Here is a 140203-nt window from a genome sequence, read left to right as displayed (position 1 = left end):
CAACATTTGTCTCTGATTTTGACTCTCATTTAATGAGACCAGATGGAAATTACTTGACATGGTTTAATGTATGTATCTGTGTGTGTGCACATAGATAGGAAGACGTAAAGGGGGAAGTGAGGGCCAGAGCAATAGTGCAGCGGGGAGGTGCTTGCCTTGTATGCACCCGACCTGGGTTCCGTCCCCAGTACCACAAATGGTCCCCCAAGCCCTGCCAGAAGTAATCCCCGAGTGCAGAGTCTGGGGCACATCTAGGTGTAATGTCTCCAATGTAGAAAGTTGGATTTTTGGGGACCTCCCAAGTAGTGCCCTGGAGGCCCCAGGGCCACTTCCAGAAGTGTTGGAATGGTGCATGTCATGCCAGGCATTGTCACTTTAGGCATTGTCAAGTGCATGTCACTTTAGGCATTGCACATGCCAGGTTTGCCCTTTGGCCTGTCTTCTGGACAAGAAATGAATTATTAAAATGCAACTTTGTAAGAACTCTCTAGCCCCTTGGAGGAAAAACAAGACATCAAATTCCTTATACCAAAGTAATTCTAGAGAGGGTTAAGAAGGAAAGATTTGAAAAATATTAGAAGAGAGAGAAAGAAAAGGGAAGAAAAGAAAAGGAAGGGAGAAGAGGAGAAAAAGAAGAGGGAAAGGAAAGAAAATAGGAGGAAGGAAGGAAGCCCTGATAATTTTAGTAAAAAAAAAAGTGGGGGCATTACAGACATGGTACAGTGGGAAGATGTTTCGTATGGCTGACCTGTGTTCTGTCTCAGATGACTAAATATCCCAGGACCAAATATGGTCCCCTGAGCCCTGCTCTCCTGCCCCAGGAGTGATCCCTGTGCTGAGCCAGGGGTGATCCCTGAGCAAGTCTTGAGCACCTCTGGGTATGGGAAGGAAGGAAGGAAGGAAGGAAGGAAGGAAGGAAGGAGAGAGAAAGAAGGAAGGATGGAGAAGAAAGGAAGGAAGGAGAAAGAAGGAAAGGGAAGAAAGGAAGGAAGGGAGGAAGGAAGGAGAAGGAAGGAGAAGGAAGGAAGAATGGAGAAGAAAGGAAGGAAGGAAGGAAGGAAGGAAGGAGAAAGAAGGAAAGGGAAGGAAGGAAAAGGAAAAGAAAGGAAGAAAGGAAAGAAGGGAGGAAGGAAGGGGGAAAGAAACAAAGAAAAGATGTCATCGAGTCAGAGAGAGACAAATGACAATTTGCAATACATAGAGCCAAAATCAATTGCCTTAATTTAGAAAAACTAAAAAAAAAAAAGAGTATCAATGTTCTTTTAAGACTTAGAAAAAGAGAATGCAAAGAGCAGTCAGTCAGGGAGCATGAAAACAATGTCTGCCCCTTCTGGTTGTGTCAAGCTGTGACTGCTCACCTTTCATGTGGGGCATTGGGAGGGTTGGCGCTGCGTTCCCGAGCCCTGAGGGCAGCAGGGCACGGCCATGGCTGGGTTTTGCACCTGGCTCAGCCTCATTGGTGCATGGCGCAGTATTTTCCAGAGGTTTACATTCACACTCATACACAAAGGTATATCATCAAAGACATTCAAGTTTGTTTTTGCATCAGAAAAGTAGGAGGAAACGAGGACAGAGTCTTCTAAACTCCAGTGCCTCACCCTTCCAGCATGCCTGAGGCGCCTGTTTCTCCTGGGATCCACACGCCTGTGGCCTTCACGGCTCCCCAGAGACCCTGCCCATTCCTGATGTGGGTTGATGTTAAGCAAAGGTGTCACATATATTTGTAAATATTTATGGAAAATTTCTTGGGGGGAAAGCTGGACAGTGTTCAGTTTGGGAATGGAACAGAAGCCCTGGAAGCAGGAATAATGCTCATGGTATCATATGTGTGTGGATAAATGTGCATGCATATATATATATATATATATATATATATACATATTTGATATTTGGTACGGGGCCACACCAGCAGGTCTCAGGGCTTACTGCCGGCTCTTGCTCAAGCATTGCTCCTCACAATGCACAGAGGACCTATGTGGTGCCAGGGGTCAGACCTGAGTCAGCTGTGTGCAAGGCAAGTCGCCCTCCGACTTCCAGGGTTGTTGGGTGTGGCAACAAAACAAAAGAATATTATAAAGAGAAAGTAGTTTGCTTTTATTTTTTGCTTTATTTTAATTTTTTGATTTTTGATCACACCAAGCTGTGCTCAGAGCTTACTCCTCGCTCTACACTCAGGATTCACTCCTGGTGGGGCTCACGGGGCCGTATGGGGTGCCAGGGACCAAACCCAGATCAGCCATAAACAAGGCAAGCACCCTCCCCACTGAGCTATCTCCTACTCCTAGGAAAATGGAGATCTAAGTACGTCACCTGAACTTTTCTGTGCTGTGGGTTGGGTCCAGGGCCTCACACATGCAAGGCACATGCCCTATCACTGAGCTTGCTTTTAGAATTTATTTCCAGTGAGTTCGCAGCTTGCATGTCCTTTAAATCTGCATCTCCAGTCTCCCTTTGTCTACGAGGGGGGGCGAGAGAGAGAGAGAGAGAGAGAGAGAGAGAGAGAGAGAGAGAGAGAGAGAGAGAGAGAGAGAGAAGATTCCAAGATTCCAGCAGGCTGCAGGGTCCCTTGGCCAGTCCTCTGCAGAGACTGAGATCCCGTGAAGCTGCTCTCAGGAAAGAGATGACCAGGCCCTTTATGCGGGGACACAAGTGCCATCTTCAGACAGAAGCACCCTCTTTAGGCTCTCCGCCTGGCCTACCCACACGGAATCCAACAGGAATCTACAGGGTACATTCATCAGGAATCCACGGGGTCCATTCACTCAGGAATCCATGAGGTCCAATCATCAGGAATCCACGGGGTCCATCCATCAGAAATCCACTGGGTCCATCCATCAGGAATCCATGGGGTCCGATCATCAGAGATCCACTGGGTCCATCCATCTGAAGTCCATTGGGTCCATCCATCAGGAATCCATGAGGTCCAATCATCAGGAATCTACTGGGTCCATCCATAAGGAATCCACTGGGTTCATCCATCAGGAATCCACGAGGTCCATCCACATAGAATCCACCTAGGGTCCATTCACAGGGAATCCTCAAAGTGTCCACCCTCACGGGCTACCCAGTGGAGCCACACCAGAGACCTGGTAGCGTGCAGGTCCCCAGGTGCCCTCCGGAGACTGTGATTGGGGTCTAGGGTGGGCCTTTGTCTCTGCTCTTTTGTAGAACCCCTGCCCCACTGGTGATTCTGAAGTGACTTGATGTTGTGTTGTTCATCAGTACTGTCTGTCTGTCTGTCTGGGCTGAAGACCCCCATCCCCACAGCTAGGTAAGGAGCAGGGAATAGCAGAGGCACCCCAGATGTGTTTCTTTCTCCTTCTGTTTGTTTTTTGAATTTATTTTACTTTTCAAGTTTTTTTTATGGGTTTGCTACACCGGGAAGTGCTTGGTGCTTCTCCTGGCTCTATGCTCAGGGATCATTCCTGGTGGGTCTCGGGGGACCATATGTGATGTCAGGGATCGAACCAGGGTCAGCTGCATGCAAGACAAGCACCTTACCTGCTATACTATCTCTCAGGTCCTTCCATTTATTTATTTTCGGGAATAGAAAGGTTTATCAGAAAGGAGAAAGGAAAGGAAAGGAAACTCCCCAACAAGTGAGGAATCCCCTCTGTTTATTCTTCGTGTGTTGCTGCTCTTGTCAGCGTGGGGACATACTCAGCCATGCGCTGAGGCTGCCTACTGGCTCGGTGCTCAGGGGGCCACTCCCAGTGGTGCTCTGGAGACCCCAGATGCTGGGCCTTGAAGCCAGAGTTCCCACGTGCGAGCTCCTGTCCTTTGATCTCTCTTGTATCTGTGATGGCCGGGGGCTGTGTCCACAGGGTTAGTTCTTGCCTGGGGTTGCACACTTTCCATTGTGGTATTTGTAACATGCTCGAGAGTTGGGTGGAGGGAGTGAAGCTGCATTTTTTGTCTTTTCTTTTTTTCTTAGTGAAGTAAATAGTTTTACCCAGGAAACCTGAGAGTAGGAGAGACAAAGAGACCCATAAAATAGAGCAGGGATGCCCTCTGCATTAGGGTGGGGGGTGCCTCCAAAGCGGAACGCTGAGGTCACACTGTGTGCCGCAGATCACCTGCTGCCCAGGGCTGGGGCTGCGGACAGCAGAGGGACAGCTGCAGGGACCATGGTGGGTGCACGGCAGCCGTGCTAGGGAGTGACACTCGCAGCCTCCCGTGTCATGGGGCAAGCACTGTATTTGTTTGCTGCTGAGCTACTGGTGTTCGGCCCCTGGTCTCTCTCCCCTCAAGCCGGCTCATCTGGAGTGAAGGGTAGTTTCCCAGCCTACCCACCCCAGGGCAGGCAGGAGGGGGCTAGAATTGGAGGTGAGGAGTTGGGGTGGGGGTAGGATCTTGGCCGAGGCCTGCACATGTGGCAGAAGCTGATGGGAGCTTTGGGCTGCCCCCACTCTGGGCTGCTGTGGGGGACAGGTCATGGGGGAAGGGCAGCCTGGACCCCTCTGCTCCCTGCCCTGAGAATCTGTTCCTGTTCTCACGTCACAGAGCCTTGGAGGAGCCACCCCGTGGCTAGGAGTCAGCCTGGCCACTTGGCCCCCTTGGAAGGCTCTTTCCCGAGGGCAGATTCAGAGAAGGAGCCCAGAGCGCCCCCCAATCCCCGTGCCCACCTCCAGGTAGGTGCTCGAGCCACTGCCAAGAGCCCAGACCAGGGAGCAGCTGCTCGCTGCCAGGGCTGTGCCCTACCCTCTCCCCCCGCCCCCCACCATGGCCTGTCTGGGGCATAGGTCACTGTCCTGAGGATTCGGGCTCCTGGGCTTTTGGGTCAAGACCCTTCCACCCCAGGCGAGCTGCTGGCTGGCTGGCTCTTAAATGACTCTTGTGTCGCACTGACTGGGTTCCTGACAGGCTGGAGCCCCCTCCAGGCACATCCTCCTGCAGTGTCTCCCCCCCCCCCCCCCGCTCCCTTCTTCACTGTCCTCAGATAGGGACCAGGACACATGGCATCTTGGCAGTCACTCAGGGCTGGAAGGGAGCTTCGTGACATAGTTCAGCGCCCATCTCCTCCCCTCAGGGACCCCCCAGTGTAGCAGAGAGGTTTATTTATTTATTTATTTTGTTTTTTTGGGTCACACCCGGCGATGCACAGGAGTTACTCCTGGCTCATGCACTCAGGAATTACCCCTGGCGGTGCTCAGGGGACCATGTAGGATGCTGGGAATCGAACCTGGGTCGGCTGTGTGCAAACGCCCTACCCACTGTGCTATCGCTCTGGCCCCAGCAGAGAGGTTTAAAGCAGCATGTCAGGGCACGTCAGGGCGAGCAGGAGTGACCCTGGGCCAGGAAGGCGCCCAGATGCCTTGGTGTCAGCTGCCCCTGGTGCCCGCCTGCGCCCGTCCCTGCTCTCTCTTCCCTCCGCATTCCTTCCTGGCTGCTCGCAGCAGCAGCTCTGCTCTGGGGCCTGCGGGAAGCCACGTCAGGGCTGGGGATGCTTCCTTCTCTGTGCAAGTAAATAACTAACCAAATTCAGAAAGAAGTAGAGAGTTGAGGGAGGCAACCCTGGCATAAGGCTCCTCGATCTGAGAAAATCACTTTTTTCTCTTTCCCCGCGAGAGGGGATATTGCCTTGCTTGCTGCTGGGAGACTTGGTCACACGCCCTACCTCAGGCGGAGATGGGGCCAGGGGCTGTGGGGTCTCGTCTTGAAAGGAGGCCCTGCCCTGTCCTTGTCGCTGCCAAGGCCCATCTCCTCCGGACTGGGCAGGCAACTGTGCTGAACCCACCCCCATCCCCCGTCTGCTCAACCCACCAACCTGCGGGAGGAGTGAGGGGAACACAGCTTCTGACTCCGCCACCCAAGGGCCCAGCAGCCTCCTTTTTTTTTTTTAATTAAGCAATACCACAGTGGGTAGGGCACTTGCACGCGGCCGACCTGACCGACCCAAGTTCGATTCCTCCACCCCTCTCGGAGAGCCCGGCAAGCTACCGAGAGTATCTCGCCTGCACGGCAAAGCCTGGCAAGCTACCCGTGACGTATTCGATATGCCAAACACAGTAACAACAAGTCTCACAATGGAGACGTTACTGGACCCACTCGAGTGAATTGATGAACAACGGGAGCTCAGTGATAGTAACAATAAATTTATTTTTGCTTTCTTGGGATCACACCTGGCAATGCTCAGGGGTTACTCCTGGCTCTGCACTCAGGAATCACTCCTGGTGGTGCTTGGGGGACCATAAGGGATGCTGGGAATCGAACTCAGGTCAGCCTTATGCAAAGCAAACACCCTCCTCATTTTATATGTCTCCAGCCTCCTACTTCTGTCTGACAAACAGGAGTAAGGACAGCCCCCCCCAGGGGGGAGAGGAAAGTGAGCGTCTGTACCTGCAACGTCAGCTTAGCCCAGGCCCTTCCCCGAGTCTCTCCCCCGCCATTGGCTGCCAGCTCCAACTCCGTGAAGCAGAGACCCATCCTCCTCCTCCCCTGCACTGAGACCACCCATGTTCCCTATTGCCTCCTTATGGCCCACGGGCCAGCCTGCCTGCTGGACACCTCAGAGGCAGAAACGAGATCATTTCTCTGGCACAGAACCAGGAATCAGCAATGTTGTAGGTGCGAGAAGGGGTCTCTCTCCTGTAAGGGGGCCACATCCGCACCACTGGACACAGCCCGGGCCTGGCCCCATGCTGCACTGGCTGAACACCAGGTGCTAGGCCTGTGGGCCAGCAAACACGGGGAGCTGTGTGCGGGTCTAGTTGGTGTGAGGATGCCTGGCCCCTGGCCAGAGCAGGCCGTGGCTGTGACCGAGGACAGTGCTCACGCTCTCTGGTGAGCTCAGGCCGGTGGCAGACATGACATCATTGTCCTTGGGTTTCCTCTCCGGATCAATGGGGACATAGTGCCTGTTCCCTGGGGCTGCTGGGAGACCCCAGTGGGACAAAATGTGTGGGGAAGCTGCTCGGCTTGGGCTGGGCTGGGTGCTCGCTGGGGCCCCCTCAGGGCCGGCGCTGGAGGCTACACGCCAGCCGCCTCAGCCAACAGGTCAGCTTTGATTTGCTTTCTCTTCTTTTATCTTTTGACTTTTGGATCCAGCTAAGCCTAGCTTGCTCCTGGCTCTGTGCTCAGGGGTTGCCCAGAGAACCATGTGTGGTGCTAGGGGTTGGCTGCGTGCAAGGCAAGGGCTGTAACCCCTGCGGGCTCTCTCTGACCTCCCCTCTCCACCCCTCCTGAACCCTCCTCTCCTCTTCCTTTCCTTTTTCCCTCTTTTCTTTCTCTTCCCCCTCTTTTAAAAAATTTTTTATTAGTGAAACACCATGAGGTACAGTTGTAGATTTACAAATTTTTGTGCTTGGGTTTCAATTATACAATGATCAAACACCAATCCCTCCAGTGCCCATTTCCCACCATCATGGATCCCAGCATCCCTCCCACCCCCCATCCCCCCCATCTCACCCTCCCTCTGTGGCAGGGCATTCCCTTTTGTTCTCTCTCTCCTTTTGGGTGTTGTGGTTTGCAAGAGGTATTGAGTGGCAATTATGTTCGGTCTATAGTCTACTTTCAGCATGCTTCTCCCATCCTGGGAGGATCCTCCCAACACCCTTTATTTGGTGCTCCTTTCTCTATCTGAGCTCCCTTTTCCCCTAGAATGTGTGGCTGGCCTCCAAGCCATGGAGTAAAATTCCTGGTACTAATCTTGGCCACTCTTGGGTGTTAGTCTCCTATTTTGTTACTTTATGTTCCTCAGATTAATGCAATCTTTCTATGTCTATCCCTCTCTTTATGACTCATTTCACTTAACATGATACTTTCCATGTAGTACCACTTGTATGTAAATTTAATGACTTCATCTTTTCTAACAGCTACATAGTACTCCATTGTGTAGATGTACCAAAGTTTCTTTAACCAGTCATCAGCTCTCGGGCACTCGGGTTTTTTCCAGATTCTGGCTATTGTAAAGAGTGCTGCAATGAACAAACAATTGCAGATGTCACTTCTACTATACTTTTTTGCCTCTCTGGGATATATTCCCAGGAGTGGTATTGCTGGGACAAATGGGAGCTCGATTTCTAATTTTTTGAGAATCGTCCATACTGTTTTCTAGAAGGGCTGAACCAGTTGGCATTCCCACCAGCAGTGAAGGAGGGTCCCTTTCTCGCCATATCCACGCCAGCACCGATTACTTTTGTTCTTTTGGATGTGGGCCAGTCTCTGTGGTGTGAAATGATATCTCATTGTTTTGATCTGCATCTCCCTGATGATTAATGATGTAGAGCATTTTCTCCTGTGCCTTTTAGCCATTTGGATTTCTTCTTTGAGAAAGTTTCTTTTCATTCGTTGCCGCGTTTTTTGATGGAGTTGGATGTTTTCTTCTTGTGGAGTTCAACCAGTACTTTGTATATCCTTGATATCAACCCCTCGTGGATGTGTATTTGGTGAATATCCTTTCCCATTCTGTAGACTGTCTTTATGTTTTGGTCATTGTTTCTTTTGAGGTGCAGAAGCTTCTTAGTTTAAGATAGTCCCATTTGTCTATCCCTGTTTTCACTTGCTTGGCCAGTGGCGTCTCTTCCCTTTTTGATGTTCAGGACCCTAAGAGCCCGAACTCTGGCCCTCTGAGCTCGCTCCCTGGCTCCCACTCTGCTTCTCCCGGCTGGGCTTTCGCACCTTCGCACCCAGATGCAGGAAGTGGTGGGGTATTCAGCCTTCCAACTGGGTGAGAGGCACCCTGGGAAGGAAGTGAGAGTTCTGTCGGGCTGGCTGAGACGCTGCCACCTGTGCTGCCAAGCCGGGGAGGCAGGAGAGAAGCGACACTCCTGCAGGCTGGCATTTCTCTCCCGGAGTCGCTGAACAAAGGAGTGGTTTGTGGAGCTTCCTGGCACTAGGATGGTTGCTCTGGAATCAGTCAGCGGCAACTCATCAGGCTGGCTCCCTGCCTTCTGGGGGGCCGCATCTGCAAGGTGGGGGTGATGGCGAGGAAGTCAGAGGGCATGGAAGTGAGTCCGGAGGAGCCAGCCAGCAGGGGAGCAGGACAGGCCCTTTCAGTGGGTACGTGTGATAGGGCAGTTGTCGGAGAAGGCTGGGGACTCAGAATAAGGGCCAGGGGCCTTTTGTGAGATCTGGGGGGAGATGCAGTATCCGGGAGACCCAGTGCTGACCATACCACGCCCTTCCTCCAGGCTGGCAAGTCATTTCAGAGTCTCTGCGTCCTTCCCCGTCCTGTTCTCCCTCCCCCTCCCCCCTGCAGTTAGCCTGCCCTTCTGGAAGATTCTGCTCTCTGCTTACCTCCTTTACTTGTTTGTACCTTCCTCCCCAACTCCCCCTGCCCCCATCGGTGTCTATTAGCCCAGACAGGCCACTGACACCTCTCTGGATCCCCCCAGAGCTGTGGCCTCGGAGCCTCCTGACCCAGGCCCTGGACCTCCCTCTATGGGGCCATTCTGCATGGGTGGAATTGATCTCTCTCCCCTCAGCTGGAAGTCCCTAGGCAGGGCCTCCCGTGGCTGGGGGGCTTGGGACCCCGGGTTGGTTCGCTGCCCAGGGACACTGGCAGGAGCGTGAAGCCAGGGAAGGGCCAGAAACACGGGTGGGATCCGAGAGGAGCTGGGGAGGGCGGGGAGAGGGTCCTTGCTGTGTCCTCCTGTCCGGGCATGGGCTCTCTCCTGCTTGTCCCCGCCCGCTTGCTGCTGTGTGGCCAGGTGCTGCCCCTGCCCATCTCTGCGGTGGCGCCTCTGTGAAGCCCGGGATTCTGGGTTCCCAAGCGGTGAGACTGACAAAAATACTAACTCAATAATGCAAAAGCAGTAGGAGTTGTATTCCAGTACACTGGGGTCAACTATCTCACCCACAGAGTGGTCTCTTCATAGCGACCTGACTTCAGGCAGCAAGCAGTTTATATAGGGTTTGGTTACATAAGCAGTGCATGCCTTATAGTTTCAGAAAAAGCCTTACCTAGTTAGCAAACAGAGGTGTTGTGGCAAGTGTCTAGGGTAACAGTGGTCAGGCAATAGTTAAACAAGAGTCTTCACTAGCAGTTTATGGTTACATAGGCTACTCATTCCTTTAGGGTTAAAAAAGACAATTTCTGGGACATTTTGACTGGGGGCATAGTGATTGATTGAGCCCACTTGCTGGGCCCCGGAACTTCCCCAGGTGGGTTCAGGTTGGCTAGTGACACAATTTTTTTTAATGTAGGAGTATTGCTGTTTATTCAGCCATTGATTAGGCTGATTGGATTGGGCATGAACTCCACCTTACTTTTTTTTTCCTTTTTATAAATTTATTTATTGAATCCTGTGAGAGCAGTTACAAAGCTTTTGGGTTTAAGTCTCGGTCATACAATAATGAAACACCCATCCCTTCACCAGTGCCCATTCTCCACCACCAAACCCCCAGTATATCCCCCCATCCCACACCCTCCTCCTACCTGTGGAGCCGATGATTTCCATATAACTCTCTCTCTACTTTGATTACATTCCATATTTCTACACCAGACCCACCATTATTATTTGGGATTTTACCCCAACACTCAGATCTGCTGAAAAGGCAACCATAGACAATTTGTTTTCTATTGCTGGTTATGAATTACCAGACGCATATGATGTTGCATGGCCACAGTAGTGGCCGCACGATTTTGGAATTCCGAATTTTTAACAATTAAATCTGGAGAAATTTCTGCCAAAACCTTCTGGGTTCCGAGATTTGTTCCTCAGTCTCTGGGATTATGGCTGTTAAGCAGCTTGATCAGGAGCCAGAGAGGCCATTCATGGGCGGCAACTCAGCATCTTATTGGGGCGGGGAGGAAAGGGCCGGCTCCATCCCCTTGTGTCTCGACACTGCAAGCCCAAACTTGACTGTCCAATGGCCTCTGGAGGATGGCGGCCACCGAGCTGCCAGGGGGAACAGGCCAAGGCACGAAACCTATTCCCACCTGGGGTGACCTGGCGCTGGTTACCTACTGCTGGGACTGGACACATTTCTGCCAAAAGCTGCTGGGTCCCGAGATTTGTTTCTGAGTCTCTTGGATTATGGCTGTTAAGCAGCTCGATCAGGAGCCAAAGAGGCCGTTCATGAGCGGCGACTCAGGGTCTTGTTGGGGACGGGAGGAAAGGACTGGCTCCACCCCCATCCCATAAGGCCCCATGTGTCTCGTCACTGCGGGCCTAAACCTGACTGTTCAATGGCCTCTGGAAGATGGCGGCCACCGAGCCGCCAAGGGGGAGCAGGTGGAGGGACAACACCCTTTCCCCCTTGGGGTGGCCCGGCGCTAGTAACCTGCTGTGGGGACCAGATGCATTTCTGTCAAAAGCCGCTGGGTTCTGAGATTTGTTTCTGAGTCTCTGGGATCATGTCCATTAAGCAGTTTGAGCAGGAACCAGAGAGGCCTTGCCTCCAATTATATAGCTGAGCCGGAGGTGGTTTGTGGGTGTGTCTCCCACATACCTAACTTTTGGCAGTTTACATTCTTGGTAAACTTGGCCCCAAGTTGTTGAGGTCTGGCCAAAGGCATAGCAGCAATTTTGGGGTATCCGGAAGTCTGAAGGCACCATCAGGCTGCTGATGCACTCACCTCACAGGTACAGATTGACCCGCTGGCTGCACCATACCCCAATAGTTACTCAATGTTTTATTGCTGGGAAACTGAAACTGTTTTAGTTCCCGTAACTGAACCTGGGGCTGGAGCTACAGCACAGCAGGTAGGGCATCTGCCTTGCACATGGCTGACCCAGGTTTGATTCCTTGGCCCCTTTCGGAGAACCCGGCAAGCTACCGAGAGTATCTTGCCTGCACGGCAAAGCCTGGCAAGCTCCCTGTGACGTATTCGATATGCCAAAAATAGTAACAAGTCTCACAATGGAGATATTACTGGACCTGCTTGAGCAAATCGATGAACAACGGGAGGACAGTGACAGTGAACTGAACTTGAGGCGACAGTGACAGTGACCTGAACTTGAGGCCTCGCTGATTTTGCTGATTTCTGCCACCTGTCATGGCATCAGTTTTGCCCTTACACCTCCAGCAGATCCCTGTGGCTTTCCTGGCCGCTCCCCCTCCCCCCAGTGAGCCCCCGAGACTGGCCCCTGGCCAGGAGACCTGCAGTCCAGGCGTCACACAGACTGGGGGGACAGCATGTGGTGGTCACCGTAATTCCCAGAAGTTGTGCCAGCCGCCAGCCCCTGCCTCAGCCTCCTTTTCGAGAAAAGTGATTTAGGGAAGTCGGTCCCTGGCCTTGCAGGCCACTAACCCAGGCTTGAATCCTGCCAACAAGGCCAGGAGTGACTCCTGAGCACAGTGCCAGAAATAGCCCCTGAGCACCATCCAGCAGGTTTGGCCAAACCCCTCCCAGCCCAGCAAAGACAGACCAACCTCAGTAGCCACACGTCTCTGACAGGAGCACCCCGCCAGGGCACAGCAGGATTCTCTGGGACCCGTGTCCCATGATCCGCCCCACCCACAGCCTCTGCCACGGGACTCCCAGCACCATAGCCCCTCGCCGCTCCCCCCCCCCCCACTCCATGCAGCCCGCCGGGCACTGGTTCTCGCTAGACAGATGGAGCCGAGCCCAGTGTTCCCCACATCCTTGACTGCTCCTGGGGGAAGGTGCTTCTCCAGTGGTGTTGGGGGGACCCCAACTCCCTCAGGGACGAGTCTCGGTACCATCTGGCCTGCTTGGGGCTCACCTCCACACCACCACCGTCCTCTCTGCCACAGTGCCTGCCCCCTCCCCCTGCCCCTTGCTTGCTCACCCCATGGTGCTCAGAGTCAGGAATGTTTGCTGGGGGGGGACCCGGGGGGGAGGCCCAGCAGGTCCCTTCAGTCATTCAGCCCCAGTAACCCCCAACTCACCATGGCATGTGCCTTTGTGCTTGGTTCTGTTCCCCAGAACCGCACAACAATGTCATTAATTAACCCCTCTTCATTAAATTTATGAAATTAAAGATTAATTAATAAGAACTGCAGCAGTTCCCCTCTTAGGGTGGCTGTGAAGGTTCATGGACGCCCTGTTCATCGGCTGCAAGCCCTCATTGTGGCTACTGCGATCCGTTCTTTGAGAATTTCCCTGGAAGTGCCTCTTCCAGGCAGCCTTTCTGGATTGCCTAGGATTGAATCCGGCTTAATTAGAGGCTTTTTGCTCCGAGCTGTCAGCACGACACTGCCAGTTCTGTGTTGCCACTGGAATCTTGTGTCTGAGTGTGGGGGAACAGAGGTAACACCGTTTGGGCTTGAAATGAGAACAAAGTGTTTTTCTGACTGGTCAGTCAGGGGGTTGTGGAGACCGATGGAGGGGAGGGATGGGGCTAGCCTGGCCTGCTCTGAAAGCCCCGGCTGTCCCCACGCTGCCAGCAGCCATGCAGAGCCACAACACACGCCGCTGCGTGCGTCCCGGCCAGATGGCAGTGCCACCGCCACCCGCTTCCCTCCTGGAACCGTCTCCCCAGCCACGTGACGTACTGATTCTCGGCCTCCTCCTGAGTCTGCGAGTGGGAAACTGAGCAGGATCTCGGTGGCGGAGGTGGGTGTGGGTGGTGGTCTGCAGGCACGGGGCATTGCACCCCGTTCCCATGTGTACCAGGCCCATCTGTGCCCAGACACGGCTCAGCCCCCGTGCCAGGGACCCGGGCCACTCTCTGCACCTTCATTCAACCCGGACCATTGTGGCTTTCCTGGTCCCCGGCCAGGGGGCAGGGGAAGGTCCTGTGTGTGTATGGGGGGGGTGTTATGCCAATTAAGGGGACCACGGACCTCTGGAACCACACAGAAACCTGTAGGGGCCAAAGTGCCAGCCAGGTCGGGCCCCCCTCCCTATTCTCAGCGGCCATTGGTGCCTCTCCTGCTTTGGGATGCTGACAACCTCTGCACCCCTTGGCTATTAGCCCCATCCCTCCAGTCTCAGCCTGGGAGTCACATGACCTGCTTCTCCTTGTGCCCCGTGTTACCGCTCCCAAGGACACCTGTCACTGTATTCCAAGCCCCCCTGATATCTAGGAGGATCTCATTTTAGCTCCTCACATCTGATGAGATCATTTCTAAATGAGGTCATGCTCAGTAGCTCCAGCAGGACAGATTTCTGGGGAATCCAGCCCTTTTCCTGGTTCCCAGAGTGCCTGGGCGTGGGAACAGGCAGCCAGATCCCCTTGCAGAGAGCTCTGGGGTCCTGGGGGGAAGAATCCGCTCTTCTTCCTCTCCCTGTCAGAAGGGTCACACCCGCTCTAACACTCAGAGCTGCTTTAACACGGGGTTTCACCTCTTTCAAGTTTTGACTGAATTCGTTTGACTGGAGCTGCCCAGAGAACAGAATTCTAACAGGATCCTGCGAAAACCTTGTCTCCCTCCACCTGCTCCCCACTCCCCTCCCTCAGGGAGCCGCGGTCCGGATGCAGACGCCCCCTGGAGCGGATCTCTCGTGCGCCCACACTTCCTCCTGGGCTCCCCGTTCCTCCCCGTCTGCCTTCACAGTGCTCAGTCTCCCTGGATTAGCTCTCAGCTCTGCTTCTGAGCCCACGCCGCTGGCACAGCCATAACCCAGCCATACCAGGGCCGTGTGGGGCCCAGAACCTGCCTCCTATGTTAGAGTTTCAGTCTGACCTCAAGGGGAGAATATTCAGGGTCAGAGCTCGTTGGCTCCTGGGCACGGGGCCCCATCCCCTGGGCACCTCATTTTTTTTCGTTTTGCTTTTTGGGTCACACCCGGCAATGCACAGGGATTACTCCTGGCTCATGCTCTCAGGAATTACTCCTGGCAGTGCTCAAGGAACCATATGGGATGCTGGGAATCGAACCCAGATTGACCTCATTACCCACTATACTATAGCTCCAGCCCCCGGGCACCTCATTTTGGGACCCACAGAGCTGGGTTGAGATCACACCAAGCAGCCTGCTATCCTTGTGGGGGCTGAGTTTGGGTGCCCCCCCATGGGGGCGGCCCTTCCCCTCACTGTGCTCTAGGCCTCCTCCCAGGGCCTGTCAGGGACACTCTTGGAGAGACCGGCTCTGCCCGCATCACACAGGCGGGGCTGCCCGGCTGCCCCAGCCAGCTTTGCTGAGAACCGGCTCCGTTCAGGCTTGTTTCCATGGAGACGGGAGTCACAGCAGTTCCTGGGGGAATGGAAGCCTCCAGTTTCCCCCAGTTGGGGGTGGTGGGGATTGCATTTGCTCCATGATACTCCCATATCAGATGTGCCTTTCCCACCCCACCCCCACCCCCAAATCCAGACAGGAATGTCTGGGTCTGGATTTTGCGGGTGCCCTTCATCTGTTGGTGGAGCAGGGCCTGGGTGAGGCGGGCAGCCCTGCGGAGGCGGGGTGAGGGCTCACGACTGCTCCATCTGCACCTCTGGGCCCCGGGCCTGCTGCCAGGGAAGACAGGGAGCACGGGCCTGCTCTGTCCATGCATGGGGGGGGGGGGGCGGCTGTTTGTCGTGTCATGCCCCTTAGCGACAGTGGGAGTCCCTGCTCCGTGTACCCAAGGGAGCAGCACTCCACCCAAGGGGCCAGGCTCTGTGCCGGGCGCTGTGTGGCGCCGTGGGAAGGGGCCAGGGCCATCACTCTGCCTGTGTCTGTTCCTCCGGGCGTCACTTAATCACCAGTAACTACAACTGGTCTCATTCACCTGATGGTGCATATGTTGGAAATACCAGGCCTTCCTTTCCAGTTTCTCTTTATTGGGGGGAGGGGGCTGCATCCTCCCAAGCAGTGTTCCTGGGGGCGTGGAGGCCACCCCCAGGGGTTCTCAGACTGCTGAGTGGGTGGTTCTGAGCTGGGCTCAGTGGTGCTCGGTGGGGACCCTTAGTTTTAGATGTGAGTCTTTTATTTTCTGTCTGTCGTACATGTTCATGTTCTGTTCTCAAATTCGGAAAAAAGAACGTTCCAAGGCCACTGAGAGAATGTGCCCCCCCCCCCCAGCATCTGGGCCCTTCCCTACAGGTACATTCTTTTTCTTTAAATTATTTTTTATTAATTTTTAAAAAATTTTTAAAATTTTTATTAGTGAGACACCATGAGGTACAATTGTAGACTTACAAATTTTTGTGCTTGGGTTTCAATTATACAATGATCAAATACCCATCCCTCCACCAGTGCCCATTTCCCACCACCATGGATCCCAGTATCCCTCCCACCCCCCAACCCCCACATCCCATCCTGCCTCTGTGGCAGGGCATTCCCCCTTGTTCTCTCTCTCTTCTTTTGGGTACTGTGTTTCGCAAGAGAGGGATTGAGTGGCAATCATGTTTGGTCTATAGTCTACTTTCAGCATGCTTCTCCCATCCTGGGAGGATCCTCCCAACATACAGGTACATTCTGGTACATTCTGCCCTGGTCTGTGTGTGCCAACCCAGAGGCCTCCACATGCCAGGCCTGTGCCTCTGCACACGTCACCAGCCCCTCCCTCCCTCCCTTCCTTCCTTCCTTCCTTTCTCCCTCTCTCCTTCCCTTCCTTCCTCTCTCTCTTCTTTTCTTCCTTCATCTTTCTTTCTTTCTTTCTTTCTTTCTTTCTTTTATTTTTATAAAGTAGTTCACAATAAGTAATATTTGATTACAATAAGTTCACAATATTTGATTACATTTAATACTCAAACACCACTCCCACCACCCTTACACCTTCCCACCACCATATTTCAAATGTTTCCATCTTGAACCCTAACCTCTGCCCCCAAAGCAGAACTGAAATAACTTATTTTATATTGTTTGTTATGAAAAATCCACTAGAAATGATCCAAAAAAGGTTTATTAGAGCAAAGTGTGTGAAGATTGTTGTATTTCACCCAGGGGTCATTAAGCCCTTCTATAAGAGATTACTAATATGTTGTTAAATGTTGAGCCTTGTGTGCTTTATATATATATATATATATATATATACATACATATATATGCAAAAATATATTTCCCCCTAAGATTGTTGCCTTCTACTCTAAACCCTGTCAAATGTGGCATGCTACTCTTGGAATATTAGTGGTGTACAGTTTGAGATATCCAGGAATAGATTCACTCATGGGTGAGGCTCTTCCAAGCATGTGGAGAGTGACTGTGAGCATGGTGGCGTTGAATTCAGGAGTTTTTGGCTGCTGTGGCTGGCTCTGTTGGGATGAGGAGGGGAACTCACCCGCCCCCCTCCTTCCTGGTAGCCCTGAAGCCCTGAATGAAACAGCCTGGAATGGGGTCTGTAAGCATGGCTATGGCGTATCTTCCTTCCTTCCTTCCTTCCTTCCTTCCTTCCTTCCTTCCTTCCTTCCTTCCTTCCTTCCTTCTATCCTTCTTTCTTCCTTTCTTTCTTTCTCTTTCTTTTTTTTTGTGCTTTTTGGGTCACACCTGGCGATGCACAGGGGTTACTCCTGGCTCTGCACTCAGGAATTACCCCTGGCGGTGCTCAGGAGACCATATGGGATGCTGGGAATCGAACCTGGGTTGGCCCTGTGCAAGGCAGACACCCTACCCTCTGTGCTATTGCTCCAGCCCCATCTCTCTCTCTCTTTCTTTCTTTCTCTTTACTTCTCTCTTTCCTTCTTTCTCTTTCTCTCTTTTCTTCCTTTTCTTCCTTCCTCCCTCCTTTCCTCCCTCCTTCCCTCCCTCCCTCCCTCCCTCCCTTCTTTCCTTCCTCAGCCTCTCCCTCTCTCCCTCTCTGGTTCAGCTGATTGACCCACTGTTTGTCTTCCTGCTACAAGCAAACCCCCTTCCCTCCCACCCGGGTTCCCCTGATCTCCGTGCTCAGCTCTCTGGGTGCCAGTGATGTCCCCGAAGCACTTTCCCCTCCTGCTTCCCCGCCACCCTGTGGGTACACGATTTGTAGACCTGGAAAAGGACCTTCCTGGCCCAGAGCAGATCCCACTGATGCCCCGGAGCTGTATTCTCAGGCTCCAGCCCTTCGGGGAGGTCCCTCACCCCACCCTGCAATTCCCAGGGACTCTGTGCCCCAGCAGTCAGCGTTCCTGGGACAGACAAACCAGCCCCCTTGGAGATGCCTCCATATCCTGTCCTGCCTCGATTCCCCTCGCTAGATACTCAGCCCGTTACTTAATCTCTCTGAGCCTTAGTTTCTCTGCCTTTTTGTCGGCTGTGAGGCATCTGTGCTGGTCTGGTTCCCCTGCCCATTCAGGCCTGGGGTGCACACCCCAAGTTCCCTGTCCATGGTAGCTTCTCTCCCCTCCCTCCTGCCATCGACCTGGGGAGGGGGCTTTATCTCTGCATGGTGAGGGCAGGGTCCGCTGTCCTGGGCGCAGGTCCCTCTGCCCTCTGGCTGACCAGTCTGTGCCTGTGATCTCTCATCCAGAAGCTGGAACAATAGAAACCCCCAATTCTTTGCTCAAGGGGGAAAAGCCACTTTGAGAACTTTAGGTGAAACAAAGTCACGGAAGGAATGACAGTGCTCACAGTTTCACTGGGAGGGTGAGACTCAGGGTCTTCCATGCAGCACTGAGCCTCTGGGCAGACTTTAGCCACCGCCGAGCCCTGGGACTGGGGGGAAGTACACAGCCCCCGCCACCCTGGTCTGAGAGCCTCAGAGCTGCTGCGAGAACCAGGACACTGGCCAAGCACTGGGAAGGTGCCGCCGCATTCAGAGCACCAGTAGCTCTGTGTGTGTGTGTGTGTGTGTGTGTGTGTGTGTGTGCGCGCGCGCGTGCACCCAGAATCGCATTTCCCACTTCAACTCCCCGACTCCTGCAGTACCATGGAAGGTGGCAGCAGATGCTGAAGGCCATGGGCTGTCTTCATCCTGCAGGCTGCTGGGTTTCTTCACCCAGAGGATGCACCAGAGACTTGGCGCGGTGCTTGGTGTACAGAACCCATTCATAGCTGCTAGCTGTGATGTCCCCGGGTGGAGCCCAGGACACCAGAACTGTAGCAGCAGCAGCAGCGACAGGCGCTGTCCATGGTTCTGAGCACATGGCAGTGTCCATGGTCCTGAACACGCTTCTGCCACCCGGCCAGGAGGAGTCTCATTATTGTAACAATGGTAGGGAACGGCCTATGCACTGGTCCTTGAGGACTCGAGGCGCCAGAGAGCAGTTTGTGAATCCAGGACCACAACCTGGTTGTTGGTACTCATCCTTGACAAAACGGTCTCCAGTGAGCCCTGGCTCTGTTCTAGTCCTAACCCTGGCAGAAGGGACATTAAGTATCCGCTTTATAGAAGAGAAAACTGAGCTGACAGAGAGAAAGTGGAAACTCAGAAACAGAGGAAGATTTATGCCCTGTTTTCTCACCTCATATCTGCCCTGCACTCAGTTCCGTGACGCCAGGGTGTGAGGCTTGAGAACTCCATTGAGTGCTCTCTCTCTCTCTGTCCTCTCTCTCTCTGTATCTCTGTCTCTGTCTCTGTCTCTGTCTCTGTCTCTCTCTCTCTCTGTGTATGTAGGAGGACGGGGTGGTGGCAGAGGTAGCCAGCTTCACCCTGTGCACACATCTGGGGATGCTCTGCCTTCTCCTGTGTGTGGCATCCCTGATCCTTCCTCAGGGACCGACGACTCCAGGCTGGCCATTGAGAGGGAATGGGAAGTATGAGCAAAGGAAGTAGGTGCCAGCATCAAGGGCCCCATGCATTTGAGGGCACCCACTGCTCATGTGTTTGAAAGGATGACAGGAGAGTCATTGGCAATGGGGGCAGAGAACAGTGGAAGGAAGGGTGAAGACTGGTCGGTCATTGCAGGAAGGCTTGGAGGGACAGAATTTGAGCCAGACCCTGGATCTATAAATAAATATAAATGCTGATGAGAGCGAGGCCTGGCGGGGCCCGAGGTGATGCAAGATCTGCTGGTGTAGGATGAGAAGTGATTTTTTTTTGCGGGGGGAGGCATATTTAATAATGCCCAAGCTTACCCCTGGGTCTGTGCTGAAGGTTCACTCCTGGTGGGCTCCGGGGACCATCTGGGATGCCAGGGGTCAAACCTGGGTCAGACACCTACCAGATGAGTGCTTTACCCACTGTACTATCTCTCTGGCCGTGGACAAGCAGCTTTGTGAGGCATGGGCTGGCTTGTGGGCTGACGGGCCTGTGGAGAAATGTGAAATTCAGGGCATGTGTTGTGGCCTCTGCAGTTCTCAAGCCAGTTTCCTGCTGACTGAGAAAGTGCAGGGGTGTGGGGGGACTAGAGCGATAGCACAGTAGGTAGGGCATTTGCCTTGCACATGGCCACACTGGGTTCGATTCCCCCGCATCCCATATGGTCCCTCGAGCACCACTAGGAGTAATACCTGAGTGCAGAGCCAGGAGTGACCCCTGTGCATCACTGGGTATGACCCAAAAAGCAGGAAAAAAAAAAGACATAGTGACTGGGGGAGGGCTCACTGAGTTGCACTCTTTTGTCCCCCAGTGTCCTTTCTGTCCCGCTTGACAATTCTTGGGGAGCTTCCAGAAGTTCTAGTCTTGCCAAAAACAGCCTTGACAACTCACAAGCTGGTTCTCTCAATAGCCTGCTGCTGGAGATTCCTGTTCCTGAAGTCTGGGGGGGGGGGGGGGGGGGGGGGGGGGAGAAGAACTAGTCTCCTTCTAGAAAGTTCCATGTCTCTCCCTAAGGCATCACAGATCCATGCTCAAGAGCACTGCAAAGAGAGTCGACACCCCACTCCAGTTTCCACAGCCAGGGCCCATCTTAGTCTGCTGCCAGCCAGTTTCTTCAGTCTGGCCGGCCAGCCTGCCTTTGCTGTGGGCCATTGAGATGAAGGTAGCTTAGAGTGAGGAAAGACTTGCTGGCCCCTAGGGGCATTGCCCAGAGCCCTCATTGCACCCCCCTCGCTCCACCCTCTCCTGCAGCACCCCCCTGCCAGTGAGAATGCCCCAAGCTGACTCCCGGAGGAAAGTGGACACCCGGGAGCAGAGGCTTGGGAGGGGCTTTGGGGAGAGGCTTGGGAGGGGCTTTCCCGGCCCTTGGCAGGAACCCCCAGCTTTTATCTGTTCAAGGTCCACATCCAGGGGCAACCATCTTCCTGGTTGTTAACCAAACAGGGTGGAGTGTTTGTAGAGAGTGAGATGCCAGATGACGAGGTGGGTGGAGGGGGCAGGCGCTGTGGTTCTGTGCCCTCTGCCGGAGACAGGCTGGGCGGGATTAGGCTGCTCTCTAGGGCACAGAGTTCTAACTTCCCAATGAAAGTAGATGTGCCTGGGACCTTTTCGGAGAGCCCGTGGGCACAGTAGGGCCAGCACTCACGGACTGGGTGGGCACAGAGGTGGCTCTGTGAAGATATCTAGTGTTCTCGGTCCAGTGAGGACCTCAGAAGCCCCTCATCTTAGAGACAGGCCGCCTAGAGAGAGAAGGTCCATACCGCAGGGTACTCAGCTCTGACTGCTCACCTTCCCACCCTTCCCCCTTCTGTCCCCTGTCAGCAATGTGGGGGTGGGGGTGGGGCAGGGTGGAGCAAGACTTAAGCACCCATCCTGCTGTTTTAACTCTTGCCTTGGGGAATTTCCTTCCTTCCTTCTCTTCTTCTTCTTCTTCTTCTTCTTCTTCTTCTTCTTCTTCTTCTTCTTCTTCTTCTTCTTCTTCTTCCTCCTCCTCCTCCTCCTCCTCTTCCTCTTCCTCTTCCTCCTCTTCTCCTTCTCATTCTCCTTCTCCTTCGCCTTCTCTTCCTCCTCCTCCTCCTCCTCCTCCATCTCCTTCTCCTCCTCCTCCTCTTCTTCGTCTTCTTCCTCTTCTTCTTCTTTCTCTCCTCCTCCTCCTCCTCCTCCTCCTCCGTCTCCTTCTCCTCCTCTTCCTCTCCTCCTCCTCCTCCCTCCCCCTCCTTCCCCCTCCCTCCCCTCCATCCTCCCCCTCCCTCCTCTTCTTCTTTTTTTTTTCCTTCTTTTTGGGTCACACCCAGTGATGCACAAGGGTTTCTCCTGTCTCTGCACTCAGGAATTACTCCTGATGGGGCTCGGGGAACCATAAAGGATGCTGGGAATCAAACCTGGGTTGGCTGAGTGCCAGGCAAACATCCTGCCTGCTGTTTTATTGCTCCATCCCCCAGAGGGAATTTCTTTAACCTCTCTGAGCCCTAATCGTTTTTTCATTCCAGTACCTTAGGGTACTTACAGAGATTCAATGTGCTGGTTCCACTCCACGCCCTCCTTTGGGCCACCCTCCCGGCAGTGCTCAGAAACTACTGACTCCACACTCAAGGGTCCCTCCTGAGAGCACTTGGGGGATCATAGCAATTCTAGATCTCCAGCGTACTAAGCACGCATGCTCCAGCCCGTTTGAGCTCCCTCTCTGGCCCCAAGTGAGCTGGTTCTGAGATGGGAGGCAATTTCCAATAAGTATTAGTTATTAACAAGAGCTTCCTGGACCAGCACACCCAGAGGACTGGGCTCTGAGAGTCCAACTCAGCTGTCAGGGAAGGGAGGCAGAACTGCCCTGGCTGACGGCCATAGCTTGACCCAGGCCAGAGCCGGAAGCCTGGGAGGAAGCCCTGAGCCACTGCAGTGACAACATTCTTCTCAAAGCCCGTCCCATGACACAGGAGAACTGGACTGCGCGCCTCCAAGCATTGCCACTCTCCTAAGCCAGGAGCAGGGAAGGAGGCTTGGTGTAGGTGGGAAGAAAGAGAGAAACCCCCTCTCTCCCCCAAAAAAAAACTCTTCCCCGCCACCAGGTTGCATGTGCAGCTGGGATGGGAACCAGGAACTCCAGACTTTCCGGTCACTGCCAATGTCCTTTCTCTCTCTGTCCTCTTTGGGTTTTGCTTTCCTTGCATGAGCAGAGGCACCAGCCACCGACAGCCTGCAGTTGGGGAGGGGGGGTGTCTGACCATCCCTCACAGATTCCCCACCTCACCAACCAACTGGTCTGGGAACAACGGAGGTGGGAGGAAGTGCAGGCCCAGGGCTGGATCAATAATAGCACAGCGGGTAGGGCATTTGCCTTGCACGCGGCCAGCCCAGGTTTAATTCCCAGCATCCCATATGGTGCCCTGAGCACCACCAGGGGTAATTCCTGAGTGCATGAGCCAGGAGTAACCCCTGTGCATCGCCAGGTGTGACCCAAAAAGAAAAAAAGAAAAAAGGACGTGCAGGCCCCTCATGACCCTCTCCTCCATATCCAGTCAGTGCTAAGGGCAGCCCCGTCTGATACGAGGCACCTCTGAACCCCAGGATCTGAACGTTCTCATGTGAGCCCCGAGGCAATGCTGCTCTCATCCCACCTCCCAGATGTGCACACATCTGGAAACGCATCTGGAGAGGTGGGTGGCTGGGAAAGGTCAGTTCCCTCTGGATGGTCACAGCGGCCAGCAAGATTGGGGCTCAGGTTCTCTCCCACTGCCCCCTGCTGCCCTCAGTCGCGTGTCTAGACTTGCTGTGAAATCCGTGCTTGGGGTGGGGCAGGGGGACCCTTGGGTTCCCCTGAGCCGGGCAGCTAGCAGCTTGGTCTGAACGTCGGGCACACTCAGATCTCAACACTCCCTCTTGAGGTCGGAGCAAATAGTACAGCTGGTCAGGGCACTTGCCTTGCACAAGGCCGACCCGGATACCACGCATAGTTCACTGAGTCACATAGTTCAGTGAGGAGTGATCCCTGAGCACGGAGCTCTGAGCACCACCGGGTGTGAACCAAACAAATAAACCTTCTTCTCTCCAGCACTGCAGCCACTCCCTGCAAAGACAGTGTGTGCCTTTCTGGTACCCCGAGAGCCAGCTCTCCCTCCAAAGGGAGGTCTGAATGTGGTGGAACAGCAGAAGAGGGTGCTGGGGGGTGGGAGGGTGCTAGGGGGTGGGTGCAGGTTGTCTTCCCTCCACGCTGGGCAGCCTGGCTGAGCCCCGAGCCTGCACTGAGCCCTTCCTGCTGCATGGATGCCACTCTCCTCCAGGGTTGACTGGTAGCGTTTCCTCCCAGATGGCTGCAGCTGCAACGGTCTCTGACAGCAACTCTCTCCCTCTCCCCTCAGCCCCAAAGTTGCTGCCTCTTTGGGGAGGCCCCTCGGGTTGGTCCTTGCAGGGCCTGAGCTAGGGTCCACACAAGCCCTTCTAGGTGGCAGGAGGAAAGGAAGAGAGGGTGTACTTCCAGGACACTTGGGATGAGAGAGAACGCGGAGCAGGACTTGCAGGGCAAAGAGCAGCTTCCAGAACCTTCTTAGCACCGAATGGCTCTGAGACCTTGTCGTGGCCAGGACCCACCCCTTTCTTCTCCACCCTCTGAATCAAGCATTATATGTAGAATCATTGTGTGGCACTCACCAACGTTGTCCCATCCTTAGTCTGGTCCAGCCACTAAGCAACTCCCTGGTTCTGAAGGTCTAGTACTGGCTCTGCTCTTGCAGAATTCACTCAGGGGCAGACTTCCCAGAAGGGGCCCAAGAACATCGTTTAAGATCTCTCAGGGGGTCTGGGACCAAGGAGACAGCTCAAATGGCTGGAGCTGGGATCCCCGATGTTCCATCCCCAGCACACATGGTGTGGGGGGCAGGTGTGCGCATTCCCCTTTCTTTTCTTTTTTTTTTAATTTTTATTAGTGAAACACCATGAGGTATAGTTGTGGACTTACAAATTTTTGTGCTTGGGTTTCAATTATACAATGATCGAGAACCCATCCCTCCACTGGTGCCCATTCTCCACCACCAATGATACCAGTATCCCTCCCACCCCCCACCCCACCCCCCATCCCACCCTGCCTCTGTGGCAGGCATTTCCTTTTGTTCTCTCTCTCCTTTTGGGTGCTGTGGTTTGCAAAAGAGGCATTGAGTGGCAATCATGTTTGGTCAGTAGCCTACTTTCAGCAACGCGTTCTCCTTTCAAAAAGCCTGGGGAGGCGGGCTGGGGTGATGGCACAGCAGGTAGGGCACTTGCCTTGCGTGGCCCCCGTGCAACCCGTTTTCCCCTCTCCCCCCCCCCCACCCCAGGAGTGATCAGCACTACTGGATGTGAACCCTAGACAAAACAAAACAAAAACGCCTCAGTCAGGAAAGATTTCTTAGACACACTACGAAAAGGACATCAAGGCAAATATCATCCATTGTGCTGAATCAAAAATTCAGAGCCTTGGTGGGACCCTGTGAGGGAAATGCAAAAGCAAGCCATGTCTGGGAGGAACTTGAGGCTCCTCCTGATTATGTGCTCTCTCTACTGCCCTCTGATCTTTTGCAGTGCCCCGAGCTGAGTGCAGCCTGGAGGCCTGACTTGGACCCTTGCGGGAAGGAGAACTCAGGTAAGAGGAATCGAGGTCTGCCTGGGCCAAGGTCTCCGCCCTCCCGGGGCGCCCCTCCTAGTGGTCACCAGCAGAACCGCAGCTTCCAGCTGCCCAGATGCCTGCCTGCAACCCCTACTCCCCGCTCCCCGCTCTGGGAAAGACCCCCCAAGCTCTCTGTACAGCCGTACTGTTAGAACGGGCCAGCCTCAGTGTTCACTATTATAAGTTTACATTTGGCAGAGTCTATCTGCATAAAGGAGTTCAAAGCAACCCTGGGTCAGGAGAGAAAGGGAGGGAAGGAGGGAGGGAGGGAGGGAGAGAGAGAGAGACAGAGAGAGAGAGAGAGAGAGACAGAAAGAGAGAGTGTCAGAGAGAGAGAGTCTGCCATAGTGGTGGTGGGGCAGGAGGAAAGTGGCACATTGGTGATGGGAAATGTACACTGGTGAAGTGACAGTGTTGAAACACTGTAGGACTAAAACCCAATCAGGAACAACTTTGTAACTTTGTATCTCAGGGTGATATGAGCTTCTATCCTGCCTGCCTTAGGCTCCCTGTCCCCATGAGATACTGCCGTAATGGGGGGACCTACCTTTTCTCAGGGCTAGTCTATTCCGCCCCTTGCTGCACCCACCTGCCCTCTGTGAAAGGGGGCTCTGCTCTGCCATCTCCCCAGTGCTCAGGTGGGTCAAGGGAAGCCCAGACAACTCGCTAGCACTGGCCCGGCATGGGTGCTTCCCTTCTGCCCGGGATGGGTCCTCACCTCCCCCTACCCGGGCTGGTCTGGGAGGGAGCACCGTCTCTCTGCCTCCCTTTTGCAATGTCCAGATTCTGCTCATCACTCCACTTCTACTCCCCGCGGTGGGTGCCCAGGTCTGGCCCTCCAGTCTCCTGCCAGGCCACGCTCCTCCTTCCAGAAAAGTTTAGTGCCCCCAGCCCAGCTCTGCCTCACTCAGCATTCTTACTGTTCGCCGTCCCCACATGCTCCCAGCACTCTGGTCTCTGCATTCCCTGTGTCCTTGACTCTGCCATTAGTTGTGATTCTTTTTTAAAAAAATAATTATTGAATCACCATAAATCATCAAGTTATTCATGGTTGAGTTTCATGGTTGAGTGCAATGATAGAGCGTCCATTCCTTCACCCATGTCCTCTCCCCTCCACCAGTGTGCCCAGTGTCCCGCCGGCCCCATCCTGCCTCTCTGGCAGACTCTCTCTCCTTTTTCTTTTTTCCCCTTTAGGTGTGGTGGTTTGCAATACTGTTACTGAAAGGGTATCACGCATATCACATTACCTCCTTTCAGCTGTGATCGCTTCTTTTCTTGGTAGGGGGGTATACCAGGCAGTACTCAAGGGGTCACTCTCAGCTCTGCACTCTGGAATTGCCCTGATGATGCTCATGGGACCATGTGAGATGCCCTAAGGGGTGCCGGGGATTGAACCTGAGTCGGCTGAGGCTCCCTCCCCACTGTGCTCTCGCTTTGGGGCCCGTGATCACATCTTAGGCTCGCTTTCCCCACGGCCTCATCCCTTCAACTCACACTGCTGGGACTCAGTTCCAGAGCCTCCCAGTACTCCCCTCCCTCAGGACTCCATTCCACTCCTTCCCTGGCCCCGTGTCCAAGGCCACTGTTAATGTGACTCCCTTGCATGCACCTCTGAGCCACTCGTCTTTCCTCAGACTTGCTTGGGGAACTCCCAGCAATCCAACTCGCTGCCCTTCCACAGCTGTGCCACCCAGAGGAATATATCATAGGGAGGTGGACCAGGAGTCAGTTGCTTGGCTGCAATCAAGGGGTGGGGGCTCCCCAAGCTCTTCTCAGGAGGCCATGTGCATGTTTATGCATGCATGTGTGCATGTGTGTATGCACATGTGTGCACATGTGTGCATGTATGTGCACGTGCACGTGTGTGCTTGTGCGTGTATTCATGCATATGTGTACACGTGTGTGCATGTGCATGTGTGCATGTGTTTGTGTGCATGTGAATGTATATGCGTGTGTATGTGTTTGTGTGTGTGCACGTGTGTATGTGTGCGTACATGCATGTGTGCATGTGTGTATATGTGTGTGCATGTGCTTGTGCTTGTGTGTGCATGTGTGTGAGAGTGTGTGTGCACACTCTCAGCATTGCTTAGGGGTATTTCCTTGTTATGTTGGGGGACTACATGTGGTGTGGGGGGTGGGCCCCAGTGCCCTATCCCCTGTCCTGTCTCTTCCGCCTGGGCCGTTTTCTTGACTCCAGCGATGTGCCCCCTCCTGTAGCCCACCCTTCCTTACCTCCTGCTCCTCTCACACTCACCCCCCAGCTTCTCATGCAGGCCACCTCTAGACCGGAGCATCCCAGGGCTCAGTCCTCGGGGCTCCCTCCCACATGTGCCTTTGCTGACCGGGTTCTGCGCCTGTGGGCTCTCTCTGTGTAGGTGTTTCCCACCTGTCTCCAGGCGCCCCCGTCTGATGGACAGCTCCACCTCACGTGGCCACGCCCAGCTCCTGACTCCTTGCCCAGTTCTGCCCATCCTTTGTTGCACCCACTGTCTTCTCATCATTCTTTAGCTTTCCACCAAGCTCCGTCCAGACCGTTGGGTTATCCCCTCGGTTCCCCTCCAATCAGCAGCTCTAACTGGCCTGCCCTGGGGACTGCTCCCCCCATCAGAGCCCCCCCCCCTTGTCCTGATGTCCGGGTCTTCCTCCTAACTGGCCTTGTGGTGCTGTTTCTTTGCTGCTTCTCTACTTGCTGTCTCCCCCACTGTTTTTGATGCAGGGGTCAGAGGGGTCCTGCTAAAACAGAAGCCGGGTCCAGAGCGTTGGTGCCATGGGTTGAGCATGTGCTATGTCTGCAGGAGTCTGGGATTTGGGGTGCTGCATGGCCCCAGCTCCCCGAGCACAGAGCAGGGAGGAATAGCTCCGAGCACTGTAAGGCCTGGCCCCAGATCATAGCACGGGACTCCTGGACTCAACACTTGCTCCCCTTGCCCCCCAGCTGTCTCTCCCACTCTGACACTCTCCCCATCCCCCCTCACTGACCACCTTCCTGGACTCTGCACCTGCAGTGTCCTTTCCCCTGATGCTCTCTGCCCTGTTCCCTCTCTCCCTCTGCTCAGATGTTGCCCTCCCAGGAAGGCCTCTGTCCAATTCTCCTCTCACCCTCCCCTCTGCATCTGTTGCCCCTGGGCTCCTACAGGGCTCATTTGTCATGTTCTCTGACGTGTCTCCAGCTTTGATCTGTGCATGGTAGTTGCTCAGCAAATATTTGCTGAACCTCTGGAGCGAGAGCAGAGTTTTTAGGGTAGGAGGAAGGCTGGAGCCCAGCAGGACTTTTAAATCAGAACAATCTTGCAGCTAAGTCCAGACTGGAAGTACCCATGTCCACTTTTCATCTACCCTTCCTGCTCTTATCCATATCTGAACCCTTCCCTTCCCTTCCCTTCCCTTCCCTTCCCTTCCCTTCCCTTCCCTTCCCTTCCCTTCTCCCCCTCCCCTCCCTTCTCCCCCCTTTCCTCCCCTCCCCTTCCCTTTCCATTCCCTTTCCTTCCCTCTTCCTTCCCTTCCCTTCCCTTCCCTTCCCTTCCCTTCCCTTCCCTTCCCTTCCCTTCCCTTCCCTTCCCTTCCCTTTTCTTCCTTTCCCTTCCCTTCTGTCTCCCTTCCCTTCCCCTCCTTTCTCTTCCCTTCCCTTCTTCCCTTTGCTTCTTCCCTTCTCTTCCCTTCCCTCCCCTTCTCTTCCCCACCCTTCCCCTCCCCTCCCCACTCCTCTCCTTCTCCCTCTATCCCCTCCCCTCCCCTTTTCTTTGGTTCCCCTAAGCAGGGATGGGAGGCACAGAGCTCCCAGGCATACCCCGAAGGCCCTGGGGGCCCCATTGGCTATTCTCAGCCATCTGGACAGTTGTTCAAAGCAAGATCCCAGGCATATGGCGCTGCTCATTTCTTGTGGCTCAGGCCGTAGGGCCACAGCCAGCAGTCCTGGGGCCCCTAGCAGTGCACCCAGAGGTGATTGGGGACCATGTGGCTCTGGAGACCGCACCTGGGCCTGGCACTTGACAGCTGTATTAATCTCCAGTCCATCATTTTACTGCGTCTGGGCCACACCTGTCAGTGCTCAGGGCTCTTCTGTGCTCGGGTATTGCTCACGAGGTGCTGGGCATCAAACCTGGCCTTGCTGTAAGCAAAGTGCACTCCCGCTTTGAGCAAGCTCCCTGCGCCTGTCTGAAGAAGCCGCTGCTTTCTTTCTTGGGTGGGGTGAGCTCCCTAAGTGGTGCTCAGGGACCTGGGTCCACTCCTGTCAATCCTTGGCCAGTCAAGCCCGTGTTTCAATACCGGGGCCCAAGGATGTGATGCTGCGTGAGTGTGTGCTTCCCGGGATGACAGTGCCACTAACCCTGACAGAGCCACATCTGGCCACATGTGGGTGCCAGGGATGGAATCCAGGCTTGCATGTGCCCAGCCACCCACCCTCGCTCTCTGACCCTGAAGAATCTCGGTGCCACGAGTGTGAATTTGCATTTGAGTCTTCCCCCAATGCCCAGGCTCACGGGGCAGGCTCAGGGCTCGGGGCAGGTGCGGGATTTCCTGTTTCAAGTTCCGAGTAGGGGAGTGGAGTACACAGACTCCCCGGCATCTGCCAGGCACCCCTCACTCTCACAGTCCTGACTTCATGGAGTTTTCAGCCACGACCTTTCCCGCATGCTGGAGCGGAGAGTCATGGCTATTTAGACTGATCCTTCGTGCGGGCATGTTTCTCCCCAATACGTGATTTTTCACCTAACCAGCTTCTGGGGACTGTGTTCATTCACACACACGACGCTTGAGAGGAAGACGTGCAAGCTGTGCATCTGCTGGTCTTGCTAAAGGGGGGCAGTGATGCCCCGGCATGTTCTCCCAGGAAGTGTATGCGGTCGGCCAGGAGGCCCGGCGAGTGGAGGGGTGGTGGTGGAGGAACTCAGGCTGCGTCTCAGGGCTGCCTGGTCCCTGCTCTGGCGCAGAGCAAGACACACGCTCAGCCCCCCCCCCCCCACCTCCTGTCTGTTGCTCGGGGCGCGGGAGCCTGTGCCTCTGACCGGGAGACCCTATGCCCCCCAGGCAGCCTCCCAGGATGACGGACTCTCCTGACTCGATGGGGAAGGCCACGAATGTGACACTCGAGCAATGTTTCCAGGCCCAGAACACCGTCCTGCAGGGCCAGCCTTTCGGCGGTATCCCCACCGTGCTGCTCATCAACGTGCTCAGTTGGCTGGTATGTCGTGGGCTGGTATGTGTGGGAGGTGGGGTGGTGGGGTGGAGCTGAGCCCGATGGTTGGACTTGTATGAAGGATGAGGCAGGAGGTGCTTTGTCCAGACAGATGCCAGCCACTGTAGTGGCACAAGAGGAGTCACATCTGCTGGAGGACAGCCTGGAGGGGGCTTCAGGGCAGCGAGGGGCTGTAGGGACAGGCAAGAATCCTAGGAGCCAGGGTCCCAGGGCCTGCCGGTAGTTCTTGGGGTTCCTTCTGTCTCCCCTTGCTAATTTCTCCTGTGTGTGTCCTTATCCTGGGCTGGAGTGATAGCACAGAGGTAGGGCATTTGCCTTGCAAGTGGCCAACATGGCCAACCCGAGTTTGATTCCTCTGCCCCACTCAGAGAGCCCGGCAAGCTACCGAGAGTATCTCGCTCGCGCGGCAAAGCCTGGAAAGCAGCCGTGACGTATTCGATATGCCAAACTCAGTAGCAATTGTCACAATGGAGACATTACTGGGCCCACTCGAGCAAATCGATGAACAACAGGGGGACAGTGACAGTGACAGTGTCCTTATCCCATAGATGCTCGGTTACCAGTGTCCCCCTCCAGCCCAGAGCCTCCATTGAGGGTCACCAGGCTTTCCAGCACCGGAAATCTGCTGGAAAAAGACACAAACTCCGCTGAACTCAGTCACACTGACCACCCCAGGGAACCCCGGGGGGACATAGGGGCGACTCAGGGAAAGCCACCCTCAACCTCTCTGACCCTGTCTTGTTTCTCCTGGCCTGTAGCTCATCATTCTGGTTTACTCCTTCCTCCGAAAAGCTGCATGGGACTACGGGCGCCTGGGACTGCTGATACACAATGACAGGTGAGGAGGGCGGAGTGCGCTGTTACGATGGGCACCTGCACAGCACAAATGGCTCCTCTCTGGCCCCGTCCCAGGCTGCGGGTGGTAAGGGGGAGGGAGCCTCTCCAGGCCCCGGTTTGCTCACACCTCAGGCTCTCTGCGTCCCCCGACCCCTCGAAGTGCGTGCCTCCATCCCCGGAAGTGGAGGGGGATGAGCATCTGTGCCCAGAGCTTGGATGCATCCCCGAGTAGACGTGGCCCCCACGCCCACCCCTGCCCCGTGTGGGTCAGAGAATGAGGTACAGCCCTGAGGCTCGTCTCTTCCTGTCTCCACAGCCTGACGTCCCTGGTCTTCGGGGATCAGAGCGAGAAGTCGTCTCCAGACATCTCTCTGGAGATGGAGCAGAAGGACAAGGTGAGTGGAGGCTGGTGGGCTGGCGGGGGGAGCTGCGATGTGGGAAGGGAGGGGGGAGATAATCTTTTTTTAAATTTTAATTAGTGAAACACCATGAGGTACAGTTGTAGACTTACAAATTTTTGTGCTTGGGTTTCAATTATACAACGATGAAATACCCATCCCTTCACCAGCGCCCATCCTCTACCACCATGGGTCCCAGTATCCCTCCCACCCCCCATTCCCCCATCCCACCCTGCCTCTGTGGCAGGGCATTCCCTTTTGTTCTCTCTCTCCTTTTGGGTATTGTGGGAGAAACATGCTGAAAGTAGACTATAGACCAAACATGATTGCCACTCAATGCCTCTTTTGCAAACGATAATCTTTTTTTAATGATATTTTTTTTGGCATTTTGGGTCACACCCAGCGATGCTCAGGGGTTACTCCTGGCTCATGCACTCAGGAATGACTCCTGGTGGTGCTTAGGGGACCATATGGGATGCCAGGGATCGAACCCCAGGTTGGCTGCATGCATGGCAAATGCCCTCTCCACTGTGCTATCATTCTGGCCCCGGGAGATCATCTTTAAGGGACCTGGGGGTTGACCAGCAGACCCAACCCCATGAGCACATTCTTCGCCAAGCCTTGGTCTCCCCACCAGAGAGATGGAGCGACAGTCTGGGGTGCCTGCCGCTGTGTTTCCAAGGGGCTCTCCTCGCCTCGGAAGAGCCTCCGTGTTGTGTTTGAGATGCCTGGAGCTCCGCAGTCTGAGAAACAGACTGAGGTTTCTCCTGCCATCTCCTGCCCCGGAGTGGTGTTTGGTGGGATTCTCATTCTTTGGTCACTGGGGAGATTTCGATTTCCTGAGGTTGACACGGCAAAGGTCTATGTGGTTGCTGCAGGGCGCTGGTGGAGAATTTATGTTCCCCCGACATCACCCTGGAGGTCGGGCAGCATGTCCAGGAGATGAGCTTTTTTAAAAAAAATTTATTTTAATTAATCAACATAAGATATAGTTACAGAGTTATAAACTTTCGTGATTATGTTTCAATCAAATAATGTTCAAGTACCCATCCTTCCACCAGTGCCCATTCTCCACCACCAATGTTCTCAGTATCCCTCCCACCACCCCCACCCCTTTCCACCCCCTGCCTCTGTGGCAGACACAATCCCTCTTACTCTCTTTCGCTCTCCTTTTGGGTGTTATGGTTTGCAACTAAGCAATCATTATGTTTGATCTATAGTCTACTTTCAGCATGCATCACCCATCCCAAGCAATCCCTCCAACCATCATTTACTTAGTGGTCTCTTCTCCATCCCACCTGCCTTTTTGTCTTGTCCCGCAGGACTAGTCAACATGGGTAACAGGGAGAGGATGCGAGGGTGAAAGAAAGAGACAGACAGCTGGATTATAGTATAGTGAGTCGAAGCTGCTTTATTGAAAATTCAACAGCACTTATATACGTTGAGCTTAAACTTTTTTTCCTCAAAGCTTTGGGACAAAGGCAGATCTTTTTTTCCCCCAGCCCTCACCTTGAGGCTTTAAATTAATAATTTTCTTTTTTCTGTGTGTGGGGGGTCACACCCAGCAATGCACAGGGGTTACTCCTGGCTCTGCACTCAGAAATTACTCCTGGTGGTGCTCGGGGGACCATATGGGATGTTGGGAATCAAACCCTGATAGGCTGCGTGTAAGGCAAACACCCTACCCACTGTACGGTTGCTCCAGCCCCTAATTGAATTATTCTCTGTTAAGTCACCTTCTCACAGCCCCAGTCCTACCCCAAGACCTTTTTCCAGACATCAGACAGGACCCCCTCAACCTCTTGTCCATCACTTGCTCTGCCCTTGGAACTGGAGTTCCTCCTTCCCTTCCCTGTTGCACCCCTCTCTTCACCCCCAGATTGTTTCCTGGCCTGCTGCTCTGGAGCACGTGCAGAGGGCCGGTCACTGGGCTGGGCACTGGGCACTGAGCACAGGCAGCTGGCATGGAGGCCTTGAGGAGGGGGGCGCTCAGCAGTGGTGGGAGGAGCCTGGCAGCGGGCAGGGCAGTCTTGGGCCTAAGGTGACTCCTGACTGGGCTGGGGAGGTAGGGGACAAAGGCAGATAAGGGTAGTCATGGGACAGATGGGGGAAGATAACAGACTATCAGGGGCTCTTCAGAAGGCTACTCATTAAATCACAGGCTGACATCAAGAATATCACATACTGTTTTATAGTTCCTGTTGGCCAACCATCCTTGCCTTATAAGGCAAGAAGGCACTTGCCTGGCACATCTCCAGCCCGTATTTGCTGTCCAGCACCCCAGAGGGTCCCCCCGAGTCTGACCAGGGGTGATCCCTGAGTGCAGAGCCAGGAGGACGCCCTGAGTGTGGCCCCAAAGCCACAGGAAAATAAGATACTCCAGGGAACCTGAGTGTAACTGAGGGAAGCGTCCTAGACGTCCCCCCTCACACCCCCATACTTTTATGCCCCCCTCACCCCATCCCAGCAAAACTCTCAAGAGACTGCCTCACTTCCCCTTCCTCAGCCCCTCAGATGTAGGCACCTCCCGGTCACCTTGTCACCTCACCCAGGACCTCCCCCAGGTCACCCCAGAGCCCTGCTGTGACAGGCACTCTCTTCAGTGTCCACCTTCTTCAGACACATCTGCCCTGGGGGGCCCCAACAGGCACTTCTGCCCGTCCCTTCCGGTCTCTTCTACCTCTGCTCCACCTGCGTCTCCTCCCTGCACCTGCAGTTGCCTGCGGCTGACCCCAGCCTCTCGAACCCCGCTCTCTACTCCTCTGGTATCCCTGTCCCCCACCCTTACATACCCACGGGCTCCTGGGTGGATTCTGGGACCCACTGCCCAGTGCATCATTCTCAGACCCCAGCGGGCAGGCAGGGCTGCTGAGGACTCAACTGAGGGGCCCTTGGCGTCTCCAGCCTTCCACAGCTCAGGACCAGCTTCTGTCCTGGCGGCATCCGTGCCCACCACTGGGAGCAGCAGAGGCTCCACCCTGAGGCTGTCTCCACATCCGCCTGGCCAGCTGCCTCCTTGGGTCCCTCCTGAGCCTCACTACAGATGTCAGGCGCCGCCTGAAGCCTGCTGGTTCCAGGGCCGCTGAGGCCGCAGTGCCCCGGCGCATGGGTTTGCTTCCATGGTTAGCTTGGGGCGCTCCCAAAGGCTCACTCAGGAGCTCAGATTGGAAAGTCGAGGTGTGGGTGGGCTGCCGTGCCCTCTGGGGGGCATCACCGCCAGCACCTCTACTGCTCACCAGCCTGGAAACTCTCCCATGGGGTGTTAGAGAGGCTTCGCCCTGCTTGGGGCACCACAGACAAGCTCCTATCTTGGTGGCGTCCTCCCTGGAATGAGGACCGCAATCCCTACCTTGCAAGGGAATCTCTCTGTCTGTCTGTCTGTCTGTCTGTCTGCTTGGCCGTCTGTCTCTGTCTCTGTCTCTGTCTCTGTCTCTGTCTTCCTCCCTGTCTCTCTCTGTCTGTCTGTCTTACACTCTCTGTCTCTGTCTCTCTCTGTCTCCTTCTCTCTGTCTCTTACTTCGTTCTTTTGGTTGGGAGAGTGGGGAGGGGGCGCACCCAGCAGTGCTCAGGGCTTACTCCTGGCTCTGTGCTCAGGGATCACTCTTGGCAGTGCTTGGGAGACCATATGGGGTGCCAGGGATGGGGATAGCCCAGTGCAAGGCAAGTGTCTTACCCGCTGTACTATTTCTCTGGCCTATGACTTTGATTTTAGATTCATCGCTTTGGTTGTTTACTTGGAATAATAATTTTTTTTAATGGTCACAAAAAGATACTTCTGTCTTTTAAAAAAATTAAGAAGGTAAATTATTTTGGCACAGGTGGGATATTCAAAGGGAAAGGGGTAGAATGTAGAAAAAGGTGGAGAGAGGAGGGTACAGCCAGGATTCGGGGCTCTGTCTGGAGAATCGTACAGGTGAAGCCAGGGTCTTTCCAGCATGCCCTCAGCAGGCCAAGGCTGGCCTGAGCCCCCGGGGCAGGGCGAGAGGGTGGCCCCACTCTGTAGGCTGCAGCAAAAGCACAGGACAACCGAATTGAAAAGGGACTTTATTGCCATGTAAACAGCTGCCCATCAGCGTGGGCTGGAGGAAAAGCTTCCAAGAGAGGGGGTAGGGGGTCTGGCTTTCTGCCCAGCAGAGAGGGTGATGTAACACAGCTCATCCATATTCTGGTTGTTTTACAGGAAACTCAGGCACACTCCGGAGGGGAGGAGGGAGCATGTGCAGTGGAGGAGCGTGCCGTGAGCACACTCCACAGGGACCGAGCACGGTGGAAATGTCACTGTGGGGGTGTTGGGGGTTAGAACAGTGATGGAGAGAGGGGGTGAGTGGAGGGCACTGAGCAGTCCCCACTGGCTGGGATCCCCGCCTCCCAAGACTGCACAAAAGCTTCTTGGAACAGTCAGAGCCAAGAGAATGCAAAGGAAGCTTCCCCCAGAGAGAGGTGGTCGCGCCTTCCACTCTACAGTGGGCAGCAGGTTGCGGCTTTCCCCCCCCCCTTTTTTTTTTATTGATTCACCATGAGATGTGGTTACAAAGCTTTCATGTTTGAGCTTCGATCATACAATCGTCAACACCCATCCCTTCACCAGTGCATATCTTACACCAGCAAACCCCCCCCCCCCCCGTATCCCCTTCTCTCCAATTCCACCCCTTTCCCTGCCTGTGTGGCAGACGATTTGCACAATCCTCTCCTCTCTCTCTACTTTGGTCACATTCAATATTTCGACACCAGTCCCACCACCACTCAAACCTGCTGAAGTCAGTGCTAGACAATTTGTTTGTATTGCTTATTATGGATAAGATATAATCTCTAGGAATTCTAGAATTTTAATAATTAGCGTCTGGAGGCATCTCTGCAGCAAACTGCTCAGTTCCGAGATTTGTGTGTGTGTGTCTCTGGATCATGGCTGTGTGGGAGCTTAAGTAGCCAGTGGCTGTATGTGGGCGTCATCTCAGAGTCCCATTGGGGTGGAAGACGGGGAGGGGGGAGGAGAAGGGCCAACCCCACCCCTGTCCTGTGAGACCTGGAGTTTCCCGCCACTGCCACCACATACCTGGAGCTTTTGTTGAGTTCTAGAAGATGGCAGCCGCTGGGATTCCTAGGGGGCAGGTAGGCTCCAGATGGGAGCACCTGCTCCCATTTGGAGTGGCCCAGCAAAAGGGGTCTATTGCAAAATCTGGAGGCATCTCTGCAGCAAGCCGCTTGGTTTCGAGATTTGTGTGTGTGTCTCGTTTCAGCTTTTTTTCTAACCCAGAGGCACCCACGTTTCCCAGGGAGAGAAGGGAAGAGAAAGGCAGTGTCACAAAAAGCTTTGACACTGGATCTCATGAATTGTCCACTGGCACTTGGGCAGTTGAGCTGATTCATGGGATCTTGGGGTCATTTCCTGCAGGGGTCAGGGGAGTAGGAGGTAACAGCTGCCTCTCGGGTCTGCTCCTTAGTGGTGAAGCTTTGCTGGTTTATGTGTGTCAGAGTTACAATGAATATGCCAGGGATGAAGGAGGGGAATGAATGAGTGTGTGTGAGAGTGAATGTGAGTGAGTGTATGTGAGTGAGCATGTGTGAGAGTGCAAATGAGTGTGTGTGAGTGAGCAGGTGTGAGAGTATATGAGTGTGTGTGAGTTATGTGAGTGTGAATGTGTGAATATGTTTGTGAGTGAGGGTCTGTATGAGTATGAGTTAGCATTGTGAGAGTGTGTTACTGAGTTTGTAACTGGGTATGTGAATATGTTAGTGATAGTGAGTGTGTGAGCACGTGTGAATGAGTGTGTATGAGTGCATGAGTGAGCATGTGTGTGAGTGTAACTATGAGCTGGTGTGAGTAAGAGTGTGTCAGTGAGAGTGAGTGTGTGAATGTTAGGGTAAGAGTGTGTGTGTGAGCATGTGTGAGTGAGTGTGTGAGAGGCTGGGCGAGTGTGTCAGAGAGAGAGGGGAAAGCAGGAGCTCTCTCACATGCTCTGTGCCTGGCCCATGACATTTCACGGATGGTCCCAGCGGGTGTGAACTCTCTGGAAGGGTGACCCTGTGCAGTGCCTGAACAAGCTGGGAGTGACTCCCAGGAGGTGTGTCTATGCAGTGCACCACGCTCCATCACAAATCTATTTACAAGCCTAGTGACTGTCACCCCACTGCCCAAAGGAGGGCGGGGGACAAGGGAGGGATGACCGGCCTCTTTTCTGGCTATCCAGTTCCCTGGGGACTTTCCCAGTCACTGTCACTACCATCATCTCACTGTCCCCTCCATCACTGACTCCTCCCGAAAAACTGATCTTCTTTCAGTCCTCAGGACACACTTGGGGACAGACCCCCTTGGTGGACATTGCCCAAGTGGGCATTCCCACTGCCAGTCAGCCCAATACAGGACGGGCCTTATGCGGAAGGGTGCTCGGGACTCGCTTCTGATGCTCCTGGCTCTCCTGAAAATCCCCCTTTCCCGCTGTGTATGGACATCAGTCAGGGGTGCGCCCTCATGCCTTGGGTGAGTGTGGGAGTGAGTTGCAGGACCTGCAACATTCCCCAAGGCTTTGCTCAGGCCCCTGAACAAAGCACGACCACAGTGATGCCACGGGAACTTCCACCGCGGCTGGGAGTGCTCACTGGCAGCCCCGGGCCCACCCTCACTCACAACCTTCCCAAGACGGTTTCCTCTCTGGCACCCAGTCCCGTGTGGCCCAGGCCACCTTTTCCCATGATCTAGAACTTCCACACTGCTATCCCCTTCCCCCAAGACCCCCCTCTCCAGATGCAAGAGAAGAAAACTAGTGAGTGAGTGTGAATGTGTGAGTGTGACTGAGCATGTGAATGTGAGTGTGAAACATTCCAACCAAAGGGGGAAAGGAGTGTGGGGCAGTCCACAAGAAGCGCTTGCCACCATGGCTAGGAGCAGGACCCCCATCAGTGCCACCAGGACCCTTGCCCTTTCTCCGCGAAACGCTCTTTTCACTCAGACAGGCACTTAGCAGGTGGCATCCGAAAGGACACTGAGGCTGGCATGTGGCTCACGTGGTTGAGCACATGGCTAGCAGGAGTGAGGCTCTGCCTTGGGGTCTATGGCACTCTGGCCCATGGAACATAGCCGGAATAGCCCAGTGGTCCCTGAGCACCACCAGCACCCATGTTGGTGTAGCCCACATAAAAACAAAACAAAACAAAAAGAAAACCAGTGGCCCCAGTCTCTTCCTGGCCTTTACCATGCGGAGAGATGTGCTCTCCCTTCCCCACAGAGAACGGTGGTTTGTTGCATGTGCTCCTGCTCCTGTTGGCCAACTGACCATGGAAGGGGCGAGGGGAGATGCCTGTTTGAGGGACAGTCCACTGGGCCACGTGCACAGGGGAGAGACAATTCCCCAAAGGAAGCAACAGATGCCCGTTACAGAAAGAGAACTCTTCCCTGCTGCCGTTCACGCCCCCCACCCCCCAGCCCCACCTCCTAGGGCAGGAAGGTGGCAGTTCACTTCCGGTGCAGGCTGAGCTGTAGCAGGGGACATGTCTTCCAGCCCTCCTCCTCCTTCAAGGTGCTCTCACCTTCTTTTGCCTGGAAGGAGCCCCTGTGGACACTGCCCTGTGGGGCCACTGGCGTCTCTGCACTGGGGAGGACAAGTGGTCCCAAGAGGCTGAGCTTTCTCACGCTTTCTTTCCTTTCCCCCTTTCCAGGGCTTCTGTACCTGGTTCTTCAACTCCCTCAGCATGAGGTAAGTGCCTGAGCTTTTTCAGCGGAACTCGGGGAGGTGGTTATGGTGGGGGATGGCAGAGGCTCTCGTCACGCCCACACAGAACCATGGTCATGTGGGATGCAGCACACACGTGCACGCAGGACCATGGGCACATGGAGTGCTGCACACATGCACACAGAAGCCCATGGGCATGCTGAGTGCTACCCGCATGCAGACACTGGACCTTGGGCACATGGGGTTCTGCATACACATACACACAGGACCATGGCACACGGGGTGCTGCACACATGTACACAAGACCATGGGTGCACGGGGTGCTGACACACATGCACTTGGGATCATGGGCACACGGGGTACTACACACATGCGGACACAGGACCACAGGCACATGGGGTGCTAAACACACACAGGAGTACGGGCACTTTGGGTGCTGCTCATACATGCAGACATTGGACCTCAGGCACACGGGGTGCTGCACACACGCACACAGAAGCCCATGGGCATGTTGAGTGCTGCACGCATGCGTACACGGGACCTTGGGCACATGGGGTTCTGCATACACATGCACACAGGACCATGGGCACACTGGGTGCTGCACACATGTACACAGGACCATGGGCACATGGGATACTGACACACATGCACACAGGACCATGGGCACACAGGGTGCTACACACATGCAGACACGGGACCATAGGCGCACGGGGTGCTGTACACACACACAGGACTACGGGCACATGGGTTGCTGCTCATATATTCAGACACTGGACCTTGGGCACACAGGGTGCTACACATATACACAGGATTGTGGGCACCCTGGGTGCTGCACACACACACACACACACACACACACACACACACACACACACACACACACCCCTGACCCTCCATGCAGAGCGCTGTACTCCTGGGCTCTCCCTGGAAGTCCCCTCCCTCCAGGCTGTGCAGGAACCTGATGGGGCCTGCTGAGCCCCCAGGGTTCTTCCTGCTCTCCCGGGCCCCTCCCTGCCCTCCTTTCAGGGGCCTTGCTGGAACATTCATGTTTTGCAAGATTCCAGCCCCTCCCTCTGCACACCCCACCAGGGATCTTTTGCTCTAGACCCGCCAAAGGATCTGAGACCCCAATGGGGCACCCGGGGTACAGGGGACCCAGCTGGATGGAAGAGCAGCCATGCCTGCTGTGTGAGCCCCATGGATAGAGGCAGCCTCCAGACAGAAACGGGGTGCAGCCAGCTTGTTGGGGTCCAGCCCTTGGAGAGGAGCATTCACTGCAGGCATTTTTATTTCCTAGCTCCTTCTCTGGTTTTGCTTGATTTGTTTTGAAAACACATATGAGGAGCCAGCACAAGGCCATTTTCATGAAAAGAAACTAAAATCCCCCTGCAGTCCCTGGTGCCTCTGTTCATGACCCGCAAGACAGGACCCTTTCCAGGGACATCCGGGGTTTCATTCTCACATGCAGTTTCTATTGTTTCTCTCCTTTGAAAAATCACCAGTGATGTGCGTGAACATTAGGAACTCATTTCCCAGGGAGGCTTTGAGCTCCCAGCCTTACAGATGGGTCGAGCCAGCTCATGAATCATGCCCAGGGTGAGGTGGCAACGTGCCAGCCCTGTCTGTGCCTGTGGACGGAGGAAAAGGAACTGGCATGGCAGTCCCCATGCGGGCCACAGCCTCCGGCTTATTTAATTTGAGGTCAGCTTCCTGGACTCTTACCCACATGCTCATGGGCACTTTGCAGGACTGGAGAGATAGTACAGTGAAGGAGGCCTTTCCTTGCAGGCAGTTAACCCAGGTTTGATCCCTGGCACCACATGTGGTCCCTCGAGTGCTGCCAGAGAGATCCTGGAGTGCAGAGCCAGGAGTAAAACCTGAGCACCACAGGGCGTGGCCCAAAAACAAAATAATAAAGACGCAGCTCATGGCTACAGCCCGTCCGTTCTGGGGCCTGGGCCTGGGTCCACGGTCCTGTGTGTGTGTGTGTGTGTGTGTACAGTGTGTGTGTGTGTGTGTGTGTGTGTGTGTGTCCATAGAGGCTGTCCTCTTCCCTTACCCTTGCACTCCATCAAGGAGGGCCCCTCTGTGGGGATGTGTCACCCGGTGAGGACTGTCCACTGTGCCCCTTCAAGAGCAGAATTTAGACGAGAGCTTTGTCATTGCTCAGCAGGAACAAGGAATGGCATGGCACAGACCCCAAGCCTGAGCTGGAAAAGGTGAACAGGACTCACCACCAATAGCTCCAGTTGTCTGAGAGGAGATGTTAATCCCATCTGCAGGACTCAGGAGAAGCAGAATTCGTGTGTGTGTGTGTGTGTGTGTGTGTGTGTGTGTGTGTGTGTGACACCCGGCGATGTTCGGAGGTTACTCCTGGCTCATGCACTCAGGAATTACTCCTGGCGTTGCTCGGGGGACTGTATGGGATGCTGGGAATCGAACCCGGGTTGGCCGTGTGCAAGGCAAACGCCCTACCCGCTGTGCAATTGCTCCAGCCCCGAGAAGCTGAGTTTTGAGTTAGGCCTTGAAGGAGGGCAGAATTAGGACAGTTGTAATTGGAAGAAGCTCCGAAGTAAAAGACGGTGTGAGCCAAGGTTTGGGGCAGAGACAGACGGGAGTGTCTAGAAACATCTTCAGGTGTGGCTTGGCACGGGCAGCCGGAGGAGGTGCCAAGATCAGGCCTGAAGGACGAGCATGGATCTTGGCCACCCCATTGAGAGCCTAGGCCTTGGATGCAGACAGTTGAGAGCAAGTTGCTATTTCTGAGCTGCAAATTCAGGGCAAGGATTTATTTCTAGGCAGGAGAATGAGAATGGGTGTGGCAGTTGAGAGGAGTGCAAAGGCCAGTTGGTGGCCAGGCAGGCTATTCCAGGCCTGGGTAGTGACCCTGGGGACAGTGGGGAGGGGAGAATGGGAGGGAGAGGATGGGGGGACAGCCATATGTGTCCTAATTTCCATTTGACTCCCACCTGGAGAAGAAGGACAGGGCTCAAGGCCTGGTGTGTGGCGAGGAAATACCACACCGGTCGGGAGCTGCTGAGTGGTGAGTTAGGGATACACGTGGTGTGGTATGGCCAGGGCAAACCTGCTCGTTGCCTGGCAGGCTCTTGAAGGAGCTATGACATGAGAGTTAGAGCTAAATCCCTGGGGGTAAATGTGCAGGCATGGGAGCTGGTGACAGGGACAGACAGGTCACCCACTGCGGGGAGATCAGAACGGTGCAGAGAATTGGTTGGTTGGCGGAAGGAGAGGCCCAGAGCTAGGGAAGCCGGGTGAGCGCTTGGCTCTACCTGGAGCACAGAGCCTGTGTGTACAGAGAGAGCAGCGGCCGCTGATGTCATTGTGGGAATCTCTGATGCTGAGGAGCCCCAGGAGGAGAGGCCTCGGAAATGAGGTTAGAGCAAGGGCATCCTGTTTGATGAGAGGCCCTGCAGAAGGAAACAACTTTTTTAAAAATAAGATGCATCCTGGTATCACCAGTGATGGTCAGGTACCTGCATAACACCCAGGATGTTTGAAGCAGGAGTGAAGACCTCACGCAGGCTTAATTTCAGCAGCACTTAAAGTATTTTTAAAATTTTATTTATTAAATTTTTTTAAATTATTTTTTATTGGATCACAGTGAGATACACAGTTACAAGGTGTTCATGATTAGATTTCAGTTATATAATGTTCGAACACCCATCCCTTCACCAGTGTACATTTCCCACCACCAGTGTCCCCAGTTTCCGTCCTACCTCCACACCTGCCAACCCATCTCTATGGCAGGCACTCCTCCTCCTCCTCCTCCTCCTCCTCCTCCTCCTCCTCCTCCTTCTCCTCTTCTTCCTCCTCTTTCTCTTCCTCTTCTTCTTCTTCTTCTTCTTCTTCCTCTTCTTCCTCTTCTTCCTCTTCCTCTACCTCTTCCTCCTCCTCCTCCTCCTCCTCTTCCTCCTCCTCCTCCTCCTCTTCTTCTTCTTCTTCTTCTTCTTCTTCTTCTTCTTCTTCTTCTTCTTCTTCCTCTTCCTCCTCTTCCTCTTCCTCTTCTTCTTCTTCCTCTTCCTTTAACTCTTCCTCCTCTTCCTCTTCTTCTTCTTTCTCTTCCTCTTCCTCTACCTCTTCCTCCTCCTCCTCCTCCTCCTCCTCCTCTTTCTCTTCCTCCCCCCCTCTTTTGGGCATTCTAGTTTGCAATGCAGATACTAAAAGGTTGTCATGCCTATCCCTTTACCTACTCTTAACACTCAGTTCTTGTTCAGAGTGAGCATTTCCAACTATTACTGTCACACTGGTCCCTTCTCTATCCTATTTCCCTTTGTCCCCCACACACTTGTGTGGGAAGTTTCTATCCACTGACCATCCTCCTGGCCCCTGTTTCCCCTGGCCTTGGATAATAGTCTCATACTGATTTTTTAAAATACATATCCCACAAAAGAGTGCAGTCACTCTGTCTGTCCCTCTCCTTATGACTCATTTCACTCAGCATGACACTTTCCATGCCCATATTTTTATAAGCAAATGTCAGGCTTCATTTTCCCTAACAGCTCAGTAGCACTTTTGCAACCTGCCTTTGAACCCCAGAGAAATGTGGCAAATCAGGCATTGCGTGCTCTTTGGGGTATTTCAGAAGAAAAGGAGTGATATGGGGGCAGCTTGGTCCTCCCCTTTGCCTTCCTTCCACCCCTGACTCTTGTCCCTTAAGTGCTGCCTCCCCTCCCCAGTCCCTAGGGAGGTACTTACATGCGTGTCTCTTGCAGGAACCAGGATCTGATCAACAGGTGTGGTGACGATGCCCGAATCTACATGACATTCCAGTATCATCTCATTTTCTTTGTGCTCCTCCTCTGCATCCCCTCCTTGGGTGTCATTTTGCCCATCAACTACTTGGGAACCACTCTGGGTAAGGCAGAGCTCAGCAGGGCCCTGGGCCTGGGTGGTCTGATGTGGAGGAGAAAGCTTTGGGTCTTAGGTTTCTAGAAACCTGCATTTGAATCCAACTCCTCTGAGTCAGGTGTCCTGTGATGCAAGGCAACTTATACCTACTCTCATATGGTACCTGGAGATGGTCCTGCCCCTGTCCCTGCCCACGCCTGGCACACAGCAATCCCCTAGTTAGACTTCAGCCCAGAGTGTGTAGCTATGACTCAAACTGTCCCTGGATGGGTTTATTGGGAGCTTGTTTTCACTGGAACCCACTATGGTGTTCCCTGCACCTGATTTCCCAGCCCTGAACCTGCAGATATGTCTGCTGGCATAACTCTGCTCCCTCGTTAGAACAGAGCATGTTCTGCTGGCCAAGGAAGACTATAGGCATGGCCAAAACCAGGCTGGAAAGAAAAAACCTGTGGCTTTTAACCTTGGTCCATGTCTGCTCCCTGGAAACTACAGTGGCCCTATCTAGGCAATGCTTACATCCCATAGTCAGCAAACCAATCTCCCCAGGCCAGGGGGCTGTGGACCCAGGGAAGGAAGGCCTGGCGGGCACAGAGGAGCTCGTGGCCCACCAGCCAGCATTTCCGTGAGCCCTCGGAGCAGTCTCAGCTGTTTGATGCTGGACCTCCTACACACGGGGTGGCCGCCAGCTTTTCTTTGATTCCTCCACTCTGTGTCTCGTTGGCTGGGTAAAGATGTCACAACATCCAGTGTAATGCAAGGGACGTCTGTGCCTAGCCCCAACCTCCCTCCTCCGAGCAGATAGATCCTGAGTCCTGTCTTTCCATACTCTCACCTGGGGGGGGTGGGGGAGTGACAGCAGTGACATCTACCACAGGGATTTTCGGCTTCGTTGATAAAACATGAGGAGGTGACCACTGGCCGATAAAGGCATTAGCCAGAAGAGCTTACCCTGCCCTCAGGAGGGTTCCGGGCTCCGGTGATGGTTACCAGCGGTAATGACATCGCTGATCTCACCATGGCACCTTGACGTGCAGCCCGGGTCCTTGAAGCACTGGCCAGGGTTTCCCTTAGAGCACTTGGGGAGGCCAAGATTGTCCTGAGAACAAGGTTCACCCAATGAGCACGACCTGGAAGAGGGTTCGTGCGGTTGTTGAAAGCTGCGCACGAGTGCTGGGGCCCCGGAAGGTGGGGCAGGGTGCAGGCAAGCACCCACAGAGCCCAGGCCTTCTCCAGCACCCGGAGGGCTGCCATTGTCCGACTGTCCAGCTGAGGACGTGGGCTGGACCTGCGAAGGGAAAAGAAAGCCAAGGGACCTGGTGCCGGCAGACTGCAGCGGTAGTTAGGAGGTGGCCTGCTGGGATGCCACCCCATGGGCAAAGACCTCTGGGGACACCTTACACCCCTAGAGGGGACCCGACCTGAGTGTCTGGGACAAAGACAGCATCCATCTGTGTCACCGGATAAGTTTGAGATCGACCACTTCTCTTTCAGACAGGAAGAGTCACTTCAGCCGGACCACCATCGTCAATGTCTCCACAGAGTAGGTGCCTGTTCCCCGGGTGTGGTGGGGAGGAGCCTCCCCCTGTGGGGTGCTCTCATGAGCACTGCTCGACTGATACGTTTCCAGAGGGTAGAGGGGATGGGGCGAGGAGGGGGGAGGGGGCAGGACTATTGGCGTGTTGTCTCAGGGAGGAGGCACCGAGATTTGGAAAGATGGGGAGATTTGTCAGTCAGTCCCATGTCCAAGGGGCAAAGCCACGTAGCCGTTTCCTTGCCCACCCGATAGTTGTGGTAACACTCCCGCCACCAGCAAAGGCCAGCCCCAATTCTTGGGATGCTGAGAGCAGGCACCATACTGCCCTCTGAGCCGCTCCAGAGTCTGTGATGGGAGAGAGGCTGATGGGCGTCTGGTTCCCAAGTATGAACCCTGCCCACAGGCGTCCTGACGGGGCAGCAGCCATTCCCGTTCTCCTGCCCACACATCTCCTGTATGCCCTGCCCACCCCTGGAGTCCATCACGCCTCCCCATGCTCCCTTCATGCCCTCATACCCCACTCACCCCATCACATCCTCTCATGCCCCCCATATGCCCTCTCACACCCCCCTCAGATTCCCCTCATGGCCCCCCTTATGCCTCGTCTGACACTCCTCTCATGCCCTCCCTCAGGACCTTCTGGTGACCGGCCCCCATGATCCCTCATAGCCCCCTCAAGCCCCCTCTCACGCCCCCGTCAGTGGCTGGACAACTTTCCCTCCTCAGTCCATGATGACTTAGGTGGGCCCTGTGGTGGTCAGTCACTGGCTGCTGGCCAGGACCTCCCAAGCAAAAGGGCATCCCTGGTCACTGCCCCCGAAGGTGCTGCCAACCCTTTCATAGAATGGGGCCACCCCTCCCGTGCCCGCTGAGCTGCAGCCTGAGCAGAGGGTCTGGAGGCCTCTTGTGGGGCATCCCATCGCCTATCTGGGCCTGTCTCTGTCCCGGAGTGTCAGGCACAAAGCACTGAATCAGAGCCTCCCCAACCCACCCCTCCCGGGGCCCAAGTGCGCAGTGGTACTCAGGGTGGGGAGCCCGGACCAGGGTGCTGGGGGTGGGGCTTGTCTGGATACAGGGGTGAGGTGTGGGGGTGCAAGGGTGGGGTGTTGGGATGCAGGGGTGGGGGTGTCGGAGTGCAGGGGTGGGTAGGTGCCCAGGTGTAAGGGTGAGGGTTGTTGGGATGCAGGGGTGGGAGCTGTCAGGGTACAGGGGTGAGATGTGGGGGTGCAAGGGTGGGGTGTTGGGGTGCAGGGGTGTGTATGTCAGGGTGCAGGGGTGGCAGTTGTCGGGGTGCAGGGGTGGGGGCGCCTGGGTGCAGGGGTGAGGGGGCAGGGGGTCACCCTGCTGTGTCTCTCAGGAGCAAGTACCTGTGGCTGCACTGTTTATTCTCCTTCTTCTACTTCATCTGCAACCTCCTCTTCATGGCCCACCACTGCTTGGGGTTCGTGCCCAAGAAGAGCCACAAGGTGAGCAGGGCACCTGCTGCCAGCACCGCCCGGCCCTTGGTTCCCCTGTCATGGTGTCCCTCAGCTCCACCCTGCCCCTCAGTCCTCCTGGCACCATGCTCTGCCCCTGCGCCACCCAGCTGTCCCCCATGAGTCTTCACCTGGTACCCACCCCCAGGGCCAGCTGCCCCAGCAGCCACCACCCTAGGACCCCCCATTCTCCCACTCAGCACTCCTGCCACCCCGGACCCTCTCACTCAGGACCCCCCCCCCCACACACACACACTGCCGGCTGTACCACTACCTCAGTGGTCAGTGCCCTGACAGCCCCCCGGGAGAGCTTCTGTGCTGCTCTGCCCTCCCTCTTCCAGAGGCCAGGGGGCACCGTGTCCCACCCCCACTCCTGCCACCCAAGTGTCCCCATGATCAGGATCTGAGTAACATTTGCTTATTTAGGGACTGGAGTGATAACACAGCAGGTAGGGCGTTTGCCTTGCATGTGGCTGACCCGGGTTGGATTCCCAGCATCCCATATGGTTCCCCCGAGCACCGCCAAGAGTAATTCCTGAGTGCAGAGCCAGGAGTAACCCCTGAGCATCGCTGGGTGTGACCCAAAAAGCAAACAAACAAAAATTGCTTATTTGGTTTGCTTGGTTTGGGAGCCTAAATGAGGTGCTCAGGAAGCCCTGGGGCCCTGGCAGGTGGCACTGCCTGTCCCCTGGGGTGCCTAGGAGCCCCTGGGCCTCCAGCCGCAGCAATGCTCCGGGACCCTGCAGTGCCGTGAACCAAACCAGGGTCGGCCACATGCAGAGCCAGCGCCTTGAGTCCTGTGCTCTCGCCAGCCTGACGCTCGCCTGTTTGGGCAGGGATCTCAGGAAAGACCGCGTGAGAGGCAGAGGTTGGTGGTGGAGGGTGCAGGCTCTGGGGTGGCTGTGGGAATGAGGCAGGAGAGCCCGCCCAGAGCAGGGGCCGCTTCTTGCTGTGTGAGGGTGGCTGGCCCAGGTTTGCAGGGGTCCTGAGCAGCCGGAAGTCAGGGGAACTGCCAGGCTGAGTCCCAGGTTCCCAGTGGGGGCTTAGGATGAGTGTTGGAGGGGCGAGCTCTAGACAGAGCCCTGAGCCAGGGGAGGTCGCAGCATTTCAGGCTCTGGGTGGGGGGGCAGGATCCCGGAGATGGGCATCCGGGGACCCACAGCTCCATCTTTGTGAGGTTCAGGGCTGGGGAACTGGCCCTGTGCCGGCTGTCCCTCTGAAGAGGCTTGCTTAGCCACACCTTGGAATGCCCAGGAGACTCGGGCACCCTGGCCAAGCCACTTCTGTTCTGCACCCTGACTCCCCACCCCAAGTCACTGCGGTCCGGAGGTGACTCCCCACTTCCAGAGTGGAAGGGAAGTTCGAGGAGCTTCACCACCCACACCTAGCGCCGTTCCTTCTCCGCTTCAGAGACCTTTGGGTGGTGGTGGGGTGGTTTCAGGGGGTCAGGGTCATCAGTAGGAGAGCAGGGCGGCCCTCTCAGGCCCCTGTGTTGGCCTCGGCCTCTGTCTTTCTTGGCCACATGTGGGGGGCACTGTGGGGGCTGGCGGGAAGGAGGAAAGGGGGGCTGCAGCTGAGCTGCTCCAGCGACCCCTGCTGCTGGCTGCAGGGACCCCACCAGGCATCCACAACCATCTGGCCTGTCCCCTCCCTGTGTAGATAACCAGGACATTGATGATCACCTACGTTCCCAATACCATCCAGGACCCCGACACCATCATGAGGCATTTTCAGTAAGCGGCCTCCCAGGTTGGGGTGGGGGGGCTGGTGGCCCACCAAACACTTCTGTGAGGTTGGGGGAACCCGGCTTCTGCCCCTCACTCCCCTCTGGAGCTCAGGGACACAGTCCTGGGCACAGCTGTGTGGAACGGGCCCTCTGCCTTTGTGGTTTGGGTTTTTATTTTGGGGGTGGGTGTGCTCAGGGCCGACTCCACCTCTGCACCCCACATCAACCAGGTCATCACACAATGCCAGGGGTTGAACCCGGGTTGCCTGCACGTAGGGCTCCCTGTGCTATCTCCTGGCCCCTGGAACAGGCCTTCTCTGGCCCAGACTCCATGTCCAGGGGCAGAGGACTGAGGCCTCCCGTGTGTCCAGCCCTGCCTTGGGTGAGGGGGTGGGGGGTCTGGATTGGAGAAGGCAGACCTCAGGTGACCGCTGTGGGCACTCAGATTTGGCTGGAGGAGTAAGAGATGATTCTCTGTGCTGGGATCTGGGAGCCACGGGTCAGCCCCATGAGCTGTACTGGGGATGGGGGGGCTCAGGGGGCAGCTGCCTGGACCCCTCGCAGGCGGGCTCAGAATCCTTGTCTGTGGCGGCAGTGAGGCCTATCCAGGCTGCATCGTGACCAAAGTCCACTTCTGCTATGACGTCAGGAACCTGATCGAATTGGACGATCAGAGGTGAGCTGCCCGTGCTGGGAGCTGGGGGGCGTGGGGGAGTTGTGGGGAGAGAGGTCGGGGATCAGCGGGTCCCACCCAGCCAGGTGCTGACCCCCCGCCCGCCCCACAGGCGCCACGCCATGCGGGGCCGGCTCTACTACACCGCCAAGGCCAAGAAGAGCGGGAAGCAGATGATCAGGGTGCACCCCTGCTCCCGCCTGTGCTTCTGCAGCTGCTGGAAGTGTTTCAAAAGGGTAAAGCAGCTCTGGGTGTGTGTTTGGGTGGGGGGTGGTCGTACCCCAAGGAGAGGGGCGGGCTCTTGGCTCTGTCCCTAGCTCTGCGCAGCCAGCCAGTGCGTGTCCACACCCCCACCCGGGTTCCATCCGCTCATGTTCTGGGGCTGCAGGACCCAGTTCCTCCCTCCCCTTCCCCCACATGTCCCTGCATGTAGAGAGACTCAGGCCTTCTGGGGCCACCTCCAGAGTGACCCGCAGAGGCCGGACAGGACACTGCTGGCTGCTGCCAACTGCCAGGCCAGGGGCGCCCGCTTGTCCTCCCCATCCAAGGGGCTGAAGGAGGCGTCCAGGTGTGCCCACCAGTCCCTGGGCACCGTGGGGACATGGTGCCAGGCAACGCACATCAGCCTTGAATGAAAAAATACTGCCACGGCGGGGGGCGGGGGCAGATAGTACAGTGGGCAGGGCGTTTGCCGTGCACATGGCCTTGCCTGGGTTGGCTCCCCCACATCCCAAATGGTCCCCTGAGCACAGTCAGGCGTAATCCCTGAGCGGAGCCAGGAGTAAGCCCTGAGACCCCAAAAGTAAAAAAAAATGCTGCCAGGGGCTGGAATGATAGCATAGCTGGTAGGGCATTTGCCTTGCACGTGGCTGACCCCGGTTCAATCCCCAGCATCCCATATGGTCCCCCGAGCACCGCCAGGAGTAATTCCTGAGTGAATGAGCCAGGAGTAACCCCTGTGCATCGCCGGGTGTGACCAAAAAAAAAAAATAATTAAAACTGCTGGGACTTTCTGCCCTCCCACTCTCCCACTGCATCACCCCACTGGTCTGCTGGGGGCCTCCTCTCCCCCCAGAGCACAAGCCTGGCAGTGCTCGGCCTCCTCCTTCCCCAGAGCCCACTCGGGGCTCAGGCTGTTCACCAGGTATCCCGGGCATGGGGCGGACACCGCAGGGCCCTTGCTGCCGGGCCCCCCTGAGGCTCTGGGTCTCCTTCCCCACCTCTGAGGGCCACTGCTCACCCCAGGTCGATGCAGAGCAATATTACAGTGAGCTGGAGGAGCAGCTGACCGATGAGTTCAACGCCGAGTTCAACCGCGTCCGGCTCAAGCGACTGGACCTGATGTTTGTGACCTTCCAGAATGTCAATATGGCACAGCGGTGAGTGCCCAGGCCCAGGTGCGGCCTCTGCTTCTCGGCGCCCATGTGCAGGAGTGGGGAGGGATGGGGCCTTGCTCCCACCTTTCTTTCTTTTTTTTTTTGACTTTTGGGGTCACACCCAGCGATGCTCCTGGCTCATGCACTTAGGAATTACTCTTGGCGGTGCTCGGGGGACCATATGGGATGCCGGGAATTGAACCTAGGTCGGCCACGTGCAAGGCAAACGCCCTACCCGCTGTGCTATCGCTCCGGCCCCCCACCTTGTTTCCAAGGGCACAGCGTGATCTGTTTCCCCACGCCTAACCCAGGGCTTCTCGTTCCCTCATGTCCTGGCTTCGGCGCAGAGCTGGGCCATCTCGCCTCTGAGCTCGTGGCCTTTCTTCTGAGTCGTTTCCTCTCTCCCTCCCATCCCTCTGAGAGAGAGCGAGGGGGCAGAGGGCCTGCGTATTGCAACCCCCTCTCAGCCTCCTCTTTCGTCCGTCCTGCTCCCATGGTGACAGCCAGTGGATCAAGATTTATTCTGGGATGTTCTGGAAGGATCCTGGGCACTGGATTCAGGATATTCAAGCCCCAGAATCCTCTCCTGAGGAGTAGGAGGGAGGGCCCTTCTCTCCTGGGACACAGTGCTTTGTCCTCACCCACCCAACCTTATAAAGGATTGAGGAGCCAACTCCGTCCGTAGGAGCCACCGAGCCTGAGAGAGGCTGGCGTTAGGGACACCCCTTCTTCTCACCTCCTCATCCGAGAAAGGGCTCGTCTTTGTGTCGTCCCGTTCAGAGGGAAGATGGTAACTGGGAACTGTAGACCCCTCCACACCACCCGCCCCCCCCAGGTTCCACCCTTGTGGCCCACTCTGGGTATCATCCGAGGTCCCCTCCCCCCAGCAACAAGGGCCTTCAGAACTGTCCCCCTCTGAGGTCCTGGGGACCAGATTCTGAATTCCCAGGAAGTGCATGAGTCCCTGCGTAGGGACAGCCACGGCGGCCCCGGGACCTGGCGTGAAACAGTTTCCCAAGCCTGCAGTCCTCACTCCCAGATCTGTGTCCCCTCCCCTGTCTCTTGCAGGGTCTTGCGCGATTACAAGTGGACCACCTGCTTTAGATCCCCCCAGCAGTCCTCTTTGTCGAATAGCATCAAATCTTACCAGTGGCGAGTCACCTATGCATCCCACCCCAAAGACATCATCTGGTGAGCCCCTCCTGCCTCCTGGGCCTAGAGAGGGGGCCAGGCCCTGGTCTTGCCGCTGCCCCCACGTCATTGTCCACGTGCAGCCTCTTCTTCCAGACGCGCCCCAAACCCATCTCCTGGCCCAGGCTTGGGAGGCCGCTTTTCTCTGCAGAATGGGCCCCTCCGTTGCCGCCCACCCATGGGATCTGGGACTCCCGGTGGGCTGAAGGGTCTGGCGGGGCTGTGCGTGTCTCAGCCTGGGGTCAGTGAGATCCATGCTGTGCGGGGCCATGCCAGCATGTGGGAAACTTGGGGCTCACTCTCGGGGCTGTCCCGGTGCTGAGCGTGCCTCCCTCTGCGACCTCCCTAGGAAACACCTGGCTGTCCGCTGCTTTGAGTGGTGGGCCCGGTTTATCACCATCAACACCTTCCTGTTCCTGCTCCTCTTCTTCCTCACCACGCCGGCCATCATCATCAACACCATCGACAAGTACAACGTCACCCGCCCCATCGAGAAGCTGAAGGTGTGGTGAGGCATGGGGGGTCTGGGAGGTGAAGGGGGCCGGGGACAAGGGGGCATGGCTTTGGGGATGTGAGACCCCAGAACCCCTGCACTACCACCATGGGGTGGGAGCAGGCACACGGGATCTTCTTTGTTCTAAAGGCGTGATACGGGTTGCTGCCATCTTAGCGTGTGGGGCTGGAGAGAAAGGGAGAGGGGGTCCTGGCACGCAGCCTCAGCACGGAATTTGTGGGGAACAGGTGGATTGGACAGGCATGGGCCTCAAAGGCTTGTTGATGCTCTGTGTGCCTGTGTGTGCACGTGTGTGTGAGACTGTGTGAGTGTGTGTACAGCTGTATATGTGAAAGTGTATTTATGAGTGTGTGTGTGTATATGTGTGTGAATGTGTGTATCAGTGTATGTATATGTGATGATGTGTACAGATGTATATGTGAAAGTGTATTTATGTGAGTATGTGTGTATGTGTGTGTGAATGTGTATGTCAGTGTATGTGTATGTGACTGTGTATATGTGAGTGTATATGCATACGAATGTGTATGTATGTGTGTGAGTGTGTGTGATTGTGAATACATGTGTATGTGTGTATGTGTGTGTGAGTGTGTATGAGTGTGTGTGTGTGTGTGTGTGTGTGTGTGGTGCTGGGTCAAACCCGAGGCATCACACCTGCTAGGCGTGTGCTCTGCCTTTGAGCCACAGACCCTCCCTCTGCAGGCTTCTTTGGGCCAATCGGGTTCAAAGGCTGCCCAGCGAAGGTGATGCAGCTGGATCCTGGGCTAAGAGAGATAGAACTGGGACCTCTTGGCCTGTCTGAGGGTGCAGGACCCCACAACAGCTCTGGGTCCTGCACCCATCATCAGGAGCATCTCATCCCACTGGGGGTGGGGGGGACCTGAACTGGCTCCTTCTCAGACTCTGCAGCCTCAGAACTTGTTGGCAGCCCTTTGTACCCCTCCCCCACATTCTGGCAACACACACCCACATGGAGACACACACATGCTTACAATACACAACACTACTCACAGACACTCATGTGCACGCACCACGTGGAGGCCCATGGAGACACATGCACACACATTCTTACACATGAATATCCACCAATATCACCTACAGACCTCATGCACATACCCATGTATACACACACACACACACAAACACACGCATACCTGCGTACACCTTTTCCTGCAAACGTGCATTGCGTGCCTACACCCCTACACTGCTGCACAGACATGCACGCCTCCACACACACACACATGTGGCTTCCACCTCCTTGGAGGCTGAGTTGAGAAGCTCCCCTCTCCCGTCCCCTTCTCTCAACTTGTAGAGGGCACAGCAAAGGCCTTGTCCTCTCCATGAGGTTTGTGATGGGAGTGACAGCAGCAGACTGGCCTGCAGAGGAAGCCGCTGCCGAAACACTGGGCTGGCCCTCTAGTGGCCTCAGTATAGAAGATTTATGCCTCTTGGGGACATCTCTCGACCTCAGAGTGCCTGCCTCTGCCAGCCCGATGGCCGGGAAGGCTAAGGAGACTGGCCAGGCAGGGGTTCTGGGCAGCATCTGAGAGCCAGCAGGTGGCCTGCCAGGGCTGCGCATTCACAGTCTCTGCCCTCTTATGCTTGGCCTTACAGAGCCCGGTGCTGACCCAGTTCTTCCCCTCCGTCTTGCTCTGGATCTTCACAGTGACCTTGCCACTGATGGTCTACTACTCCGCCTTCCTCGAGGCCCACTGGACCAGGTGAGCCATGTGGCCAGGGAGTCCTCTCTCCTAGCGCAGCACCTCTCAGCCCCAGTACCTCTCTGCCCCAGCACCTCTCTGCCCCGGCGTCTCTCAGCCCCTGCGTCTCTCTGCCCTGGTGTCTCTCTGCCCCGACATCTCTCTGCCCCGGCATCTCTCGGCCCGTGTCTTCCTGCCCTGGCATCTCTCTGCCCTGGCATTTCTCTGCCCCTTTATCTCTCTGCCCCGGCATCTCTCATCCCCAGTGTCTCTCTGCCCTGGCATTTCTCTGCCCCGGCATCTCTCAGCCCCTGCGTCTCTCTGCCCCAGCATCTCTCTTCCCCAGCGTCTCTCAGCTCCCATGTCTTCCTGCCCCGGTGTCTCTTCTCTGGCGTCTCTCTGCCCCCAGCTCTAGCCTGGTGCTCCCATGTTGCATTTGGCCCAAGAAGTGAAACTGACCTGGCATGACTTTGCTACCCAAAACCAATCCTAAAGACTCCCAGTAGTTTTCCCTTGACACAAAGGCCCTGGAGGTGCCAGCTCTAGCCACAGGGAGGCTGACATGGGGTATCTCCACCTGCCTGGGATTTGGAGCCAGTGCCCAAACCCACCTCAGACTGCCCCCGTCTCCAGCCATGCATTGAGGAGGCTGGAGACGGGGGCAGAGAGGGCCTTGCCGAGGGCCTCAGGGGAAGGGATGAGTGTGACACCCTTATTTGAGGATACCAAGAGGGCCACTGTGGCTGTGGCACTCACGGGGCCGGGAAACTCTGGAGCCCACCCAGGGCCCATGTGTGAAGCCCCCGGGTCCTTCTTCTTCTGAGTTCCATGATGGTGACAGAGCGGATGAAAGTGCTTATTGTGGGGCTGGAGTGATAGCACAGCGGGTAGGGCATTTGCCTTTCATGCGGCCAATCTGGGTTCGATTCCCAGCATCCCATATGGTCCCCCAAGCACCTCCAGGAGTAATTCCTTAGTGAATGAGCCAGGAGTAACCCCTGTGCATTGCCAGGTGTGACCCCCCTCCCCCCCCCCCCCAAAAAAAAAGTGCTTCCCGTATCTCTGGGCAGGTCACAGAACACTGTGGTGGGGCTCAAAAGATCACTTCCTGCATCCAAGGTTCCTTTCAGGCAGTAAGACAGGAGGCTGGTTGTAACAGAAATCCTTGCTGGCTGGCTGTGACCAAAAATGGCACTTTGTGCTACTTGTTGAGGCTTGGCAAGGATTCTGTGTCTCTTTGCCTCGATACCACAGAGCTGTCCAGCCAGAGAGATGGCACAGGGCTTAAGGCACTTGCTGTGCACACAACTAACCCCAGTTGGATCTCCAGAGCCTCATATGGTCCCCTGAGCACTGCCTGGAGTGATCCCTGAGCATAGATCCAGGAGTAAGCCCTGAACACTGCCAGGTGCGTTCTCAAAACTAACCAAACCAACCCACTGAGCTCTCTTCCCGCCCTGCCCTTCCGGGGCCCAGGGCAGACATTGCTAATTGCTCAGGCTATCCTCACAGCTGCCCAGTGAAGCACAGCGCCCCCCTCCCCCCAAGCTCCCTGGACACAGTCCCTGGCACACACAATGAAACCAGTGCCCCAGGCCCGCTGTCTGCTCCTCTGGCTTTGAATTCTGTCTCGGGTTCCCGTCCTGCCTCTCACTCGTGGCCGTGTCTCTCTGTTGCCTTCCAGATCGAGTGAGAATCTGATTGTGATGCACAAGTGCTACATCTTCCTGGTGTTCATGGTCCTTATTCTGCCCTCCATGGGGCTGACCAGGTATGCCTCCTCTCGTCAGCCAGGCTCCCCCTAGAGCAGAAACCTCCTCTCCCAGACACGGCAGTCCTTCCTGCGGGGTTGCAAGTCCATTCCTCACGTGGGTCTCTGTCGGGCATGACCCTGGCCCCAAGCCAGACTCCACATGAACCCCGGCGGCAGCTCTGCTCTCAGAGAGCTCATCCTCTGGCTGGAGAGCCTGCCAGGCCTACTTGGCTGCCTCCCAGCCCGGGCAAGGGAAACGCAGCCAGCAGGGGGGTTGAAGAGCAAAGGGGACCCTGGAGGAGAGATGACGGGCAAAGGTTGGCCTGCTGGAGCAGAAAGAACCACCAGCAGGATGGCCCAGGACGGAAAAGAAAGAGGCTGGGGGCCTGGCGAGGTGGAAGTGTCTTTGGACACAAGGGACAGAGGCAAGGACGGAAACTCCATCTTAGAGGGACGGGGCCCTTCACCTGAGCTCCTGGACTCACCGGCTAAGAGGCCTGTCTTGTCACTTCCAGTTTGCATGTCTTTCTACGCTGGCTCTTCGACATCTACTATCTAGGGCGTGCAACCATCAAGTTCCAGTGAGTATCCCCCAACCACATGGGGGTCCCTAGGTTCACAGTGGTCGGAGGGACTGCATCATGCTCTCCCCTCAGGCAACTTCACTATCCCTTGGACACCTCCCCCCCACACACACACAAACACACACACTCTGATGATTTCTAACCTGGTTGTAGAGTCTTAAGAAATCGTCTCCTGGGACTGGGGTGGCAGCACAACAGGTCAAGTGTTTTCCTTGCATGTGGCCGACCCCGGTTCGATTCCCAGCATCCCATATGGTCCCCCCACACTGCCAGAGGCAATTCCTGAGAGTTGAAAAGTCAGGAGTGACCCCTGGGCATCGCTGGGTGTGATCCAAAAAAGCAAAAAGAAAAAGAAAAAACAGAAATCATCTCCCCAAAGTCCTAGGTACTCTTCATCCAGTGTACCCCCATGGAAGCACTGTGTCTAATTATAATACAATAACAGCCGGGAAATAAGACACTGATGTAACCTACGGAACTTTTTCATATTTTTAGGAGTCTTCATCTGGAAATGCTTACGGTTTACTCCTGACTTTGTGCTCAGGGATCTCTCTTAATTTTGTTTTATTTTTATAAAGTTGTTCACAATAATTGATTACATTTAATATTTGAACACCAATCCCACCACTATTACACTTTCCCACCACCATATTTCTTTTTTTTTTTAATTTTTATTAGTGAAAAACCATGAGGTACAGTTGTAGACTTACAAATTTTTGTGCTTGGGTTTCAGTTATACAATGATCAAATACCCATCCCTCCACCAGTGCCCATTTTCCATCACCACGGGTCCCAGTATCCCTCCCACCCCCCATCCCCCCATCCCACCTTGCCTCTGTGGCAGTGCATTCCCTTTTGTTCTCTCTCTCCTTTTGCCCACCACCATATTTCGACTGCTTCCATCCCAAACCCCAAACCCTGACCACAAAGCAGAACCGAAGTAATTTATTTTGTATTGCTCGTTATTGGCTGCATGCAAGGCAAACACCCTACCCACTGTGCTATCACTCCAGCCCCACTTAACGGGAAGTTAAGTGATTAAGTGATTAAGTGATTGCTCGTTATGGGGCTGGAGTGATAGCACAGTGGGTAGGGTGTTTGCCTTGCATGCAGCCAATCTGGGTTCTATTCTTTCATCCCTCTTGGAGAGTCCGGCAAGCTACCGAGAGTATCCCGCCCGCATGGCAGAGCCTGGCAAGTTCCCCGTGGCGTATTTGATATGCCAAAAACAGTAACAACAAGTCTCACAATGGAGACATTACTGGTGCCCACTTGAGCAAATCGATGAACAACAGGAGGACAGTGCTACAGTGCTACAGTGCTCGTTATGAATAATCCGCTAAAAATGATCCAAAAATTTGTCCTTAGAGGAAAGTGTGTGAAGATTGCTGTATTTCACCAGGAAGCCAGGAAGCCCGTCTATAAAAGCGCAGTAATATGTTGTTAAAGGTTGAGTCTTATGTGCTTATATATATATGTATAGATTTATTTTCCCCTAAGATTGGTTGCCTTCTACTTGAATATGGTGTGCTACTCTTGGTATAACAGTGGTGTAAAGTTTGTGGTCGTGCAGTCCAGGAATAGATTCACTCATGGTTGAGGCTCTTCCGAGTGTGTGGAGAGCGGCCATGAGCATGGCAGCAATTGAGTTTTGGAGGTTTTTGGCTGACGGGGCTGGCTCTGTTGGGATGGGGAGGGGAACTCACCCTCCTCCCTCTGGGATGTCCCAAATGAAACAGCCTGGCGTAGGGTCTGGTGGCATGTCTGTGGCATATCATTTGGGCTCTCTTCCTAGAGATTTATTGTTGAGTCTCTGGATCATGGCCATTAAGATTACATGGTGCCAGAGGCTGTTTGTGGGCGTGACTGCCAAGCTTCCAGAGACCGAGGGACATGGTGGGAGGTTCGCTTATTCCTGGCTCCATTGAGCCTGGAGTTTTCAGTCACAAGTCACAGGGATCACTCTTGGTGGTGCTCAGGGAATCAGATGGTGCTAAGGGTCAAACTGGATCAACTGCATACAAGGCATACAAACCTTACATCCTGTCCTATCTCTCCAGCCCCCTTATTTAGATTTAGCCAGTTTTGCATTGACTTCAAATAATGAACAACATCACATTTCAAGAAAATCAGTTTTACAAAGCACTTTTAAAATTTTGTGGATGTCTTCGGGAATGCATTTAAAAAACAAAATAACGCATTTTAAATCCCACCAGCCAATCTCCCATTGCGTTGTCTTAAGGCCCTGAGTGTCAGCCCGTTTGAGACACAGCTAGAAGAACTTAAGTGGAGAAAGGGTTGATCTTAGCATCTGCTTATATTTGACATTTAGATTTTTTTCTTTTTAGGGTTAAACATGTTGAAATCCCAGTTTTCAAAGATACAGTGTTGCAGATGACACAAGAAGCGTCCCTTAACTTGCTCTATGGAGCAAGAACTAGCATTTTTCAAGATTTCTGCAGTGAGACTACATTTATAATAAATTGGATTCCCCGCCCCCCCCCCAAAAAAAAAACCTGAGTCCATTTTTGGCTGGGTCATTGTCTTTAGTACAATTTATATATGGAAAGGAAAGTCTAAGTTCATGATTCAGTTTTGGTATCATTGAGAAAGAAAGAGACGCTCTCTGTTTGTTTGTTTTGGGTGTCTCACCCTGAAATGCTCAGGACTTCCTCCTAGCTTTGCACTCAGGAATTACTCCTAGTGGTGCTCAGGGGACCATATGGGATGCCGGTGATCAAACCTGGCTGATTGACTGCATGCAAGGCAAGAGCCTTACCGGCTTTAGATTCCCAAGAGGCTTTTTTTTTTTAAATAATAATTGTTTTCACTGTGGTTTACATTTTAAGACACTTCCTACCCATTTTCCACAATTACCACACCATATTTAATGGGGTTCAGGCAGTAGGCAACAGATAATAGAGAGAAATATATAAATATATGCCTCTCGGAGAGTCCGGCAAGTTATTGAGAGTATCCCGCCCGCATGGGCAGAGCCTGGCAAGCTCCCTGTGGCATATTCGATATGCCAAAAACAGTAATGACAACAGGTCTCATTCCCCTGACCCTGAAAGAGCCTCCAGTTGTTGGGAAAAGACGAATAAGAAGAGGCTGCTGAAATCTCAGGGCCGGGAGGAATAGAGACGTTACTAGCACCCGCCTTAGTAAATCGTTGAACAACGGGATGACAGTGATGCAGTCATACAGTGGTTTACAGTCTGCTGCTAAGAGGATTTTATCCTTAGCACTTCCCCACCTTTTTTTGGCGGGGGGGCTTTTTCGGTTACACCCAGCAATGCTCAGGGGTTACTCCTGGTGGTGCTCAGGGGCCCATATGGGATGCCAGGGATTGAACCTGGGTTGGCCGTGCACAAGGCAAACGCCCCACCCGCTGTACTATCACTCCGGTCCCCTCACTTCCCCACCTTTCAGCACCTCCCGGGGGAACGCTTCCCTCCACCAGCGTCATTGCCAACACCCCAATCTTCCAACCCCCTGAGAGCCTGTCTGTCCTGACACACACCCTCTGGGCACCAGCATCACCTGCCATCCACCCTGTCTCTCTTTTTCTCCTTCTGCCCCCCTCGGCGCCCCCCAACTCCCGTCTCCCCCAATTCCACCCCGTGCCCAGGTGTGTGTTCCTGCCTGACAACGGCGCCTTCTTCGTCAACTACGTCATCACCGCAGCCCTGCTGGGCACAGGCATGGAGCTGCTGCGTCTGGGCTCGCTCTTCTGCTACTCCCTCCGCCTCTTCTTCTCCACGTCCGAGCCGGAGCGAGTCCACATCAGGAAGGTGAGCGGGGCCCAGGGAGGTGCTGCGGGCGAGTGGGGAGGGTTCCTGGGGGTCTGCAGGTCAAATGCTGGGGGCTGTGGCATGGTGGAGCTCCCAGGGTCCCAGGCCCCGCACGGCAGGCTGCCTCCACCTCCTTGTCCCAGGGAGATGGACAAGGGGCCACAGCTCAGCCACGCCGAGAGGACCGGGCCCTGGTAGGGTGACCCCACCTTCTACCCCAGGACCAGGCCATGGATTTCCAGTACGGGCGCGAGTACGCGTGGATGATGAATGTCTACACCGTGGTGATCACTTACAGTGTCACGTGCCCCATCATTGTCCCGTTCGGTGAGTTCCCCACCCCCAAAGCCCCCATCCTGGGGCACCTGGAATCTGGGAACACCCCCTCCTCTCCACCCCCCGGTGAGCAAAGGGGCACATCTGGGGCCGAGGCTGGTGACTGATGGTCAGGTGAATGCAGGAGCGAATGATTCCAGCCAAATGGCAATGTGAAGTTGAGCCCTTGGGGCCTGGGGTATGGGGGGATGCCCCAAGTCCCCCACAACCAGTCCTTGGCCCTGGGTTGCTTTGGGCCCTGGGGGCACCTAGGGCTGTGCTAGTCCTGGGCGTGGAAGCCGGCCCTGAGGGTGCTTCCATGTTCGGGGCGCAGGGCTGCTGTACCTGTTTATGAAGCACGCCACGGACCGCTACAACATGTATTACACGTATGTCCCCACCAAGCTCAACGAGCAGATCCACAAGGCGGCCGTCAAACAGGCCATTGTCGCGCCCATCCTGGGGCTCTTCTGGATGCTCTTCTTCTCCATCCTGCGGCTAGGTAGGTCCGGGCCAGCTCGGCCCCCACCCCCACGCCCACCCCCACGTCTTGACAGCTCCTCACCCCGACTCTGGGGTGAGTAGGACTCAGTCAGGACAGCCTGGGGCCTCCGCTCAGGCGGCTTCCTGTGTCTGTTTACAGCACAGAGGGCCTGGGACATCCCGTTCCTTCCTTCTCGCTCAAGCTGGGCGGGACTTGTTCGCTTCTGGGGCTCACCCCACCCCCTGCCATGGGATTCCCTCTGGAATGCCCTAAGGAGTCCAGTTTGGGGTCAGAGAGACAGTCCAGGGCTTAAGGCACTTACCTTGCATGTGGCTAACCTGGCTTTAATTCCCTGCCACCCCATGTGGTTCCCCTGAGCCCCCACCAGGAGTGATTCCTGAGCACAGAGCCAGGAGTAAACCCTGGGCACAGCTGGGTATGGCCCCAAAACTAAAAGGAAATTAAAAAAAAAAAGTCTGGTGGGGCGGGAGCAATAGCACAGTGGGTAGGACATTTGCCTTGCATGTGGCTGACATGGATTCGATTCCCAGCATCCCATATGGTCCCCTAGCACCGTGAGGAGTAATTCCTGAGTGCACGAGCCAGGAGTAAACCTCTGTGCATCGCCAGGTGTGACCCCAAAAGCAAAAAATATCTAAATAAAGTCTGGGTTCACGGGGTGCCTGAAGCCCACAGGAAGATTTGAAGTGGACCTCAGCTCCTCTCCTGGCCTCACAGAACTGCTGCCCTGGCATGCAGGGCCACCCCCACAGGGCAAGTGCCAGTGGGCCACCAGTCCGATGGGAGCTGCCCTCTGGGCCAGGAGGTCACAGTGGCCTTTTCTTTCCGTGCCTTGCACCCCACTGTTTCCTGCTGCCCTCCGCTTGCTTGCCGTGGAGAAGGAAGGCGCCTTTGCTGCCTCTCTCCACATCTGCAAGCAGCTACTTCTTGGTTCGATGCCTGCACTCACATTTGTCTCACTGCTACCTTGGGGGGGGGGGGCTTCTTTCCCCCTTCCCGCCTCCCCGTGCATTGCTTCCTTCCTTCCACTCATGCTTTTCTGTTTTGTGAGTGTGTGTGACTATTCTATTGTTTTTTTTTGTTGTTGTTGGAAACTTTATTTTTTTTTTTTACATCCAAGTTTATTTTATTTATTTTTAGATCGCGCCCGGCAATGCTGAAGGGTTACTCCTGTCTCTGCAGTCAGGAATTAACTCCTGGTGGTGCATGGGTGGACCATATGGGATGCCGGGGATCAAAACCGGGTCAGCCGTGTGCAAAGCAAACCCCAATTTTTGGGGGGAAACTTTAAAAGACTGTTTTTGACGTACAAAGAGCTTTTTATAGCACAGAACTTCTTATACAGTAAAACTTTAAAAAATTATGTGTGCCTATGCATAAGAATTATGCAGGGTATATTCTATATATTAACATTATTGATCAAGTTAATTTTCCAAAACTTTATTCTTTAATTCTATTATAGTCTTCATTGTATGAATTAAAAAAAAATTTTATTGAATCACTTTGAGATTCCTTATGCCAAACATAGTAACAATAAGTCTCACAATGGAGAAGTTAAAAAAAATTTTTTTTTTATTAAATCGCCTTGAGGTTCAATATGCCAAACACCGTAACAAGTCTCACGGTGGAGACATTACTGGGCCCACTGGAGCAAATCAGTGAACAAGGGGGGGGGGGGGGGGGACAGTGCTACAGTGTAGCTTGAGATACACAGTTACACAGTTGATCATGATTGGGTTTCAGTGATACAATGTTCCTGCACCCATCCCTTTACCAGTGCACATTTTTCGGTACCAGTATCTCCAGTTTCCCTCCCTCCCCCAAGCAGGGTCTCAGTCTCTCTCTCTCTGTGTCTCTCTCTCCCCCCCCCGCCCCCGCCCTTCCCTTGTTTGAGCATTATGGTTTGCAAATCAGGTACTGAAAGACAGCATATATATTAGTTTACCACTTCTCAGCACTCAGTTCTTGTCCAGAGTGATCATGTCCAACTATCATTGCTATAGTGGTCCCTTCTGTGTCCTAACGGCCCTCCCCGCAAGCTTCCAACCATGGACCAGTCCTCCTGGCCCTCACTACTACTGTCCTTCGATATTAGTCTCATGCTTTTATTTCTTTAATATCCCATAGAGGAGTTCATGCTTTTCGTTGAGCATAATGCCTGCACCCTTCTTAACAAACCCAGAGCCACGCAGATGGGCACTGCCAGGCAGAGCAGAAGTTTCTGGGTTCACCATTGAGTGGCTTCGGGGGGACTTGCACTTGTGGACACTGCCACTTCTCTCCAGCTGCCTGGCTGAGCACTGTGCGGTGATGATGAGGAAAAGGTGCCCTCCCTCCTGTGTGTTCTCAGTTCTCTCGTCTGGGGGTGGGATTTTCCTGGTAACAAAGTCCAGCGAGCAACCTGTGCCTGTACAAGCTAGGTTTGGTTTCTTTCCTTTTGTTTGGGGTGGGGTTTGGGCCTCATCCTCTGATGCTCCCAACTCTCTGCTGTGGCACCATCTGGTACCCAGAACAAACCTGCACGCTCCCCTGCCGGCCTGTCTCCCTGACCTCTGAGGTTGGGTTTTAATAGTTACCTCACGCCGCTCCATTCCAAGGTTACCAACTTTTTTTAATATATCATGATCATGATCACAATCATCCCGTTTTTCATCGATTTCCTTGAGCAGGCACCAGTAACGTCTCCTTCATCCTAGCCCTTGAGATTTTAGAAAGTGCCATATTCGAGGCTCTTTCAGGACCAGGAGAATGAGACCCATCATTGTTACTGGTTTTTGGCATATTGAGTACGCCACGGGGAGTTTGCCAGACTGCTGTGCGGGCAGGATAGCTTCGGTAACCTGCTGGGTTCTCCAGAGTAAGAACTAGATAATAAGCTTGCTTCCGGGAGCTGGGTTTTATAGTCTCTGGGTCTTGGCTTGGTTGATGGGATTACCTGGTTCCGGGGGCAATTGGTGGGTGTGATACCTACCTACCGGAAGATGGGGGATCTGGGTGGAGGAGGCCCAGTCCTGATCCGAATAGGCTTGGAGATCTCAACCCCAGGACCCGCATGCCTGTATTCCTCTACCAGTTCCTTCATGCATGTGGAGAGTGGTCTCAGCATGGCTGTGGCTGATTCTGGAGGTCTTCAGCTGCCAATGCTCTGCTCGGGGTGGGGAGAAAAACTCAACCTGCCCCCCTTCAAGTGGTCCCGGTGACAACAGCCAGGCGCTGTTTTTTTTTTTAATTTTTATTTATTTTTATTGAATCACTGTGAGCTGCAGTTACAAAACTTTCATATTTGAGTTTCAGTCATACAATGATCGAACACCCATCTCTCCACCAGTGTATATTTTCCACCACCAATGTCCCCAGTATCCCTCTCCGCTCCGTCCCACCCTTCCCCCTGCCACTATGGTGGACAATTTCCCTCTTACTCTTTCTCTACTTATGGTCATTATGGTGAGGCCATCATGTTTGGTCCACTATCTACTTTCAGCACACATCTCCCATCCCGAGCGATCCCTTCAGCCATCATTGTCTTAGTGATTCCTTCTCTATCCCAGTTGTCCTCTCCTTCAGTTCATAAGGCAGGCTTCCAGCAATGGAGCAATATTCCTGGCCCTTGTCTCTCCTGTCCTTGGGTGTCAGTCTCATATTATGGTATTTTATATAAAGGAGAAATTCTCAATCCCTGTCTTATCTATCTGCTAGTTTTAAATGAGTTAAAGCTGTGTCAAAGTTACCAAGTTTAGAGCTACCGTAGAGGTAGAACAACAGTTTGGGTGCTTGCCATGTACACAGCCAACCTAGGTTTGGTCCTCAGCACCCCATATGGCCTGGGGTCCTGCCAGGAATGACCCTTAAGTGCAGAGCTAGAAACAAGCCCTGAGTACAGCCGATAAAGGTAAAGGTAAAGGCCCTCCCGTTGTTCATCGATTTGCTTGAGCGGGCCCAGTAACGTCTCCATTGGAGATTTTGTTGTTACTGTGTTTGGCATATCGAATACATCACGGGTGGCTTGCGAGGCTCTGCCGTGTGGGCGAGATACTCTCAGTAGCTTGCTGGACTCTCTGAGAGGGGCGGAGGAATCGAACTTGGGTCGGCCATGTTGGCTGCGTGCAAGGCAAACGCCCTACCGCTGTGCTATCGCTCCAGCTCAAGTACGATGTGGCCTCCAAATGAAACAAAAGATCCACTCTCCCTCTGGTTTTGTTCAGGTCCCAGATGGCAGGAAGTGCATGTTTGGTGGGTCCCTAAACATTTATGTAAAGTCTCTTCATTTTACTTCATGGTCAATGTTAAAACTTGTCCAGTGACACAGAGGAATGCTGTCTTTGTCCCAGACACCTGGGTCAGATGTCTGAGGTATCCCCAGATGTCTACCCATGGGGTGGCATCCTGACAGGCCTTCTCCTGACTCCCACTGTAGCCTGCTTGCACCAGGCCCCCCAACTCCCTTTTCTCTTCGCAGGTACATCCCACGTCCTCACCTTCATATCCATCGCCCTCCTCGTCCTGTCCATGATGATTGCCTTCACTAGCACCTTCATGGGGAAGATTCACTACTCATCGGTTTCTCGGAGGGTAAGTTGTCTACCTGCCTCTCCCCTACCTGGGGGGTGTGGACAGCCACTGCACTGTGAGACCCAAGTGGCTCTGGCCTTGCGCTCTGGTTTTGGGGTGTGACGACCCCCTGCCTGCCTGTTCATGCCTCAGTGGGTCCTTGCACCAGCACTGACTGGACCCCCGCTCCCTGAGTCATATCTCTGGATGAGAAACACACCTGTCCTCTCCTCTTGCCCCCACAGACAGCTTCCTACCTGGCCTTCCTCCCGGGGAGCCCAGCCAGCCAGGGATGCTGTGAGCTGATCTTCCCCAGAGTAGAGAATTGAGTTTGGGGTGAGCATGGGAAAGGCTCAGAGGAGGAGAGGCTGTCTTCCCGTGGCTAACACTCCTTCACTCTTGGGGCCCGATCAATAGTGCAGCAGGCAGGGCACTTGCCTTGTATGTAGCTGGTCCCAGTTCCATCCCTGGCACCCCCATATGGTTTGTCTGTACATACCCAGGAGTCAGCTCTGAGCACCACCAGGTGTGACCCAAACACAAAACAAAAGAATCCTTCACTCTGGAGCCAGTAGTCCTCGGACCCAGTGCTGGGGTAGACAGCTTGGGAACCTCTACTGCCTTGGTTATAGCTGCTGGTCTGTGGACTGATACACAGGCCTGGCCACAAGTGTAGACAGGTTGAAGGACCAGCTCTAGCTAAAGAAGGAAGCTGGCAGGAGACCCTGGGCCCCTCCAGGGGACTCACTCCATACCACGACAGGAAACCGGAATACCAAGACCGCTGAAGGCCAGGCTGTCCCAGAAGTCAAAGCAGTTTGATGCTTTGGTGCTGCTTCCGCCTCCCAGCTAGCCCTTCGTCCCAGCCTCTTCCAGCCTCTGTCCCCTTGGACTACAGCAGACCTGGCAAAATGGAGGGCAGACTGCATTCTAGACCCTGCATGCTTGGTCCCAGCGCCTCCGTGTGGGGGACAGTCAGAGGAACCCCCACCTCCTCAACACAGTGTCCCTCCACATCTCTCCCTGCAGCAGTTGCCGGAGGAGATGGAGACCGTGTTCGACATGGAGCCAAGCAGCACCGCCTCCACGCCCACGTCTCTTGTGAGTCAGAGGGCCTGTGCCCTCCCACCCCCTTGGGAAGGGTGGCCCCCCGCTCAGGTGGGGGTACCACAGGGAGGGGCTACTCCTGCTTTTAGTGCCCACCCTGGGGGGGACAGGGAGGAGACCGGGAGACCCTGGCACCCTCCTCTGATGCAGCAGGACTTGGCCCAGGTCACCTTGCTGCCATGGCCCTGGCTGAAGAGCCAGGAAGATGGAAGATCCAGGATGTGGCGGAGATTCTCTAAAAGGAACTCAGAGAGGAAGAGAAAGGTCAGGGCACGTGTGGCCAGATAGTGGTGGCGAGGCCGGGGCGTGCTGGGCCCAGGCCATGTGGCAGGGAGCTCCTGGAGGTCGGGCGGCCCCCGAGGACAGCGCCCAGCAGCCAGCCAAGAAACCAGCCCAGGACCAGAGTGCACGGGCGGCGGACGGGCCTGGGCGCTCTCACCAGGGCTTAGACCAGCGCAGGGCACCCATGTGGAGGTGGGGTCACTGGTGCAGTGAACTGGGCACTGGGCCAGTCTGTGCCCCATGCAGGGTGCCTAACAGGAGCACTGAAAAAGGGAACCAGCCACCCAGGCACTCAGGAGACTTCCAGATGGAGGGGGTGTCTAATCCAACTCTAGGAATAGAAGTAGTTTTGCCAGAGGCCGGCCAGAGTGATAGAACAGTAGGTCGGGTGCTTGGTTGGCATGCAGTGAACCTGGGCTTGATCCCCGTATGGTCTCCCGAGCACCATGTGGGGATCCCTGAATGCAAAGCCTATAGTAACACCTGAGCATCGCCAGGTGTGGCCTCTGAAACAAATAAACAGACAGACAAAAAACCCCCACAAAAACAAAAGTGCATTTGCCAGGTGTGGGAAAGAGCAGTCAAGGAAGAGGCATGGTCTCTGCCCAAGGCTGGAGGAAAGACCCTAGAAGGTCTGGGGAACAAAAGACAGTTTCAATGCAGAGGACATGCAGAGGTTGGCCGGGCTTGGCAGAAGTGTTGGAGGAAAGTGCATAGATACATAGTGGGTACACAGACACATAGTAGGTACACAGACACGCAGTAGGTATACATACACACAGTGGGTACACAGACACACAATAGGTACACAGACACACAGTTGGGTACACAGACATGCAATAGATACACAGACACACAGTGGGTGCATAGACACATAGTGGGCACACGCACAGTAGGTATACATAGTGGGTGCATAAACACAAAGTGGGTGCATAGTCACATAGCAGGTGTGCCTGGGTGGCTGGTTTCCTTCCTCAGTGCTCCTGCAAGGCGCCTTGCAGGCCGACCCAGTGCCCAGTTCATTGCACCGTAGGTACATAGACAAACAGCAGTGCAGAGACACACAGTGGGTGCATGGACACACGGTGGGTGCATATAGGCACACAGTAGGTCCCAGACACACAGTAAGTGCATTCTCGCCCCTACACAGAGTCATCACACTGCTACACTTTGAGTAAATGGTCTCTGCAAGGTGTCAGGGGAGAAAGCTTCAATCCTTAAGAGGCGGAAAGGTTTCAGGTGGAAACTCCACATAGCATCTCCTGGGGCACTTCTGAGAAGCCCCTGGTAGAACACTTAGCAGCTGGGCATTGAAAGCTTCTTTCAAACCCGACATACTTCCCTGCTTGCCATTCATCTCTCTGATAAGTCTACTCAGAGGCAGTTTTCATCTCATCTTACCATGGGAAGCTGGAGGCTCCGAAAGGTCAGTTAATGTGGACCTCAGGGCTCTGAGCAGGGAAGTGACAGAGCAAAGTATGAACTAGTCCATCCACCCTGGAGCCTGAGATTTAAAAAAAAAAAAATCCCTGGAACTGACTTCTCTGTTTTCTGTATTACAGTGGCACATGAACATTGTAGATAAGTACAGGAGAGCAAAAATAAGGCGGGGTGGGGGGGGGGGGGAGGAAGGTTGCCATTCCCACCAGCCAGAGATGACTGCTGATACCCTAGCGAATGTTCTCCCTGAGAGAAACAGAGACCTCTGGATCAGTCTTGCTAACATGAAACATTGTATTGTGTCTAGTTTTGTAGCCTGCAGTCTTCAACTCACAATCATCTACCTATTTTCCCCCTCTTCAAATACTTAGTTACTATTCAGATCGCCATAGGTGTTCCAGAAATACCTATCACAGCTTGTCCAAAGCAATAGCCAGTCCAGCTCTGTGCATGTTCCTTTCATATTAGCACCTGCTTTTTTCATTTTCTGTTTTAAAATTTTGGTTTGGGGGACACATCCTGTGATTCTCCTGGCTTACTCCTGACTCTTCTTTTCTTTTTCTTTTTGGGTTACACCCAGCGATGCTTAAAGGGGTTACTCCTGGCTCTGCACTCAGGAATTATTCCTGACGGTGCTTGGGGGACCAGAGGGGATGCTGGGGATCAAACTCGGGCCGGCCGCGTGCAAGGCAAACGCCTACCTGCTGTACTATCGCTCTGGTCCCTTACTCCTGACTCTTCACTCAGTGGTCACTCCTGGCTGGGCTCAGAGAACCATGTCGGGTGGTGAGGGTTGAACCTGAACCAGTCATGTGCAAGGCAAGTGCCCCTCCTTCTCGTGCCCTCATGATGAGTTTTGATTTGAACTTCCCTAATCATTGTTTTCACATGCGTGAAAGCCATCTGTTCTGTCATCTCTGAAGAAGAGCCTGTTCAGATCTTCTGCCCAAATTCTGATTGAGTTGTGTTGTTACTGAATCGTATAAATTCTCTCTCTCTCTGATCTTGACCCACTGTCAGGTGTAGCAATAACTTCGCCCTGTCAGTAGGCTGTTTTTTTTTTTTTTCATTTTTGTGCTGGTTCCTTTCGCTGCATGCACATGTTTTTTTAGTTTGATGTGCTCTCTCTCTCTCTCTCTCTTGCTCTCACTCTCGCTCTCTCTTAACATTTGATTTTTGCTTCCTTTGGTTTGGGCTGTTTTTCAGGGCTGTTTTGACAGCAGGTCCCACTGTCTCTTGTTGTTCTTGGAAACTAGACCAAAGTCAGGATCAGCCTGGGGCTGAGACAGATACCACACACAGGCAACACACACACTCACTTTCCTGATTAGGACCACAAATGACAAGCAAGTGGCTTCCTAGTGAGGGGCCCAGTCAGCCATTGTCCAGTTGCCCTATTTTGCGGACCAAGAGGTCATACATGGAATTTCCTCAGGCCTTATGCAGACTTCTAGATTCTTCCGTAGGAATGATTTTTCCCTCACCTGCTAGGGCTTTTCTGCTTCATCTGAAATGAGCTCCTGCAGGGACATCTTGGTTCTGTCCTGATCTCGATTTGAGGAAGAAGGTGTTGAAGGAAGAGTCACTTCTCAGGAGGACAGTCGCTCTGGGGCCGAAGCTCCTGATTCACCCTCTCTCTGCTCAGCCTGTCTCTGTTCTCTCCTCCCGGAGTCAGATTTCAACCCTGAGATTCGGGATGGTTCTTCCCACGCCAGATGAGACACTTGTCATTGTGCCTCTGGAGCACTCCCTCAGAAGCAGGGTCCCTCTGACCCTGTTGCAGTTACCCGCTATAACCTTTCCCCCAACCCTGTTGCAGTTACCCGCTAGGACCTTTCCCCCAACCCTGTTGCAGTTACCCGCTAGGACCTTTCTCTCTGACCCTGTTGCAGTTACTCGCTAGGTAGGACCTTTCCCCCCGACCCTGTTGCAGTTACCCGCTAGGACCTTTCTCTCTGACCCTGTTGCAGTTACCCGCTAGGTAGGACCTTTCCCCCTGACCCTGTTGCAGTTACCCACTAAGACCTTTCCCTGGCTCAACCTGCAATGGAACTGACACACTGGACCACACAGCAAGCATGCTGAGCTGTTGGGACAGACCCAGAGCCCCCCAAGGCGGGTGGACCCAGAGCCCCCCAAGGCCTCAGACTGCTGGAGCAGTGGGAAGGCTCCCAGCTTGGAGGGGGCAGAGGCTCCGGGGCCCAGGCTGCGCCTAGGGCCTAGCCCTCGCTGTGGCCTCACCCCCATCCCCCCTCTCTGTCCCGAGCAGCTGTATGAAGCCAGTGTGATGCACGAATCTTCGATGACCCCCGCCTCCTCTCCCGGCCGCCACAGCTACGGCAGCATGAGCAGACCAGCTTATGCAGAGGAGCTGGGCACGTTCCAGCAGGACCTGGAACTGGAGAACCAGAAGCAGTGACCGGGACCTGGGCCTCCACCTGGCGGTTCCCGCCAGGAGTGGCGGCCAGGAGAGAGCCTGGCAGGGGAGTTAGAGGGCCCCGACCCTCCCCGCTTCTTCCAGCAGACTTTGGGCAGGCCCAGCAGAGACATCTGCCGGCCCCGCGTGGACACCCCGGCCTGCCAAACAGCTAGAACGGGAGCAGCAAAGCAGTACTCCGGGCCCCTGGCAAGGACGGGAGGAGACAGGATGGCACCACATCTCGGAAGAAGTGGCTGAAGCCCCTAGTGCAGATTGAAGCCCGAGGTCGCTTCGCAGGGTAGAGACGGGATGGAGGGAGGGCAGGGAGGCTGTGCAAGAGGAAGGAGGCAGAAGGGAGCCCCGGGACTGTCCAGGACCTGCCACCCTCCCACCTGTGGTCCTGCCCTACGCACCCCTGCAGCCTGAGGAAGAGCAGCCTGAGTGCAGCCTCGTGGATGAGACCATCCCCTTGCCCAGCCCAGAGGTCCCTGAGATAAACCGCTGCAGCCATGCCAACGCCCGCCGAGATCCCCATCACGTGTCCCCGGGAGCTGGGGGGTGGGCACTGTCTCTTTTCTAGTCTTGTGAGGGCACCAAGCGCCCGTCCACCCAAGGGCTCATTAAACCAGACCTGGTGTATTTTGGTGAGGCCACCTTGGTGGGTCATATCTAGCGGGGAGGGGCTGAGAATTCAAGGAGTGTGGGTGGGTGGGGGAGGGCGGGGGGATCTCCCAAGATTTGGGGAAGGGGGAAACAACCTGCCTCCCCAAGGCCCAGGCCTGCCCCCCGAGAGCTCTGCTGGGCTCAGGGGAGCCCTGCCCACACTGGTCACGGGTGGCCCCCAGGCCCGGAGAAAGAAATTGCCTCTGACCTAGCGCCACCTGGACCGTGGTACAGGCCTGCACAGCTGTCCTTCATGGTTGGGCTGCAAGCTGCGTCCTCCGCGTGGCAGATCTGGGGGACCCTGACACCTGGGCCACAGGCGGGTTTCTCTGTCCTTCCGGTCTGCCCAGCAGGGAGGATGTGGAGAAGGGCCAGCTGGGGCCTTGGGTTGATGGGTCGGTGAGCTCGCCAGTGCTCCCAAGCGGTCCCCAGGGGCCCCAGACTCACCCCCGGGCTCCTAACAAGCCAGGCCCATGGGGGCTTGTCCTTGAGGGGGCCCCCACTCCAGGCTTCACCCCAAGCAAGAACTAGCCCCGGGGGGCAGGCATTGCCATACCTTACCCCTAAGTTTGGTCCAGCTTCTTGGCATGAGGGATGCCAAGAGGCACCTGGGGTCTTACCCACATGTCCCCGGCTTGGAGGAAGGAGATGTTGCCCAAAGCCCTTCACAAGCAGGCCCTGCCCAACATTTCACCGCCCGCCCACCAGGGGAGGCACCTTTGCTGTTAGGACCCCTGCAGGGGAGCTGACTCAGGCCCCAGGTCCCAGAGTGTAAGTAAGGGGTCCTGCTGGAAGCTGGCCGCTCCTGCCAGGCTGTCCCTGCCCCCTCCTACCCCTGTCCCTGTGGCCTGTGGGTCCCCACAGATGACCGTGGGACCTCCCTCATGAACAGATGACCGTGGGATCTCCCCCGTGAAACTCGGGCGAGCCTGGTTCTGAGGGGAGCTGATGTGAGTACTGGGGTGCTGCTACGGCCCACTTGCATCCCCACTCTTCCCAGAGAGCCAGGGGGTTCTCCCAGAGGCCCGCGTGGAAAGGGGGTGGGGAGGGGGAGGCGCTTGAGCCCCGACATCTGCCTCTGCTGCTCTTAGCCCCAACTCCCACCGCCATCGCCCCCTGCCCACCCCGTCTGCCCGCCGAGCACCCTCTCAGATGCCACCCTTCCTGGAGGAGGCTGCTTAGGATGGATGGTGACACTCAGCCCCTCCCGGGAGGGCCTCCCCCGGGTCTCACACAGCTCCATGCCTGCCTGCCTCTTCCTCAGAAGCTTCTGGAAGCAAAGTGCCTATCAGCAGCATTGCCTCCTCTGGGGACCCTGGTGGGGGACGTGGACTTCCCTTAGCACCACCGTGGAAGAATGTGCCAGAATGCCTGACCTTGTTACTAATGCTATGACTGTGCCTTGAATAAACACATCCTCCCAACGTCTACAGGCGCACACCTCTGTCTGCCACCCGTGGGTCCCCGGGGGCCAGGGCGGCCTGGGGTGGGCTGAGCCCGGCGCTGCAGTGATGCTCTGTACCAGAGACTGAAACTGCCCCTTCTGGATGCCCTGACCCCTGATGTCCTTCCTAGCCGCCACCTGGTGGGGGCCTCTGGGACCCTGGGAGAGATCAGAAGGGAGTGCGCCTTTGCTGGGGGTATTCCCGGGCCCCGGTCACCAGGGAGAGCTGTCCGGTCCCCAAGATGCCCAGGGAGCCACCAATGCAGCCCGGCCCAGACAGTAGAGACTCAGGGACGAGTGCTGGCCCCGAGCGTGGGCAGTTGACTGGGGGGCCAAGGTCTGGGTCAGTGGCAGGCCGCAAAACTGGGGCTGTAGCCCTACTGCCTTGGGCCCTGAGGAGATTGTCCTGCTTGGGGTGGCCCTGACCTTTCTCTGGTCAGTTCAGCCAGTCCAGGCTGGCGCCGCCTCTGGAAAGTCTAGATCTGCCAGCTCTGCCTTCTTATTCACCAGGCAGGCCCTGGTGGTGGCGCACAGCAAGACTGTCTTCCCACTGCTCCCCCTGATGTCGGAGGCTGGCTGCCCTCAGGCTGCTCCCCGGGCCCCTGGCTGAGCCATCATGCTTTTGTGGTCCATCTGTCACAATTCAAAGCCCTTTTGCTGAAGCAAGTTTTCCCCCACCCTTGGTTTTTGAGCCATGTCCAGAAGTGCTCAGGGTTTGGTCCTGGCTCTGCTCTCAGGGATCACTCTTGGTGTGCTCAGGGGTCACTCCTGGCTCTGCACTCAGGAAACACTGCTGGCTGTGCTCGGGGACCATACGGGATGCCGGAGATCCAACCTGGGCCAGTTGTGTGCAAGGCAAACGCCAGACCCGCTGTATTGTCTCTCCATCCCTCTGTGGCACTGTAGCACTGTTCTCCCATTGTTCATGGGTTTGCTCGAGCGGGCACCAGTAACATCTCACAGCAAATTGTGAGACTTGTTACTGTTTTTGGCATATTGAATACGTCACAGGTAACTTGCCAGGCTTTGCCATGTGGGCGGAATACTCTCGGTAGCTTGCCAAGCTCTCCGAGAGGGGCAGAGAGGAGAATGACCCTACACAAATAAAAAGTGGGCACAAGACTTGGGGAGCCCATAGGGGAGCCCTGGTCTGACCTCCAAACCTCCCGGCATCGGAAGTAGCAGCTCATCCAAAGTGCCAGGCAAGCCTCCAGTACCATGAAACGGAGCCCCTGGGCCGCAGGCAGCTTCAGCAAAAGGCACCAAAGTCTGAGTTTCTCTACACGGATCCAGGACAACGCGGCCCTGCTGAGAGCAGCAGCGTGTGGGAACATCACAGGTCCGTCCTCCCTGGACAGTGAGCCATGACAGTCACACGGGAAGCTTCACACATGCGGTGGTGTGTGGGCAACGAGACACCGTCCCAGAGGAAGGGCGAGATGCCAAAAGAGCCTTGAGGTCAGGGACATGCCACAGCCACAGGACCTGGCTCACCACACACACACACACACACACACACACACACACACACACACACACACACACACCAGCCCCCTTAAGAAACACCTAAGTGCTCCACCCCTCTAAGTAATTAATTATTTTTCAAACCAAATCAGATGAAACCCATAAGGGCTGCTTGGAGGAGGAAAGGCCTGAAGTTTCCCACTGCCTGGGCCCTGCAGGGTGGCCTGCTGCCATGGCGAAAGGAGCTGCCACAGAACCCTCTGCTGCAAGGGACCCTTCCAAGCCTCCAGGAAACCCCCCAGACTGCAGCCCCCAGGCCCTTCAGTAGACACTCCCAGGACAGGACGCAGGCACAAATAAAGAAGAACAGGAGTGGAGGCCGTGGGGTGCCCGCAGAGAGGTGGGGCTGGACAGTGCCAGCTAGAAATTCACATGGAACATGAAGTCTTGGGTTTCAAACTTTCTGGCAAGATTTTAAGTGCTGGGGACTGGAGCGTCCCGAGTGTACAGCAGGTAGGGCGTTTGCTTTGCACACAGCCGATCTGGGTCCGATTCCCAGCATCCCATATGGTCCCCTCAGCACCGCCAGGAGTGATTCCTCAGTGCAAAGCCAGGAGTAACCCTTGTGCATCGCCGGGTGTGACCCAAAAATAAAAATGAAAAAAAAAAAAGATTTTAAGTGCTGGGGGCAGACCTTTGTACACAGAAATTCCTCAAGCTCCGTGTTTTCCAGAAAAAAAAATATTTACAAATCAAGACAGCAGGTACTGAGTCTTTTCAAGGACTGAGCACAAGAGCAGAATGAAGACAGAGGGGTGAGCCTTGGAACCGAGGAGACAGACAGTTTCATGACCTGCAGAGATGGGCGGCGGAGGCCTCGCTGAGCTGGATCCCTGATGATCTCCAATAGAAGAGAGGAGGTGATGGGGGGGTGGGGGGAAGAGCAAGGAAAGGCCATTCTGCAAGGAAGTGCCAGAGTGCATGGGGAGGCAGAACTGGGGGGAGGGCATTGTATAGGATGAAGGATAGGTGATGGATGAAGAGGAAGACACGAGAGAGCACTGTAGGACTGAGAACTGGAATAGAGGGAAAAGGAGCCTTAGTCCCCAAACACACACACTGCACCTGCTCAGGGGAACCTCCTTCCTCTTTCCTTTAAAAGCTCATCCTGGAAAGCTGCAGAGCTCATTTGCATACACAAGTACCTGAATCCCATCACTGCCAGGTGTGGGCTTGGACCCCCACCCCCAACCCTCATTACTCCTGGAGCTTCAACTGTCAGCCCAGCTGGTCCAGTGTTACCCAAACCACTGCAGCACTGGCCGGGAGGCCCCTTCCCAAAAGGAAGGTCAGTCCCACCCGGGGATCAGCTCTGCCCCTCCAAACAGGAGCGAGACGCTTTCCGTGGAGACCCAAGTCATCTTTCTTGCTGTCTGTGCCCCCGACTCATCCCTAACTCCCAAGCATCCCTTTGTCTCCGAGCACATGACCTCCCTTGGGGGCGTTCCAGCCAGGATCTGTGGGTGGGCACTGTTGGGTGCCCAGTGGCCAGACGGATGAGGAGTCACATGTTTCTCCTGCAAACTTCTCCAGGAAGAGGCTGTGTGGAGACGCACAGTGACATCTGCTGCCAGGGCACCCTCCAGGAGACAATGGGACACAGACTCCTTTCACTGTATAGAAGAGGCCATGATTCACATGCGCCTGTGTCCCCCTCCCCCTCCCCGGGCACTGTGAGGTCTGTCTGCATGGAGAAGCATGAAGGAGTTGTGAGGGGCTAAGCATTAGTACAGCGGGTAGAGTGTTTGCCTTGCATGTGGTCGACCCAGGTTCAATTCCCAACATCCCCTGAGCACCGCCAGGAGTAATTCCTGAGTGCAGAGCCAGAAGTAACCCCTGCCTGATCGTTGGGTGTGACCCCAAAAGAAAAAAAAAAGAGTTGTGGGCCGGGCCAGGTCTGAACGGGGCACATTCCACTGGCCAGAATCAATCACGTGTTCCCCAGTTGCAAGAGATGCTGGGAAATGTAGTCTGGCCATGTACCCGGAGGAAGAGGAACTGCTTTGGGTGTTTTCAGAACAGACCCTCATTCCAGCTCCCCCTCGGGATACCCCTAGGCCTCTCCCTTCTTTTTCCCTCCTCTGGCCTTGACCCTCCTCACCCTACCCGCCCCCCCCCCCCCCGTCCCTGCCTTAGAGCTAGAAACTTTGGTTCCTCTGGCACAAGCCAACACCCAGTAAAACCCAGTTCCAAGGGTCAGAGGCAGAGGCCGTCCAGGCCAGCAGTTTCTCCATGCTCTTTTTCTCTTCCATGCACCAGCCTCAGGGCAGGCTCTGCCCCAAGTACGAGGAGCAGTCGGAGCAGGCAGAGGCAGAGAGGAGTCAGGGAGCTGGGACTCAGGCCCCACTGGGCCAGGCATGGGGGCCAGCGGGGCTTGGTAGTGAGGAAAAGCCACAGGAACTGGAATCTCCCAGAGGACTGGCTATCCCACTCCTACAATGATGCTAATGCAGTGAATTATTCTCAGTGGCCTCCTGGGGGCACCAGCGAGCCCCAGGGCAGATCCTGCTTCAGCCTCTGAGCCTTCCAGAAGCTGCCACTGTGATGCTGGGGACAAATAGAGGTCGCTGGCAAGGGGTCAACTAGCTCACACTCAACCTCACCCATCGTGGGAGGAAGGATACAGGAGAGTGTTGGACCTTCCGGATCCCACACCACCATGACCACTGAAAGGAGAGTCTCAGGGTGTAAAATAAGGTTCCCGCAGGAAGGCAGGGAGGGAGGGAGCCCCTGGGGATTCTGGGAACCCAGAAGCACCTTCCAGAAATCAAAGCCAGCCCTGTCTGCAGCCGACCTGGGGTGGATCTGAATTCCCAGTCTGGGCCCACCCTTTCTCTGAGATGGGACAAGGACAAGAGGCCGTGGGGCCGAGGGGAGCCTGGACAAACAGATCAACACAGAGACCAACAGGATCTGTGTCCAGGCACCTCTCAGTCACGGCCCCCACCACAAGTCATGGCCCGCACCGTGGCCCCATAGACCTGCTCCAGGCCGATGTGATAGCAGGGCCGTGGCACTTGCCCGGCACATAGAGCAGAGACTCACCCACTGTCGGTGGAGGAAATGGCACCTGGTTATTTTGGCAGCGGGAAGGCATTGGCTACTTCCTCGAGCGAGCACAGACCTGAGGCCGGTGAGGGCTCCCGGCCTCCCCCTCTTCCCGGGAGGCTTCGTGATGAACTGACTGTTTCTCTGCCTCCAATCTTGCCACCACCCCCTGGTCAAGACCCCCCCACTCCCACCCTCCCCCACTCCCAGCTCAGAGCGAGCATGCCCCACCTCCAACCCAGCCGCAGCTCCAGCACCTGCCTCTGCAAGGCAGCCATGATGGGGGGTTCACAGGACCAGGGAGACCTGAGTCTACTCCCAGAGCTGCCTCCTTCTCTGAGTGGTGTGAGCTGGGACAGGACGTGTGACCTCTCTGAGCCTCTGGACTCCGGGTGAGGCAGTGAGCACACAGTTCCAGGGCTCCAGGTCGGACGTGATGCAGTAAGATCAGAAGCCCTCGGCACTCAGCACCTGGCATGCTACTATTCAGCATAGAAAAAGAGTTGCTGGAGCGAAAGCACAGCCTTGCACACGACTGACCCGGGTTCGATTCCCAGCGTCCCAGATGGTCCCCTGAGCACTGCCAGAAGTAATTCCTGAGTGTAGAGTCAGGAGTAACCCCTGTGCAACACCAGGTGTGACCCCACCCCTCCCCCCCAAAAAAAAGGAAAAAGAAAAGAAAGAAAAAGAGGTGCATTTCTTCCATAAATGTTTGTTCCCCGGGTGCAAAGTTGGGACAGAGCAGAAATAGACACATTCCCTCCCCATCTGGCAGAGTGACAGCAAGGTGGGGAACTGTCATGTCGGTGACCCCCAAGACCACTAGGGCTCTCCCGCTGTGACACTGGGTTCCATCTGAGGCACCTGCTCCGCGGCCCCAGTGAGGCAAGCAGAGGCTGTGAGAGCCTTTGCAGGCTGGACTGGATTGCGACTGCGCCCCCTGCTGGACACACTCGTCACTCTGAAGAAGCTTGACTGGACTGACGGACAAGATGAGGCACCAGGGTTCCCGTGGACCACACGCCCTCTTGGACCGTCCAGCCCTGGATGAGCTCTCAGCTAGAAGCAGTGAATGAGAGACTCCAGACACACATGCACACATGTCAGAGGAGCCGCCCCACGGAGCCCAGAGAAACCGGGAACCACTGGGAAGGTTGATACTCAGCCATCTAAAACTCCATGGACTGGAGAGATAATCCAGCGCGTACAGTTCTGGCCTTTCAAGTAGCCAGTCTGGGTTCGAGCCCAGCACCACATAGGGTCTCCCGAGCACAGAGCCAGGAGTCAGCTCTGAGCATAGGCAGATGTGGCCCCCAAACCCAACCGACCAAAAAGCCGAGATTAGCCCAACTCACCTCAAAAGAGAGAGCTGGAGGCACACCTCTGGCAACCGCTGCAGACCCCCAACTGGGTCCCCCGAGGGGCTGGGAATGGGAGTGCGAGCAGAGGGTCCCAGAAAGGAGTAGGCGAGAGAGGAAGAGCCCCTGACCCACCGAGAAGTTGCTGAGCTTTGTGTCGACAGTCCGGTGCTTCCTGTCCAGGGGGCCGGGTGCTCCTCCAGAGAAGACAAGGTCTCCACGTTGGTCACTGCAGTGTCTATGACCAGCATCACCTGCCAGGCAGAGAGGCCAGGGGAACCCACCTGCTCAAAAATGCAGGGGGGCAAGGGGAGGGGAGAAGCGGGGCTACCGGAAGTCAGGAAGTCAGGTCATCAGGATCAGAAGTGAAAGGTGACCGATGTTTGCATGCAGAAGGTGTCCACGGGTGGGAGCCAGCCTCTGCTGCTCCCCAGGGGAGGGGGCTGACCCTTTTCCTCTACGGGTCTCCAGGTCCTCCCCTGCCCTCTGGACAGTGCCCTCTGCCTGGCGCACGGGGAAACTGAGACCCTGTGGGAATGGCCAGCCTCGTAGAAGTCCCCACCTCAGTTTTCGGAGGCTGTCCCTGTCATGGTTCAGCACCAGCACCAGCTGTAGGAGTCCAGGGCTAAGGGCACGGCCAGAGAAGGGGACCAGCTGGCCGAGCACAGAGTAGGGGAGGAGGCTGGTCCTGGTAGCCCACTGCCGGCCCTCGCAGCACGGAGGGGCAGGGGCATGGTCCCCGAAGAGGGGGACAGAGGCAGAAACAAGCCACTTGCCCTGCTCTGCTTCCCCGGGCTCTGCCCAGATACCCGCCTGCCAGAACCGCCCCCCCGCCCCCCTCCCCCCAGGCCCTCACTTTCCTGATGTGGCCCAGGAACTCCGGATTGGAGAGGCAGTCCTTGGCGCTGGCCAGCTAGTCACAGCCGTACTAGAAAAGGGGCAGCAGGCCCGGCTCCAGCTCAAAGGGCCTGTGTAGAGGCATGTGAGCCCAGGCCATGCCCACCCCGAGGCCAGACTATCACACCCTCTTCCACTGAAGCTGGTCTGTCTTTTTCGTCTTCTTTTTTTTGTTTGTTTGTTCGTGTTTTCTTTTCTTTTTGGCTACATCCAACAGTGCTCAGGGCTTACCCCTGGCTCTGTGCTCAGAAATCACTCCTGGCATGTACCATATGTGGTGCCAGGTATGGAACCTGGATGTGCCTGCAAGCACCTTAAGACCTTGTATTATCTCTGACCCAGGACACTGATTCTTAGCCAACTTTGCAGGGACCTCCCCTCTCCCCTCTCTCACGGGTTCGGGGGTCCATCCTGGGAGGAGCAGTGCCTCCTCAGCCTTCACTGCACAGTAGGGTTGGTTTGGACTGGACCAGGAAGGGGCCCTCTAAAGGAAGCCCCCCTCCCTCTCTTCCTTTCACTCTCTCTCCCTCACCCTCTCCTACTCTCAGGTCAGAATCTTCTAGCCCCACTCCTGTCCATGGTAACAATAGTATTTGGAGCAATTCATATACTTCCTGGGCATTGAATACTTTCCGCGTGCCTAATCTGTACATTTCTCACAATCCTCAATGGGGCTTGTTTAGGATTTGATAAGGACGGAAATAGAAGCCCAAAGAGTTGAAGCATCTTGCCTAAGGGCACACAGCATGGGAACTGGACACCCACAACAAGTACCTGAGAGGCACAAGGATCTTGAGAATGGGCGAGGGCATGAGGGCAAATATCTCCAGGGCCTCTGGGAGGGTCCTGGGGTTTCGCTTCATTCCTTTTTTTGAGGGGGAGGTTTACAAAACACACAGAACTTCTGGGCTGCCTTAGGGAGCAAAGGTTTAGGAAAGCCCACTGTGGAGGCGGTGTGGTGATGGCAGAGAGTCTGCAGCCCCTGACACAGATGGGAACCCCACTCCATGCCCAGCGTGCCAGCCGCCTCGGGCACACCCTCCGCGCGCGGGCCCACGGGGAACCCGGGTCTCCGCGCCCGCCGTGGCGGTGCTTGGCACTAAGCCCGACAAATGGGAAGCGTCAGCGTCAGCGGGAGGGTAAGGTCCGCCCGAGTCGCATTCCCCCACGGGGGTCCTGGAGCGGGGAGCTAGGCTCTGCTTCACCTGACTAGCAGGATCACGCCGCGCTCCGGTGGGCTGCGGCTTGGGCGCGGGGTCAGGGGGACGCAGGGCGAGAGGCTGCTGCCGGGGCGCGTGGGCAGCCTCACGGCATGTGCTGAGCCCTGTTTGCACCCACCCCGCGGGCGGCCAGCGCAGGTGGAAGCCCAGCTGGGGACCCTCGCCCAGTGCCCCGCAACGTCCCGCAACACCCCGCAACGCCCTGCAGCGCCCCAAGCGGACCACGGGCAGAGTCACGGATTCTGGAGCCTCTCAGAACCTCAGTGTCGCATCCGGAAGCTGGAAACTGGGGTCACTTGCTCGGTGGGGTTCAGAGGGGTTTATGATCGCCCCCCTCCTTCCCCATGCCTCTCAAATGCTGCCTGGAGGTGTCGCTTGGCCACCCTCTCAGCACCCAGTCTCTTCTTCCACTGAGGTGGGACTGGGGGCTGCCGGGTGCCTGCACGTGCGCAGGCTCTGCCTCGACTCTTGGGGGAGGCACCCAGTCATGATGGGGAGCGTGGGCTGCTGGCAACCCCAGCGCCTCCCTGGGTCATGCTCTCGCACTAGTTGCACAGTGGGGAAGACACACAGAAACATCCTGCCCCATTTTGGATAGACTTTTAAAAAAGATTAAGCACAAGTTCTGTTTTGTTTGTTTTTTTTTTGGGGGGGGGGCGAGGTGTGTCATACCCAGTGGTGCTCCAGAACTACTCCTAGTTTGGTGCTCCCAGTAGTGCCCTGGAAACCGTATGAGGTGTGGGGGGTGGTGGTTGAATCTGGGCTTCTGCATGCAAATTGGCATGTGCTCCAGCTCACTGAGTGCACTCCCTGGCCCCCAGAAATATTATTTATGTACTGGGTTGGTGGGGTGGGTAGCACCATGGCAGTGCTCACGGGCCCTGGGCTGGTCCTGGTGGTCCAACAGTTTGGTGCTACGATTCAGGGGGTCAGTAGGGCCATACCTGGTGGTTACTCAGGGACTACGTAGAACCATGGGGGTAATAATGGGTCCTTGAGTGTGCAAGACATATGCCCCTACCCCTTAGCTATCCTTCCTCAACCCTTGATCACTTGACTTCCCGTTAATCATCGATTTGCTCGAGCGGGCACCAGTAACGTCTCCATTCGTCCCTGTCGCGTGCTAGTGAAGCCTGAAGGCATCTGTTTGTTCTAGGAACACGAAGAGCCTCAAACCAATCATTCAGGATCTCGAGGAAGAAGTCTGACCATCTCGTAGGTGGGTGGCCACACGATCTTTTGACGTCCCGTGGAATCCAGTCGGTAATGGCTCTAGTCCAGTGGTCGTCTCTAAATCTCATTACATGTCCAGCCCATCTGATTTTTGATGCGTTGGCAAATGAGACAGCGTCCCTGATTCTTGAGCGTTGACGGAGCTCGGAACTCTGGATTCTTTCTTTCATTTGAGTGAAGCATGATACTCCAAGTATAGCTCTTTCGATTTCTCTTTGAGAGACCCGAATAGTGTTCTCATTCTGTTTCCATAGGGCCCAGGTCTCTGAAGCATATGTTAATGCAGGAAGAACAGTGGAATTGAAGAGATGTGCTCGAAGCTGGAGGTTCTTCGTCCTCTTAGGTGTTTCTTTGATGTTCTTAGTTATTTCCAAACCGCTCTCTTCCTCCTGCGCAACTCAGGTGCCAGGTCATTCGTCATATTGACTTCTCGACCTAGGTATACATAACTGTTGCATTCGGAAATGGTTGTTTCGTTGAGAGTGAATGGAATGTCAGGAACAACACTGTTTCTCATTGTCTGTGAGATTCAGCTGTAATCCGACCTTTCCACACTCACGGTCGAAGTCGGCCAGCATTTGTGCCACTTGGCTAATGTTTGTGTTATTAAAACAATGTCATCAGCAAAGCGGAGGTGGTGTAGTTGCCGACCATCTATCTTCACTCCCATTCCTTCCCATTCCAGTCATCGCATGATGTTCTCGAGGGTGGCACTGAAGAGTTTCGTATGGGTTTTTTGTTTTTTGTTTTTTTTTTGCTTTTTGGGTCACACCTGGCAATGCTCAGGGGTCACTCCTGGCTTTGCACTCAGAAATTCCTCCTGGCGGTGCTCGGGGGACCATATGGGATGCTGGGAATTGAACCCGGGTCGGCCACGTGCAAGGCAAACGCCCTACCTGCTTTGATATTGCTCCAGCTCCCCTACGTGTTTTAAAATAGAAGTTCAGATGCCAGGAAGCATACTTGCCACTGGGACGGGCAATTGCTCACCTGTCAATGACCCCTAACCGCCCCCCCCCAGCCTAACAGTTACCTGTCCTGTTTAGAGGTGCAGCTTTCATTTACTTTGCACTCCTTTGGCTTCTCTGGGCCTACCCCCTCAGCCCATTAAGTCTTTTCTCTCTAGTTTCCTTGGTATATAAAAGGTGGTGGTGGGGGGGTGGGGGATGGGGGTGTTAGGTGGTGTGGTCTTTAGGCAACTCAGAACCCCCCACCTTTGGTTCCAAGGATACAAGGTGGATGGGTGTTGCTGATCCATCTGTCATCTTCGTTTTTGGAGCCACATGTAAACAGAGTTTAGGGGGCTACTTCTGGTCTGCACTTGGGGGTAATTCCCAGCAGTGCCAGGGGACCAAGCACTTGAATATGGGGCTCCTGCATGCAGAGTCTGTGTTCCAGTCTGTTGAGCCATTGCCAAGGCTCAAGAGCTTATTTATACTTTCAGAGTTTTTGGGACACACACAGTGACTCCTGTCAGTGCTCAGCAGGGATCAGGAACATGTGGTTCATGATCCGGCCCTTCGAGCCATCCCCCTGGGCCCAGGCCATCAGCAATGAACAGGCCTCCTGCCCAGCCCAGTGGAAGGTTGAACCCTTGCCTTTTAGAATGTCTAGCTCTGAATCAAGCCCACGGTCCCAGCAGAACTCTTCTTTCCTCTCCCATGGAGCCCAGTGAGTTGCCCCAGCCAGATTCTCTCTTCCAAGGACTCAGGAGTTCAGTGTATTCAATTTCTCTTTTGGGAGCTCTGGGCTGAAGCAGGAGGCAGCCTGGCACGTGTCTGAGAGATCTGCAATCCAGAGCACGGATAGATGCGGGCACCTACTGGCACCTACCTATCCAACATGTAAAGCCGGCTCTTACCTCCTGCAGACCCTCACACCTTCCTGATGCTGACCCCCATTGAGAGCCTCAAGCTGCACAGAGACTACAGTGTATGGGCCACTAAGAGAAGAAGAAAGAGAGTCCAGAGTCTGCCTACTGTAGGATGTTTAAGTAAATCCGATCAGGAACTGACCTAAACATTCACCTTGCCCATGGGGCAGTCCAAAGGATGGAGCTCCCCCTCCCTGCCCAGGGTCTCTGCGGGACTTACACCAGCCTTAGACAGGTGCTCTCCAGCACCCCTCTCCAGCACCCCTCTGCTCCTCCAGCCAGAGTGTCAGATTCAATGAACTACAGCAACAACATGGCATTCAAAAGAAGAGTTATTTATTACAAAAGTAAACGGCTTCTGATTGTGTCTGGAAAAAAAAATTTAATAGAAAATTTTAATGAATTTTAAATTTTAATAGAAAACATGGCTCAAGAAGTTGGTTGAAAGTTGGGCTAACTAGAAAATGTCTTCTTTCTCCACAGGCTGGTGTCTGGGGCATGTGACATTCGCCCCTCTGCCCTCCCCAGCATCTTCCCACTCCAGGGCCTGACGCTGCATTATCCCACGTGGGCGCTTCTCTGCCCAAGACAAGTGTCTGCCAGTCTGGTCGAGGAGGAGGAGGTGGGAGCGGGCAGATTCTCCGCCCACTGTTGGACAGCAGTGGGGAGATGGAGGAATCTTGGGCCTGTTGTGACCAAAGCCGGGTGGGGAACGAGCAGGAAGCTGCCTGCACTTTCGCCTTCACTCCTCTGCTCCTTCCCTGTGCCTCCTTTTTAGCAGGTTCCTATTGGGGGACACCTGCTCCCCTTGCATCTTTGGGGACTCTGCTGAGATTGCAGCACAGAATTCTGCCTGTCACCTCCTGGACAGCTCACCCAGATGGCTGCCCTGCAGCCAGGAGAAAACACTGCACTTGTGGGGAGGAGGCAAGTGCTCCACCTTGCACCCCCTGTTCTTCCTAAATGCAATTAAGCCCAGCACCCAGATTGGGCTTCCTGGGGGAAACCCCCGGGGCTGTAGCCTGGGAGAAGGGAGGTCATTGGCCCCAGACCTAATTAGCAAACTTGTCGCTGCATTTCCTCTATTAGCATTAATGAAAGTGGGTCTGATGGCCCAAGCAGGGCCAGAAGCTTCCTTCCCCACCACTCACTAGGTTTCACAGACTGTCCCTGGGACCAATTCCAGTCTCCATGGCAACAGCCTTCGAAGATGCTCTGAAGGGCGGGCGCTGACCCTGAGCTGGAGGGGGCTCAGAGGGCAGACCGTGTGACAGTTCCATCGGTACATGAGACAAAGGGGCTTGTCAGACACCAGAAGCAGGGGGCAGGCAGCAAGCTGGCCTTGGGCTACTTCCATTTTGACCCTTTTCATTTGGGGAAGAAGTGAGAGGAATTGCTCTGGGCCTCTTGCCTGGGCTTCAAGTGGGAAAGAGGAGTGGCGATGTGGTTCTAGGTGCTAGGGGTCCTTGGGGAAAGCCAGTTTCGTGAAATGTGAGACACAGGAGGGAAATGAAATGATTGGACTGACTGGGGAGGGGGGCTCAGCAGGAGGGAAGTAAAAATGGGGACCATCAGGAGGTGACAGAGTATCAGCCCCATCAGCACCCTGGGTCCAGCACCACGCGGCTCTGTGCTGTTTCGCACCCTCGGCTCTGCCAGTGATGGGGCATTCTCCTGGCCCTCCGGGTCAGGAGGGATGCACAGGGCAGAACTGGGCAGAGAAGCCGCCTCAGGCACAGGGCCTGGGGACCGTCAGGTGCCTCATTCTCCGAGACTGGGAACAGGGGCCCAAGAGGAAGGCTTGCGTGGTGCCTGCTCAGCACTCCAGGGCCTGCCCGCCAGAGGGTGCTGCTTGTGGAAGGAGCCCCGTGGCTCTGCCACTCTACTTGGCCCCTGCGAGGTGTCATCAGCAGTGTTCCATGCTCTCAGCCCTCTCGGAGGGGAGAGAATCTGTAACGGATCTTACAAATCCAGTGTGAAGGAATACCAGAAATTATCACTGCAGCCCAGAACTATTTCTTGGAGTTTATAAGATGCGGCTGACCTGAGGTGTGGCCGACATTACACACACACACACACACACACACACACACACATGCACTCATTCCAGGCCACCCTCTGGCACTCCCTCTGCATGTCACACAGGGGAACGTGCCTCCTCAGGGGTCCTCTGCTGAGCTGCCTGCAGCCGGGATCGGGCACAGAGCCTCATGCCCGCTGCCAACAGGCTGGCTGCCGGGGTACACCAGAGGGTCCTGGATGGCAGCAGGAATCCACAGGCTCGGGCAGCGTCCTCCAGAGCTGGGGTAGTCCAGGGACAGGCCCCACAGCTGGCCGCCCCGGGAAGTCCCGGCACTCAAGCTGGAATCCTCGCAGTGGTCTCAAAAGTCCCACGAATCCAGCCACCTGAGTCCTGCCATGGGACTTCGGGGGTCCTGGGCAGGGGGACCAATCATCCCGTAGGCCAAAGGGTGGAAGAGGTAGAAGCTGCGAGAGAGAGTCCAGGGTGGGCAGTTGGCATCCAGTGGGCACTTAGAAGGGATGCTCCAAACACCGCCTACAGACCCCCAAAACAGCCTCTCCTGCAGGAGCTCAGCACACCTGCACACCCAGGCAGCCCGAGGACTCAGAGGATGCCCACGAACCCGCTCTTGCCCAGAGGCCGGGAGAGAAATGTCCGGGGGTCTGGTCCGTGCTCTGGCCCCATGCCCACCTCTACCCCAGGCCTCAAAAGGCCAGTGATCCTTGGAGCAGCTGTGAGATAGGCAGGCAGGTAGGGGCAGAACGGCTAGTGAGTCTGGAAGAAAGACCACCCGTGTCCCCACACTCCACCCTCCCCCACACCCGTGCTATTCAGGTGGGAGACCCGGTGACTGAGGAAAGGACCCCTTCTGGGTGGGAACCAAGTCCTGGGCAGCTGCACATCGGGGTCGCCTGGGGAGTTCCAGGAACTCGGGCCCAGCCCACTTGAATAAGGATTCTGGGGCGGGGGCCCTCCATCCAGCATGTGGAAAGTACCCCAAGATGTTCACGCCTCCCGGACCAAGGCCTGGCTGACCCCCGCATGCACGCCGAGCAGGGGGAGCTCACCTGTAGGCGGTTCCCAGGAGTAGGCCTGTGAGGCCTGCCATGTGGACGGCCCGAGACGGGAGCCAAGAGGCCAGGGTCCAGGCACAGAGGCGCAGGAGAGTGTCCCACAGGAGGCCTGGGGAGAGAAGTGGCCCCTAGCACCCACCAGGCAGCCCTGGGCATGGGGCGAGGACAGCAGCAGGCCCTGTGTCCGTGCGCAGGCACTGACCTGTCAGCATGCTGGAGAAGAGCATGGCCGGGAAGTAGTGGTGGAAGTAGAGGATGCGGCCCATCAGGAAGAAGGGGAAGTAGTGCAGCCCCCAGCCGAGCAGGAGCTGGCCGCCGCCACGCAACAGCACCCGGGACAGCCCTGGGCAGGCACAGGGAGCCTCAGGTCGAGGCCACCGGGGCGACCCCTTCCCCAGCCCCCCTCCCTCCTCCGGGCCCAGCCTAGCAATCCCAGAGCAGCTGGGAAGGAGACAGAGTAACTGGGCACAGGAGCCCTGACCATTCCCTGCACACACCCCCGAGGAAGGCAGTCCGCCTCTGCGGAGACCAGGGTCCAGCGCCCCCGGCTGTGAGAGGACACAGACGGTACGTGACGGGGACACAGCTTCGCTGAGACCCTGCGCCAGGCTGCAAATCTGTGCTCCCTCCCCGGCGGCAGAGCAGAGGGTGGCCGGGCTGCCAGGCTGTACCCCAGCTCTGTGACTAGGGACCTTAGGCCCCATGATACATTCTTGACCCCTCTTGTACCATGGCTTCCTAATCTATAAAATGGGGGGGAAAGCCCTCCTGGCGGGCTGCGGTCACATCTGTGTCCAGCATGATCACCAGTGACTCAGAGCTTCTCAAAGCAAAGGCGAAGGGACTAGTGTGGGGCAGGAGGAGCCCCGGGGACCTGACCTTCCACCTCGGCAGGCAGCCGCGCCCCTCTTTGCACGGCCACCGCCAAGGTGCTCCCCGAGAGGACGTAGAGGCCGATGCTCAGCAGGTTCAGCCACCACACCACCTACGGGAGGAGATGGGCATGAGGCTGGCGCTTGGGGGGGGTGGGCGGGGGCATGCAGGAGCGGCCCAGCGGGGGGCACTCACCGGGTTGCCGAGCAGATAGACCCGGAAGTCTGTGTCATTGCTCCCCGAGAAGCGCAGGCCCTGAGAAGTAAAGCATGTGCCACTGACCCCGGGCGGGGGCTGAGGGCACCAACACCTCCCCTGGCCATGCAGGAGGCGCACAAGTGCCCTCCACACAGACCCTCTGCACGGCGGGGCTCAGCCAACAGCCTGTCTAGCCTCCTCCCTGGACAACCCGCTTCACCCAATCTCTGGGGGCTCTTCCTCGGTGCCGTGTTCTGGGGCGGGGCTCAGCCTTGCCCTACCTGATAGTTGATGGGCCAGTGCCAGGGTTTGGATGTGAACTCGTTATTCCTGGGTTTGAGGCCGTTGTTCCCCTGCAGGAGAGAAGAGGGGTGAACAAGGGCCCACAGACACTGGGGCACATGCATCTGACAGAGGCCAAGTGTCCTGCAGGGAACAACTTGGGCTCCGTCCTCAGTCTAACCATCTCCCAACCAGCAGCCGTGCATTTCCCCCCAGAGACCATCCAGTCTGCACCACCGAGAGGAAGAAGGAATTTATGTCCTTTGGGGGCGGGCTCTAGCCCCACCTTCCAGGCCCACAATACGGTGTCAACAGAGGAGCTTTTTGGGCAGGAGGGAAATGTTACATCAAGACAGACATTTTTTCACTGGAGAGTTTGACTTTGAACAGAAACCCAGAAATCCTGGTGAGTTCCTAAACTGAGAAATAACTTTAGGCCAATGTTTCTCGGCCTTTCTTCACGCTGCCCACCACCCACCCCTGAGTCTGTTCAGAGAAGAGCCCTGAATACTTCGGCAGCACGGCTGCTGTGAGTCGAGTGTGGACTCCTGTGGGTGCTGGGTTCCTTGGGAATAGTAGGCGTCACTTTGCTAGGAAAGGGGCGCTTCAGCCCTGCCTTCACACTCATCCCTTCTATCCGTTCACCAAGGATACCCAACAAGCTATCTCCATGTGGCACGCCTGACCTCTGCTCCAACGAGAAGGACAGGAACCGGGATTCCCAACACTAGCCATCAGCAATGGTGCCAGCTGCCCCTCGTGACACAGGGTACGAGTGTTTTCCTGGGAGGGAGCAGGGGTTGTGAGGCCAAGGTTTCCAGCCTTGCACAGCTGACACTAGGGAGTGGACCAGCCTCGGGGGTGAGGTGGAGAGTCGTTAGCATTCCTGACCTGCACTCACGAGATGCCAACAGTATCCCAGGCCTTCAGTTGGGCCAGCCAAAACATCTCCAGACACTGCCAAACAGTCCTGGGGGGCAAAATCACTCTGCTGAGAATCTACAGTCAAGCCAGACCAAAAGGATGCAGACAGTCTGGTAGGGTGAGCCAGCACTCAGCATCTCACTAATGCGACTCCCAGCGGGGCTCGGCTGTTTGTTGACACCCTCCCTGCCCCTCATGGCAGCCAAGTCTCTTACAGCTCCAAAGCTACAGTCCTCTGAAAGGCCTCCAAATGAAGGATGGAGTGTTCTAGAGTCCTGGTGCAATGGTGGAGAGGATCAGTTCCTTCAATGGAGCCAGAGTCATAGTGCGGTGGGTAGGGCGTTTGGAGGGGCAGTAGGGCATTTGCCATGTATGCAGCCAACCCAGGTTTGATCCCCAGCATGCCATATGGTCCCCAAAACATGCTCAGGAGTAAGTAATTCCTGAGCACAGAGCTGGGAATAATCCCTGAGCATCGCTGGGTGTGGCCCCCAAACAAAACAAAACAATTCCTTCAAACCAGCACAGCTCAGTCCCAACTTGGGCTCGATCCAGAGCTGAAACAAGGCACACTCTGCCCTGCATTCAACTCCGAGAGAAACAAGAAATAGAAGGAAGGAAGCAGGCACGGTGTGGTTGGTGTTCTCTGTGCTGCGACAGCACTACAACTCTAGCCTCTCGCACTGCAGAAGTGTCCTTGCCCTGAAGTTTCTGTCATCTGGACTTGCTGTTCTGCCCACTCTCCTCACCCTGACACCACAGCAGCTAAAGAAGAAAGGTCCCAATGTCCCTTGTCAACTATAACTCTGCCTCTCAGAAAAGGAAAGGGAAAAAAAAGGAAATATTTAGACTCCGTCTTTCAGTCCTACCCAGATCTAGAACGCTATTTTGAATGACAGGCACCTAACTTGCAAGAGCTCTGCCATCAAATCACGGTGACAGCTACATGCAGAGAGGCAGAGAAGAAGTGACCCAGAGACTGCTGAACGTCAACTCATTGCCTCCTGAGGCGGAGAAATGACACATCTGGACTTTTTAAATGGAATCTGGTGAAGGAAGTCAACCCTGTTTACTGAGAACTGCCTACAAAATCACTTCCCAAAAAGGTCACTTTGACAACAGCAGCCCGCCGAAGGGACAAGTGACAACTGGCACCCCTCTCTGCAAGCCCCTGAGGGAGCAAGTGCCGCAGAACTCGTGTGAGCACGCGGGATTCTCACACAGTGACCCCGCAGCATGCCGGCTTTCCACAAGCCACAGCCGCCTCCTCAGCCCCGGCTCTGCGGGGGAGCGATTTCCTTCGACTCAAGGGGGCAATTTTAAGTGACAACTGGGTCAAATTTTCTCAATGTGAACATTTTGTCTGTCAGTTGTCTTAAACCTCTGACACTACGACTGACGTCAGCTACCAACAAGGGATTACAAGTGGTGAGTCTTAGAAAATCTTAGAAGAATCTCCCACGGTGAAACACGGTGTTTCTGCCTGGGCATGTACGAGAGTGGGCTGGCGGCTGGGAACTCACGATGCCTTGAAGCAGCCGACTCGAGCGGCTGCTCCCAGAGCCACGCGGCGGATGAATGAGTGACTCCTGTTAGTTCTAGCCAGACACTTTAATTCCTAGGGATCGGGGAGGCCAAGAGGGCACTGGCCACAAGCACTGACTCTGAAGTTTGCCGGCAGCCCTGGATCCACTTTTCACATTTACCTGTGCGGCTCTGGGCCAGTTCCTCCCCTCCTTCATTTATAAACGGGGGCCAATCATGGCCACAGATCTGTACAGTAAGTTAGAATATGGTGTAGCTTAGCCCAGTGCCTGACACGTCAGGGGTATGTGAGTGCTCACTGGCCCCACCGTCACCACTGTTATCAACATCACCAAGCACTTCCACTGCCACTGTGGGTCGGAAGCACCACTGCAGAGTCAGCTAGTAAGTGAAGACACCTCCACCACCCTCCACAGGGGGGCAGTGGATCGACAGCCTGAGGACGGATTTCTGACCCAAAGTTGGGGACCTCTAAGAGCACTATGGGAAGCCACTTCCGGGCAGGGGGGGCTGCAGTACCCGGATCATCACCATGTGAGACTCCAGCAAGATCTCAGAAAAGCTTGGCTGCAGCACGTCCAGGCTGATGTTTGGCACTAGGAAGAGAAACGGCAGAGGAGAACATTGTTGTCAGTCTCCCCCCTGGGTCTGCGGGACCCAGACCCCTGCCCTCCGAAAAAGCTGGCTGTCAGTGGGCGGGAGTGGGGAGAAGGTGCGAAGCTTGGCAGGTGCTTGATCCTGCACCCAGCTGCTCTGAGCGCTCATCAGGCATTGAGAAATACTACGGCAGCAGACATGAGTCCTGCCTGCTGGGGTCCCACAGTTCCTGCACCATTGCCCTTTGCCGAGTTCCGGCTCAAAGCTGCTCCCCTGCTAGGCAGAAGGTGCGTGAGGACAGTGACCAGAGAAGCTCATTCGCCAACACAGCCCCTGGCCGCCCCCACCCCCCACCCCCCACCCCCCCCCACACACACACCTCTGGCATATGCAGCAAAGAGATGTTTAATTGTAAGTGGCTTGTTGGCTAAATGAGGAAGTAAAAGGAATGAAGTGGGAAGTTGCAGAGAGGAGAAGTCAAGCAGAGGCTTCCAGGGACAGAGGAGTCCACGGGCACACTGACTTGAGGTTGATGTCAAATGGAAATGTCTATACCAGCACTCTTCAGCTGTTTCACACTTGCAGATGGGCATTTACAGTCCGAGACAGTGACCCACGGACTGGCAGTTAGAACCAAGGTGGCAGACTGGTGACTTTCAACCTTTCTACATCCGTGGACTGGCAGTGGTCTGTGGCCTGACACTTGAAGACCACCTGTCTGTCCTACAGGGATCCGACCAGGGGCTGGGGAAGCACTGGCTGGGTGTGAGAAGGGCAGCCCCAGAGGAGCATCATGGGAAAGCCCCAGGCGGCTGTGAGCATGTGGGTGGGAGAGGCCTGTGGAACAGCAGACAGCACAACAGCCAGAGGGAGACAGGGACAGAGAGACCTATGCCCCGCCTATGTCGAACGCAGCAAAGGAGGGAGTCAGAGACAGGGAGAGGCAACGAGAGGGGGAAGAGGTGGCCAGCTGTGGCCCTGAGGCAGGTGGTGGGTCATCTCAGGGAAAGCAGCTTGAAAAGGGAATGGGTGGGAAGAAAAAGGAGTGACCCGTCTGACTGGACAAGGGATTCTTCCTGAAGAGAGAGGCGAGCGGCTAGACAGTAAGATAAAGTGGCAGCAGAGCCCACACGGGCGCGGTTCTCTGAGGCCGGAGCTACTGGGAACCATCCCCCTTCCCAGCCAGCTCGGGACGAAGCTTCACTCACACTTGGGGTTGATATGGTCCTCCACACTCCAGACGGAGTTGAGTGTTTCCTTTAGGTACGGACTGCAAGTCACTTCCAGCTGCTCCCAACCCCTGTGGAAAGGAGGCGCAGGGGTCACCTGGAGAACCTGAAACCCACCAGAGAGGAGCGTATCAACTGCCCCCGGAACGCATGGAACCTGTCTCTCCTCCACCCACTGGTCAGGCTGTTTTCCACCTCCCACTTTAATGTCCTCTGGTCTCCCAGGAGCATGCTAACACAGCATTCCCACTTCATTTATTGGGTTTTGGGCCACACCTGGCAGTGCTCAAGGCTTACTCCTAGCTCTGCACTCAGGGATCACTCATGCTGGGGATCAAACCAGGGTCAGCTGCATGCAAGGCAAGCATCCTAGCACCATACTATTGCTCAGGCCCAGAATTTCCATTTTAAAGAGCACAGATCCTGGCCAAAGAGATGGTACAGTGGGTAGGGTGCTTGCCTTGCAAACTGCAAAGTTCAATCCCCAGCACCCAAAAGGATCTTCTGAGAATCTCCAGGAGTGATCCCTGAGTGCAGAACCAGGAGTGAACACCACCAGGTGTTGCCCCAAAACAAAAGAGCAGATCCAGAGAGTGGTCACACATCAGAAGGTACAAACATTTAGCTAACAGAACACAGTGAATACCAGAGCTACCCCTGCTCAGTGATGCAGAAAACACCTGATGCTTCTTCCTCCATCTGCTATGAAGGAGAAGCATACATGAGGGAAAGGAAAACTCCCAGGACACCCCTGGGGTAGCAAGCCCTGGAGACTCACCACCTGGGCAGACTCTTTCCTGAAGAGCTCAGAACACAACCTGTGACCAGATGGATGAAGCGAATGCGACTTCTCAGCACTTTGATCCGGTTGCCAAATTTTCTGTTTACAACTTCAATTCGCCAAAAGTCATTTGAGTCTCCTGTCCCGTTCTGCCACAAAAATCAAGAAAAAAAAATAAGAAGCCTTTCGAGAAACACGCCAGAAAAGCAAAATAGGTACTCTTTCAGATAGCACCATGTCCTGAAAACTAAACTGGCCTCCAAGATGGGAACAAAAGGTGACAGAAACAGACCACCTAATGGACACTGCTCTAGCACTTCACAAAAAGAAGATTCACAAAAAGAAGAGCAACTCCTGAACTCTTAAGTCCCATCTACACTTCAGAGAACTAGAGTTTAGGTTCTACATAGATGCAGGTATAGATGTAGACAGCTGACTTTAAACCACACTAAAGTCCTGCACCTGAGCCAAGAGGGATGATCAGACCCATTTGCATCCACTACCTTGGACATTTGTACTTTCACTTCCAGAAGAAGAGGAAGAGGTTCAGAGGCTCAGCAGTGTTACAATGTGAAATAAACAACAGAAAGAGGGCTGTAAAAAATAGAGCATATTGCTTCTATGTTCAAGATGACATTAAGAGTCCCAACTAGTACTCATATTTGGCATTCATTAAGTGTCAGATATAAAAGTTTCAAGGTTACTATTGGTGGATAAAAACAGAGACGAACAGACTCCACAGGAGACTCTTCCCATGGGAATGCCTAGCTCCAAAGGTCCTAAATACGAATAGTTTCTCTATAGTTTACAATTCTTAGGAGCATTCCATTAGCCAGGAGTAAATATGTTCTGCCATGTGGTCCTGAACCAGGCCTTACAATTCTTAAGATTTTGCTTGCACTACAGTTGGTTACTTACTATGCCATAGCCAGTGACCTGATAGTGTTTCCGGGTTAAAGGTGCCTCATGACGGTGACTGTGCAAGTTCCGAGAGGTTCTGTAAGTTAAAAAGAGAAGGTTCATTATGTTGAGAGAGAGAGAGAGAAAGAGAGAGAGAGAGAGAGAGAGAGGTGATGGTTCTTCTTTTACTGAGAAAACAAAGAATGATAATCTGAATTATTAAATCTAACTCATCACAAACTTTAATTACCCAAAAGAAATGTGTGGAGAATTGAAGGACTACCCAGGATGAGAGCAGATGCAAGGGGACCTGCATCAGGTGGGGAGAGGCAGCACGCATGAGAGCTGTGGAGCACTTAGCCCACCTGCCTAACGAGGCAGGTGTGGGGAGAAGAGAATTTGAATTTGTAATTACGTACGTCCAAGAGAGGTAAACCTTCTCTCTCCCACTCTTTCTATTCTCATCACCAACTTTAAAATGAAGTAGGGATCATGAGGGACAAAGGATTTAATTTTGCTTGTATTTATTTTGTGCCTTTTAAAAATAATACTTTAGGAACTGGAGTGACAGTATAGCAAGATATGCCTACTGCTTATTTTCAGCTTAGAACAAGTCCTGCCTTGGTGCCCAAAACCATGTAACTAGGTGAAAGTGCAAATGCACTTACTCTTTGTGTTCCAGTCGAATGATGTCTCCGTGTCTTACAAACTCGACTGGGAAGGAGGGGTCTAGGGGATCTGCCAAGAAGAAACAAGACTTGATGTTTGAAATTACTCACGCTTAACGTTAGAATTAATGGGGCTACAGGTAAAGAATATGTGGGATATGGTATGTGTTCAGAGAAGTATCTGTGTGGTGGGATCAGAGGGGCCCGAGCTATCCCAGAGAGATAAATATTCCAGATATAATGCTTGAAAAGACTCTCAAAAGTGTGTGTGTGTGTGTGTGTGTGCGCGCGCGCGCGCAGTGGGTAGTGGGATCAGGAGGAAGAGTTGTCAGGTGAATAAATGGAGAAAAGGCACAGAAGCATGACAGAACTCATTTGGTCAATGGCAACTGGTTGCCAGTACTGAGAGTGGGTAGGCAGGAAGGAGAGTGGGAACGGCTTTATCCCACACACTGAAGCCCCAACTGGAGCATCTTTTAGTGAGGAAGCACTAAGCACTAAGCACTAAGCTTTTCCTTGTAGTAGAACCAAAAGTATTACTTCCTAAACTAACTCTATGCAAGTGACCGTTTTGCCCAGCTCTCCTCAAAAACAGTGCTAAAGCCGGCCAAGTTGCTGGTGATTTGTTGGTTTCTGGCAACAGACTTGTTACGTGTGAGGCAAAGAAAATGATGATGTCACGAAAGAAAGGGACTACTTTGACAGGATCATGACCAGAAAGGCAGTAACAATGAAAAAGGACATGGCAGAAAGCATCCTTGAAAATTTCTTTTTTTTTTTTTATCAAATCATTGTGAATTACAGAGACATTTATGACTGAGTTTCAGGTGTTCCAACACCAATCACCAATCCCTTCACCAACGCCCACTACCCCCTACCAATGTCCACATTTTCCCTCCTGCGCCCCCAGCACAGCCAGCTCTGAGGGAGGCACTTCCCTTTCCCCACTGTCCTAGGGTCCCTCCCCTAATTTGTCCCCCTCAACCCGGCCCCAGTGGCAAGCTGCCTGCTGAAGAACAGTTCTCCTGCCCTTTGTTTCTATCATCATTGGGCAGCTGATGTTCCCCTACAAGGTTTTTCTTACATCCTACATATGAGAGAGATCATTCTGAGTGTGTTCCTCACCCTGGGACCAATTTCACTCCACATAATCCTCCCCAGCTCCATCATGCTACAGCAAATTACATGTCTTTATCTTTCCTTACGGCTGAGTAGTATTCCACTCTGTATACATACCACAGTTTCTTTATCCAGTCATTTTTTTGGTGGGTCTTTGGGTTGTTTCCATATTTTGGTTATTGTACATAGTGCCCCAATGAACATAGATTGAAATGCAGATGTCTTTTCTGCTTTGTGCTTTTGGGTTCTTGGGGTATATTCCTAGGAGTGGAATTGCTGGGTTATACGGAAGATCAATTCTTAGTTTTTTGAGGCATGTCCATATCATTTCTCAAAAAGGCTAGACCAGCTGACACTCCCACCAGCAGTGAATGAGTCTCCCTTTTCCCCCACATTCTCACAAACACTGGATGTTGTTCTTTCAGATGAGTGCCAGTGTCAGTGGTAGGAGGTGATATCTCATTACTGTTTTGGTTTACCTTTCCCTGATGGTTAGTGATATAAAGATTTTCATGTTTCTTGGACACTGAATTTTTTTCTCTGAAGAAGTTCCTGTTCATCTCTTCTTCCCATGTTTTTGATAGGGATTAATTTTTTTTTTAAATACATATGGGCATTAACCCTCTGTTGGATGAGTGGTGGGCAAATAATTTCTCTCAGTGTGTGGGCTGTCTTTGTATTCTGGTCATTGTTTTCCTTGAGGGGCAGAGATACTTAATTTAATGTAGTTTCACTTGTTTATCTTTGCTTCTACTTGCTTAATCAGCGACATCTCATCCTTATACATGTCTCGAGCTTAAATGTCACGCAGAGTTCTGCTTCTATTTTCCTCTATGTAACTTATGGATTCAGATCTGATATCTATCTTTAATCCATTTTGATTTTGGCTTTTGTGCATGGCATTAGAAAGAGCTCTAAGTTCATTTTTTTGGCATGGGGCCGGCCAATCTTCCCAATACCACTTGCTGAAGAGATTCTTGCTCCACTTAATACTTTTTGCTCTTTTATCAAAGATTAACTGATCATTTACCTGAGGGTCTGTCTCTGAATTTTCTACACTATTCCACTGAGCGATAGCACAGCAGGTAGGGCGTCTGCCTTGCACACAGCCAACATGGTCGACCCGAGTTCGATTCCTCCGCCCCTCTCGGAGAGCCCGGCAAGCTACCGAGAGTATTCGATATGTCAGACACAGTAACAACAAAGTCTCCAATGGAGACGTTACTGGGCCCGCTTGAGCAAATCGATGATCAACGGGAGGGCCTTACTTTTACTTTTATTCCACTGATCTGAGGGTCTGTACTTATTCCAGTATCATGCTTCTGAGGGTCTGTGCTTATTCCAGTATCATGCTGTTTTAATTACTACCATATAACAGAATAGCTTGAAGTTGGGAAAAAGTGACGCCTCCCATCTTCTTTTTGAGGAATGCTTTAGCTATTCGAGGGGTGGGGGTGGGGTATTTTTTCATATAAATTTCAGGAGGTTGATCTGTTTGACTGAAAAATGTCATGTCCTTGCAAATTCCTATCCCAAATAGTGATACACTAGCACTCAAGATCAAGAAAGGCAATTTTCTGAACAAAGCTCTAGGTCTTGTAAGAATGAGGAAACTCAACTGTAGACAGCCTTTTCAGCCCTGCCTCTGACTATCTCTTAAAGAGATTAATCAGCAGCAAGATGACAAATTAAACATCACAATGGGGAGGGAAGTTTTATGTTACATAGAATTGGGGGATGGATTTATAGTCATCAAAAAACACAGAGATCTTATGCTATACAAATCCCAATCCCTAAGTGCTTGCAATATCTGCCTTCATGCAAATAAATCCTTTGTTGCTTGGGTGAAATGCAATGACTTCAACAGAAGCCACAACAGATGAGCTGACCAGAAGTGGTCATAGGAATGTCCTGTAAGGTAAAGCTGGTCTTCCCTCAGAGTCCCTGTTGTGGGCTGCTGGCTGAAAACTCAACAAAGTACTATATAGATATTGAAACAGACTGCCCAGTGGTGCCAGTGGTGATCTAATTTACTTTACACAGGAACCAAATTTCTCGTCTAAAACTGTGGCACTCAGAGGGAAAAAAAAAAAACCGTGGAAAGAACAAAGGCAGCAAATGAACAACCTTCCCCTGTTCCCCTGCCTCCAAACTCTCAGGCACAGCTGACTCGCATATGGAGAGATAGGCTAAGGAGATTCAGAGGATACCTGTGGCTCAAGATATCAGTGAGCAGAAAACCCTCTACTTTCTATTGCTACAGTCCACTCGCTCACCAAAGAAGGGAAAATCCAAACCTAGCCCTTGTCCCGAAGCCCTGAGAGCCTGGCAGGTGCTCTTAACAACTGGGTCAGCCTGTCTGGGCAGATTCCAGGTCCCAGCCTACACAAATCCCACCGACTGCCCTCACTTCCCAAGTGACTGGGGTAGCCCAGGCACCAGCACCCCAGCACACTAAGGAAGCCTGAGGTGACTCAAGCGCTGGGGTTGGAAACTCTATGGATTCTGAACAAGGACCACAAGCAGCTACCCTGTGCTCTCTGTTGGGGCTACTCAGGAGGTATTTTCCAGGTAGCTCTGGACCTGGCTCTCTGCTCTGGGAGCAGACTGGATGTGCTGCTCACTGCTGATCCCCTGTACTGATCACAATGCTCGGAACACTGTAGGTGCTCGAGAGACAGATGTTTGCTGAAAGAGACCACCTTACAGATCCCAGAGATCAGTAAAGAAGTTGTCAAAGAGTATGCAGGAAATCTGTCTTGGTTCCATTCTTCTACAGGTAAAAGGATGTTAAGGAGGACTCCGAGTCCGTAATATCACGAGAACCACCTTCCCAAACATATTACCTGAGTTTGTGTTATGTTTCTTGATAATCCACAGGTTGTTGAGGTCCTTGTGCAAGTAAGTGGTGACCTAGGGGGATGCAGGGGAGGAAAGTGGGTTGGGAGGGAGAATGTCATCACTATTATCACAGTGGGCCACAGGACAACCAACTATAAACCAACATGGCCTGTTGCAAGCTCTTCCAGAATTTCCAACCCCCCACCCAAGAGGACCACATTTTTGGAGCGGTCATGTCTCCCAAGGGGGCACAGAAGTAGCAAATCCAGATAATCTAGTCTAGTTCTGATAACCACTACATTTTACCCACCATCCACTGTGCCAGGAACTACATCGGAGTCTTTGGAGCTAGCAATCTGGGAGCAAGGAAACAGGAGGAAGGCAGCGTGCACAACCCAGCAAGACAGGACTCCCACTGAACTTGCTAAGGGCTGAGAAAACCTCTCCTAGGAGACACCTAATTCAGTACCAGGCCGAGGTGGGACCTGGTGTTCAGAGCCCAGAGAAGCTGGGATCAGCTAGAGGAGGAGAGGGGTAGGAGAAGAGCATTTCAGGCGAGGGAAGCAGCATGTGCCAGCATGTGAGGAAGGAAAGAGTATGGTGGCTCAGTCCTGGCCACGGTTTGGGGCTGTAGCAACATGAGGGCATCAAAGTTCACTGACCTGCTGCTGGCAGTTCACTGACCTGCTGCTGGCGGGCACCGATGCCCTCAGGGTAGAGGTGCACGTGCGAGTGGAGATAGCCGATGGCCATTCGCAGGTTCTTCACCGTAATCACAGAGCCATAGGCCAGGTCTAGGAGCAAGGAAGACAGGGAGGGGTGAGCAGGCACAGGGTAAGACGCTACCCCTGATACACTAAGCCCCTCCCTGGGCCCACACAGCTGCCTGCTCATCCCAGGGGAGCCAACTCAAGAGGGAGCTCACTACGAGTCTCAGAGATCCTCCCTTCTGCCTTCCCTCGGCGGTTAGAGAAGCAGCTGGGGCTTCGTGCTATTATCAAAGCACTGTACTATTAGGAACAATTTCTCCTTTGAAACAGTTCCTCCTCCATGTAATAAAGCAGCACAACTTTGTCTTCATCTGGAAGGTGCCCCAACACATGTTAGACTGATAGACTAATAAGGCAGCTTTTTCCTTATGCCCCTTTCTCAACCCTAGTCACCCACCCATGGTGCTGAACTTACTCCCAGATCTGCAGACAGGGAAATGTGCAGTTGGGGACCAAAGCGGGTCGGCTGTACACAAGGCATATTATGCATCACCCCTGTGCTCGCTCTCAGACTCCTCTCGCTGGGTCTCTTCCCTACCCCATCACCCACAGACTGAAGTAACATCTTCTGTCAGACCTGCCTTCCAATTTATCTCTCAGATGACCTTCTGCCCTACCACCTGTGAAAAAGATGGGCAGCACTCACGTTCAGGGATGGAAGCGTTGTAAAGGTTGTTTCCGGAAAGGCGGGCCTGGAAGGCAGAACTGAAGAAGCCGTCTCCAGGACCACTGTGGAAGAAGCAGCGCAGAGAGTCAAGTTAGCGTGATGAAAACTGATTTCCCAGGAGCCCGAGAAGAGCTCTGCTTCTTTACAAGAAGTACCAGTAAGACAACTTGAGTGTCCAAGAACAGATAACCAGAGAAAAAAACTATGGGATATATACACAACAGAATATTTCTGGGCTGTAAGAGAAGATGAAATTGTACAATTTGCAGCTATGTGGATAGAACCAAAGTTAGCCAGAGGAGAGGGACAGACAGAGAGTGATCGCTCTCATATGTGGGGATAACCAATGGTCAAGGACAATGGAACCTGAGAACTGGTTTCCTGAACTGGGCTTACCAAGGAGCTAAGAGCCTGGGAGGGGTGCTGTGAGATGATAGAGGAGGGTGTGGGATTGGAATGCTGTAGGCATGAAACACTGTCATTAACAGTACTGTAAATCACAGCACTTTCACCATATTACCGCTTCGGCCCCATAAATTGCTTATTTTTTAAAAAAATTAAAACATGTTATGATTAAATGAAATCATACCATTGAACATAGTTCCTGACATAGGCACAACATTATTCATTGATGTACTCAGTACAATAGCTAAGAGGTGGAATCAACCTAGGTATTCAACAGCAGATGAATGAATTATGAAGAAGTGAAATATATACACAACAGAATACTATGTAGCTGCAAGGAACGATGAAATCATGCAATTTGCTGCAACATGATTGGAACAGGGCTGGAGCGATAGCACAGCAGGTCGGGCATCTGCCTTGCATGCAGCCAACATGGCCGACCCGGGTTTGATTCCTCCACTCCTCTCAGAGAGCCCGGCAAGCTACCGAGAGTATCTCGCCCGCACAGCAAAGCCGGGCAAGCTACCTATGACGTATTTGATATGCCAAACACAGTAACAACAAAGTCTCACAATGGAGACGTTACTGGACCCACTCGAGCAAATCGATGAACAACGGGAGGACAGTGACAGTGACAGTGATGGTTGGAACTGAAAGATAACATGTTGAGTAAGCAAGCCAGAAGAAGAAAGACAAGCATAGGATGTGTTTTTTTTTTTTCACTTATCTGTGGAATATAGAATGCTGGATGAGGAAATGTACTGTAGTAAAGGAGGGATGCTTAGATCATCCTTGACCACTGTGTTTAAAGAGGAGACAGACCGAGAAGGAAGAAAATCAAGGGGGAAAAAAGAGAAGTAATGGATTAACAGGCATCAGTGATAAGAGTGACAGATATAGCCAGATACTCAAAACACAGATTCAATAGGACTGAAAACATGAAATCGAAGTGGCAACCACTAAAACTCTGTAATGTACCTGTCAAATTGACAGGCAGGGATGGAGTGGGGGTTGGGGTGGGGAAGGAATCTGGGAACACTTGTTGAGGGAAGTTGACATTGGTGGAGGGATTATGTTGAATAACTGTATGCCTAAAACGCAACTATCAGTTGTATTTTAGGCAAACTTTTTCAATCATGGTTCGCTAATAAAATATTTTTTAAAAAATTGAATATAGCTCCTGAGAATTAGAAGTTACCCATTAAATGGAAGCTGCCAGGGGCAGGAGCAATAGTACAGTGGGTGGGGCACTTGCCCTGCAAGTAGGCAACGTGGGTTTAATTGCCAGCATACCCTATGTCTGGGCTCTGTCAGGAGTGATCCCTGAGCACAGAGCACTGAGTAAGCCTTGAGCACCACCCAATGTGGCCTCAAAAACAAAAACAGACTGAATCCAAGTTTCACACATAGTGGTTTGGCTGTAGTTCATAACTTTTTTAATTAGCATGACTTTTAAAATTAGCACCCTCACTCCAGCTGGGGTTTAGCATGACTTTTAAAATTAGCACCCTCACTCCAGCTGGGGTGACCATCAGTCCCACAAGGCCACGACTTGGTCCATGTTTAGGACAAGGCACTTTACTTAGGGATAAAGAATGGTTTGGCTATTAGAATATCTATATTTTTCTTCAGGTCAAGCCTTTCAGAGTCCTTTGGGAGCACAAAATAGTTTAACAGGCTCATGTACCTGTTTTGCAAGCAGGAAACCCGGATTTGATCTCTGACAAAGCGATATCCAAGCAATAAGCCAGTAGTGGTGCCAAAGTAGTGCTGCATGTAGCCCCCAAACAAGCAAACAATGGGTGAGAGCGAGAGTACAGTGAGTAAGGTGTTTGCCTTGTACACAGCAGACCCAGGCTCGATTCCCAACATCCCAGAGGTTCTCCTGAGCACCACCAGGGGTGAGTCTGGTGCCCAGAGGCAGGAGTTTAACTATCTCTGAGCATCACTGGGTATGGCCCCCAAACAACCACCCCCCCTTAAAGAAAAACAAACAAACAAGCAAACAAAAAATATATAGGAAGAAACAAAGAAGTTAAAAATTAAAAACAAAAAAACCTGGATCCCTCTCTCCTATCCTCCAAACCCCAGAAAATCAGTGCCTGCATGGCTTAGAGGCAAGAGGAAGAGAAGTGCCGAGCTGCCAGGAAGACTGGCCATACCTTTTATTCAGCACCAGGAAGTGGACAGCGAAGGTGGCCGTGTAGAGCGCCAGGGGCAGGACTATAAGGCACAGGACGCGAGCTGTGAGGTGTTTCCCCATAGTCACCTGCAAAAAGAGCATGCAGGGTGCTGGGCAGGTAGGCCTCCACTTTCCTTACACCTTGTCTGGGCCTTAGAGATGCATTTCCACTTAGAAGACGTAATCATAAAAAAATGAAAAAGCTCATGGCTTCCAAGAAGGAACATGCTTTTTCTTCCCATGATCACCCGCCACCCAGCTCTGCAGGGGGCTAAACGGGTAAGCCCTGCTGTGCTCCTGTCACTGTACTGCAGACAAGTGCTGCCGGCACCCCCACCCCTGCCACACAGCCACTCAGAACTCCCTGCACGGGTCCCTGCTCCCTGGGCTCTGCAATCTCACCCTTCCAGAGGAACTGCTTCTTCCAATTTCAGGCCTCGGCCTCCCCCCAAGAGCCTTCCTGCAGCTCCTGGACTGGGCTGGCACCCCTCAGCTCTCCCCCAGCACCCGGTGGCCAGCCCCTGAGCTCATGCTCACTTAAGTTCTCCATCTCCACTTTCCCTCGAGGCCAGGAATCCTGTTTGCTCATCTGAATATTCTGAGTTTCAAACTTAGTGATTTGGCTATAGTCCATAAATGAATGAGTTTTCTGGAACTTTGGTTCTGAAGTGGTGGTGAAGCATCATGGTAGGGTTGTTGGGCCTGTATATTTCAAAATATACAGACTCACCGAAATCTGAAACCTAGATCTACCTCTTACCTTGGGAACATCATATCTTCGAGGTCTCCATTTTCTCACTGGGAAGAGAGGGTAACGACTACCTATCTCACAGGACGGTTCCAAGGAATAAGTGAGCTAATGCAGTTAAAGCCATGAGCATTATGTCTGGCACGTTTGTAATAAATAATATTGTAATAAACCCTACAGGGCTCTCATAAACCAAACCTGGGGACCCTGAGAGAGGAAAGGAAACCTGCTTGTTCAGACATTCCTCCGTATTACTTCGGGTTCCATTACAGTCATACATCTCCAGCCTGAGTCCTGGCTCTCTCCCTTGACCTCCAGAGGAGGGCAGCCAGATCCGGTATATCCGAGACCCAGAACATAGCACTCGGTTGCTCGCAGAGGCGAACGGCCACGGACTCTGCTGAGCAACAGCGGGGTGCAAAGACACTTTTAAAAGCTCTTGGGTTCTTACCAGTGAAAGACTGAGATCTCCAAACAGGTGCCAAAGGTCGGAAATGGTGTTCCACCCCACTTGCAGGATGATAAAGAGGCCAACAAACTTGACCCCTAGAGCACCAGCCAGATTGATGCCAGTAAGACTGAGCCAGAACCACCAGGGGGCAGAGAAGGGCCTGAAAACCAACAGGACACAGTGAACAGTTTGGTATCTGGAGCCACTCAAAATCACCAGCAGCAAAGGACAAGGCCAGAGATGGCACTGGGAGGCTTGCGGTCTGGAGGGGTCCTACCTCGGGGGCCATGGCATGGTTCCAGGAGAGGGTGCTGTGTGACATGTCTGAACGAGAGGAAGGAAGCACGGAGTGAGGCCAGGAGGGGATTTTGCAGGGGACAGGGGTCATATTTTCCTGGCTAACCGCAGGGCTTAAAGGAAGCAAGAGGTGATTCTTCAGTAGTGACTGGCCCAACGGGAGGGAAAGAATGCCAGGGAGGCCTGCTAGAGAGAGTGCTTTCCTGTGAGGAACACTGGAGGCCATGACAACACCAGCATTTATACGTGCTTACTGTAGGCCAGGCACTGTTGCAAGCATTGCAAGTATTGATGCTTTAATTTAATGAAAGCACAGCAAGCATCTCTCAGACAGACAAAAGAATCAATGTACAACTTGGTACGCAAGACAGCTAACCACGGTGGAGCATGGCTCTCACCTGGTAGCAGGCCCAGGCTTGCTATGTAGCAGGCCCCGTCCACCAGGGCTGCTTCTCCTGACAGAGTGGACGCTCTGCAGTGAGTCAGCGCCTCTGCACAACCAGCTCATTCACGGCGTACTTACAGAGCCCAGTGTACTGTGTGCACATAGCACACACCCAGACATGGCAGGTGGCAGGTGGCAAAGTAGACGATAACCCAAATCCAGGATGGGCTGGTGGTCACTGGGCCGGGCTGATTAATACAAATGGTTCAGGAAGCTTGGCTATGGGAGAAATCAAGCTAACTTTTGGGAGAGCCTAAGAGGTGCTAGCTCATTTGGCCTGTACAGAATGAATTACTACCCTACTTTCTCAGGGCTAAAAGGATGATGGCTATTCTCAAGGAAAAGCAGGTCCTCCTAAAAAGCTTGAGAACTGCCAAGGCATGCAGGGATCTTTCTGACTGGCAGGGACCACTCAAGCCAGCCTTTATATTCTATTTTTCTGACCCTGCCCCCTACCCCTGCCACCTCTATACTCTTCAGTAGGGCTGACTGCAACCAATGAGGGCAGGGAGACACAGTGGTCTCAAGCAGCCTCTACCCTGCTGTCCTTCCCAGTAAAATGGAGGAGAAAGGACAAAGTTCTCCAGAAGTTTCCATAACAGCATCAGCACGGAGGGGTGCTTCTAAGATGGTGTGCTGGGAGAAGAACTCCCCATAATATCCATGAGCATCTATCAAATCTAACCTAATTATAAAAATAACAGCGATACGGGCTGGGAAGACAGTACAGTGAGTACGACGTTGGCCTTTCATACAATCAATGTGGGTTCAATCCCTGGCACCCCATATGATCCCCCTGCCCCTACCAGGAGTGATCCCTCAGCACAAAGCCAGGAATAAAATCCATTAGCACTTCTGGGTATGGTCCAAAAGTCTAATAAATAAAGTAATAGTGAAGCTACATTAAAAAAAAAAAAACACGTTATTTTCATAGTGTCATAGCACAGCGGTAGGGCGTTTGCCTTGCACGCAGCCAACATGGCTGACCCGAGTTCGATTCTTCTGCCCCTCTCGGAGAGCCCGGCAAGCTACCGAGAGTATCTCGCCCGCACGGCAGAGCCTGGCAAGCCACCCGTGATGTATTCGATATGCCACACAGTAACAACAAAGTCTCCAATGGAGACGTTACTGGGCCTGCTCGAGCAAATCGATGAACAACGGGAGGGCCTTTACCTTTACCTTTAAAAAAACTTAAATTGATTTTGGTGGAGGGATGAGTGATAGCATAGTGGTTAATGTATATGCCTGGCAGGCACCTGGCCTGATCCTGAGTCCACTGAGGTGTTCCTGAAGGTCCCCAGTGGCCTGGCATCACTGGGCCTTGCAGTGGTGTATCCTTGGACCAGCAATGCATCCTTGGTCCTTGCATTGAATCGCTGCCCTGGTTGGCTAATAATTGCCAGTACTGTCCAGGGCCTCATGAGCACCACTTGGATGGTCCAATTAAAGACAGACTAAAAGATCTATCTTATCGTTGAAAACAGACAATCTAAGTTTAAAAAAAAATAAGTATTCTTGCTTTAAATTCAGCCTCACGACCAGTTCTCAGTGCAGCCTCCCAGTCCCTGAACTCATTTAATAAGTTCCGGAGCTGCCAGTTCCTAATTGTCTTCCCCACAGATAAATGTCTGACCTGTTGGTGCAGGAGTTGTACTTGACCATGCTCAGCATGGAGGCCATGATGAAGAACATCAAGATGGGGTCAAGGAGGATGTACTGGGACAGAGTGAGGCATCCTGTGTCTGCAAAATATGAAGGCAGAGGTCAAAAGTGCACTCAGAGAAGCGACCCACAGGGGAAGGCAGTAACAACTAGTCCCTTCATTGCATCTAAGTATTTGTGCCTTTTAGGCTGCTGAGTCATTGGGCGGGTAAAATGCTCTAGCTCTGCTGAGCTCCAAAGCCCAACAATAAGAAATAAGATCTTGGGGCCACAGATATGAGTACAGTTGGGAAAGGCACTCACCTTGCATACAGATAATCCGGCCTTGATCCTTGGCACCACATATGATCCCCTGAACACAGTACCAAGAGTAAACCCTGAGCACAGCTGGGTGTGCCCCCCAGCCCCAAGTCCAAATAAGAAAAGGAACAAGTTTTCACATTGTCTCTGGACCTTTGTTCCCAAAAGAACTGTGCATTTACTCTGTTAAAGCAGTGATTCTCATCCTTTTTCTAGATGGTACACACCCCCCATCCTAATTTCCTTTCTGTGTCCCCCCCACCATTTAGTGGTTGGCCTCTAGTCTTGTGTCATGGTCCCCTGTGTGCCCCCCTGCAATATCCACAAGAGCGCTGTCTCATAAGCACATCCCCCCCCACCCCCCAACAGACCAAGACACAAAGAAGACACTCAAAATTAAGAGTTGTTAAGGAGAGAGAGAACACAATGGGATAACCGTTGGCTTTGCATGTGGAGGCCTGGATTTGATCCCCTCATGAAATAAAGTGCTCTGAGCACTGCCAGGAGCAACTCCCAAATACTGCCTGCTTGATATGGCCCAAAAATAAACAAAAAAAGTTGCTGAGTAAAAATGAATAAATAACTCAAAAAAGTTACCAGTTTCCCATAGGGTCTCTAATCTTGTAACACATCTGTCAAAAATATCCAGGATCACTCCTAAAATACCCACCTAACTCACTAAAATTTAGATTTCTAAATTTAGAATTCTAGATTTCTTTCACTGATAAGTCTAATCATGTCATGAATATACTACAGAAGAACAAGGCTAGCAACAGAATCAGTTTATTTTAGGGCAGCAGGGGCCCGCAGGGCAAACCTAGCAGTACTCAGGGCCTACTCCTGGCTCTGTGCTCAGGGATGACCCCTGGCAGGCTTGGGGAAATGTGAACAACAAATATGAACAACTTTGAGCTAGTCTATGTTTTGGGATGATCCACACACTTTCCCCTTCAATAATAAAAAGACTTGCTACATACAGGAACACACACACATACACACATATGCTAGAGTTTTACATATACGTATATATAATATACATATGAAAATGACATACTGCTAGTGGATGAGGTTTATAATATTTTTACTAAATTCTAAAGTTACTTGAAAGGTGGGCCCATAGATAGAATTCCACAACCAATCACTGTGGCAATCTCCCCAGAAGTGTGTATAAAACAACTTACCAAAGATGAGGAGGGCAGCAGAGAGCACTGCTGCTGGGAGGGACTTGGACAGCTCCAATACAGTGAGGTAGGCGAAGGGGATCAGCAGGGAACCGAGGAATGCACAGAACTATGAAAGGAAAAGAGGAGCAGCCCAATAAACAACCAAGCCATGTAGCAGGGACCTACTTGGTAGATGAAGGATCCCAATGAAGACATGCCATGTAGCCTGAAATCACCTGGAATACATACAAGTGAAAATGGGGTATTCCTACTAAGCACCAGCTTGTCCTCTAACATGAACTCAGCGAAGTTCAGTCAGGTCACATGACATAGTGGTTTAAGTGGCACTCATGACTGGCTGCCCCATCACTTACTCAGGTACCCTGAGAAGGATAACACTCTGTGTTCCAGCTGTGCCATCAGTGCACTATGAAACTCAAAGTGTTCTCTTTGAATATTAAATGAGCTAAGGCTTTGTGTTTTTCTTAAAAAAAAAAAACAAAAAACTAAGTACTTGATAAACATATGCTTCTATTAAGAACTGGAGTGTTAGTTGAGAAAAATCTATTGAAGGCGTGTTACCATCTTAGAGAATCCTAATATTATTTCTTCCTTGGCTCTTTTCTTCAATCACAAGAGAAATCACTATTTATTTAGGTTTTGGGGTCACAGTGCTCAGGGCTTATCCCTGGTTCTATTTCACTGGCCCCTCAGAAATCACTCTTTAATCAACCCTTAAATCAATTTCTTCATTGAAATTTTGATTTTTGAAAAAAGGATTGCTTGACACCTCTGTATCTGGAGGATTGATTTTTGTTTTGTTTTATTTTGAACTACCAGCTTTCCCCCTGTGCTTAAGTAGCATGAGTAATTGGACGGAGGCTGGAGTCAGCTTGACCTTGCTATGGAAACCAGGAAGATCAAATTTATCAATCTATTTTTTGTGGTCCTTATCTAGACCACCAAAAATAGATTGGTCCTGGGGAATAACAATTCTCACATCTTAGTGTCTCATGTACTGAGTGACTGATTTTGGTTTTTGTGTCACACCCAGTGATGCTCAGGGTGTGCATCAATCATGGTGATGCTCAGGCATAACTCCTGGCTCTGCACTCAGGAACTGGGATTGAGCCCAGGTCAGCCATGTGCAAGGAAAGTGCCCTACCCTCCGTACTATCTCTCTGGCCCTGAGTTGTCTCTTTCAGATAACAAAATCCAATAGGCCTAATGTGAAAGAAAATGAGACTGATAGATTTGACCTGAGTTTCCACAGCAAGGTCACACTGAGTCTAGCCTCTATCCAATTACATACACTACATTGTGTTCATGCACAGCAGAGCCTGGCAAGCTACCCGTGACGTATTTGACATGCCAACAGGCCTCATTCCCCTGATCCTGAAAGAGCCTCCAATACAGCAGCGTCAGGAAGGACGAGTAAGGAGAGGCTACTAAAATCTCAGGACTGGGATGGATGGAGATGTTACTGGTGCCCGCTCGAGCAAATCGATGATCAACAGGATCACAGTGATACATGGTGTTCGCAGTCATTACAAGTCATAGGATAAATTCAGAGCACGGACTTGTTCAACATGGTAAAAAATGGCCATGCAGATCATACAGTCATCAGAACAACAAAGTATGCAGCGTCTGTCCAAAATACTTAGGACTCCTCAAGGAAAAGGATGTGTAAATTTGACCTGTTCTGAGTCTCCACATTGGACATCACTTTCACAGGTTTTTTTCCTATATAGGGCCCCCCAGTATTGCACTTTTAGGCACCACTGGGTTCCTTCAGTGCCAGCATTGGGTGTATCAGGGGAAAAGGGCGGCCCTTTAAAGATTGGAAAACTCTACGTGTTTATCTGAAATCCTCAAAGGGAGAGTTGGGGATCTGGGGAGTAGATGTGAGAAAGCTGCCAGCTTAAGAAAAAGGCATCAGAGGCAGGCAACCTCCCCCAATTACTGTTGCAGAGAGGAATGTGCTGCCTGCCAGTGTGCAAAGGTCAATGTTGGGGCACTGGGCAACTCCTGGGGCCGAGGCTACTCTCCACCCTGATGTCGGACGCCTCCTGTGAGGAGGGAACAGGGGACAGCTGGGCTTGCACCTCCTGTGTACTCTCTGCCCTGTCTGTGGCCTCCTCTTCCCTTCACCCCTGCCGCTCTGAATTCCACTCCAGGCTGTGTGTCAAGTATCTTCCATCCCCCGAAGTTCCTTTGTTTGGACCCGCCACCACTCCTGGTGTGACACTCTGAGTGGAGCCCAGGGCTTGGGCACTGATTAGTCAGGAAGCCTTACTGCTCGCATCCCCAGGTAGCTGTGATGCTCATAGTTGTCCCCCGGCTTCTGGAACAAAAAGGTGCCATCATATCCACTCAAGTAGCCGGCAAGACCTATCAGCATCTGAGGAGAGAAAGAGAGCAAACAAACAGGTGAGAGCTCGGAGGAAAGATTCCTCCGTGTCCTGCACTTCCTTCCAGCTGCACTCCGACTTGGCCTTCCCCAACAACTGTCTGAAGGAGCTGCCAGGGGGAGCTTTCTCCTGCAGCTGCCTCAGAGCAAAGGGGCTTTTGTCTACCGAATGCGCTGGCTGAAACAAACCCTCTCTTGTGTTAAGGCCAAGTTCGCAGGAAGAGCGCAGAGAGAACCTAAGGAAGGGAAAACTCCCACAAGCTGCAGGGCAGCACCAGTCCCGTCCTGCCTCCCCCACCCCCCAGGCTGCTCTCCTATCCTGCTGTGAAAGTGACAATGAGGTGGTGGCAAATGGGGGATGCCTGGGAGATGACCCCTACAGGGAAAAATCATATTCTAAGTCAGAATGGAGGAGGAAGATGGAAAAGGTAGGAGTTTTCTTTCTCCCTGGTGAGCAATCAGCACCCCTTAAGCTAGGTGTGCCTTGTGCAAGCTAATCCTTCTCCTGTTTTCTCATTTCAACTGAGAGAAAACTCACATGCCCTGAAATTCACTGTTTTAAAGGAATACAAATCGGTGTTTTTCAGTATATTCACAAATTTGTGCAACCATCACCACAACCTAATTCCAGAATATTTCATCATCTCAGAAAGAAAAACCATACCCATTTCTAGTCACTTCCCAATTCCTACCCCTCCTCACCTTGCCCAAGATCCCAGTAACCACTAATCTATGTTTCATCTCCATGGATCTGCCAATTCTGGAATTTCAAATAAAGGAAATCACACAAAATATTTATCTTTTGCGCCTGACTTCTTTCACTTAGCATGTTTTCAAGAATTGCCCAGGTTGGAGAATCTATCAGTACTTTGCTCTTTTTACAGCTCAGTAATATTCTACTGTAGTGATATACCCCACTTTATTTCTCCACTCATTGTTGGATGGACTCTCTCCAATTCTGAGAAAACACACACACACACACACACACACACATGCACACACACATACACACACTCTAAAAACACCAAAGTTTTTCACAAAAGCAGCTGATCTGGAATTACAGGGAACTTTTCCTATAAGCCTAAGGATAAAATCCCAAACCAAGATTTCCCAGCTCAGTTAGATACTCCGCTCATGCTCTACTCACCTTTCCCAGAGGTGGGTGCACATCAAAGAAAAAGGTACGGTTGATGTAGTAACTTCCCATTTTTCCAAAGTGAGTCTCATCCCAACTACAGGAAAACCGAAAAGAACAGTGATTTTCAAATTACTGTAAAATCTAAAGGGTTTTTTTTTTTTTTTTTGCTTTTTAGGTCACACCTGGTTACTCCTGGCTCTGCACTCAGGAGTTACTCCTGGTGGTGCTCAGGGGACCATATGGGATGCTGGGAATCGAACCTGGATCGGCTGTGTGCAAGGCAAATGCCCTACCTGCTGTGCTATCTCTCCAGCCCCATCTAGAGAGTTTTAACACAGCACTGTAGCACTGTAGTAATGTCCTCCTGTTGTTCATCGATTTGCTCGAGTGGGGCCAATAACATCTCCATTGTGAGACTTTGTTATTACTGTGTTTGGCATATTGAATACTTCGTGAGTAGCTTCCTAAGCTTTGCTTTGTGGGTGAGATACTCTTGGTAGCTTGCCGTGCTCTCCGAGAGGGGCAGAAGAATCGAACTCAGGTCGGTCAGGTTGGCTGCATGCAAGGCAAATGCTCTACCTGCTGTGCTATCGCTCCAGCTCTTTAACAGAGCAAGGTTAAAATTACTGTTAAAACGAAAGGCTCTGAGTCATTAATGAGAACATTTAGATTTTTTAAAAAGGCTGTGATACAAGTAACCTGAGGGAGCAAATATGCTGGTCAAAATACCCGTCACCGTCTTTCACAAAGTAGCACCACTAAATACTTACCAACCCAGTTACACCAATTAAAGTTAAATCTATACTTACTCTTTGTATAGAGTGTCTGCTTACAAAGAACAAAGAGTTTTTCTGTGAAACAGTTGAAGTACTAGTTTCCTCAAATCTGCTCATACCTGACGCTGCATCCACATTCCCTTGAAAGCACAGTGCTATTACTGTCACAGTGTACACTGAAGCAACTTTCCAGAGACCCTATAATCCAGGTCTTATCACAGCGATCTGATTTTGCTCATCCATCTATGATAAGTAGTCATTGTTGGCTACAATCTCACTGATTTTAGAAAAATAGAATCATCAGTGTATAAAAATTGAGGGTTTTCTATGTGAAGAATTTGACATCTACTTTCGCTGCACGAGTTCTTTTATGAGCAAACAAGTATTTGAAAACAGTTTTAAACAGCACATACTCCTGTTCTCCTCAACCACATAAATCTTCACATGCCCTCTGTGAGGATTTCAAAGAGTAGCCCAGTTACCCACAGAGCCTGGCCTTCCCTATCTGTCAGTTTCTCCCTGGAGCCCGGCAGAACAGTGACCTTTAGAGACCATTCATCCCCCCATCAGCATTCATGAGCAGTCATTACCAACCTAAAACAGAAATAACATAATAGCTTTTCCCAAATTGGTGTTGATTTTAATTCAGTGGGTCCAAGAAAGTAAATCTACTTCCATATTGCATCTGCCAAACAGTACTTGATGTGAAGGCAAAGAGAACTAACTTCCTGGCAGGGTGATAAAGATTTACAGCAAGAAGAGAAAAGTAGGGGCTGGAGTGATAGCACAGCGGGTAGGGCGTTTGCCTTGCACAAGGCCAACTTGGGTTCGATTCCCAGCATCCCATATAGTCCCCTGAGCACTGCCTGGAGTAATTCCTGAGTGCAGAGCCAGGAGTAACCCCTGTGCATTGCCAGGTGTGAACCCCCCCCAAAAAAAGAGAAGAGAAAAGTAGTCCCAGTTCAACCATGACCTATATAGGAGAGCCTGACAAAATTATTCCTCTCTTACGTATCTTTTCTCCACACCACAAGGACAAGAGCAGCTGCATGTCCGTCCCCAAACTGAGAGCCAATTCAGATAATGCATATGGGAGAACTCTGTAGTCTAGAATGTCCCACATGTGCCAGGTACTACTGAACTGTCCCAATATTCTTTTGTTTTGTTTTGGGGTCACGCTTCAGGGTCCTAGGGATCAAGTCCAGGATTCCCACACAGAAAGCATGTGCTCAGCTTGTTATTTCTCTTACCCTGTGGTTAGTTCTGATGCATATTTGGAAGAATACTGACAAAGCAGTATGAGATTTGTAATTCAGCAATTTCCCAAGAAGGGGACAGGCCATGCTCTTCAGATTTACTGCCTAAACTCCAAGGAGATGCAAGCCAAGCAGCTGAAATTCATGGACACACCAATCCTCCTGGCTGAAAACTCTGGGATGTCCTCAGTAGGGAAGCCCTGACAGCCACACCCACGTCACTGCTGCTGCCATTGCTGGCAGCAGCCTATGGCTTATGGCCTAACTTCACGGCTTCACTAAGAATCTCTGCAGACTCATCCCCCCAGCTCTACAGATCCTTAAGTGTATATGTGTATGTCTCTGTGTGTGTGTGTGTGTGTGTGTGTGTGTGTGTGTGAGATCCTGGGTTAGTGTCTCCATGTGTGAGATCCTGGGTTAACCTGGGTGTGTGATGGATATGTATCATCTGCATTTTTCAGGGTTCTGTGTGGAGCAAGCAGCCCTGAGAGGAGAGTTAATGTCTCTCCTGGAACAGAATCTTGTTCATTGCTCAACATCAAATAAAGGGTTTCTCTGGATTGTGTTCCTTAATGGTGCGGTAACTTCTGCATGTGCTGGGGTCCATGCAGACCACGGCCACTACATGGGAGGCAAAAGGAATGAATGTGGGGCTGGAGCGACAGCACAGCGAGTAGGGCATTTGCCTTGCACATGGCTGACCCAGGTTCGATTCCCAGCATCCCATATGGTCCCCTGAGTACCACCAGGAGTAATTCCTGAGTGCAAAGCCCGGAGTAACCCCTGTGCATTGCCGGTGTGATCCAAAAAGAAAAAGAAAAAAAGGAATGAATGCAAACATGCCAATGCCCATCCTTCTCTGTGCCATAAGAAAGTCTGTCCCAGTGCTGTGCCCTCTGCCAGCACCCATAATGCAGTGACAGGCTGACACACCAGCCTGCAAGGGGGCAAGCGGAAACCCGAGCCTGAGGTGCTGGCAGCAAGCCCAGGGTGCTGATGCACAGCCTTCCACAGGTGAAAAAAGCCCCGTGGGCTGGGTTAGGGCTTCTGAGAAGACAGACTCTCTGGAACCTGGCAGCAGATATACTTGCCCCATGAGGCCAAGAAAGTGAGTAACTGTTCCCCACAATACCACTTGGGAAGGGGGCAGAGTGGAAAGAAGCAAGATTGAAACACCACCCTGGGGACTGCTTGCTTCTGGGTGAAAGACAACATTCACTGTGTGCAAAGGGAAAGCAAGCCTGGCAGCCCCTGCCAGAGACAACAGGCGAGGCTATTGAACAGAGTCCCTCGGGCTACAGTCCTGAGGGACTCCCCTAAGCTTACACAGAAAGGGCCAGCAGTAAGGAGCCTGCTGTCCAGTACACACCTCTAGTGAAATGAACATAAGCATCCGACTGAGTGTACTCTCCACCCAAAGTCAACCAGACATGCTCTTCCTTTGGGTCTCACAACTCCTCCCCAGTGATGGTGGCCTTCCTGCTTCCAAGAGTACAGGATGTCCTCACTGCCTAATGTCAGAAGGCCATCCTCATGCATCTTCTGATGCCAACGTGGTGCCGTCCGGGGAGGAGGAGGACTTAAACTCAGGGCTGTGTGGGCCACAGCTGCATCCAACTCAATCTCATGGGCAAGAGGGGATTTGTGAGGCAGAGAACCCTGCAGAGGACTCCTGAGGGGCATGGCAGTGTGCCCAAAGCAAAGGGCTGCAAGTGCAAGAATCAGCAGGGGCATGATGAAGCGGAAGGGATACCCATTCTGTGGAAGGTTGGGTATCATCCCTTCCACAGGAGAAGTTTCTGCCCCGCCCAGCATCCAGCATCCCTACTTTTGACCAGGGAATGGTGTTCTCTGTGGATGGCTGTCACCCCAGGTAACCCCAGGTCTCTTAATCTCATAAATCAAGAATTCAAGGCACCCCAAACTCAACGGATAGGACTGGAACCAAGCTCCCAGTAGGAAGGAAAAGTAAAGAGACTCCGTATGGCAGTTATTATTGCAGCTTCCACTGCTAAATGAATAACTGCCCTTTATCCCATATGTGTCAAAGAGGATTACAACCATTCAAGGGCTGTTGTATGCTGAGAAATAATTCTGTCTTCTTCGCCAGGAGAAAGAATATAAAATCTAAAAAAAGAAAAAAAAAGAAAAGGAAAGAAGAGGAAATCACAGCATTAAAGGTGGTGGCAGCCAGAGTGCTGAAACCATTCCCCCAGATGTCAGCGCCACCTGCAGGACCAAGTCCCAAGCATATGCCTTGTACAGTAGCTAAGGCTGCAGCCATGCAGTGGTACTACCCTGTTGGCTTTGCCAACCCCCACGTATTGGGAGTCTAAATAAAATCTGATGATGATCCAGATAAACTATAAGAGAAAATATTAAACTGAAGTGACCTGCTGGGGTCAGAGCAATAGTACAGCTAGCTGGTAGGGCATTTGCCTTGTACATAACTGACCTGGGTTTGATCTCCAGCATCCCATATGGTCCCCTGTACACAGTCAGGTGTAATTCTGAGTGCAGAGCCAGGAGTGACCCCTGAGTATCACTGGATGTGACCCAAAAATCCAAAAGAAATGACCTGCATTCCTGCAGGTAATATGTCAGGACACTGGGGAAAATGGGTCACAGAATGTCTTTCCATTAGGTAAGGGAGTTGTTTTGAGGTAAGGGGTAACATAGCTGTCTGACAATGACAGTTAAAGATCAGAAACCAGACTCACAAAGGAATCTTGGAAGAGAGCAGCATGCTGCAGAGATGTTGCCCCATTTCACGCTAGGCTGACTTCATCCGGGCACCTCAGAGGGGAGCATGTCCCTCCGCCTGCCCCAAATGAAACCCAAGAGCCACAAATGTCCAGAACCCAATCGCTGCCATGCTCATGGCCGAGTCTCCCATGCATGAGAATGAATCCACTGAAAAACTCAGGTATTCGGGACTAGTGACTGAAACCTCCAGGCTTCATGGAATCAGGAATGGGCCCTTCCACCCATCTCCCCAACTTCCGGTTTCCTGGCAGTCAAGCCCACGAACTGCCTCTGGGTGCCATTTAAGCCAACTAACGGCCATAATCCAAAGACTCACAAATGAATCTCAGAAGAGAGCAGCATGCTGCAGAGATGCCTCCAGATTCCCCAAATCACCATCCAGTTAAAAAATTTAACTACAGCTCTAGTATCCTATTTAAAATTTTAGAATTCCAGGAGTGCATGGCCGCTTTCATGGCCATGTGATCTCTCATACTTTACGCCACTCATATACCAAGAATAGCACACCACGTTTGATGGGTGTAAGGTAGAAGACAGTACAAAGCATTAACCTGTGGGTGACCCCAATTTCTTAGTGTTAATGCTCATAATATATCCTTATTTTACTTGCCATGAGCACTAACTTCTCTGGATTGGAATAATAACAAGCTCAGTTATCAAGTTAATAAAATCTCAGTAAAATAACCTGACAGTGCATTAGCTTGCTTGCTTTTTACTGAGGAATTCCATGCTATTTGTCTTTGCTATCTGAGCAACACCCGTGGTGAGAGGGGACTTGTGGTGAAGGGGAGTAGGAGGTGCTGGGGATGAAACACAGGTCTCCTGCATACAAAATGTTTAAACCCACGGGGCTATTGTGAGGTCCAGGAGTTCTACTTCCAGTATTCCCTACATTAGCCTCCTCAGCCAAATTGAAAAAACACTCCAAATGTCACTTGCTGACCAAACAAAGATAACCATTTTCAGACAGCATACAACTTTTCCTTCTTCCACCTGGAGACTTATAAAAAATTATCTCATGAGTCAATCTGCAACTGAAATTCTACAAAATAAAACCTATAATAAAGATTTCTATTTCTCCCCCCCCCCCCCCACTACAGCGCTACTCTTGCTTCCCTGGTACCCTTGTCACCGCTCCTGGACACCCAAGTTGTCCCAGTTCTTGAGGAATATTGAGGCATCTCCCTCTCCACCGATGCCCTGAAATCCTGCAGATGAGAAACTCGAGTTTTGGAAAATTCTACCCTAAGAATTTCCAGTTCTCCCTGGAGCCTTTAAAAGCCACAATCGGGGGGGGGGGGGGGGGGGCTAGAGCAATATAGCACAGTGGGTAGGGCGTTTGCCTTGCACGCGGCCGACCAGGGTTCGATTCCCAGCATCACATATGGTCCCCTGAGCACCGCCAGGAGTAATTCCTGAGTGCAGAGCCAGGAGTAACCCCTGAGCATCGCTGGATGTGACCCAAAAAAGCAAAAAATAAAAGAAAGAAAATAAATAAATAAATGCCACAATGGGGGCTGAAGCAATAGTACAGTGGGTAGGGGGGATCCGGATTCCTTCCCCGACATCCCCTAGGGTCCCCCCCCACTCCCAACCCAGTCCGCTAGGAGTGATCCATGAGCACAGAGCCAGGAGTAACCCTGAGAATCGCGGGTGTGCCGCCCCCCAAAAGCCACGGTCGGTGGGTCAGTAGAGTTAGTGCCACCTGGAATACCTGAAAGCGGTCTCCCCGCCCAGCTTCCCCCCCAACCCCCCCGCCAAACACACCGCCCCATCTCACTCGACCCCCCCCCCTCCGCCCCGGGCTACCCCTGCCCAGCAGAGGCAGCCCCACCCCAGCCAGACTCTCCCCGCCGGTCCCTGCAGCCCGGCCCCTTCTCCCGGGAATCCCACCCCCTCGGCGCCCCGGAGCCAATCAGAGGCCGCGTCCTCTTCCGGTTGCCGTGGTACCCGCCGCGTTTCCGGGCGTCGCTCACCAGATGTGCGGCGGCTGGTCCAGACGGTGGAAGCGAGTGGCGAAGGACAGCAGCGTCACCAGGGCCATAAGGGCCCAGCGGCCGGCCGCGTCCCAGCGCCGCGAGCCCCGGGCCGGCCGTTTGGGGCTGCGCACGGCCGCCTCCGTCGCGTCGTCCGGGCTTACGGCGTTGGCGGCCCGCGGCCCCGAGCGGCCCCGGCGGGATCGTAGCTCGGAGCCCGGCCGGCCTTCGCCCACGGACGGCGGCATCCTTCCCCTCCTCAGGGTGGCCCGGCGGCCCACGGGCACGCAGGCTCTGATGAGGTGTCCCGCCGTGAAGTAGTCGCGGAGCCGCCGCTCGGGGCGTCCTGGGAAATGTAGTTCCCGGCGCCGGCCGCGGGGCGGGGCGGGGAGAACGGTCGGCGCCAGCAGGACGCCGGAGGCGCGGAGCATGACGGGCCGCGAGGGGGGCCGGCCGGCGCCGCTCAGGGACCCGCGGCTCCCCGGCGCGCCGGGCGCGGGGGCGGGGCCGCGGGGCAGGGCGAGCGGGCAGACTCGGCCCCGATCATTCCGGCCCCAGCCCGCCCCTCAGGGGCACGGAAGCCGAGGGCCTGACGCGTCTCCGCCGTCCGACGAGCCGGGGAAGCCCCAAGGGCGAGATGCAAGCTGGGAAGGTCTGTGCCCCACACCCCTGGAGAGGGGGCGCCGCTGCTTAGAGACCCAGAGGCCTGGGGGCGGGGTCGGAGGGGAACCACTAGGCTCGGCCCCGCCGCCCTGACAACGACTCCCAGCAGGCGCTGCGCCGGTCTGCGCCTGCGCGGTGCTCGGCGGGGCCGCTGTGCGCCTGCGCAGTGCTCGGCGGGCTGCTTTGCGCCTGCGCGGTCCTTACCGCAGGCTCTGCGCTTGCGCGATCCCCCGCCGGGCCGCTCGGCACCCGGGGGAGCTCGGTGGACCGTTCTGCGCCTGCGCCGCTCTTCCCGGGCCGTTCTGCGCCTCTGCCCCGGCCCTGTGGTCCGAGGGTTTGGGCTCAGGACCTCTGACGGCTGAGACGGGGCCCTGTTCTTCGCGTTGCGGGTTCCACGCCCTTCACCGGTCTCTCGCAGAGCCATCCGATCTGGAACAGCTGCTTCCAAGCCTTGGCTCTCCTACCCCAGTCTCGCAGTCGAGTTGACTAATTCTGGGTTGTTGGGCTTTTTGTGTGTTTTCGTTTTTTAATATCTGTATTTTGGTTCTTTTAGGGCCATTCCCGGCGGGTGATCAGGGCTTACTCCTGGCTCTGCTTTAGGGATCAATCTTGGCAGGGATTGGGGGAGCAGATGGGGTCCCCCGGATCGTAGCCGGTTTGTACCCGGCCGGCCACTTGCAAGGCCGGCGCCCTATACCAGCTGTGACTCCACTGAGTCCAGCTTAACTGGTTCTTAATTGACTGATGGTCTAGACGGCAGGGTTTTGCCTGCATTTTTTTTTTATTAGTGAAACACCATGAGGTACAGTTGTAGACTTACAAATTTTTGTGCTTGGGTTTCAATTATACAATGATTAAGTACCCATCCCTCCACCAGTGCCCATTCTCCACCACCACCAGTCCCAGTATCCCTCCCACCCCCATCCCCCCATCCCACCCTACCACTGTGGTAGGGCATTCCCCTCTGTTATCTCTCTCCTTTTGAACGCTGTGGTTTGCAAAAGAGACATTGAGTTTGCCTGCATTTTTAACAGCGCCTGGGAATAGCAGGGGTGGGGGAGGCACTTTGTCAGCGCGCACACCGGAGGTTTCCAGAGGAAGGGTTGCGAGCATCTGCGTGTTTCATGACCTTCCAGAAGAATTTTAAAACACTGAAGTTTGAGAACCACTACTGGTGGCTGGAAGGAAGCAGGCAAGCACATTTGGTGCTGTAAAACAGCCACTATAAAACCTCCAAGTGAGAATGGTACAGGAATTAAGGCCTTGCAAGTAACAAACCCACCAACACAGTTGGATCCTGGCACCAAATATTGGCCTCTTGAGCCTCACCAGAAATAATCTCTGAACACAGTGTCAGGGCTACACCTTATGCCTCTCTGTGTGTGGCCTCCCTAGGGAAAAAAAAGAAACATGCTAGCTGGAGCTCAGTCATGGAGCAGGTGCCTTGCGTCTTGGGACCCTGGTTTTGACCTGTCCATACGCAAAATAAAAATGAGAATCTGCTCGGAGTGGTCAATCTATATTTGAATTTGAAACAAAATACCTCCAAGAGTGGTGAGGAGATACTGCTCTACCAGGGCATAAAACTAACCCTTCGAGATCAACAGGGAGCAGATGACGGGTGCCACTGGAGTGACCCCATCCTGCTCTGCCATGCCAGTCCCAGTCTCTCACTCCCAGAGATCCCCCAGGCTGTTAGGACAAAGCATGATGCACCTTGGAATAGTGTGTGTTGTTGAGGGCCCCCCAGCTCTCTAGTCACCTGCTGCCTTTCATGGCAGAAGGTTCTGCCTTGTGTACAGGACTGCCATCACTACTCACACAAAGGAAAGCAGCTCGAGGAACTTCAAAACTGAATGCAGAAACAAGCTGGGAAGAGTCTGAGTTTATACCTGTCCCCTGCCCACCTTGTAGTTTGGGATTCAGGGAGAGTTAAGACCTTTCAGGGAGCAGCCTGATGTTCTGGGGGAAGAAAAGAGACAAGTAACTTGTAATCACATGTCTGGTCAGGAGACAGTGATCTGAGGAGTTCTGCTGAGATCTTTGCTCCCCGCCCCCCCCCCCATAGGGACACACCAATGTCTGCCAGAAACTTTAAGGGTGCTAATTCCTGGTGGCTCTGTCTTGAGTTCTGCTCCGAAACGCTGGTTCCCCAAGAAGCATCCATGAGATTAACTTTGGAGTCCCTTAGGATTTAGAGGTTACACACTTAGCCTCCAGGAGCCTGAAGTTAACAAGAATTGGGGGCTAGGAGTGGGGCATAACAGATCGGGGGGCGGGGGGAAGGCCTGATCAAGTTGACTGCGATCAAGTGTTGCTACTCAAGAACTCCACTGTCTCCGGATTTTTCCTAAAAAGAAAAAAAAATGTGTTTGTGAAACATTTAATGCTGGCAGGAATGGAATCATTTTTAAATGCTGTGTAAAGGGGCTGGAGTAATAGCACAGCGGGTAGGGTGTTTGGTTTGCATGCAGCTGACCCAGGTTCGATTCCCAGCATCCCATATGGTCTCCTGAGCACTTCCAGGGGTAATTCCTGAGTGCAGAGCCAGGAGTAACCCTTGTGCATCGCCGGGTGTGACCCCAAAAAGCAAAAAAAAAAAAATGCTGCGTAAGACCCAACACCATGGGGCTGCTACTTCTACTCTGGGGCTGATGGGCAGCTTCCCAGCTATTCCTGGGAGACCAGCTGAGTGCCTGGAGGACCCGAGGGGGAGGGCAGGGGGAGATGGGTGCTATTTTCTTGATCTTCCCACCACTGCTGGAAGGAGCCTCAGCCAGCATATTCAGGCAGCCCCGGGTTTTGCAGATGAGGAACTGAAGCTAGAGAAGGCAGGAGGGGGCAAGTGTCAGGAATTCAGAGCTGGTGTGGGCTCTGCAACTAGAACAAAACCTCCCAGTCCCCTGCAAGCAAGATGCTGCCTGTCCACCCGGGGCAGCAGTGGGAAAGACGTCCTTCCCCACCAGAGTCTAAGGTCCCCTCTGTCCTGCCAGCCCAGCCTTCTCATTGGCTAGTGGGATCCACCCCTTCAGGCTTCTTCCCCTGCACGGAAGCTCCGTGAGCCCAGACATTCTCTGGCAGGTCGAGGGTCACTAAAGCACCATGACCGAATCTGGCAAGGTAAGGGAGGCACTTGGAGGCTGGTGACCCATGGGTGCCTCAGCAGTACCTGATGAAGGACACAGTTTGGAGCCCTGAGGACATGAAGGAAACCCCTGGCTGAGGGGTTGGGGTCCCGACTGTGGTCTCGCTTCTGGGTGGGAACCCACCCAGCAGGGGTTAATGCTCACCCTCATCTCTCTCCTCAGCCCATCCTCTATTCCTATTTCCGGAGCTCCTGCTCATGGAGAGTTCGCATTGGTAAGCCCCCTGCGTCCTGCTGGAGCCTTTTGGGGTGGGAAGGGCCAGCAAGCCCTGGTTAAGCTAAGAACAAGGGGTGCACTGCCGAACAGGCCACCTCCCCCTCTCCCCCAGCCCCTAGCATTCTTTGTTTCCGAGTCCAGTAAGAGGGGAGAGGAGTGGGGGGGCAGGGAGGGTGGATTTTCCTCCTGTCACTCCAGTTCTCCCACACCACGGCCCTCCAAAACTACTTGGCAACCCTGTGAAAGCAGCTTGGCCACTCTGGAGGGCCTTGGAAATGGGCAAAGAGCAGCTGGCCTTCCACACTTCTTGTTTGACCAGGCAAATTACACTGGACCAGCTGGCCAGGTGTCCCACTGGGGCCTCAGGCAAACAGAACTGGGGTCCTCTGGTTTCATCCTTGTCTGACCCTGCCCTTGCTCTGCTTCACAGAGCCCTTGGTAGACACTGTGGCAGTTAGCAGCTCAGACTGAGAAGTCTGCCAAGTGCTTTTGTGTGCATTTCTCTTTAAATCTCAGTAACCCGGGGGCGAGAGAGAGAGAGAGAGAGAGAGAGAGAGAGAGAGAGAGAGAGAGAGAGAGAGAGAGAGAGAGAGAGAGAACAGCGGGCAAAGTGCTTTCCAAACCCGGTTTGGTCCTTGGCACCAGATATGGTCCCTCAGCCTTGTGAGGAGTGATCCGTGAGCGCTGCCAGGTGTGTTACCCAAATGTTAAGTCAATAAATAAATCTCAGTAACCCCTGCTGAGAAAGAGCTCCGTGGGCTGGAGCATGTGCTGTGCATGCAGAGGTCCTGGGTTTGAGCCCAAATGCTGCAAATTCCCACTGACGGGACCCTAGAGCACCTTGCCAGGAGCAGCCCGAAGGACAGAGGGGACAAGTTTGGACAAAGCCCCCAAACCAAAAGAAAAAAATCTCCAAGAACTTCCATCAAAATAAGGAGGTGCGTTTAACTGATCCCCACTGCCGAGGGCGCTCGGGCACCAGGAGCTAGAGAGCGCCCGGGTGCTGCTTGTCAGAGGTAGAGCTGGACTCTAAACCCAGCCTGGCTCCCGAGCCAGTGCCCGTCGCTGACTGCTCTGCGGCGCCGCCTCTGATGTTCACAGATAAAGAAACGCCGCTTTTCAGGGAGTTCCTTGCTCAAGGCTGCACCACTGGCAAAGGGCCGTGGTGAAATTCCAGCCAAGGCAGCCTGCCTTCACAAGCCTGGCCCCTGGTGCAAAGCCAAACTTTCTTCCATGACCTCTGCCAGTCCCACACATTTAGAATTTGCAGGAATCCAGAGGCAAGATCCAGCTTGGTAGGGCCCACATGTGTTGGCAAAGAGGATGGAGAGGGATCTGTTCTCTGGGCATCAGGGAAGATTACTGAGACTACCAGGCACCTGATGCCCAGCTAGATCCGGTTATGGACCCTGAGAGCAGAGATGGATGTGGACGGGACTCTTCAACAAGGGTGCCATTTGCCCCTGGCACCTGGCGTGGGCCCTGGCGTACCTCTCCATCCTCTGCCAGCTTTCCATGGCACAGGGAAGGGGGCACTCTTGGCCATCACTGCGGAGAGGAGCGTTTGTGCACACACATACACACACACACACACACACACACACACACACACACGGCACTGCAGGTCATGATGGCGGGCCCAGGCACAAACAGAAGGGCAGGGGAGTAGGGTGAGGAGCACGCCGGTACGAGGCTCCTGGCCAGAACTGAAAAGTTGAAAGTGGGCTGGGGCCAGGCTGCATGGCCAGTGCATGTGGGCCCTACCAAGCCGGCGCTTGCCTCTGGATTCCTGCAAGTTCTAGGTGCCTCACCCCTCAGGGGTCAGGAGTCAGAGCAGAGGAGAAGACCCTGGTGGACCAGAGGCAGGGAGGTGACCAGGAAGGCAGACCCTCTGTGGCCTCTTCACCCTGGCCAGTGCGGCTGGAGGCCGCCCCTGACGGCTACCCACCCTCTCTCCTAGCTCTGGCCTTGAAAAACATCAACTATGAGACGGTGCCCATCAACCTCATCAAAGACGGGGGGCAGCAGGTAAGGAGACCGCCCCTCATCCCCCGGCTGTGCTGTGGGCGCTGAAACTAGCTCACAGGGCTAGAGTGCAGGGCCTGCCTGGAGAAGACGCGGGGTTTGCTCGCCAGCTCTGCAGGGCCCTCCAAGCACCCATCAGGAGGGGCCCCAAACACCACCACACCACAGGCTGGGCTGTCACCAGGAGAGGCCCCAAGGACTCCCTCAGCCCCCACAGAAAGCCTTTACAGGGTGCCTGTGCCCAGTGCTCACACCTGCCTGGAGGAGGCCACCAGCTGCTGCGTGGGCCAGGGTAGAACCCGTAGGGCAGCAGCGAGCCATGAAAGGACCAGGACCAGCTCCCGGCCCTGCACCTCAGCCTGGGTGGTGCTAGCAGGGTCAGGAGTGCAGGGTGCAGGGCACTCTGGGGTTCGGTGTTTACAGAAGGGGGTGGTTGGCTGTCCGGAGGCTCCCTGTGTCACAGTGGGTCTCAGAATCAGGCAGGGCGGAAAGCACCGGGGGTATTGAAAGCAGCCCCCCCCCCCCCCCGACTGGTCAGACCCTCAGCTGACCCACCATTGTCATGTCTCCACAGTTTTCAGCAGAATTCCGGACTCTGAACCCCATGATGCAGGTGCCGGCCCTGACTATCGATGGAACGACCATTGGTCAGTCGGTGAGTGCAGCAGGGAGGGAGGGCTGGAGACGGTGGGGTGCCTGGCCCTGGGGCTCCAAGGCAGGAGGGAGACTGGCTGCCTTAACACGGGAGGCGAGATGCCAGCTGATGAGTCCCGGTCCAGGACAGGGGTCCCCAAAGAATGTCTCCTCCTGGGAAGCCTCTTGCCTTGCAGTGAAGCCCATGGTGGACCAGAGGCGGGGGACTGGGAGGCGACCAGGAAGGCAGCCCCCTCGATGGCCTTATCACCCTGGCCACGGCAGGCCACCCCTAACTGCTGCCCACCCTCTCTCCTAGCTCTGGCCTTGAAAAGGCTGGAGCTGATGGTAGGGGACAGGGGTGAGGGCGCGACATCTGCTGGCCCTGCCCTGCCTCACTTATGCGTCTGCGCAGCTGGCCATCATTGAATACCTGGAGGAGACGCGGCCCACCCCAAGACTGCTGCCTCAGGACCCTAAGAAGCGGGCGCAAGTACGCATGATCTCCGACCTTATTGCCGGTGGCATCCAGCCCTTGCAGGTGGGGCTCGCTCACTGCCCCCCCTCCCCTTACTCACACCTTCCACCGCTCACTCACTGACCTGGAGACACCACAGTGGAGGGACCAGGAGGAATTCTCGGAGCATAGATGATGTGGCTCAGGGGAAGGACCCCAGACACTGTCCATTCAGCTGCCCTCTGAGAAACGCTCCAGGTGGGCAGGGCCCAGTGGCAGGGAGAAGCCTCCCCGCTCTGTCTCAGGGTGGGGGACCCCTGGAACTCTTTCTTTGGAATTGGTGCTGGTCTTGCAAACACCCAACGATACTCCAGCTATGCCCACTTCTGATCTGCCAAGAAACCCACCCCAGCTTGGTAGGGGAACTTCAGAGACGCCTCGCTGGGCAGCACCCAGAGGACCAGAGCCTGGGGCCCCAGCAGCATTGATGTCCCAGGCTGCGTCTCTGTCTTCCCTAAGGAGGTAGCCGCCATATCCTCGCAGCACTCCACTGCTTGTGGCCAGGCCGCCGGAGATGGGAAGCAAGAAACAAAAAGGGCAGCAGAGGGTGAGGGGGGGAGTGGAGCAATAATACAGTGGGTAGGGCGTTTGCCTTGCACACAGCTGACCCGGGTTCGATCCCCGGTATCCCATATGGTCCACCAACACTGCCAGTAGTGATTCCTGAGTGCAGAGCATAATCCTGAGTGCAGGAATAACCCCTGAGCATTGCTGGGTGTGATCCAAAAAGCAAAAAAACCCAAAAAAACAAAAGAGGTTACACCCAGACAGATTTATGGAGAGAAGGAACACTTCCAAGTTGGAGGGTGACCCCAAGTGTATCACCAGTGAGGGGCTATCCCCCTTTTATACTTTTGTCACCAGGCAGGCAGATGGGCCGACTTTTCATCTTGTGAAGCTTGAGGCCTTGCTAGGTATACGAGGTCTTTGCTGAAGCTGTACTGTAGGTCTTTATTCTCAGAGAAAGAAGGGTTTGCTTGGCCTCACTTTCCCAGCCTCTTTCCCTGTCCCTGGTTATTTCTGGATCTGTCTCACCTGACGGATGAGGAGAGGGCATCTCTAGCACCAGGCCGGGCCCTGCCTGAGACGGCGCCTCACTCCTCATGGGACATACCTGGGAGAAGCGATGGGTGCAGAAGGCGGAGGCCCGGGGCTGTGGCCACACCTCAGCCCACCTGTGTCCCCCAGCACATCTCTGCCAGGAGCACAGGGGTGGGGTAGGGAGGGTAACACATCCCAGGGCACCAGGTCGAAGCCGAGAGTGCATGGAACTGAGCTTCCCTGTGGGGCTGGATAGACTGGGCAGCCCCAGCCCGGTTCTCCCTGCCAATCATTGACTTTCTTGGGTCGCGTAGAACCTGTCTGTCTTGAAGCAAGTGGGTCAGGAGAACCAGCTGTCCTGGGCCCAGAAGGCCATCAGCAACGGCTTCAAGGGTGAGTTGCCTCTGCGCACAGCTTCACGGCCACCACCCAGAGCAATGCCCAAGATCTACGCAGCCCACACACACTCTGGTCTTGAGAGTGGCCCAGAGGAGGGGGAGAGGACAGGGCTGGCAGGGTCCAAACCTGGGCATCTCTGGGGATCTCAGGCTAAGGCCCAACAGTCCTGTGGAGCTGGGTGGCACAACCTACTTCACTCCCTGCTCCGGCCTTGGCACCCTGGGTGGTCAAGTGCCCCGGTCAGCGTGCAAGCTACAGCTCGGCCAGGCCCTGTCCACACTGGGGGAAGGAATGGCGGCTGGACTTGAGGAGCCCATGGACACTCTCCACACCACTTGAGACCTGAGGTCGTGGCTGAGCACCCCTTTGAGTGGATTTGTGTGGCCTCCCCACAGCTCTGGAGGAAATCCTGAAGCACACGGCCGGCAAGTGCTGCGTGGGAGATGAGGTGAGGTCGGGGTTTGGGACGCCGGCTCCCATGGTCCTGCTGACCGCCCCCCCCCCCTCGCCCCCGCCAGTTTTAGGACTCAGGCCTAGGCCCTGTCCTGTGGTCATGGGTCCGGGATCTGTGGCCTGTGGTGGCGGTTTGGGACAAGCACGTCCCACCCACTAAGGCAGTGGCCCTCTGTCCCCGGGAGCTGGGGAGATGCTGGCCGCACTCTGGAGGCCTTGTCACATGACTGGAGCAGAGAAGCAGGGCAGTGGGACAGTGGGTGTGGATGCAAGGGGAGAGCAGGAGAGGGCGCACCAGGGGTCTGGAAGCACACCCCAATGCACACCCACCCACCCTCTTCCAGGTGACCATGGCTGATCTGTGCTTGGTGCCCCAGGTGGCGAATGCTGAAAGGTACGAGACCCTCCCCCACAACCTCCCTATCCCATTCCTCCCTCAGAATGACCCTCCCACAGACAGGCCCCTCCCGTCCCGCACCCCCGCGCATAGCACACAGTCTCTCTGATCTGCCCAGGCCCCCCCTTAACTAGGCCTCTTGGTCACTCTGGCCGGGGAGAAATCAAGCCCACTACAGCCCAGAGCAGCTCTGGTCCCAAGAAGGAGGTTCAGCTGGTAGACACCCTTAGGAAAAAAACAAAACAAAACCAAAAACGCCCCAAAGCCTGCTGAGCCCGGATGTGGCATATCTGTGTCCCAACGTGGGTCCCATCTCTGCCACCTTCCCAACTCCCGTTGAGGCAGACCCTGTGCTAGGCACCCCTGTGTCCCAGGAAGCATCTGTCCCGAGCACCTTCCTGGCGGCCCCACCCTGCCCCTGGGCTTCCCTCGCCACCCACCCTCAGCACAGCTGAGGCGGCTGTTTCTCTGCCCCAGGTACAAAGTGGACGTCACTCCTTACCCCACCATCAGCCGCATCAACAAGTCGCTGCTGGCCATGGAGGCCTTCCAAGTGTCCCACCCCTCCCGCCAGCCAGACACGCCCCCTGAGCTGAGGGTGTAGCTCGGTAGAGCCCCACTGGGGCAGGATGCAGGGAGAGGTGGGGGAGCTAAAGCTGGGAGGGCTGAGGGGCCCCAGCCGGAGAGGCAGGAGACCGGCCCTCCAGCCGTTGAATGCTAGCCCTCCATGTGCCTCAGTCTCCCCACCTGTCCCGTGAGGTCACACGGAGCGGGAGGGTGCTACAAGGAGAGAGGCAGGAGCGTGGCTGGCGGCGGGAACAGTTTCGAAGCTGACATGAGAAGTGTAAGGGCCTGGAAGTTTCCCAGTCGGCTGCAAGGAAGCTCGCTGCTGCCGCCCACCCCACACATTGTACCTGACTCCAGGAAATGCCTCCTGTCGGGGGACATTAAATGGTGCCAAGTCTCCGGGTTGTTCTCTTCAGACTGAGCTGCATTCCAGAAGAAACACATTTGCTGGCTGGGGGGGATCCCTGCGTCTAGACCAGGACAGAAGCTCATTTGCCGCTGGTAGTCCATCTGGTAGCTGGAGCGATAGCACAGCGTTAGGGCAACTGCCTTGCACGGGGCTGGCCCGACAGACCCAGGTTCAATTCCTCTGCCCCTCTCGGAGAGCCCGGCAAGCGACCGAGAGTATCTCACTGGCACGGCAAAGTCTGGCAAGCTCCCCGTGACATATTCAATATGCCAAGCACAGTAACAACAGAAGTCTCCAATGGAGATGTTACTGGGCTCACTCGAGCAAATCGATGAACAACGGGAGGACAGTGACAGTGACAGCCCATCTGGTGGGAGACCTCGCCCCCCCCCCCAAAGAGAAATGAGCCCCAAAGCTGCCTGAGAAGAGCAGATGAGCTCAAGGAGTGAGCAGGCCTTGAGCCGAGTGTCCGCGGCAGCCTGGAGTGGCTCTCCACATTTTCCATGCTGCCGTTATCCAAGCCAGACCCCAGAACTAGTCTCTCAGTACGCCACAGGGAGCTGGCCCAGGGTACCGGCCACCGCTGCCTCTGTGTGCGGTACGACCAGCTGCTGACCCGCTGCCAGAGAACGGCTGACTGCACCTAGTGCTGGTCACCTGGAACCAGATCACCTCTTGGCAGGGGTGGGTCGCTTCTGGGAGTGAGACAAATTGGCAGCCACGTCCCAGGTTGTGATTTCACGTCCCCAGCGTGGCCACAATGTCAACAGAGAGCGAAGGAATTTGTGTCCAGTTCTCGTGGAAGCCGCAAGGCCCTTTCCTCCAGCCCCCTGTTCGCGGGGCCTAGCCCTCCCCTGTCATCCAAGGGATGCTTTGTGGTCTCGCCCTTCCGTAGATGACCTGAGGTTACCAAAGTGACCAACTTGAGCCCCAGATGGGTGCTGGCAGCGCCCTCACGGGCCCAGCAGAGCCTGGGAAAGCAGGTAACAGCAGCAAAGATGGGGGTCATGCCAGTGCCGCCTGCTGCCATCTGGACCCTTCTTCAACCCCTCATCCCCACCCCCCACCTCGACTCCCCTTGGCGGGACCAGATTCCCCTGGGCTCCCCGGGAAACGGCGACCCAAGGCTTACTTCATCCCAGGGCTCGGGGATGGCACCTGGCCCAGGTGTGAAGTGGAAGAATGAACGCGGGGAGGAGAGAGTGGCCCCACACTTCAGGTTATGCCCACGGTCCTCCCTGGGCAGTGGGCGCCCAGTCCCGCAGGGTCTTGGGGATCTGTGGGGAGCAGCAGGCCTCGGCCCTGGCTAGCTTAGGGGAGTGCATGGGTGACATAGCCACTTCTTGGGGATGGATGGTGCCCTCTCACTCTGGGCAGCCCAGCGAATCAGAAGGGAGTTGGCACATGGCAGAGGTTCCCTGCACCCCTTCTTCCTCACAGTCTCTTTTCCACAGAAAAGCCCCAGGCCTGTGCGAAGTGTAGGAATAGAGGGAATTAATGTTTAGGACAAGGTACAGAGACAACTGGGGTCTGACACCCTCACCCCTGCCTGGAACGAGATAGGGTGAGCTGGGGGAACTGGGATTTTTCCAGAAGAGACGAATTTGGTGATAGTGACTCAGCTAGCAGAGGCCTTCCACTTCCTCCATCGGGGCCATCAGGAGGTGGCCAGCCCTCCCAGGGGCCCACACTGCTGGGAGCTGGGCCGTATGGCTTTGCGAGGGGGAATGGGATGGGCCTGGCCCCACTTTTGCTGAACTGGCTCAGAAAGGCCTCTGCTCCCTCCTGTGAATGGAGCTGGTCCACCCCAATTCTACCCGGCACTGTGGGTCTGTGGTCTCTCAGCTGCTCTGTTGGGTCCAAGGTGACTTCTAGGTCATCAAAATAGTCATCCCTCCTGTGTGCATTGTAAGTGAAGCTCCACCACGGGGAACATGGGATGCAGGAACCAAAGAACCCCTTCTCTCCCCCACCCCAGCCTGAGAAGTGGTTTGCAGTTCATGGCATTTCTGAGGCCATCCTTTTTCATTTGGTTCCTCCTAAATCCAACACACCTGCCCTTCCCCACAAAGAAGCATATCTGAGCCAAAGGAACATTCCAGGCTTCCCTGGGGGTACCCCCCCCCTGCAACCCCATCACTCCCTGAGAGGAAATGCCAAAAGCTTTGTGGTTCTCAACTGCCCTGGTTTTTGGAGGTACCAACCCCCTGCCCCCTCTCATGATGTTTGGGGAAAGGGAGAGGGGGAGGGGTTGTGTGTTGAAGCCAGAACTTAAGGCTCTTGGGGGCTTCCACCAGGGCCAACACCTGCTTTGCAGAAAGCCTCTGCAGCACAATGACAGCCTGTCCTGGAGCTGTGAGGAAGTGGGGGGGAGAGGATACTGGGAGATGGGATTGGGGGAGCCCCTAGGTTCAGAATCACCAGGGTGCGTGCTGGGGAGGAAGTTGGAGGAGTAGGGGCACATCTGAATGACCACAGAGGGGGCGCAACTCGGCTAGTGGCCCCAGTTTGGAGTGTGACCTCCATCCCCACCCTGGTGGTGAATGTGGTTCCCTGTGCAGCTGAGGAATGCTGAGATGTGAGATGTTCCTGGCTCGAGACAACACAGCATTTCTGAACTCTCTTCCTCGCTTCAGTGACTGCCTGCCTGAAACCCCAGGCCACACTCCTGTCCCCACTCTCCTGTCCCAGAACCAGCCTCGGTGTGTGTTTAAGTGGAAGGATGTCCTTCTGGTACAACCATGGCAGGTGACCCCTTCTCCTTTCTGAGTATGTCTCCTTCTTGGGGGAACCTGTAAGTTCATGAAGGAACCAGTACATCTCCCTGGTATGGATACTTTTCTCTAGGGGTCAGACCAGAGAGTTCCAAGGTTTAGCAATAATGAAGTTTCTAGAAAGGGTGTTGAGAGTTGCCATCTCTGAAAGTCCCTCGTCTGCAGATAAATGCTGTTTTCAGGGGACAGATGTATCGCAACCAAAACAATCACCATTTGGGTGGAATTTTCCAGTTGGGACTCCTATCTAAGGAGGAGTGTTGGTAAAGTGAAGCCCTCCTTCATTCCCACTTCAGTGGCAGTTCTGTGAAGAATAGTCAGCAGCCCTCTGATCCTGATCTGCTGGGACCTCAGAGAAACCCATCCTACAGTGAGAGTGGCCACAGTGGATGACGAACCAATGTCAGGGTGGCCTAAAACTAGTAATTAAATGCAAAGGGGGGGGGGTTGGAGTGATAGCACAGTGGGTAGGGCGTTTGCCTTGCACGCATCCGACCTGGGTTTGATTCCCAGCATCGCATATGGTCCCCTGAGCACTGCCAAGAGTAATTCCTGAGTGTATGAGCCAGGAGTAACCCCTGTGCATCACTGGGTGTGACGCCAAAAGCATAAATAAATAAATAAATAAATAAATAAATAAATAAAATAAATGCAGAGGGGTCTTGCAGCTCAATGGGAATAAGAGTCCCTGGAACACACTTTGCAAAGATGAAAGCTGGCAGCAGATGCTTGATGCTTCAGAACCAAACTAAATCCACAGGAGTTGAGTCTAAGGCAATTCATTACACATAGCCAGCCATTAAGGAGAAAACCTACTGGACATACAGGTGGGTACACACACTCCTAAGTACTCATTTTACTGGCTCTTCCTTTCAAACATCACTGGGGCCTGGGAGATGGCTCCAAGGGCTGGATCACATGCTTTGCATATGGAAACTCTGGGTTCGATCCCTGGCACCACAGGTCCTGGGAGCACTGGCAAGTGGCCCCAGCGCACTGCAGGAAGTCAAAAAATAAAATTCTTAGGGCCCGAGTGATTGTACAATATGTAGGGCACTTTCTTGCATGAGGCCAATCCAAATTTGAAATCTGTCACCCCATATGGGCTCCTAAGCCCTGCCAGCAGTGATCCCTGAACATAGAGCCAGTAAGCTTTGCGTATCTTTCAAGTGTGGGCCAACATCCCCCCCCCAAATTCAATAGTAAACTATGATAGCTCTAAAAATTAAGCAAATGAATAAATGGAGGCTGTTCCCAATGTGTCCCCCCAAATGGAACACAATGTGTTAGCTCTTGATTCCAGGTCCTGGAAGGGCATCGCCCCACGCTTGGAGAGTAACCTACATCTAAATGACCACTGAGCTCAATATCCAAGCTCCATAGGTGAAAGAATATCAGGATGATGTCAAGAGCTGCAAACTGGGGGCTGGAGAGCTAGTACAGGGGTCAGTGCACTTTCCCTGCACACAACTGACCTGGTTTGATCCCTGAGCACCACTGGGTGTGGCAAAAAAAAAAGGTTAAAATGACCATCCTCTGTACACTATGTGTCAGTAGTGACATATGCATTCAGCATGCACTCACTAAAGACCCTGAAGAATCTTTTGGGGATTGTCTTTGTTGGATGTAGGCTAGTTAGGCAGATTATATTCACATAACAATTATTTCAGCTCTTTTCCTGCTTTCTATGGTAGCATTAACATATGCTGTGAAGAAAAGCAGAAAAGGATTATATAGACTCATCTTAAAATTATGGATGAAAACTGTCACTGAAAACTATCATGGGAAAAAGTATTGACAGTGGTCAGATAAGTTAATGGGCTGGGCATTTGCTTTGCATGAGAAGCCTGGGTCAGATGCCCAGCACAGCCTGGTCCCCCGAGCACTGCCTGAACCAATCCCCGAGCACTACTAGCTGTGGGCCCCAAACAAAAAAATGTATTCCATATTGAAAAGGCGCAGTTCCCTGCTTAGCTAGTAATCCTTATTCTCTAACAGACACTGTAATGTACAGATGAAGTGGTTTTTGTTTTGGGCTACACTGGTGCTCAGGGAACACTCCTGGTGATGTTTATTTCGGGGACCATATGCAATGCCAAGGAGCAATGCCTGTTTGGCTACATATAGGGCAAGTTCCCTACCTGCTGAATATCTTGTGCCCCAGGGACATCAAAGATAGATAAACTGTTAGTGATGACACAGTTGTCCAAAGTATTGGTTTTAAATTCAGACAATTTGTTTCCTAGAAAATGAACATCAATACTGACAGTGATGTCATTAATGTTCTATTTAGTATTGGCACTAAGTGCTCTACCACTGAGCCATATCCATGCCTCTGGACTACAAAAACGAGAACACCAAGGGAAGGCATGGTTAGGGATTAGGGTCTACTGGATCTAACATAAGGACATTGGTCAAAGGTCTTGGAAACTTTGGTGGTAAGGTGAGGAACTGTGTACATCAAAACTGTAAGAGTCAACACGACTGGACCAGAGATAGATAGGAGGTAAGGCACTTGCCTTGCATGTGACCAACCTTAGTTTAATCCCTAATACTGCCAGGGGCCAGTCCTAGCACAGACCTAGGAACAGCCCATGAGCACTGCCGAGTGTGGTCCCAAATCAACACCCCCCAAACACATACACACACACGCACACACACACACACACACAAATCAAAACTATTTTAAGTATTTGACCCAAACTATAAAAATAATTTTTTATGTTTTTCTCAGCTTATGACACCAGGTAGGGCGTTCGCCTTACAAGCAACCAACATGGCCGACCCGAGTTCGATTCCTCCGCCCCTCTCGGAGAGCCCGGCAAGCTACCGAGAGTATTCGACATGCCAGACACAGTAACAACAAAGTCTCCAATGGAGACGTTACTGGGCCCACTCGAGCAAATCGACGATCAACGGGAGGGCCTTTACCTTTTACCTTTATGACAATTGTTATATCTCACACTGTCCTCCCGTTGTTCATCGATTTGCTCGAGCAGCGGACCCAGTAACATCTCCATTGTGAGATTTGTTGTTACTGTGTTTGGCATATAGCTTGCCAGGCTTTGCCATGTGGTCTGGATACTCTTGGTAGCTTGTCGGGCTCCCGGGGGTGGGGGGTGGGGGGCGAAGGAATCGAGCCCGGCTGACCCGGGTTTGATTCCTCCGCCCCTCTTGGAGAGCCCGGCAAGCTACCGAGAGTATCTCCTGCACGGCAAAGCCTGGCAACCTACCCGTGACGTATTCGATGTCAAACACTGTAACAACAAGTCTCAAAATGGAGACGTTACTGGGCCCGCTCGAGCACATCGATGAATAACGGGAAAACAGTGTTTTGTTTTTATGTTTTTGTGTCACACCAGCTATGCTCAGGATTTACTCATGGCTCTGAATTCACAATTACTCGTGACTGGGTTAAGAGGACCACTGGTGGTGCCAGGGACTGATCCAGGGCTGGTCTTGTGCAATGCAAGCACCTTACCCACTGTACTATCTCTCCAGCCCCATGTAATAGTTAAAAAATATCTTTTCAAATGAGTTTGTTAAGGAGGTTTGGGGGATAGGAGGAAAACCTTGGGAAAAGGAGCCCTGGTGGTAGGTTTAGTGAAACAGTTTATGTCTGAACTGCTATTATTATAACAGTTTTGTAAATCATGGTACCTAAATAAAAATTTAAAAAAACATTCTATCTGGTAATCATCACTCCAAACATAATTTTTCGGCCCTTTGGCCAAATCTAACTTCTCGTTATGTTGATCAAATTAATTCTGTGAAGAATTGTTTGCACTGTATGCCCCAAATTAATTTACTTGTTGCTTTGGGGCCACACCTGGCAGTGCTCAGGCTTTACTCTTGGTTCTACAATCAGGGATCATTCCTGACAGAGCTTGGAGGACCATCCCTGATTGCTGGGGATTGAAGCAGGGTCAGCCACATGCAAAGTAAGCTCCCTACCCGCTGTGCTCTCTCCAGCCCCTCTGCCATGATTTTTTAAAAATTTTTATTAACTGGTAGGAAAAGATGAACTTGAAGTTTTGTCTTGTGAGATAGTTACAAATTTGCTCATGATTGGGTTCTAGTCATACAATGTTCCAACACCTTTACCAGTGCACATTTCCCACCACCAATGTCCCCAGTTTCCCTCCCTCCCGCCACCCCCCTCCCCAGCCTGTCTCTATGGCAGACACACACCTCTTTCCTCCCTCCCCCTCCCTCCCTTCCTCCCACCTTCCTTCCCAAGCGTTATGGTTTGCAATACAGGTACTGGAAGGTTACCCTGTACATCTCTTGTGTCCTTTCAGCACTCAGTTCTTGTCCAGAATGATTGCATCCAACTAGCATGTCATAGTGGTTGCTTCTCTGTCCTAACTGCCCTCTCTCCACAGCTGTAGCAAGCTTCCAGTCATGGACCAGTCCTCTTGACTCTTATTCTACTGTCCTTGGGTATTAGTCTCATACTTAATCACTTAACTTCCCGTTAGTCGTCGAGTTGCTCGAGCGGGCGCCAGTAACGTCTCCATTTGTCCCTGTCGCATGCTAGTGTAGCCCAATGGCATCTGTTCGCTCTGGGATCATGAAGAGCCTCAAACCGATCGTTCATGATCTTGGTGAAGAAGTCTGACCATCTGGTAGGTGGGCGGCCACGTGGTCTTTTGACATCCCATGGAATCCAGTCAGTAACAGCTCTAGTCCAGCGGTCGTCTTTAAATCTCATTACGTGACCAGCCCATCTGATTTTTGACACGTTGGCAAATGAGACAACGTCCCTGATTCTTGATCGTTGACGGATGTCGGAACTCCGGATTTTTTCTCTCATTTGAGTGAAACATGATATTCCAAGCATAGCTCTATTCTTCTTTGGGAGACCTGAATAGTATTCTCATCCTGTTTGCGTAGGGCCCAGGTCTCTGAGGCATATGTTAATGCAGGAAGAACAGTGGAATCAAAGAGATGTGCCCGGAGCCGGAGGTTCTTCGTCCTCTTAGCTATTCGACGTTCTTGAAGGCGTTCCAAGCCGCTCTCTTCCTCCTGCGCAGCTCGGGTGCCAGGTCATTTGTCATGTTGACTTCTCGACCTAGGTACACATAGCTGTTGCATTCGGAGATGGTCGTTCCGTTGAGAGCGAATGGGGCGTCAGGAACGAGGCTGTTTCTCATAAACATTGTCTTCGTAAGATTCAGCTGTAGTCCTACCTTTCCACACTCACGGTCGAAGTCAGCCAGCATTTGTGCCGCTTGGCTGATGTTTGGTGTTATTAAAACAATGTCATCAGCAAAGCGGAGGTGGTGTAGTTGCCGACCATCTATCTTCACTCCCATTCCTTCCCATTCCAGTCGTCGCATGATGTTCTCGAGGGTGGCACTGAAGAGTTTCGGTGAAATGGTATCACCCTGCCGAACCCCTCTCCTGACATCAACGATCACTTCTTTGTAGAATGGTGAGATCCTGGTAGTGAATCCGCAATACAGCTCATGGAGGATCTTGATGTATTGGGCTTGAATGCCCTGATTGGCTAGGGCTTTAATGACCGCTTCTGTCTCAACAGAATCATACTACAATTTTTATATCATACAAATGAGTGAATTCATTCTAGTCTGTCCCTCTCCTGGCTCATTTTGTTCGGCATGATACTCTCCATGTCCATCCATTTGTAGGCAAATTTCATGACTTGATTTTTCCTGTCTGGCATGAATTTAAATGTAGATCAAAGATTACGAGAGTCTGGAGAGATGATTCAAAAGGCTGGAGTGATTGCTTTCCATGCAGGAGGTCAAGTTTTGATCCCCTGAGCACTATCAGGAGTGATTCTGAGCGCAGAGCCAGGTGTATCCTTTGTGCACCTCCAGGTGTCTCCCCCCCCCAAAAAAAAACATGCATTTCATTCTCAATTTTTCTTGTTAAATGTTCTGAATTTTCATTATCCTAATAATTCTGAAACATTTCATATAGATGAATACCTTTTCTCTCATGAAGCAGAGAAGAGATGAAAGAGCAATGTGGTGCCAGAGAGATAGCACAGCAGGTAAGGTGCTTCCCTTGCATGTGGCTGACCTGGGTTCAATCCCCTGCACCACGTATGGTCTCCTTAGCATTGACGAATGATCCCTGAGCACAGAGCCAGAAATGAGCCCTGAGCACTTCTGCGTGTGCTCTAGAAAGCAAAAATCGAAACCAAAACCTTAATGTAAAGCAGGTTTATTGACATACAACTCAAAGGTTTTAGGTGCATAGTGAAAAAGTTTATTTATGACAGATTCCAAAACTCGGAAGAGAAGACAAAGAATGCACAAAAGCATCACAAAACTGTTACAGAATATAAAAACACAAGAACTGAGCCACTAAAAGAGCTGGAGCTCAGGATCATTTGTGTATCACAGCAACATGTTGAGTGCCACAGGGTGGTAAACTTGGTGCCTTAAAAGGAAAGCCACCTAGCAAGACATCAGGATTAAAGAATGATTCAGCACAGAGCTCCCAATTTATCGATCATAGAGGCTGACTGTATTTCTCATATCAAGGACATGTCAAACAAATCAACAGCAGTAAATGAATGTTGGGACGTTTTGTGTTTTAATGACAAGACTCTGACACCTTTCTCCCAGACCCACTCAGCGCCAGTGTTGTGTAATATATGAAGGAAAGCTTGTGTGTTGCCAATTGTTCAAATATTTACCAAGAAAGCAAGAGTATCTTTTAATAAATTGGTAGATCTCAGTGCACTGCACCAACGCAAGCCTTTTAAAAATATAACCTAAATGGCTAAGGAAGTGCAGGGAATCTAAGAAGTATAGGGAAGTGTAGGAAGCATTTTCCTCTATTTACTCTTTCCCAAAGCCTGTTTTCTTATAATCTATATCATGGACTAAAATCAGGCTCCCTCTGGGATTAAAACACAATTATTAAGGGAAAAAAAGGCGTGTTTCAAAGTTTGGGTTGCAAGATTGTCTGCCCCAGACAGACCTTACTTGAGCTTGAACATGGCTAAATGGAAATAATTAAACTTGATTAAATAAAAACCTGTTTATTATGGGAATATGATCTCAAGAAAGGATGCTTTTCATATAGGATTTCATAATAAAATGTACTATTAGGACATTGAGGAATTAAGACGATGTTTACTGGATATTTCTTGGCCTGAAGATTAGGTCCACAGTATCATAGCATCACATGCTGAGTACAGAGCTACACAGTAATGTAGCATTTCAGGGACACTTGTGGGATTTGGGCCACCTGGATAGCCCAATGGATACCAGTGATATTCATGGGGACACAGGATTGCTGGACTTATACTGGGTTTTAGAAACCATTCATTACCTTCTTACTCCCTAAAGAATCATGGCTCCGTGAGCACAATCAGAAGCAAAGAACACAGTGGTGATTTCTATAGAGCATGACTCTTTAACAAGCTAACCTTCATGGCAACCACAAAAATGAAATTACCTTCCTGTAGACAGAAACACAGTTTCTCAAACCTCTTAAGCACCAAGATCATAAAATGATGATGCCCCTCTTCTTCCCAGCAGATTCTGGTTTTCAGGAGAGCTACACACTAGAGGTCCATTCCATTGACTGTGTGGGTATGATGACTGGAAGTGGTCATTCACAATGGTTGAATGGCCTTCAGGGAATTGGCCTACAGAGGGCGCTCTATCAACAGAGTCGTGGCAGACATTCTTCCATGACACTTGTCAGGAAGAACCTATTTCATTCCTTCTTAGTCACAGTGAAAACCAAGACTACAGTGACACAACTGAAACTCCTTGCCTTTCAAATCTTGGCACCTTTCCTGATACCTACTCCTACATTCCAGATACTCGGGATGAATTCAATCCTCTGGTCAGAATTTGATATAGCACTCCAAAAAATTCTAATCCTGTTGGGAAAGATAGCAAAGAAGGCTTGGGATTTCTTCAACAGGGCTTCTGCATTAAAGAACAACCCCAACTAATAAAATGCAAATGAAAGAACCAACCACAGTGAGGATATGAGCACAATACTGGGATGCATTTGATAGCCTTTGGAGAATGGGCACTGGTGGAGGGATGGGTATGACTGAAACGTGAGCACGAAAGTTTGTAAGTCTATAACTGTATCTCACAAAGATTTAGTAAAAAATAAAAAATTTAAAAAAAAGTTTACTAGCCCAGAAAAAAAAACTGCTACAGTTTTACTACTTGCTACTAACAAGGCAGTTCTCAAGCTGCTCAAAATTGATTCATTCACTCATACCCTTAGGTCACTCACCCCAAAAA

The 140203-nt window shown here is 53.5% G+C and overlaps 4 protein-coding genes across 7 annotated transcripts; 2 read left to right on the top strand and 2 right to left on the bottom strand.

Moving 5' to 3' along the window:
* The first annotated feature begins 30123 nt into the window (after positions 1-30123).
* Positions 30124-71208, top strand: TMEM63C (transmembrane protein 63C). Of its 2 annotated transcripts, none has more exons than XM_056133419.1 (22): positions 30124-30264; positions 31038-31117; positions 31433-31511; positions 39168-39205; positions 43915-44057; positions 45545-45593; positions 46945-47053; positions 48722-48795; positions 49384-49464; positions 49574-49697; positions 50707-50840; positions 51906-52028; positions 52378-52531; positions 54154-54260; positions 55924-56010; positions 56508-56573; positions 60208-60370; positions 60592-60697; positions 61020-61187; positions 65647-65759; positions 66771-66839; positions 70837-71208. In XM_056133419.1, exons 1-22 carry the CDS (start codon positions 30124-30126, stop codon positions 70984-70986), a joined length of 2358 nt encoding a protein of 785 aa, XP_055989394.1. In that variant the 3' UTR covers positions 70987-71208. The 2 variants fall into 2 exon arrangements, with proteins under 2 accessions (XP_055989394.1, XP_055989393.1); XM_056133418.1 differs by having other exon boundaries at positions 66768-66839.
* Positions 71209-77547: 6339 nt separating this feature from the next.
* On the bottom strand, positions 77548-80732 carry NGB (neuroglobin). Its single transcript, XM_056133335.1, is given in 6 exon segments — positions 77548-77603; positions 77606-77665; positions 79155-79208; positions 79211-79277; positions 79880-79991; positions 80695-80732. Coding segments are annotated over 6 exon segments (387 nt in total).
* Positions 80733-86424: 5692 nt separating this feature from the next.
* Positions 86425-119282, bottom strand: POMT2 (protein O-mannosyltransferase 2). Of its 2 annotated transcripts, XM_056133416.1 has the most exons (21): positions 118712-119276; positions 111947-112031; positions 110686-110790; positions 108408-108516; positions 106898-107006; positions 104523-104682; positions 103304-103410; positions 100716-100798; positions 99984-100093; positions 99305-99371; positions 95340-95409; positions 94690-94768; positions 93769-93920; positions 92970-93061; positions 91684-91760; positions 88695-88766; positions 88411-88470; positions 88222-88327; positions 87545-87685; positions 87337-87451; positions 86431-86733 (listed from the first exon to the last, which is right to left on the bottom strand). In XM_056133416.1, the coding sequence occupies exons 1-21, from the start codon at positions 119140-119142 to the stop codon at positions 86628-86630; spliced, it is 2436 nt and encodes an 811-aa protein (XP_055989391.1). In that variant the 5' UTR covers positions 119143-119276; the 3' UTR covers positions 86431-86627. The 2 variants fall into 2 exon arrangements, with proteins under 2 accessions (XP_055989392.1, XP_055989391.1); XM_056133417.1 differs by lacking the exon at positions 87337-87451 and having other exon boundaries at positions 86425-86733; positions 118712-119282.
* On the top strand, positions 119206-129177 carry GSTZ1 (glutathione S-transferase zeta 1). Of its 2 annotated transcripts, XM_056133420.1 has the most exons (10): positions 119209-119363; positions 122368-122494; positions 122683-122734; positions 124697-124764; positions 125336-125416; positions 125810-125935; positions 127267-127345; positions 127747-127799; positions 128149-128198; positions 128679-129177. In XM_056133420.1, exons 2-10 carry the CDS (start codon positions 122477-122479, stop codon positions 128803-128805), a joined length of 654 nt encoding a protein of 217 aa, XP_055989395.1. In that variant the 5' UTR covers positions 119209-119363; positions 122368-122476; the 3' UTR covers positions 128806-129177. The 2 variants fall into 2 exon arrangements, with proteins under 2 accessions (XP_055989396.1, XP_055989395.1); XM_056133421.1 differs by lacking the exon at positions 122368-122494 and having other exon boundaries at positions 119206-119363.
* Positions 129178-140203: the final 11026 nt, after the last annotated feature.

Source organism: Sorex fumeus, unplaced genomic scaffold (genome assembly GCF_029834395.1).
Source record: "Sorex fumeus unplaced genomic scaffold, SorFum_2.1 ptg000098l, whole genome shotgun sequence".
Taxonomy (NCBI): domain Eukaryota; kingdom Metazoa; phylum Chordata; class Mammalia; order Eulipotyphla; family Soricidae; genus Sorex; species Sorex fumeus.
Note: the sequence above shows the minus strand (reverse complement) of the source record. Positions and strands in the feature narration are given on the sequence as shown.

What these genes read in the sequence shown, in the direction of transcription:
- GSTZ1 (XM_056133420.1), top strand. An exon ending in CTCATGGAGAGTTCGCATTG is followed by an intron (nt 122,735 to 124,696) that starts GTAAGCCCCCTG and finishes CCTCTCTCCTAG; the next exon opens with CTCTGGCCTTGAAAAACATC. An exon ending in AGTGCTGCGTGGGAGATGAG is followed by an intron (nt 127,800 to 128,148) that starts GTGAGGTCGGGG and finishes ACCCTCTTCCAG; the next exon opens with GTGACCATGGCTGATCTGTG.
- POMT2 (XM_056133416.1), bottom strand. Translation starts at nt 119,142, where the DNA reads ATGCTCCGCGCCTCCGGCGTCCTGCTGGCGCCGACCGTTCTCCCCGCC. An exon ending in TCTATCTGCTCGGCAACCCG is followed by an intron (nt 88,328 to 88,410) that starts GTGAGTGCCCCC and finishes CTCCTCCCGTAG; the next exon opens with GTGGTGTGGTGGCTGAACCT. An exon ending in GCTGCCTGCCGAGGTGGAAG is followed by an intron (nt 87,686 to 88,221) that starts GTCAGGTCCCCG and finishes GTGCCTGCCCAG; the next exon opens with GGCTGTCCCGGGTGCTGTTG.
- TMEM63C (XM_056133418.1), top strand. Translation starts at nt 30,124, where the DNA reads ATGACGGACTCTCCTGACTCGATGGGGAAGGCCACGAATGTGACACTC. An exon ending in TCAACGTGCTCAGTTGGCTG is followed by an intron (nt 30,265 to 31,037) that starts GTATGTCGTGGG and finishes CCTGGCCTGTAG; the next exon opens with CTCATCATTCTGGTTTACTC. An exon ending in CCTCCACGCCCACGTCTCTT is followed by an intron (nt 66,840 to 70,836) that starts GTGAGTCAGAGG and finishes TGTCCCGAGCAG; the next exon opens with CTGTATGAAGCCAGTGTGAT.